Source organism: Schistocerca nitens, chromosome 7 (assembly GCF_023898315.1).
Source record: "Schistocerca nitens isolate TAMUIC-IGC-003100 chromosome 7, iqSchNite1.1, whole genome shotgun sequence".
Lineage (NCBI taxonomy): Eukaryota > Metazoa > Arthropoda > Insecta > Orthoptera > Acrididae > Schistocerca > Schistocerca nitens.
Genome location: NC_064620.1, coordinates 598889666 through 599033844, shown reverse-complemented (window position 1 = coordinate 599033844; position 144179 = coordinate 598889666). Strand labels below are relative to the sequence as shown.

At 43.3% G+C, this 144179-nt stretch overlaps 1 protein-coding gene across 1 annotated transcript; it reads right to left on the bottom strand.

Annotated features, from left to right (window-relative positions):
- Nucleotides 1-83139: 83139 nt before the first annotated feature.
- On the bottom strand, nt 83140-143017 carry LOC126195264 (ankyrin repeat domain-containing protein 65-like). Its single transcript, XM_049933791.1, has 2 exons — nt 142608-143017; nt 83140-83675 (listed from the first exon to the last, which is right to left on the bottom strand). The coding sequence occupies exons 1-2, from the start codon at nt 143015-143017 to the stop codon at nt 83195-83197; spliced, it is 891 nt and encodes a 296-aa protein (XP_049789748.1). The 3' UTR covers nt 83140-83194.
- Nucleotides 143018-144179: the final 1162 nt, after the last annotated feature.

The window sequence follows — 144179 nt, the reverse complement described above, 5'->3', positions numbered from 1 at the left end:
ATGCAGAATATTAAATTTGTTTCACTTACCATATTATCTTCGTTTCTTTTTTGGTGTGTAGGAACGAAACATAAATCTCATGAAATCAAAGAATTCCCATTTACTTTTATATATGTCGTTTGAACTTTGTCCACTTTTTCTTTTCTTCGATTTAATTAGTTCTTGATTATGCTGCGTGCGCAAATTGTGGATTTTTTTCCGTATTTCTGGCTCTGTAGTGTCGAATTCTGACGCAATAAGTCCCAAAGCGTCTTGTTTTTTTAACCGATTTATCAAGTCCATATGCTGTGTGTCCCACAACACGGGAAAACACTCCACTCGCTGATTAAGCCATTGTGTTTTTTCACTCGTCCACACGAACTGCAAGACTGACATTTGCTACTGTATAAATTTCTGGAAGTTCCGAAAAAACTTCTCGCAACAGTCAAGTACAGCAAGTAATTGCAGCAAGCTACGGAGAACCGTTTACACTAGCTTGCGGAAGCTACTTCTCCAAGTTGACGAAACTTGCAGAAGTCAACTTGCTGCGGATGTTTCCACATGCAAAGAATTTGCAGAAGTAGCTTCTGAAAGCGACTTGCGGAAGTTTACTTCCTAGTGGACACGCGCCTTTAGAGTTAAGTATGTTATATGTTGCGCAAAAATTCTCGCCTTCTTCCAATGTAGCCCAGGTAAGCTGAAAGGTTGAACACCCTTGCTCTACAGCGTTTGCTCTCTGCAGCTCCCTCTAGTACCGTGGAAGTTATTCTCTGTTGTCTTAACAGATGTCCTGTCATCTTGTCCCTTCTTCTGTCAATGTTTTCCATACATTCCTTTCCTCGTTGATTCTGTAGAGGACTTCCTCGTTCGTTACCTAATAAGTCTCCACAATTTTCAACATTCGTCTGTAGCACCACGATTCACATGCTTCCATTCGCTTCTGCTCCGGTGTTCCCACAGTTCATGTTTCACTACCATGCAATGCTGCGCCTCAAACGTACATTCTCAGAAATTTCTTCCTCAAATTAACAGTTAATAGCATAAGGCAAACACATACACGTGGCCGTGCTAATTACATAAGGGCTAGATAAATTCGATGGTGTAGGAGTGTGTTGCCAATCAATCCACTGAATCTAAACCCATAGTTGAGCAGTTCTGAGCTGCAGATAACACTAATACCGATTTCTAAATCATTGTGTGACAGTTTTAGATTGCTTTCAAATATCTTTTCACGTATTACGCAACATCGACCGGAGTTGCACTGCACGTCGAGCTCCGCTCCTGCATTTCGCTCCCCAGCAAACACACGTCAGTGCACCGTTCTACAGGAGACGGAAACCACACTTGAACACAGAATATCTCACCGAAACACAGGACATCGGCAGACTTGCTCTACTGTTAACACTGTACTTGCGGCAACAAAGCAACAAGACGGGCGAGTCACAGTGCCTGCAGGGAGAGGGCGTGACCTTGAGATGTCTATTTCATGGCGACTACTCCAGTAAATCAACCGTAATTAGACATTTGTGCCCAATACATACGCCGGCCGGAGTGGCCGTGCGGTTCTAGGCGCTTCAGTCTGTAACCGCGTGACCGCTACGGTCGCAGGTTCGAATCCTGCCTCGGGCATGGATGTGTGTGGTGTCCTTAGGTTAGTTAGGTTTAATTAGTTCTAAGTTCTAGGCGACTGATGACGTCAAAAGTTAAGTCGCATAGTGCTCAGAGCCATTTGAACCATTTGAACCCAATACATACGAAAAGGTACTTTTTTTCTTCTGAAGTATTTTTATTTGCGTCTGCAGCAGCTATAATTACTGACCACCGCCCTTGTTAATGAATAAACGTGTATTAACGTGGCGTACAAATGTAATGTTAAAGTTCAGCACATAATGCAAACAAACAGTGTGTGCATTGAAGCAACATGACTTTCTTTTTGACGCTGACAACATCCTCACTTTACAGATATCCCAACTTTCATTGTAATAGTATTCAACTGTTCGCAACAATGACGCGCATGGGCGCGCCGAATGCTGCAGTTGAAACTGCGTTCCCGCCAAACTCCAACCGTTTTCCTCTGATCGGAAGTAAACTATTCTGGGTGTCCAGCTTTCACTGAAAACAAAAACTGCTTCTGTGTTCGGTCCCTGTTCAGTAGTTTATTAATAGTGAAACGTGTAATCATCTTCAGAAGTACGAAAGCTGCTAGTTTTTATAAATCTCTGAACTACGTTTCTTATTTAGATGCGCCCTCCAAAAAATAAATTAATTTTCTTTTTTTCCGATGCACACTTTGTCACATACGTCCAATGTTCTGTGTGTTTCGCGTTGTCTCTTATCTCGTCTCATTTACATTTCTGACTCACAACGGGGATTTCATGTGATATTAACTGTGAAGGGGCAATATTTTCAATTTTGCTATCACATCGTTGTTCTCTTGATTTTGTGACGTCTTTAGGAAACGAGTTTTGATTCACTTTTATATACTTTTATTTTATATCGGTTGTGCAGTATACACGAGATAAAAGCTGGAGCGAGACATGACTTATATCCATCCCTGACGGTGTTTGAAATTTTTAATTCGTTTATTGTGTTACATTTAGTTATTATGTATTCTTGGATAAGATAATGCCATAGATTGCACTATGCACTACGTCTTCTTCCCGTTGATTTTCAGGATTCTGTCAAACGTTCATTTATATCGAGACCTGCAGGTGGTAGCGGCATAATTGTCGCAGTCTTCCCTACTGTTGATTACTTCATCATTTGGTTCACAACTGTTGAAGTAATGATGTTCTGTCAGGCTCTTTCTGTTTGTTATTTGCTCTATCTTGCATCCATTGTCAGGGCACAATGGGAAAAATTCTCTTTCATTCTGGCATGTGTCGGCAGGGTGTAGGGAATGATGCTGAGTGATCAAGCACCTGCCTCCCTCCACCTCACTGACTGCTGAAAGTTGTGTAGCTACAGATGTACAACATGTAGTGTGTGGCTTCTGGTCAGTTCCACAGTCCTGTCAACCGCCAGGCAGCTGAACGGAGAGGACCTAATGCAATGTGCGCTTAGTCTTGTGGACACTTTTTTCCATCGCTGGGTGTTGGTCAGTGTGACGATGCCAGACACGCCTGGAGCGACCAGTGTCCAGTCTGGAGAAGCTGAGCCGCTCTCCACTGTCCACTCTGGAACCAGACCACGCACACACGCGCTGACCAAGGTCCAGTCGTTGCAGCCAGTTCTCCAGTGTTTCATGCACGGTCCACGTGCAGCACATGCCAGGTCCACCTGGTGTGGAGGACACAGAGGTGTGAGGCCGAGGGTGTGAAACCCCAGTTCCAGCCATTTCACCTATCAGCACTGCGTCATGTTTCGATACTGAAAATCAATTATTTGATGATCTCAGTTATGTGTATGCACTGATGGAATAACTTTTCTACAGACAAAAGTATCTGTCTCAGTTTCTTTTGAAGTTATCGATTTTACTACAGCGTAGACTAAAATAAAATAAGCAAAATCAATTTTCGAGATTATGCTGTGAAATTATTAAGTTTTTTTTATGTCTTTAGCTTCGTACACATTCGAGACAAACTGCATTCTCCAGTAAAGAAAAATCATTTTGTGTTCTGGAGAAATGTAGAAACACGCGAAGCAGTGCTGAAATAATGACTCATCTTAGAAGGTATTAGCAGTTGTTTTGCGTAGATATCTGTGTTGAATCAACCCAGTACGCAAGTAAAACGTGGACGATAAACAGACCAGACAGAAAAGGAGCTGAAGCATTTGTAATGGTGTGCTATAGAGGAATGCCAAAGAACAGATGAGTCAATCGAGCACGCACGACCCACACGAAAAACAGTTGAACACACGCACACACACACACACACACTCACAAATAGTTCTTAATACAAAAGAAGGAATATTTCTATGATGACAACTCATAACATCAACAGCATATTTGATTCTGCGGGAGTGACACTTCATACGGGTGCTGATGGATATCAGCCAAATCGGAATTGAATAAAAATCCAACAGTTTAATAATCGTTGCGTGATGGCCATGTGCAAACCCCTTCTCGTGTATCTGACAGGTGCTCAGCGTAGAACACCGTTTGATCCTCCAGCTGTATTTTGCTGGCCGTTGGTAACGTTCTCCAGCGGTGGTGACTGGAGATGCTTTTCGCTGGAGGTGAACCAGCTGTTCCCAGACCACCACTATCATTTTCTAGCTGCAGTTGAGCTGGATAGTTGTCTTCGACCCAGAAACACTAGACTGTAGTGTATAGCCTCACAACTGAGTACACACACACACACACACACACACTAGTCTTTTTCGATAGCCAAATTACTATTCGGAAAAGTGAAAATGACCTATAATTTCCAATAATTCGTCTACATAAGTAACTTCCAAAAATTTAAGTAATGACGTTCAAAGAGAAATGACCAGTACGCTCAATAACACTACCGGATGAGCGGTCCATAGAAAACGTGTTACATTTTCAGCTGATAGGGCGCAATAAATAGTGTATTACATACGTTACATACTAAATACGTTTCAAATGATAACGCAAGGCAATACACTGAACATTGTGCTACAAGACCAGGATGTCAACTGAAATGGAACTTACGAGGAACTTCAAGAGATATACCCTCAGACTTCGCATACAAAACAATGATTTAAAAGAAGAAGTTAGCTTACGTCAGTCCTCTGACAGGTCTGATGCGGCCTACCACGAATTACTCTCCTGTGTCAACCTCTTCATCTCAGAGTAGCTCAAAAATGGTTCAAATGGCTCTGAGCACTATGGGACTTAACATCTATCATCAGTCCCCTAGAACTTAGAACTACTTAAACCTAACTAACCTAAGGACAGCACACAACACCCAGTCATCACGAGGCAGAGAAAATCCCTGACACCGCCGGAAATCGAACCCGGGAACCCGGGCGTGGGAAGCGAGAACGCTACCGCACGACCACGAGCTGCGGACTCTCAGAGTAGCACTTGCAACCTACTTCCTCAGTTATTTGCTGGGTGTATTCCAGACTCTGTCTTCCTCTACAGTTTTTACGTTCTACAACTCCCTCTAGGACCATGGAAGATATTCTGTGATGTCTTAACAGTTGTACTATAATCATGTTGTCAGTTTTTCCCGTATATTCCTTTCCTGGCTATTTCTGCAGAGAACTTCCCCATTGCTTACCTTATCAGTGCCTCCAATTTTCAACATTCTTCTGTAGCACCACATCTCAAATGCTTCGATTCACTTCTTTTACAGTTCTCCCGCAGCCCATATTTCACTACCATACAATTCTGTGTTCCAAACGTACGTTCCCAGGAATTTCTTCCTCAAATTAAGACCCATGTTTCGTACTAGTAGGCCTCTCTTGGCCAAGAATGCTCTGACAATGGTAGTGCGCTTTTTCTGTCCTTCTTGTTCCGTCCGCCAAGGGTTATTTTGCTGCCTAGGTACCGGAATTCCTTAACTTCCTCTACTTCGTGATCACCAGGTGTAATGTTAAGCTTTTCGCTGTCATCATTTCCGCTACTTCTCATTGTTTCTCCTTTGTTAGATTTACTCTCAGGTGCATTCTGTGTTCATTAGACTGTTTATTCCATTCAACAAGACCCTGTAATTTTTCTTCACTTTCTCAGAGGATAACAATGTCATCAGCGAAACATATCATTGATATCTTTTCACACTGAGTTTTAATTCCACTCTTGAACATTTATTTTGTTTCCGTCATTGTCTCTTCGGTGTATAGACTGAACAGTAGGCGTGAAAGACAACATCTTTGTATTACTCCCTTCTTAATCTCAGCACTTGGTTCTTGGTCTTCCGCTCTTATTATACCATCTTTGTTCTTGTACATACCGTATATTACACGTCTGTACCAATAGTTGCCAGCTATTTTTCTCAAAATTTCCAAAATCTTCTACCATTTTAAACGCTTTTTTAACGTCGACAAATCGTATCAGTTTTCTTTAGTCTTGTTTCCATATCAACCGCAGCGTCAGAACAGCCTATATGGTGCCTTTACCTTCCCTAAAATCAAACTGATCATCATCTAACACATTCTAACTAGATAAATATAAAAAGTGGAACACGGATGAATAAAATGGGACAATCTTGACTCTTGCACCAAAGTGGTTACGATGACTTCCCAGCGAGCGACTTAGTGATTCCCTGTGGCATTGCCAGCACGTGGTGCGTTAAAGAAGTGTAGAAGTGTAACGGGCAGGACTGGGGAATCGTTCTGACGGCGTTACCGGGCTCAAATGGAGGAAGCCACAGACGTACACCACTCTGACGGCAGGCAGGTTGTTACGGCCTGACTTTCGGGCACGAACATCTCCGGAATGGCGAAGTCGGTTGGTTTCTCGCGTGCTACTGTCGGGGCCATCTGTGGAAAGAGGTCGAAGGTCGCTGAAACGACGGGTAGACGGACGAGGTATGCGGCGTCAACGCATCGTCAGGGAGGTAGGCGGCTCGCCCGCGCTTTAAAGCAGACTGAGTGAAGATCTCCATCACATGTGAAGACAGGGTACAATCCCCGTGCAGTACAGTCAGGTCTTTAGGAGATCACTGCTGAGCGCACATTGTTGAACGTGGACTTCCACGGCAGGTGACCCCTACTTGCTCCCATGTTGATCCAACGACGTCGTCAGATATGATTGCAGTGTGCATGGCATTGACGAGATAGGGCCGTGGATCAGTGCAAAAGTTTCCGGTTGATCTGATGAATCACGTTTCTTGTTACACCAGGTCGATAGTCATGTCCACATGTGCTGTCATCAAAGCGAACAGTTGCTCAAAACATGCACCGCGATCACGACAAAGATCGGTGTTATGCTGGGGGAATTTGGGCTTGCAATGGGGTTGTGGCAATAATCGAAAACATCGTCACAGCTGTGGACCACGTGAGCACTGCCCTTTCCTTGCATGCTATAATGCGAAGTGTGGATGAAGGGCAAAAGGCAGATTCGATACTTCTAGATTTCCGGAACCGTTTGGTTCAAATGGTTAAAATGGATCTGAGCACTATGGGACAACATCTGAGGTCATCAGTCCCCTAGATTTAGAACTATGTAAACCTAACTAACCCAAGGACATCACACACATCCATGCCCGAGGCAGGATTCGAACCTGCGACCGTTGCAGCAGCGCGGTTCCGGAACCGTCTGAACCGGTGCCCCACTGCAGGCTGTTAAAGAAGGTGCAAGCATACGGAACAGGTCCACACATGTGTGAGTGGCTCGAAGACTTATTAAGTTACAGAACTCAGTGCGTTGTCCACAACGGAGAGTGTTCATCAGAGACAAACGTATCGTCATGGGAGCCCCAGGGAAGTGTGATAGGACCGCCGTTGTTCTTTATATATATAAATCATTTGGCGGACAGGATGGGCAGCAATCTGCGGGTGTTTGCTGATGATCCTGGGATGTACGGTAGGGTGTCAAAGTTGAGTGACTGTAGGAAGTTACAAGAGGACACAGAAAAAATTTGTAGTTGCTGTGATGAATGGCAGCTAGCTCTAAATGTGGAAAAATGTAAGTTAATGCGGATGAGTAGGGAGAACGAACCGGTTGTTCGCTTACAGTATTACAAGTGCCTGATTGACACAGTCAACCCGTTTAAATATCTGGGCGTAACGTTGCAAAGCGAACATGTGAGGATTGTGATAGTAATGGCGAATGGTCGACTTAGATTTATTGCGAGAATTCTATGAAAGTATGGTTCATCTCTAAAGGAGACCTCATATAGGACACTAGTGCCACCTATTCTTGAGTACTGCTCGAGTGTTTGGGATCCATGCCAGATCGCATTAAAGGAAGACATTGAAGAAATTCAGAGCTGGCTGGTAGAGATTTGTTACTGGTAGGATCTAACAAGACGCTAGTATTACGGAGATGCTTGCCTGGAGGAAAGGCGACATTTTTTTCGAGGAAGGGAATTGAGAAAATTTGGAGAACCGGCATTTGAAGCTGACTGCCGAACGATTCTGTTACTTCCAACATAAACTTCGCGTAAGGACCACGAAAACAAGATACGAGAAATTAGGATGCGTACGGAGGCATACAGACAGTCATTTTTCACTCGTTGTATTTTCCAGTGCAATAGGAAAGGAAATTACAAGTAGTGGTACGGGATACCCTCCGCCAGGATACCCTCCGCCACGGGACGTAATGTGGATTGTATCGATGTAGATGTACACGCAGATGTAGATGTAGACCGCCTCCATTTCCTCACGCTTTATGTCCTCCCCACCGTCCACGGCATCTTCCAGCAGAATAACTCTCCACGTCTCACGACCAGGATCGGGCTACAGTGGTCTGAGGAGCTTGAGACAGAACACAGGTTGATGACTTGGCCACCAAATTCGCCTGATCTGAATTCGATGGGACAGTCCAGGGACACAATCGTCAGCCAGCCCAACATGTACGTGGTCACCTAGTGTCACATACCTCCGAAAATCCACCGAGCAAACGTCGAATCAATGCCATGCAGAAACTATGCTGTGTTATATAGAAATAGGGGAGAGAGTGTCACGGACGTGATACGGGATTTGGAGTGCACATATTAAAATAAAGACGTTTCTCGTTGTCACGGGATCTTCTCACGAAACTGAAATTACCAACTTTCTCCTCCGAAAGCGAACATATTTTGTTGACACCTACCAACATAGGGAGAAACGATCACCTCCCATAACAAAATGCAGGAAATCAGAGCTCGCACGGGAAGATACAGGTGTTCGTTCTTTCTGCGCGCTGTTTGAGAGTGAATTACTCTGAAGGTGGTTCGATGAAGGCTCTACCAGGCAATTAAGTATGCTTTGCAGATTAGCTATGTAGATATAGACGTAGATGAAGGAAAAGTGTGAGCTCATCCACATGAGAACGAAAAGTTATATGTTAAATTTCGTTTTCGCAATAGGTCACACAAAATTTAAAGGCTGTCGATTCCACCAGATGCATGGCAATTGCAATAACACACAACTTTAATTGGACCGAACACATAGAGAACGTTATAGAGAAGACAAACCAAAGACAGCTGTTTACTGGCAAAACACTCAGAAGTTGCAACAGTTCTACTAACAGACTGCTTACATTACGCTTGTCAGTCCTCTTTTGCAGTAGTGCTGCGCAGTGTGGGATTCTCATCAGACAGAACTGTCGGAGGACATCGAAGAAATTCAAATTATGGCAGCTTGTCTTGTGTTATCGCGAAATAGAGGAGAGACTTTCACGGATATGATAAACGAGCTGGGTTGACAGTCACTAAAACAAAGATAGTTTTCATAGCGGCGAAAAGTTTTCACGTAATTTAAATCACCAATTTTCTCCATGAATATGAAAATATTTCATTGTCTCTAACCTCCATATGGAGCAATGATCATAGTAATAAAATAAGAGCGTAGAGCAATTGTCTAAATGTGGCTCTAAAACCCCTCTGCTATGCACCTTAAGTTTGAATTGCACAGTAATCATGCAGAGATAGGAATAGGACAACTGTGGGACAGGTAGCCTCAGAGAGGATCGGAGTATAAGGGTATTCCATGAGGTGAAGAAGGAGATAAATAGAACGATTCCTAGACGAAATGAAAATGTAATACTTCAGTTTGAAAAATTTTGGGTATTTCCTGTAAGTAAACCATATTTCGAATGTTGAAACCAGATAAACAAATTATCCTGTATTTTGCTACCGTGACTTGAGGATCTTTAACAACCAAAGGCTGTATTAGGTTGACACGTTTCTTGGGCGGATCTCTCATTTAATTAATCCAACGTAATACAGAGAGCAAGCCTCTGTGCAATACTAAAATGCAGTTACATGGCTGATTTCGAAAATATAATTTATTCAGCAGGTGCTGGAGAACAAAATGGTTCGTTTTATTATTACAACTGTAGCCTAACGCATCAGCTGAACTGCATTACTAAAAATATGAGTCATATAAATCTGTAACTTCGGAAATATTACAGACTGAAAATTCAAGACCAGTTTTGAAGTCATCACAAAAATTCATTTGCAGTAAAACATTTTATACATAATCAATCAGCCATTTGTAATTTCGTTGAAAATCAGCTTATTTTATTTTGCCGAAACGGCAACCACGTCTGCGGAAAAATAATGGACCCTAGTACGGCTGCTATCACATTAATCTACATTTAAAACAAATATAACATGCAACAGAAAACGTTTTATTTAATACTAGTGTAAATGAAAATGGGTCTAACTCTCCAAGCAGCCTTATTTTGTTATTAAGTGCATCTTTATTCTTTATTCTGTGGCTTGACATCCCGTGAACTGTGGAACGTCCCCTTTTGAAAAAAATATACGACTGTGCTTAAACTGACACACAATATTTTTAGCGCAACGCAATCTGACCTCCAAAAATCCCTACAAAAGAATGGCCCTGACTATAACATTAACCTATACCTTTCACAAATCACTTACCTCACAAAAATCTTCGTTACTCGAACTACTGCAATACAGCGAGCGCCACTACTGCCAGCTAAATAAAAGATTCAAACTACGGAAGGCACTAACTACTGATAGGCATAGTTAGCAATTGAAAGATTTTAATAGAGAACAAACAATGTATTTACCTTAATAGTCACAATACATATAGCAGTTCATGACATCCAGTCTTACAAATTTCAAAACTCCGCCATTTCTCTCCTCACATCCACCACTGCTGGCGGCTCACCTCCAACTGCCCAACGCTACGCGCTGTTCACATCCAGCTGCCCAACGCTACAATGGCAGACAACAATGCAAACTAGCCACAGACTGCACACAGCACAGCCAGTGATTTTCATACAGAGCGCTACGTGACGTTACCAATAAGAAAACCTAAACAGCCTACTTACATAGCCCCCATGCTCCCCACAAAAAATTTTACAAATTGTTTTGGGCAGTGGCCAATACAGATTTGAAAAAAAATTTATAATTACAATAACAAAGAAATCAAATGCACACACTTAGTGATACAATGTTGGTCAAAAGCTAAAATTTTCTCACAGTCAATAAAGACAGTCCTGATTATTCATCACAGTAAAATTGCAGTGTTTTTCTCAAAGTCTGAGCAGTAAAAGAAAATGCACATGGAAATAGTGGATTTCCATGCAGTCTTGAAAAAGTAGTGTTGTCCTTCCAACGGAAAGACAGTGCTGACTCTTGACATGCAGACAGGTAATGGGCCACATCAGAGCAAACCCACCGCAAAGTCAGTCGAAGTTTTGAAGAATATTGGTAGGTAGGTCATCACAGAGTAGACCCGCTGTAGTCCTGGTAGAGATTACGGTATTGGTGGGCCACCAGAGGTGCAGACCCACTGCAGTCCTTCTAGAAATAATGGTGTTGGTGAGTCATCAAAGATGCAGACCCACTGTAGTCCTTGTAGAGACGGCCAGCAGCCATCTGTTGCGACTGTGCAGGTGCACAATCACCATCGAAGAGTCTTGAAGAGAATATAGCAAGTCCATAAACCACCACTTGTGCACGCACAAGGATTTTGGAATTGTCCTTAGAAGTCTTGCAGACAATATAGCAAGTCCATAAACCACCACTTGTACACTCACGAACTTTTTGGAATTGTCCATAGAACCAGCAAAGCTGTTATCCAGTCCCTTGCTGAATCATTAACACACGTGCAAACACTAACAGTCCCAACTTCTCACATATTGTGCATTACTATGACCAACAGAAATGTGTGCAGTGAAATGAATGCTTACAAGTTACTTAATTTGATGAACTGGTGTCAATTACAATATTATAACATGAGAATACAATAACAAAGGTACAAAATACATCATTAAAGAACATAACAATACAGATAACATTTGTAGTAATACAGGCTTTACAAAAGAATAGAAATATACATATACATCAGTGTTACAGGAATTATGACATAAGTACATACATAAAAGATCAGAATAGCTTTCGAAACATCAACATGAGCATTAAAACAAAACAGAATAAATAATGTCTAAACATCTTTATGAAGAAAATAACATAGTATTTGAAAAATTCTACAACATAAATCTTATTAGCTAAACACATAAAGACAGGAAAAACACAAATATACAAGAGTACACAAACATATAGAGGGATGACACAAAAGGAAAGGACAGGGTTTGTTTTACTGCAGTATTTAGCATGGAGATCTCCCTTCGTTCATCATTATTCCCAAAAAGTCCTATCTAACCCTGCTCTCTGTATTCTGTTCACATCCTCTGTCAAAAATAGTTTTTCTCCACTGTACACTACCTTTTTTTTTTTGGCGAAACCATTTTCTTGTAGCTTCTCAATGCATTTCTTCCAATTCATCATAGTTAGTTTCTTATATAGTCTACCCTCTCTTAAGCTAACTTAAATCTACTGAGCTCAGATGCTAAACTAAGAGATGAGGCAATGCAGCAGCACAAAACAATTAACACAAACAGCAATGACCAAAAAAATGCAAATTTGCAAAGCAAGCTACAGTAAATCTAAATTACCAAGCAATGCAACATTACAACTAATATGAGCCAATGTGCAGCAACAAGAAAAATAAATCAGTAGTAAAACTAGCTTAACAGAGTAATACAAAGTGAAATTTAGTAGCACTATGCCTGGAAAACAGCTGCAGCAAATGCAATAACTTATATCTAAACATGAGAAAGCTGAAGCAGAAAAAATATTACAGTAAAAATGACCATGTTTAATACCTATGTCACATCTTACTCTACCAAAAAATTACCAAGTAGTTGAAAAGAAAATTATGTATGCAATTTCTGTGAAGGTAAATGTCTTTTTGTGCTCCCTCATTTTTTTTGAAAAAAATTATTATTTATTCGATTGTAGACAGAAAATATTTGTATTATTACATCTATAAAATTTTATTTTAACCAATGCTGCAGAGCAGCTAGAAACTAGATATAAAACAAAATAGCCAAAGCAAGGCGTGAAACGTCATTCACCAGCCATATGGCATTTCATAATGTAGTAAACAATCTTTCAACTAGCAAGGCAGTAGATGTGAAATGTTTCTCATCATTTTATTAGGCATTTTAGTAAATATCATAAATTACGAGCTCCACAGTGTAATCATATGTTTTCAAGTTTGAGTGTGTCGTATTTGCGATGCTTTCTACAAAGAAATGTCAATAGCGAGGATAATGGCCTCCTTTTTTCTCCACCTGTGCCTCTGAAAGGCACACACTAATGGGTTTTTTCCAGGCGACTGTCGCGCAGCTGCCCTCGTAATGCGTCCTGCCCATGACGCATTATGTGAAGGTCACTTAACTTTCTTACTGAAATATTTACGACAGCAGTTTCCGCTACAGTGGCAGTCTCATATAAAAAATTCCACAGGTTGAAAATTTGCGTTACGAATGTGTAGAAACAAAATCCTATAAATATAACAGCGTCCAAAAACTTTTTGCCAGCATTGTGATACATTACGCATATACACACATTTCATAACTCTTAAAGTACGATTCTTGGTTTCCAACATCCTTTTTCACAAGTCAGAGGCCCTAACCACTACTCGTTATTCCTTACCTTATTACACATATACATATTCGTCGACACTTCTTCAATATTTCATCATAATAAATACGTAGCATAATCAAATTTCTCATATAGCATCAGCTTGTTGTTCATAAACATACCTCACCAGCATAATACACATCGTCGTCGTAAAAATAACATCATAACACCTCAGTCAAATCTCAAAAACGTCGTAGCTTTCTGCAATAATTTCAAAGCCTAAAAAAAATTCTCTGCTCATTTAAATAGTGTCATCTACCTCAAACTTACTATAAAAATCATGATCCCATATCAAATGTGTCATTCAAAGATCTCATAGTATCACAATGGTTCCGAAAAAATAAGAACAGTTCACAAAGTACAGACAAAATACAATTTCATAAGTGTGAAGTTATCCAACCGTGTAATTACGTAAACATCTGTCACAGATGTAGTAAAATAAATGTTTGTCTCTCCCAGTTAAATGATCAGATAGCTGTGTAATTTATGTGTTAGAGAAATATGGTACCGATGTGTAAAGTTGTATAAGCAAATACCACATTAGCTAGGGCTCCTTGTGCTTGCCAAACACATGGTACACAAAGTAAATGTGTTCCCCCCTGAGGATTAATGTAATTATACCCTCAGATGTTACAGATTACAGCAATGGAATGAAATGTATCACGGAAAACCTTTGTATCATTGTAATTCAAAAATCTTTAAAAATAAATGTTTTAAGTACAAAAATTAATCACTCAAATACGTGTGCTGTAGCGCTAAACTGTGTGTCTTGTTGTAAGATAATCTCTGTGGAAGTGTCGTAGTTATCGTTCTCCGAAAGCTAAGTTCTGCAGAAGTCAATGTACTTACCTCATCATAAACGAAAGTGAAATGCTTTGCGTATAGATATCGTAGTTATTACGTACAGTACCGTGATCAAGAAAGTACTGTGCTGTAAAGTATTGTTGTGCTACGGAAAAGGTTGTCTCCTTGTAGCTATACCACAAAAATTACTACTAACATGTTTTCCTTTCCAGAATAATTCAGAAAAACTGTGCAGATATAAAACAGAAACACCGCAAAAGCAACATTGTAAATTGTCACTCATTAGTAGTGTCGTGATATAATCGTGTAGCTGTCAAATAAACTAACCACTGTGTCATCTGATATCTCTCAGAAAGTACTTTAAATCCAGAATGTATTTTCAAATAAACCAAAATGTTGCATTAAAATCTCATTAGCAGTACCGGTACATGTTCTAAGTATGTGAGCCTTATGGTCGTTACGTAATCGTGCCACTAACAAGCAAGAATGTATACACACAATAACACTGTGTCGTCTGTTCACTATAACAATGCATTCGTAATTACTGTCTAAAAATTTTCGCTAGGTTCTAGACTGGATAGTTAACTTCAAAACATTGTTGCATGTTAACAGTTTCTAAGAGTGACAAAGAGTACTAGTAATGTGAATTGAAAAATTTTATAGTAAAGACTAAATAAAAAAAAACTGATTATCTCTCAATAAACGGTTTTACATGTGAAATGTGGTGCAATCCTTTACTCTTCCTAGTGAGCAGAGTTTCGACTTCAAAGTAATTATCATGTTGTATACGTCGGTAAGGAATGCTAAAATTTTTCTCAAGGTTAGCGTTTATGTAATTCTTCCCTGAGCCAGCCGGCGCACGTGGCTGCCTGCGGTGCGATTCATTGTCTGTCTCTTTGTTGGCGTGCGTCGTTATTGGGATTAGGAGACCTAACTTCTACAAATTCACCTTGTCCAGAGTGCCCTGCTCTGTTTGAATCCCGCCAGTTCTGATGGAATTCAGGTCTGTCGTTTTGTCGGTAGTTTACATAGTTTCTTGTTTGTTGGTCATGTGGTGGAGAATTTCTGCCGGAATCGTAACTGCGCGCTGGACCGTTGCGTCTAAAGTTATTGTGTCGCTCTTGATAATAATTGTTTTTGTTCCCATATTGTCTGTTTCTATGGTAATCTCTGTCATATTCATTACTACGGAAATGCGATCTTTCTCTGTAACTATTATTATTCTGCCAGTGGTTGTCATATGGGTGGTGTCTGTTTTGGTAACGATTTGCGTTGTAAGAATATACTTGTCGTGTCCAGTTATTGTTTCTGTCGTCACGGAATTGTGACGGATGTGACCTGTAGTGATTGTTTTCCTGTTTTCGCATCCCGCGTCTGTCTGTGTCAATTTCTAATTCTTGTAAGAGTCCCTGAAAAGCTTCAATGTCGTCTTTGCAACGTCCTGCCAAAATAATATTTCTTAAATGTTCAGGCAATTTCATTAAGCAAATGCGGATGAGTTCTGAAGGGCTGTATGGGTTTGACAGGTACTGATTCTTGTGCAACATATCTTCAAAATATTTCACAAGACTGGAAAATTCAGATTGTTCGAAATGTTTCATCATTATGATGCTATGTTTTACTCGGTCTTGTGTAGCTTGAGACCAATATGCTGAGAGGAAGGCATGGTAAAATTCTTCTTCACTGCGACAATCGTGAATGGCCGATCTCATTCTCACAGCTGGTTCAATCTCTAAATAGCCACACATAAATTCTAATCTGTGCTCTAATGACCAGTTGGGAGGAAAACAATGAGAGAATTGATGAAGCCATGCTTGTGGATGAATGTCGTTGCCAGAATGCTTAAATGTTTTGAATTTACGTGTAGTAATGAACAGCTTATAGTCAAAATCATCATGTCGGCGAGTCACATGTCGGTCATTGTTACGTCGTTTCGGCGGTTCCATCTCAAAATTCGGTGTGCCTTGCCAATTTCTTTCATAATTTCCGAAGTGTCCTGTGTTATTATTTTGTGATTGTTCCGTATTTCTAAGTCCCTCTTCCTGTGTTGGAGCGCCAGTGTCCTCTGAAATATGTAATTTTTGTATTACTTGTGCCAACTGATCTTGTACTTCCCGGATTTCTCTTTTGTGTTGCGTATTAATTTGATTCTGATTTTGTTTGAATTTCTTAATTTGTTCATACTCTTCTGTGTCAGTGATGGCTACAGGTCTTGTGTCATTCAGATCATCATCTACCTTTGTAGATAAGTTAGTGAACTGATCTGAAAGTTCGGCTACTTTATCCGTTAGTGGAATTATTTCCTCTGTGTGTTTTTCTGAACCAAGTTTCAGAGTGTCCATTTGTGTTGAAATCGTATCTACTGTGTCCTTTAAGTTTTCCTGAGTTTTTGCAAGTTGCATAACCGAATCGGTAGATGCAACTGAGTCAATTTTAGCTTGCAAGGTGTCGTGATTTTCATGAACAATAGTTTGTAGTTCTTTTATGGCTGCTTCGTGATTCTGTAATGCATTTTCATGACGCGAAAAAATAGGTTGGAAATGATCACAAATTTGTGTTTTTACGTCATTACAGACTTTTTGACATTTCGATTCGATTTTATGTAACTCAGTAGTTAAATCTTCACGTGTTTGTTCAAGTGTGGTGTCTAACTTTTGAAGATTTTGTTCCATTGCGTCTAACTGTTGCTGTGTTTGTCTCTGGTGTTTTTCCATTGTGTCTAACTTTTGAAGATTTTGTTCCATTGCGTCTAACTGTAGCTGTGTTTGTCTCTGGTGTTGTTCCATTGTGTCTAATTTTTGAAGCTTTTGCTGTGTTTTGTCTCTGATTTTGTTCCATTTGTTGCATTAGCTGTAATAACAATGCATTAGTGTCTGAAATCTGTTCCTCTACGCTTTTCGGCAGTGCATTTGCACCGGCAACATTCACATTTTGATAAGCAAAAAATGTGTCTTGACTTATTTGAGAAAACGGTGAGGACGAAAAACCGGAATCTACAGTATTTGCAAAACTGTGTCCTGTCATTTCGGATTCCTAAGGCGAGCTGTTGGCGAGCGATCGATCGATAATGCTTCCCTGTTCACTAATTGTTTCACTGCCTACGCCATTGTTTGCCGCCCGCTCCATTTCCCTATGCACAATTACCAAATTACTATGTTGAACATTAGTTAATTCATTACACGGTGGCGCTAACACACTGCTTTCGTCTTCACTGTCATTTCTCAGTTTACTTTGGAGCCTAGTATTACGTTTTTCACACGCCATTATTGTCACAATATTTCACACGACAACACAGAAAAACACAATTTGAAGAGCAAAAATAAGAGAACACATTAACACAGCACTGAAAATAATATCTAGTTAATTGCAAGCGCAGCTGCGAAATACTTGCTGCAAATCTACATGCATGCCACAACTGTTTTACTGTACAACAATGAAAACTACAACTACAAAGGAAATTCTCTCTATAATTACGCACTAGCAATAAACAAAAGCTGCACTAATTACACAAACTACAAGAAAAAATCGGTAGATTCCAGTGAGGTATCCTCGGCTAAGGGTCGACATATGAAACGTCCCCTTTTGAACAACTATACACGACTGTGCTTAAACTGACACACAATATTTTTAGCGCAACGCAATCTGACTTTCAAAAATCCCTACAAAAGAATGGCCCTGACTAACATTAACCTATACCTTTCACAAATCACTTACCTCACAAAAATCTACGTTACTCGAACTACTGCAATACAGCGAGCGCCACTACCGCCAGCTAAATAAAAGATTCAAACTACGGAAGGCACTAACTACTGATAGGCATAGTTAGCAATTGAAAGATTATAATAGAGAACAAACAATGTATTTACCTTAATAGTCATAATATATATAGCAGTTCATGACATCCAGTCTTACAAATTTCAAAACTCCGCCATTTCTCTCCCCACATCCACCACTGCTGGCGGTTCACCTCCAACTGCCCAACGCTACGCGCTGTCACATTCAGCTGCCCAACGCTACAATGGCAGACAACAATGCAAACTAGCCACAGACTGCACACAGCACAGCCAGTGATTTTCATACAGAGCGCTACGTGGCGTTACCAATAAGAAAACCTAAACAGCCTACTTACAACTGATGGAGAGAGGGATGTCTTTAAAAGGTTTTAGAGAGACGCCAACTGTCACGTGAGAGTGGGCTGTTGTTGTCGTTGTTGTTGTTGTGGTAATAAAAACAGTGCATAGTCATGTCCGTTGCCAGGTAATACTGTTAGCGCAATTTGTGAGTTATTTACGAAATAAATACTGAGGTTTGATGACTGGTTTGGATATTATAATTATGTATATTTAACGTAGTTACAAAAACATGATCCCTCAATAGATCTTCAGGACGTATACGAATACGTGGGAGACGATACGAGATGTGTAACGCAGCTCCTTGGCACAGCGTCATTTATTCGGTGGTTTGAAGTTGCGCGAGACGAAAAGAGATACAACTTAGAACGTGGAGACACGACGTACGACGGAAATGCGTGTGCAAGAGCTGGAACAATGTTTCTTTGCGCCCCGGTCTTTTCTGTTCTCGAATCATCAGTTGATACTCCAGATAAACGAGAGTATCTTTCATGATGTGAGACATTCGTGAAACGTGAAAAAGAGTTGTAATGAACAATTACTTCTTAAAGCCACAGCTGGATTTTCATATGGTACACTTTTAATGGAGGCATGTCCAGTTTTGCTGTCACATCGTCCAGTGTTAACTTCTATGAAATAGGCAGCGAATGAATATTGACTTGCTTTTGTCTGGTTCCATGGGTTTCTATATTATAAGGAAGCAAGTTATAGTGAAACTTATTTACTGAGTAGCTGTACGAATACCAGGAATTCGGCATGATGGCTAATAATTTATGCTCGATGTCGTACGGAAGGGGATTCCTCGGTGAAAACTGTAAACATTTTTATCCATCTTCCGCTTGGCAGGTGCATCTGATTAATACTATGCCGAAGACTTGATTTATTTTCATCGATGCTGCCGTTGGAAATGATGTTGTTAACGCGAGTCGTAGCTCCTGCTGTGTAGACTTTCCTTCAGCAATGGAGGCTGAACGGTCAGCCTATGCGCTCAGGCGAAGCTAGTTAGCCAACAAAATTAACGGGATGCTGCAAAGGCGCTGACATCGTGTGGAAAAAACCTGGCAGAGTCTTGTGTCACTCCACACCTGGACGTAAGTCGCTCTCCTAGGCAGAGTTCCTGCGCAGTGTCTTCTGGAGTGTGCCCCAGAGTTCTAACTCCAGTTCCAGAGGCAGCCACTGTTGCAGATCACCTCTCCGAAGAAACTCCAGCGTCTTTTTAGAGCGCGACGATGCGATTGATTTTACAGATGCCCCGACTTCTCCGAGAACCCTTCCTATAAATCCGACTGTTCCATTCTCCTTCCCTATTACTGGTTTCACGTGACCGTCCCATTTCATATCCCTTCTTTATACTGAAAAACCCACTGTGGTCTAACAACGAAATTCGAAAAATGCTGAGGCGGCAAAGGCTGTTGCACACTCCGTTCTCCGTTCAAAAGAGAACGCGCAAATGACAGCCAAAAGCTCATACAAATTCGTGAGTCTGTAAAAAGATCGACGCACGAAGCTCACAGCAACTACCACCCTCATATCTTAGCAAAAGCCGAGGAATCCGAGAAAACTCTGTCCCTACATAAACTCACTAACTGGGTTTAAGTCTGATGTGGCAGTTGAGGATGGTGAAAGCGAAAGCCATATTTTTAAATTTTTTGTCTAAGAAATCGTTCGCTCTGGAGAATCGTACAAACGTATCGTCGTTTGACGATTGAACAGACTCCAGTATGGAGGACGTAGTAACAAGCGTCGCTAGTGTAGAGAAACAACTGAAAGAATTGAAAACACATGAGTCAAAAATGGTTCAAATGGCTCTGAGCACTATGGACTTAAGTTTTGAGGTCATAAGTCCCCTAGAACTTAGAGCTACTTGAACCTAACTAACCTAAGGAAAGCACACACATCCATGCCCGAGGCACGATTCGAACCTGCGACCGAAGCGGTTTCGCGGTTCCAGACTGTAGCGCCTAGAACCGCTAGGCCACTCCGGCCGGCAAAACATATAAGTCGCCAGATCCTCATGAGATCTCAGTTTGGTTTTACAAGGAGTACTCTACAGCACTGGCACCCTTACTAAGCCTGCGTTTATCGCGAATCTCTTCCAGCGCAAAGCCTCAAAAAACTGGAAAAAAGCGCCGGTTACTCCTGTATATAAGAAGGGTAAAAGAAGGTGGCAGCAAAATTACGGACCAATGTCCTTAACATCTGTTCGCTGTGGAATCCTTGAATATATTCCCAGTTCGAATACAATAGATTTTCTTGAGATGGAAAAGCTTCCGTCCAGAAATCAGCACGGTTTCAGAAAGCATCTCTCGTGGGAAACTCAGCTTACTCTTGTCTCACATAAGATCCTGTGAACCGTGGCTTAAGGGCAACAGACGGATTACATATTCCGTAAAGCATTTGACACGGTGTCATACCGCCAATTGTTAACGAAGCTACAAGCATACGGGATAGCTTCGCAGTAATCTGAGTGGCTCGAAGACTTCTTAAGTAACAGAAAGCAGTACTGATCTCGAGAGCGCTTGTTCAACAGAGACACGAGCACCGTCAGGAGCGCCACAGAGAAGTGTGGCAAGACCGCTGTTTCCTTCCGTATACATAAATGACCTGGTGTACAGGATAAGGAGAAGTTTGCAGCTGTTTTGCTGAAGATACTGTAGTGTACGGCAAGGTGACTGTAGGAAGGTAGAAGGTGACTTAGAAATAATTTCTAGTTGATGTGATAAATGGGAGTTAGTTATAAATGTACAGAAGCGTAATCTAATGCAGATGAGTACGAAAAAAAAAACGCTTCACTTTCGAGTACAGTATTAGTACTGTCCTGCTTGACACAGCCACAGCGATTAAACATACAGGCGTAACATCACAAAGTAATATGACATGGAATGTGCATGTGAGGACCGTAGCAGGGAAGGCGAACGGTCGACTTCGGTTTATTAGCAGAATTTTAAGGAACTGTGATTCATCTGTAAAGGTTACTTGTAAAGCGGGTCTGTGGTCGGCATGCCAAAATCTGATCTTCCATCGGTATTACGTCGCATGTGTTTTGGTCTTTGGAATAGATAATGGTGCTCCCTGGCTTTGCCAAATAAGTTAGTATGGTAAACGACGACGACGATTGTGTGGAGGTCTTCCGCGAGCCTCTCACAAGGACTCCATTGTCCTTTGCCGGCTCCGTATCGGCCGTAATTGGCTGACTCACGGTCACCACCTAAGACGCGAGGACGCACCCCAGTATAGCTGCGGCTCTCCATTGTCAGTGGTCCACATCTTGTCGGACTGTCCAAATCTAGCAGCCCTGAGGCGGACATTTAACCTTCCTGACGCTCTATCTATGGTGTTAGGTGTCAATGCCTCAACGGCTGATCTAGTTTTAAGTTTTATTCGAGAGGGGTCCTTTATCACTCAGTCAAAGGGTGGGCACCTGGGCCTCATTTCCCAGGATTTCATCCTCTCCTAGCTCTCTGTGGTACTTTCTGTTCGACTTGTTATTCGTCTTTTCACCATCTGCGTTCGCTTGCCTTGCGTTTTCATGCTCATTTTTACTGTGTTGCAGACTGCCTAGCTCATCCCTTTTATTTTACTCTGACGACCAGCCAGCCCAGGCCATCTGCTACATTATTTTAACACCTTCTACCGCTTTTTTCCTTTCTGTTAATGTTTTCACTTCTGGCTTGCTTCTTTCTTCTTCACCTTCAGTGTGGTTCCCACTTAGTTTTACGCATTTTGTTGCTTCGCTGGATTTTGTGTGAACAGATTGTTTTGCGGTAGGTTTTAATCCGACACTAGTGTTACTCAGGGATACAGACTAATGACTTTGTAGTTTAGTCCGTTTAACCTCCACCAACTAGCCAACCAATACCTGACCTACAAACAGGAGCGGTCAGCGACTGATGTCGAGTGTTCAAGCAGCTATCGCCCGCCTCGGTACTGTGAATTACCGACTGCAAAAGCAAGCATGGATTGTAATGGTTCAGTTACAGCGGTTCCCCTGAAATATTAACCGCTAATGTAAAGGTAGCATTGAAAATTTTGAAATGTTGCTCAGTGGTGGTTGAAGACAAAGTAGGAGAAAAATCTCTTTTATAAGTCACTTTGTGAAAAATCTTTTACATGCAAACTGCAAAGAGCGTCCGAGCTGCAGCCCTGTATTAGACATGATGGAGTAGTTTCCGTGGAACAAGCGGCACTCCATAATGTGCCAACAGGTACTGCTTTTTTTCAACATGATGGTTTAAAAAAATTTTCAGTATACAGTCAGTCTTGTACTGCATCCGTGTCGAGGTGACCGGCACACACCAGCGCCAGTCAAGCGCAGTTCAGCTATTCATTTACTGTAATAGAAACTGTTACACGGTAGATAAATTCTACAAGGCGGATTGCCTAACAATTTTCCCAGAATACATTCTTTTCATTTACAGTAAACAGACACTTATTTTATAGGTTGCGTTAGTGAGTTTATGGTAACTGCGGTTGTTCTAGTTCTGGACAATTTGCTTGATATTCTGAAGGTATTTCTCTTCAGTAAATATTCGAGATCTATTTATAATTCTTTGTATTCTTTCATTGTCATCTGTGAGTGGATCATATCAGCCAACTCATAATTGCAGGGCCGAAGATAAAATTTTTGTCCAGCTATTTCAATATTCCAGGAAACCTATTTTGTTTTTCTTTGAGGCAATCATAGAGCTGATTGGTGAGACAGAAACTATATAACTTGAATTTTGACTTAAACTCTACATCTTACACAGTTACAATAAAGCAGGTGTGGACCAGGTTCGGCAGCTTCTGACTAGGATAGTTGTCAGCTCTACACAGCTGAGTCGTAAGGATCTACAGCGACGTGGGCAGACTCCACCAGGTATGTGTGCTCAATTTCTATGCAGTCTCGTTTCCATCGCTGGCCGCTGGTGACGTAGCTCTGGCCAATCCATACATCAGCTAGACGGGCGTGAGTCGACTGAAAGCGGTCCCAGGTATGGTGCGGACATGACTGGAATGAATGTCTAGTTTGGAGAAGCTCTCCCACTCTCCAGTGTACAGTCTGGAACCTGACCATATGCGCATGCACTGAAGACTGTGCAAACACTCCAGCCTTTCCTCCAGGCTTCCAAGCACGGCTCGCGTACAGCACGTACCATATTCATCGGCAGCTGCATGCACTGAGGTGTGTGGCGGTGGGTGCAGGATCCCCATCCCAGCCACTCCGCCTGTGAGCGTTGCATCACTGTGTTCGCCATCTCCCGGTAGATCTCAGACATACAGTGAACTCCATCTCAGACATGGGGAATGGTTCCATTTGTTTGACACCACTGATGTTTCGTACTTAAAACAAGAGAATAATTTGGCGGCGTATTTTGTAAAACACACGCTCACACAACTATAAGGCTGCAGGGCATTCATGTTTATGTCTTTTATGAGAGTAGTTAAAAAGCTTGAATGATATGAAAACAAAATTCTGTCGGGAGCACCATTCCAAATCATTTATCTGTGTACACAAGTCCGAAACGACCAGGTTTGCTTCTTAACGATCGTAGAACAGTTCACGGTTTGATTAAAATGGGCGCATACACTGAGTTGGTAGAAGTCATCGGATAGCTATATGCACGTTTACAGGTCTAAAGGGTATAAGAGGGCAGAGCTGACATTTGTACTCAGGTGTTTCATGCGAAAAGGTTTCCGACGTGATTACGACCGCACGACATGAATTAACAGACTTTGAACGCGGAATGTCAGTTGGAGCTAGAGGCAAGGGACACTCCATTTCCTAAATCGTAAGGGAATTCAATATTATTAGTCCACAGTGTCAAGATTGTGCCTAGAATACCAAATCTGAGGCATTACTTCCCACCACGGACAAGGCAGTGGCCGACGGTCTTTACTTAACGACCGAGGACAGCGTCGCCTGCAGCAGAGTTGTCAGTGCTAATAGTCAGACAATAATACTGCGTGAAACAACCGCAGAAATCAATGGAGGAGATACGAAGAACTTGTCCACTAGGACAGCGTGGCAAAACTTGGCGTTAACGGGCTGTGGCAGCAGGCGGCCGATGCGAGTGCCCTCGCTAACAGGCTGGACCGCCTCCCCTGGGGTCGTGAACGTATCGGTTGGGCCATAGACTGCTGGAAATCCGTGGGCTGGTCAGAAGGGTCACCATTTCAGTTGGCAAGACCTGATGGTAGGGCTCGAGTGCGGCGCAGACTCACGAAGGCACGGACCGAAGTTGTCAACAAACCACTGTGCAAGCTGTTGGTGGCTCCATGAAGATGTGGGCTGTGTTCCCATGGAATAGAGCGGGTCCTCTGATCCAGGTGAACAAATTATTGACTGCGAATGGTGACGTTCGGCTACTTGGAGACTATTTACAGCCATTTATTGGCTTTATATTCCCAAACAACGATATCACGTCACCGGGCCACAATTGTTGGTGATTGGTTTGAAGAACATTCTGGACAATTCGAGAGAATGAACTGGCCACCCAGATCGCTCGACGTAAGCCCCATCGAACATTTATGGGACGTAATCGAGAGGTCGTTTCGAGCGCAACCGGTATCGGCACCGGCACAACGTACACCGGCAGCACTTTCGCAGCTATGGATGGCTATATCGGCAGCGTGGCGGAATACTTGTGCAGGGAACTTCCGACGACTTGTTGAGTCGACGCTACGTTGAACCGGTGCACTCATCGGGAAAAAGGACGTCTGACGCAATATTAGGAGGTATCCCTTGACTTTTGTCACCTCTGTGTATTTCTTGTGTCTGTCTGCCTGCATTTGGTGTCGATGTGGCTTCATTTCAACTTAACTGCACCGCCACGTGCTGTTTACCGTTCTGCTTTCTTTTGTATAAAGATTTCTGCAGCGTACAAGGTGACAATGCTTTTCCCTCTTTTTTTTATTATGATCAGTTTCGATTCGATAGTAATTTTATAAAAGGGAAACGTACATTTGCAGCATTTATAAGTCTGCAGTAAGTAATCTTTGCCGGTTTACACTCACTGGATTCTGAGGATAACATGCATAAAATAGAAGCCGGCCGTTGTGGCCGAGTGGTTCTACGCGCTTCAGTCTGGAACGGCGCGGCCCCTACGGTCGCAGGTTCGAATCCTGCCTCGGGCATGGATGTGTGTGATGTCCTTAGGTTAGTTAGGTTTAAGTAGTTCTAAGTTCTAGGGGACTGTTGACCTCAGATGTTAAGTCCCATAGTGCTCAGAGCCATTTGAACCATAAAATAGAAGGACCGAGAGGCTATTCACAGCTGGCACAAAACCACGCTGCATTTACAAGAGTCGGTGGGTATAACAAGGAAGTAGTGGTTGAGAGGGGACTGAGACAGGGCTGTAGCCTAGCCTCAATGTTATTCAACAAATACATTGAGCTAGTTGTGTAGGAAACTGAGAACATATTTTTAAGAGGTTCAAAGTCAAATGGTTCAAATGGCTCTGAGCACTATGGGACTAAACATCTATGGTCATCAGTCCCCTAGAACTTAGAACTACTTAAACCTAACTAACCTAAGGACATCACACAACACCCAGCCATCACGAGGCAGAGAAAATCCCTGACCCCGCCGGGAATCGAACCCGGGAGCCCGAGCGTGGGAAGCGAGAACGCTACCGCACCACCACGAGATGCGGGCTATTTTTAAGAGGAAATTTAAACCCAGAGACGAAATAAAACATTTGACCTTTGCTGATCATATAGTTATTCTATCACCAACGGCAAAAGACTCTGAAGCGCACTTGACCGGAACGGATAATGTTTTAAAAAGTGATTAACATCAACATGCCTAAAACAAGTTTAATAGAAGTAGATAGAGTTAAATCAGGTGATGTTGAGGGAATTGCGTGAGCAAGTGAGACACTAGAAATAATAGATGATGTTTCCTATTTGTGCAGCAAAATAACGTCAGATGGTCAGAGTGGAGAGGACATAAAAGGTAGAGTGGTTTCGATATCAACAGGATCTACGAAATCAAGGTAATTTTTTAATACACATTATAAGTGTAAGTATTATGTGGTCTTTTGTGAAGGTATTTGTCTGGATTGTAGTCTTGTACGGAAATGAGATGAAGACTAAGCATTTGACACAAGAACAGAAGTCTTTGAAATGTCGTTTTACTGAAGTACGCTGAAGATTATACGGTAAGTCGAATAACTAATTAGGAGGTACTGAACCGAAATGGTGAGAAAAAAAATTTTTTTTTGCAAAAACTGACTAAAATAAGAGGATTGTTCGTAGGACGCTTCTTCAGTTACGGAAGAATAGTCAAACTGATAATGCGAGGAAGTTGGCAGGTAAAAGCTGCAGCAGAAGATAAAGACATGCATGCAGTAAACCGGATCAAATGGATGTACGTTGCGGTTGTTATTCGGAGATGAAGAGGCTTGCACAGGAAAGAGCAGCGTGGAGAAATCCATCAAACCAGCCTTCGGACTGAAAGTCACACCAGCAACAACAGTGATCTGACCGCTTAGCGTTGCCCGTGTTTCGTTGTACAGAGTGTTCGGGAATACCCGTTACAAGCTTCTAGGACTTATAGAGGGAGTCACTACACACACTGAAGCGTCAAAGAAACTGGTACAGGCACGCCTATTCAAATACAGAGATATGTGAACACGCGGAATACAGCGCTGCGGTGGACAACGCCTGTAAAACATAACTGCCCGGCGCAGTTGTTAGATCGGTTACTGCTGCTACAGCTGCACGTTATCAAGATTTAAGCGAGTTTGAACGTGGTGTTGGGCCGTGTCCTACGTGAGCGACAGAAGCGAGCGACCTCTGGATTCGCGGCACTCCAGCGACCATCAGCAGAATCGGTAGAAAATCTTGGTTGTCCCGCGTGCGAGCGACCATGTCGCGCCACAAGATGGCTGCTTAGAGCCAACCAGCTGTTTCTATAAAACGGCGTCCCTAACCTGTAGAATACTGTAGCTGGAGAGTAAGGCTACAGAATTAGGTTTCCTTAAGAAAATAAAGCGAAAAGGAATGCTGTGGTTGAAATTTACAAAGGGAGGAATCTCCATGGAGAATTTTATAAATAGCATCAACTACGAAGATTACCAGAAAAATTCCTCGAATACACGTGAATGAGCAGGGGAGCATTCGACTATCTCATCAATAACATAAATGCGAATGTTTTTTTACATGATCAAGAAATTTTAACAGCCAATAAATGCGGAGGAATGACTACTACATGACTAACTATGCTAAATACAAATATAAATATACAGATAGATAGCACTGCAACCTAAGCTACTTGTGGTGTCAGAGTAGCGTACTCATCTTCTGATAATGTGTTGGGAGGAGGTCGTGGGTTCGATTCCGAGCTGTTTTTATATTTTTACTGACTCAGTTACAATCTTTATAGTAAGTCTTATGTATACTGTATACACTGCATCGCTAAGTATATTTTTAAGGTCTTGCCAAAGAACTTGATCTTGACACCTATCCCAGTATATCATAGACATTTAATTCCTAATAAATTACAATGAACCATGAAATTTTACATGTGTTTCATGTTGTGAACGCAATTCATCAGCAGTCAATGTTAAGGCCAAGCGTTTCAATTACTCTAAACAGTCTTTGAAAGTAAAGCTTACAAAATTTTTGGAAAGAAAGTCAAACGTTTTGTGTAATGATTTGGCTAAAAGTATGAAATAAAAAATATTAGGGAAACGTTTGGTGCACCTCATATTCTGTTCATGATTTCGAGCACCATTCAAAGGCACGTAGAACGTTTCTCTGATCTACTTATTTCTTTTACACAAATCATTTCATAAAATATTTGACTGATTTCTTTCATTTTTTAATTTCAAGTTTTATTCAGAAAGCATGATCATACTGATTCCTCGTTTGACTTTCTAACATACTTGATTCGAAGGAAGCCTTTTTGACATTTAAATACCGCACCAATGTGTCTTTTTATGTGCAAAATAGCTACCTCTTGAACAGATGAAATTTTTGACACTTCATTTACAGCAACTTTTCGTGAAATATTTCAATTTTTCCTCAGATTATTAATTAAGTTTTCGTTAATTACCCTGATTACTTTCAAGCAGTAAAATATTTTCATGCCAAACTAGACCTCAAGCTGGTCACTTTGATACCCTGTTTACTTGCTTCTCTCCCTTTCTTTGGCTATGAAAATTTCCACAAAACCTCATGGTGTAAGTTATACGGAGTCTTGTTTTCAGCTCTGCTTACGCCTTTAACATCGAGTGTCAATCATATGATACAATAGTCCTTTCTGCTTGCTGTCATTTACAAAGTTCGTCGTTTCGATATCTTGAACCTTTCATGAGATACGACGATTTTTACGACCACTTGATTCCCGAAGAGCAGGAAAGGTTCGGACGCAGCGCGAGCGACCCGTTCGCTGATATAACAACCAATATCTCAAGAATGAAAAGAGATATCATTCCGGTTTCAACTTTAAATACAATTTAGGTATGTTGGTTACATTTCATACGCAATAATATATGGCCTTAATTGACCTATACGGAAAGTCTACACAATGTGATTTTACCTCTGCAAATTTTTAAAAATTTCGTGCAGCCATGTACTCAATTTCGTGCAACACAGTAACTATGACGAATAAAGAAAATAAATTCAGACCTTTATCGTTTAAAGATATCAAGCTATAGGTTGCGGAAGAATCAAATTTTTTCACCGAATAGTTTTCTTAAAATCGGATGTTAAGTATTTGCTAGCTGCCATCGCGTTTTCTCCACTGCTTTGCCGAAACGACACGTGGCTGTCGCTCTGTGTCGCGCGTGCTGCAGCGACAAGATTCAAACGCGTTTGAATTCAAACATCGGCAGTTGCAGCGGGAGACAGGCAGCGACACAGATGTCGCTCACGTAGGACACTTCCGTAACTACTGTACACCTGCGGTTGTGTTTTGTCGCCTGAAGCTGTTGCGCGCTGTCGCTCGCTTCTGTCGCTCACATAGGATACAGCCTTACAGTCGGCGCACGAGCGACGGGACATAGCATCTCCGAGGTAAGATCATTTCAAGAGCGTACCGTGTATATCAGGAATCCAGTAAAACATCAAATCTCCGACATCGCTGCGGCCGGAAAAAAATCCTGCAAGAACGGGACCAATGAAGACTGAAGAGAATCGTTCAACATGACAGAAGTGCAACCCACCCGCAAACTGCTTCAGATTTCAATGCTGGGCTATCATCGAATGTCAGCGTGGGAACCATTCAGTGAAACATCATCGATATGGGTCTTCGGAGCCGAAGTCCCATTCGTATACCCTTTATGACTACACGACACACAGCTTTAAGCCTCGCCTGGACCTGTCAACACCGACACTGGCCTGTTGGTGACTGAAAGCATGTTGCCTGGTCGGACGAATCTCGTTTCAAATTGTATCCAGCGGATGGATGTGTACGGGTATAGAGACAACCTCATGAATCCATGGCGGCTGCATGTCAGCATGGGACTGTTCAAGCTGGTGGATGCTCTGTGCAGTGTGGGGCGGATGTAGTTGGAGTGATAAGTTACCCCTCATACGTCTAGATACGACTCTGACAGGTGTCACGTACATAAGCATTCTGTCTGATCACCTTCATCCATTCATGTCCATTGTGCATTCCAACGGACTTGGGAAATTCCAGCAGGACAATGCGACACCCCACACGTCCAGTATTGCTACAGAATGGCTCCAGGAACACTGTTCTAAGTTTAAACATTTCCGCTCCCCAGACATGAAGATTATTGAGTATATCTGAGAACCCTGCAACGTGCTGTTCAGAAGAGACCTTCAACCCCTTGTACTAATTCGGATTTATGGAAAGCCCTGCAGGAAAGCCCTCCAGTACTACCTCCGACATTTGTCGAATCCATGTCAAGTTGTGTTGCGGCTCTTCTGGGTGCTCACGGGGCCCCACACCATATTAGGCAGTTGTACCAGTTTATTTGGCTCTTCAGTGTAATATTTTGAATGGAAACCATGTCCCAAAACACACTGTTCCCTTTTTACGATGGTTCAAATTCTGACGTGTAACACTTTCACATCTGCAGAGTTGCTTTCCTGGTATTCAGTGGGGTAGACATGATAACGTGAACTACGTCAGACGGTCACCAAATGTCACTTAACATGTGCCTTGCTGCGAGACCTATCCACTGCCTTTGCATCTCCGATGCAATAAACACGGTCCGATATACGTTATCGGAATAAACAGAAATGGTGCTCGTGCATGGCGAAGCTCGAAGTAGCGAAATAGCCGCTGACCGGCTGTATCATGAACGTTTTCCATAACCTAGGACAAGCTTTTACCCAAAGTTACGAAGCGGCTACGATAAACGGGTACCAACACCGTGAGCAGACAGGATTGTGGCGCTCCACGGTGTCGAGTGGTACTTAAGATAGGTAAATAAATTAGTGAAATCAGTGTGAAGTGAAGTAGAAATTAGAAAATAAATGAAAAACGTAGTTTAGTTTAGAAGAGTTACACACTAGCAAACAGTGGGGAGAGCAGCAGTGGCAACGGCCAGCCCTTGCAAGTCAGCACGTTCAGCAGAAGCCATCGCCCTTCCCACATAAGCGGAAGCTGTCAATTCAGCCGTCAGGGCATCGCCCGAGCAGCTCACGTGTTTCTCAATTGTCACATGTCATCAAAGGCCCTCGCCTACATTCCAAGAGCCAATGACCGACGTTAAGAAGATTCTTCGAGAACCTTTTCAACGTGACTGAAGAGGCAATGACCGTGAAGTCGTGCACCTTCAGTGAACTGGAGTAAATAAATAAGCGTGACACAGTGGGCCCAACAGTAGTTTTCAGTTCAGTTTCGGTGCTGAATACCGTCATGCATGAAGAGACTACATCGTACACAGAAGCACCAAGTCCGCCGCTGTAATGGAATAGCAAGTAGCAGCCTCGCCGCCAGAAGACAGAAGTTAGAAGGTATTTGAAGACTGATTTTTACGTACCCGGGTGACTCGTGAGGACGGGAAGGAGACGGCCTCACATCAGCAGTCACCTGTGAGCTGGTGATGAAGATCGGACAGCCGAAGACTGGCAACCTGGAATCCGTTGTTCGAGTCCGGGACACTGGCTTTCCCGCCGTGCCGCTCCGCTGGCCGACGCACAACACTGACACACGCGGCCGCTTAGAGAAGAGAAACACTGGGACGCCACATCCAAGGTATCACCATCCGATTCACGACTTTGTTCTCAATAATCAAACAGGCCACCTCACGTGAAACGTCCCCTTTTGAAAAATTATACAGGACTGTGCTTATCCTGACACACAATATTTTTTTAGCGCAACGCAATCTGACTTTCACAAAATCCCTACAAAAGAATGGCCCTGACTAACATTAAACTATACCTTTCACAAATCACTAAATCACTTACCTCACAATAATCTTCGTTTCTCCCACTACTGCAATACAGCAAGCGCCACTACTGCCAGCTAAATAAAAGATTCAAACTATGGAAGGCACTAACTACTGATAGGGATAGTTAGCAAATGAAAGATATTAATAGAGAACAAACAATGTATTTACCTTGATATCATCATATATAAATATAGCAGTTCATGACAAATTTCAAAACTCCGCCATCTCTCTCCCCATATCCACCACTGCTGGCGGCTCACCTCCAACTGCGCAACGCTACGAGCTGTTCACAGCCAGCTGCCTAACACTACAATGGCGAGTATTACAACAATGCAAAGCAGCCACAGACTGCACACAGCACAGCCAGTGATTTTCATACAGAGGTGGCGTTACCAATAAAAAAAACTAAACAGCCTACTTACATAGCCCCCATGCTCCCCACAAAAAATTTTACAAATTGGTTTGGGCAGTGGCCAATACAGATTTGAAAAAAATTTTCATAATCGTAATTACAATAACAAAGAAATCAAATGCACGCACTTATTGATACAATGTTGGTCAAAAGCTAACATTTTCTCACAGTCCATAAAGGTAGTTCTGATCATTCATCATAATAGTAATTACAGTTTTTTTTTTCACAAAGGCTCATTAGTAAAAGAAATTGCACACAGAAGTAGTGGATTTCCATGTAGTCTTGAAGGAGTAGTGTTGTCCTTTCAACGGAAAGCAACGGAAAGACAGTGCTGACTCTTGACATGCAGACAGGTAATGGGCCACAACAGAGTAAACCCACAGTAGAGTCAGTCGACGTTCTGAAGAATATTGGTAGTTAGGTCATCACAGAGCAGACCCACTGTAGTCCTGGTAGAGATTACGGTACTGGTGGGCGACCAGAGGTGCAGCCCCACTGCAGTCCTTGTAGAAATTGGTAATGGTGGGTCATCAAAGATGCAGACCCAATGTAGTCCTTGTAGAGATGGCCAGCAGCCATCTGTTGTGACTGTGCAGGTGCACAATCACCATCGAAGAGTCTTGCGGACAATATAGCAGGTCCATAAACCACCACTTGTGCACTCACAATTTTTTTTTTAAATGTCCTTAGAACCAGCAATGCTGTTATCCAGTCCCTTGCTGAATTATTAACACACGTGCAAACACTAACAGTCCCTACTTCTCACATATTGTGCATATACTATGACCAACAGAAACGTGTGCAGTGAAATGGAACTTACAAGTTAATAATATGATGAACTGGTATCAATTACAATTTTATAGCATAAGAATACAATAACAACGGTACAAAATACATCATTAAAAACATAATAATACAGATAACACTTGTAGGAATAGGGGCTTTACCAAAGAATAGAAATAAACATATACATCAGTGTTACAGGAATTATGACATAAGTAAATAAATAAAAGATCAGAATAATTATTGAAACATCAACTTCACACATGAGCATTAAAACAAAACAGAACAAATAATGTTTAAACATCTTTACAAAGTAAATAACATAGTATTAGAAAAATTCTACAACATAACAACATCAGCTAAACACATAAAGACAGGAAAAACACAAATACACAAGAGTACACAAACACATAGCATAATAATACAAAAGGAAAGGACAGGGTTTGTTTTACTGCAGTATTTTGCAAACAAAACTTTCTTTACTTCTTGGAGATCTCCCTTCATTCATCATTATTCCCAAAAAGTCCTATCTATACCTGCTTTCTGTATTCTATTCATATTTCTTTCAAAATAATTATTTCATAGTGCACAATACTCATTTTTGTCAAATCTGTTTCATATAACCTCTCAATGCATTCTTTCCCTATTCTTCATAGTCAGTTTCTTATATAGTCTACCCCCTCTTAAGATAACTTAAATCTACTGAGCTCAGATGCTAAACTAAGGGACGAGGCAATGCAGCAGCACAAAACAATTAACACAAAAATCAATGACAAAAAATTTAAATAGGCAAAGCAATTGCAATATTACAACTAATATAAGGCACTGTGCAGCAAACAAGAAAAATAAATCAGTAGCAAAACTAGCTTAACAGAGTAATACAAAGTGAAATTTAGTAGCACTATGCATGGCAAACAGCAGCAGCAAATTCTGTAACTAATACCTAAGCATGGCAAAGATCAGGCAGAAAAAATATTACACTAAAGACAACAATGCAGATAAGGGAAATGTCTATTCACATCTTAATATCTATGTCATTAAAGTGGTGCACCACAAAAACGAATTCTACAAAAAAATTACCCAGTACTTGAAAAGAAAATTATATATGCAGTTATTGTTATCAGTCCCTTCTTATTGTTCTTTCCATTCCAAGAGCTCCTTTTTCGAAGAATGTGGATCATAAAATAATTATTTAATAGATCTGTTGACAGAAAGTGTTCACATTAGCAAATTCATTTTATTTTATAAAACTAATGCTGCAACACAGCTGGAAACCAGATATCAAATGAAATAAGCAACTATGAAAAGCAAAGCATAAAAATATCATTCAGTAGTCATGAGGCATTTCATAAGTTAGTAGAAAAATCTCTCAACTAGAGAGACAGTAGTAATAGTCAGGTGTATAGACATAAAAATATTTCTCGTCATTTCATTAGGCATTTCAGTAAATATCATAAATTAAGAGCTCCACAGTGTAATCATATGTTTTCAAGTTCGACCATGTCGTTTTTGCGATGCTTTCTACAAAGGAATGTCAATAGCGAGGTTAATGGCCTCTTTTTTCTCCACCTAATGGCTGTTTCTCCAGGTCGCTGGCACAGGTGGCCGCTCAAGACGCATTACGTCAAGGTCACTTACCTTTCTTACCGAAATATTTACGACACCAGTTTGCACTACAGTGGCAGTCTCATATACACTCCTGGAAATGGAAAAAAGAACACATTGACACCGGTGTGTCAGACCCACCATACTTGCTCCGGACACTGCGAGAGGGCTGTACAAGCAATGATCACACGCACGGCACAGCGGACACACCAGGAACCGCGGTGTTGGCCGTCGAATGGCGCTAGCTGCGCAGCATTTGTGCACCGCTGCCATCAGTGTCAGCCAGTTTGCCGTGGCATACGGAGCTCCATCGCAGTCTTTAACACTGGTAGCATGCCGCGACAGCGTGCACGTGAACCGTATGTGCAGTTGACGGACTTTGAGCGAGGGCGTATAGTGGGCATGCGGGAGGCCGGGTGGACGTACCGCCGAATTGCTCAACACGTGGGGCGTGAGGTCTCCACAGTACATCGATGTTGTCGCCAGTGGTCGGCGGAAAGTGCACGTGCCCGTCGACCTGGGACCGGACCGCAGCGACGCACGGATGCACGCCAAGACCGTAGGATCCTACGCAGTGCCTAGGGGACCGCACCGCCACTTCCCAGCAAATTAGGGACACTGTTGCTCCTGGGGTATCGGCGAGGACCATTCGCAACCGTCTCCATGAAGCTGGGCTACGGTCCCGCACACCGTTAGGCCGTCTTCCGCTCACGCCCCAACATCGTGCAGCCCGCCTCCAGTGGTGTCGCGACAGGCGTGAATGGAGGGACGAATGGAGACGTGTCGTCTTCAGCGATGAGAGTCGCTTCTGCCTTGGTGCCAATGATGGTCGTATGCGTGTTTGGCGCCGTGCAGGTGAGCGCCACAATCAGGACTGCATACGACCGAGGCACACAGGGCTAACACCCGGCATCGTGGTGTGGGGAGCGATCTCCTACACTGGCCGTACACCACTGGTGATCGTCGAGGGGACACTGAATAGTGCACGGTACATCCAAACTGATGTGTCGGCAGCGGGGCCAACACCTTGTAGATCGAAGTGGCTGAAAGTGCACGCTAAACTAACGCAGACGGGCGCGAAGTACTGGAACATGAGACTTATTAATGAATAAGAAGAAAAGTACGTAGCTGGAATAAGATACTTAACTTTATTCTCTTGTTGGAATACATCTCTTGAATAGTAGTAAGCTATAAGCACTGATACAAATGGCGCCTTGCTAGGTAGTAGCTATGGAATAAGCTGAAGGCTATTCTATCAGTCTCTCGGCAAATGAGAGGAAGACTTGGTAGGTCTGGTCGCAAGCTATGTCGTCCGTACAACTGGGGCGAGGTCATGTCCGTGTCTTGTGACCTGCCATGTGGTGGCGCTAGGATTGCGATTACACAGTGGCGACACGCGGGTCCGACATGTACTACAGGACCGCGGCCGATTTAAGTTACCACCTAGCAAGTGTGGTGTCTAGCGGTGACACCACATTCCTCCCCCGCAAATCGGCGAACGGTCGTGAGATAAGGCTTCCGCCCGCCGTGGGGAGGACCCCATGTTGACGTATGCGATGAGGTGGGGAGCCTAACAACAGGCGAGGCTGTGCCACCCGCACCCGGCCATTCGGTCCGAGGGGAGCTAGGAAACGCCTGCAAACCTAGTCCAGGGTGCACGTCAACATGAGGTGTATGCGCACGTAATGAGACAGAAGGGTCGACCTCCATGTGGTCGGAGCACCCGACGGGCGAAGACGACATCTGGTCCGGAGCGGGCAAGAGGTCCATGGCGGAGGACGGCTGGTCACGGGAAGCGAGCGGCGGCGCGTGACCCAGGGAGACGCCAGGCGGCTGCAGCGAAGCGTCCGCTGCGGGCGGCGCCGGCGGCGGCTGCGGCGGCGGCGCGACGCCATGAGGCAAAATGGAAGGCAGCGTCGGTAACACCTGGGGATGAGGCGAGCCAGTAGGTGGGTCCCCAAGGTGCTGACCTGACGGCTCCGTCGCTGAAAGCAGACGGGGAGCGGCAGAACCCAGGCGACGACAGAGGCGCAGCTGATTGAGATGCCGACGCACCTCACCAGAGGCCCCCAAAACCAAATACATCGCGCGGCCGAGGCAGCGAAGAATGCTCCCTGCGAGCCAACGCCGTGAACCGCGATAAGTGCGATAATAGACAACGTCGCCAGGAGCAAAAACAGGAGTCTGCCGCTGCACAGGAACCTGATGCGGCGGATGCAGCAAAGACATCAGGGTGCGATGAGATCGACCATGGAGCAATTCAGCCGGCGAGCGACCATCGCGGGGCTGAGAGCGATACGATGACAAAAAGAGCAACAAAGCGTCCTCCCGAGAATGCGATCCTTTCAATTTCAACATCTGTGACTTGAACGTCCGGACCAATCGTTCAGCGGCACCGTTGGACTGAGGCGAAAACGGCGCGGATGTCAGATGTTGAATACCATTGGCCGTGCAGAATGACTGAAATTCTGCGGACATGAATTGTGGGCCATTGTCGGAAACAATAGTCTGCGGAAGACCTTCAATGCAAAAGATAGCAGACAAGGCTTGGATTGTGGCAGAAGACGTCGTGGAAGACATCCGGACAACAAAAGGAAAATTACTGAAAGCATCGACCACAACCAACCATCGAGCATTCCAGAACGGACCAGCAAAATCTATGTGCAAGCGGTGCCAAGGGGAAGTGGCTTTCGGCCATGCAAAGAATTTCCGCGGCGGTGCGGATTGTTGTTCTGCACACGCCACGCAAGAGGAGCACATATTCGTAATCGCAGCATCGATTCCGAACCAAGTACAGTGCTGACGAGCAAGTTGTTTCGTACGCACTATACCCCAATGTCCTTGGTGAAGAAGCTTTAAGACAGAGGACTGCAACGAACGTGGGACCACGACTCGGGATTGATCATTATCAGAACGCAACAACAAAACACCACGTCGTACAAAAAGTCTCTCCTTGTGAGCAAAAAAACGGCGAACCAAAGGATCCTCGATCCGTGACTTTGACAAGGGCCATTGCGTAGCAACAAAACGCAAAACAGTAGCAAGGACAGGGTCAGCAGCTGTGGCTGTAGCTACACGACGAAAATCAATCGGAAACGATGCGACCACGTCATCGGTTTCCGAATCAATGAACATGCAAGCAAGTTCGGAAGAATCGAATGCATTATCCTCAGCAACAGGCAAACGGGACAACGCATCAGCGTTTCCGTGCTTAGCAGTGGACCGATACAAGATATCGTAGCGGTACTGCGAGAGAAAAAGTGACCAGCGAATGAATTTCTGCGCTGTACGTGGAGGTACAGGCTTGGTCGGATGAAAAAGCGATGTCAAAGGTTTGTGGTCCGTGATGATGGTAAAGTGACGACCATACAAGAAGTCATGGAACTTGGTAACACCAAACACGAGAGCTAAAGCTTCTTTCTCTATTTGTGAATAATTTCTTTGCGCAGATGAGAGCAATTTTGACGCAAAGGCAATAGGGCGATCATGCGAGCCATCTTTGTGCGCAAGCACAGCACCGATCCCGAAATCCGATGCATCAACCATCAACAAAAGGGGTTTTCGGGGATCGAATGGCGTAAGGCAAGTATTTGAAAGTAACGCCGATTTCAACTGGCGAAAGGCGCGTTCGCATTCCGTCGTCCAGACGAACGGAACACCTTTACGGCGTAAGCGATGTAGCGGAGCTGAAATGGAAGAAGCATTGCGCAAAAATTTATGATAATAATTTATTTTACCCAACACACTCTGTAGCTGTTTCAAATCTTGCGGAGCAGGTAAGTCCTGAATGGCACGGAGGTGCTCTGGACTCGGATGTATACCTTGGGCATTTATGACATGCCCCAGGTAGGGTAAGTCCCGAGCAAAGAACACACATTTGTCCTTTCTCAAGCGAAGGCCATTCTGACGCACTACCTGAAATAATGTTCGGAGATTTTGCAAAAGTTCGGCTTCTGTCTTTCCTGAGATCACAATATCGTCCAGATAGTTCGCAGCAGTAGGGACCGACGCACAAATAGTTTGTAAATATTGCTGAAACAAAGCAGGGGCGGATGCACACCCGAATGGCAGTCTTTTGAAGCGATACAAGCCAAGATGCGTGTTTACCACCAAGACGCGCTGGGATTCGTCGTCCACAGGTATTTGCAAGTACGCATCTGCAAGGTCCAATTTGGAAAAATATTTTCCCGGGCACAGTTTGTCAAAAAGATCTTCCGGGCGGGGCAAAGGAAAAGTAGCAGTCACAAGTTGTGGATTCACAGTTGCCTTGAAGTCCACACAAAGTCTCAGTTTTCCGGAAGGTTTTGGCAAAATTACTAAGGGCGAGGCCCAGAGAGAAGCCTGCACTCGTTCAATTACACCTTGAGATTCTAAATCGGCCAATGTTCTTGCGACCTCATCACGCAATGCGTGGGGAACATTGCGCGCTCTGAAAAATTTCGGTTGCGCGTTGTCTTTCAATTCCAAAAGTGCAGCATAGTTCTTAGCGCAACCAAGGCCCGGTGCAAAAATGTCTGCAAATTCTTCACAAAGACTAGAAACACTGGCGGAAGGCACAGTCTGATTCACGGATAGGACCTGATTTACTATAGACAAATTAAACAATTGAAACAAATCTAAACCAAACAAGTTCACTGCACTAGAAGAACGAAGAACGTAAAATGATACAAGTTTTGTTTGTCCCTTGTATGTTGCAAGAAGGCTGCACTGTCCTAACACAGGTATATGCTGTCCTGAGTAACTATGTAACTTAACATTTGCGGCACGCAATGGCGGTTGGCCCAGTTGTTTGTACGTGTCGTGATTAATCAATGAAACTGCAGCTCCGGTATCGAGCTGGAATGGGATCACTTTGCCGTCAAAGTCTAAGTCCACAAAAAGTTTATTGTCCTGCTGACGACAAGAGCGACTGTCACGTGCAAATTGAACTGATACAGGTACAGAAGCACTTGCGACTTTACGGGATTTCCTGCGACGTCGACACACACTTTGGGTGGGACGAACACAGTCACTGTTAGCTAAAGTGTCACTGGACGGGTGGGAATGAACTACATTAATGTCCATGGGCGAAGGTCCACGAGCCTGATTGTCCTGGGTGCGATTCCGGCGCGAAGCAAAAGGCCTGGAATTATTGCGATTGTCTGATCTAAGCTTTTTCTGGCAAACACTTTGTACATGTCCTTTCTTTTGACAGTAAAAGCAAATAGCTTGGCGTGACGGGCAATTTTCACGCGAATGTCTAGTTGCACACCGCGGGCATGATTTCCCTGCAGTTGCTTGCTTACGCGGCGCACGTGTTTGCGAGCGCGGCTGCGACGGGCGCGAGGGCCGCTTAGCGTCCCGTGCAGCGGGCCCGGCGGGCTGATTAATGTGACACACTGCTGGCGAAGTTTCAAATGAGTCCTGAGCAAAGTCAAGTGTGTCTTGCCTATCCAATATGTCTATCACTTGTTGAAGTGAGGGATTTACGAGTTTCAAAATCTGTTCCCGTATGCGAACATCAGAAACGTTCTGTGCTATTGCATCACGCACCATTGTATCGGAATATGGGAGGCCACATTCACAGGCAAACGCGCAGTCTCTAGTAAGGCCTTGCAAAGTTGCAACCCACTCCCTATTAGTCTGACCGGCCGTACGTTTTGTACGAAAGAACGTATACCGTTTTGCAACTACATTGACTGTTTCTTTGAAATAGGCATCTAAAGCAGACAAAATTTCTTCGTAGGACAGAGTTGCTACGTCGCGTCGGGGAAACAATTTCACTATCACACGGTAGGTAGACACACCGACACAAGAAAGCAAAAACGGCTGCCGCTCTTTACCTTGAATTCTGTATGCTGCCAGATGAAACTGGAACTGGCTGGCCCACTCAGTCCAGGTTTCGCACTCGGCCTCAAAGGGCCTAAATGGCGGTGCGACAGCGTTGTGTGGCTGCGGTAGCGATGAAGCGGCGGCTGCCGCATCGGTTTGCAGCGCACGTTGACCCTGGACGAGCTGTCCAAGGGCTTCCAATAACGCCTGCGTCTGCTGATTCTGCAAGCGAAAAAATTCGGACAGTACATCTGGAGATTGTGGCGAAGCCATGACACAAGCAAATCAGAGCACAAAAAGGGAAAAAGAACAAATCAGTCCAAAGCAGAAAAAACACTATCCCATCCTCGTCGCCATGTGATGTGTCGGCAGCGGGGCCAACACCTTGTAGATCGAAGTGGCTGAAAGTGCACGCTAAACTAACGCAGACGGGCGCGAAGTACTGGAACATGAGACTTATTAATGAATAAGAAGAAAAGTACGTAGCTGGAATAAGATACTTAACTTTATTCTCTTGTTGGAATACATCTCTTGAATAGTAGTAAGCTATAAGCACTGATACAAATGGCGCCTTGCTAGGTAGTAGCTATGGAATAAGCTGAAGGCTATTCTATCAGTCTCTCGGCAAATGAGAGGAAGACTTGGTAGGTCTGGTCGCAAGCTATGTCGTCCGTACAACTGGGGCGAGGTCATGTCCGTGTCTTGTGACCTGCCATGTGGTGGCGCTAGGATTGCGATTACACAGTGGCGACACGCGGGTCCGACATGTACTACAGGACCGCGGCCGATTTAAGTTACCACCTAGCAAGTGTGGTGTCTAGCGGTGACACCACACAAACCGTCATCGAACCCATCGTTCTACCATTCCTAGACCGGCAAGGGAACTTGCTCTTCCAACAGGACAATGCACGTCCGCATGTATCCCGTGCCACCCAACGTGCTCTAGAAGGTGTAAGTCAACTACCCTGGCCAGCAAGATCTCCGGATCTGTCCCCCATTGAGCATGTTTGGGACTGGATGAAGCGTCGTCTCACACGGTCTGCACGTCCAGCACGAACGCTGGTCCAACTGAGGCGCCAGGTGGAAATGGCATGGCAAGCCGTTCCACAGGACTACATCCAGCATCTCTACGATCGTCTCCATGGGAGAATAGCAGCCTGCATTGCTGCGAAAGGTGGATATACACTGTACTAGTGCCGACATTGTGCATGCTCTGTTGCCTGTGTCTATGTGCCTGTGGTTCTGTCAGTGTGATCATGTGATATATCTGACCCCAGGAATGTGTCAATAAAGTTTCCCCTTCCTGGGACAATGAATTCACGGTGTTCTTATTTCAATTTCCAGGAGTGTAAAAAATTCCACAGTTCGAGAATTTGCGTTGCAAATCTGTAGAAACAAAATCCTATAAATATAAGTGTCCAAAAATAACATTCGTCAGCATTGTGATACAGTCACACATTTACACACATTTCATAACTCTTAAAGTACGATTCTTGGTTTCCAACAACCTTTTCCACAAATCAGAGTCCATAACCACTACTCATTATTGCTTACCTTATTCATCGACACTTCTTCAATATTTCGTCATAACATACGCAGCATACTCAAATAACTCATATAGCATCAGCTTTTTGATCATAAACAAACATACCACAACAGCATAATACACATAGTCATCGTAATAATAACATCATAAAACCTCAGTCAACTCTCAAAATCGTCGTAGCTTCCTCCAATAATTTAAAAACCTAAAAAAAAATTCTCTGCTCATGTCAAAAGTTTCATCCACCTCAAATGTACTTTAAAAACCATGATCCCATACCAAATACATCATTCAAAGCTCTCATAGTATCACAATGGTTCCGAAAAAATATGAACAGTTCACAAAGTACAGACAAAATACAATTTCGTAAGTGTGAAGTTATCCAACTGTGAAATTGCGTAAACATGTGTCACTGATGTAGTAAAAAAAATTTTTATCTCTCAGTTAAATGATCATATAGCTGTGTAATTTGTGTGTTACAGAAATGTGGTACCGATGTGTAAAGTCGTATAAGCAAATACCATATTAGCTAGGGCTCCTTGTGCTTGCCACACACATGGTACACAAAGTAGGCGTGTACCCCCCTGAGGATTAATGTAATTATACCCTCAGGTGTTACAAATTACAGCAATGGAATGAAATGTATCACGGAAAACTTTCTTTGTAATTCAAAAATCTTTAAAAATAAGTGTTTTAAGTATAAAATTAATCACTCAAATGCGTGTACTGTAGCGCTAAACTGTGCGTCTTGTCGCAACATAATCTCTGTGGAAGTGTCGTAGTTATCGTCCTCCGAAAGCGAAGTCAATGTACTTACCTCATGATATAGCAAATTTCAAGTAAACCAAAATGTTGCATTAAAATCACATTAGCAGTACCAGTATGTGTCCTAAGTATGTAAGCCTGATAGTCGTTATGTAATAGTGCAACTAACAAGCAAGAATGTACAAATACAACACTGTGTAGTCTGTTCACTATATCAATGCATTCGTAATTTCTGTTTAAAAATGTTCCCTAGGTTCTAGGCTGGATATTTAACTTCAAACATTGTTGCATGTTAACAGTTTCTTAAGTCTGACAATGCATACTAGTAATGTAAAGTGAAAAATTTTATAGCAAAGACTATGTTAAAAAACAGATTATCTTTAAATAAACGGTTTTACATGTGAAGTGTGGTGCTATCCTTTACTGTTCATAGTACTCACAGTTTCAACATCAACCCAGTTATCGTGCAGTATACGTCGGTAAAGAATACTAGAATTTTTCTCAAGGTTAGCGTCTATGTTATTTTTCCCTGAGCCAGCGGCCGCACGCGGCTGCCTGCTGTGCGAGTCATTCTCTATTGTCTCTTTGTTGGCGCACGTCGTTATTGGGATTCGGAGACCTAACTTCTACAAATTCACCGTGACGAGAGGGCTCTGCCCTGTTTAAATCCCGCCAGTTCTGATGCAATTCAGGTCTGTCGTTACGATCACATCGTCTGTCGTCATGTCGGTAGTTCCTGTAGTTTCTTTCTTGTCGGTTAAGTGGTGGAGAATTTCTCCCTGAATCGTAACTGCGCGCTGGACCGTTGCGTCTAAAGTTATTCTGTCTCCTGTAATAATAATTATTTTGGTTCCCATATTGTATGTTTCTCTGATTGTCTCTGTAATAGTCATTACCGCGGAGAGGTGATCTTTCCCTGTAATTATTACTACTCTGCCAACGGTTGTCATACGGGTGGTGTCTATTTTGGTCACGATTTACGTTATAAGAATAGCCTTGTCGTGTATTATTTCTGTCATCGCGGAATTGTGACAGATGTGACCTGTAATTGTTGTGCTCCTGTTCTCGCGTTCCGCGATTGTCAGTGTCAATTTCCAGTTCTTGTAACAGTCCCTGAAAAGCTTCAATGTCGTCTTTGCAACGTCCTGCTAAAATAATATGCCGTAAATGTTCAGGTAATTTGATTAAGCAAATGCGGATGAGTTCTGAGGGGTTGTATGGGTTTGAAAGATACTGATTCTTATGCAACATGTCTTCAAAATATTTCATATGACTGGAAAATTCAGATTGTTCGAAACGTTTCATCATTATGATGCTGTGTTTTACTCGGTCTTGTGTAGCTTGAGACCAATACGCTGAGAGGAAGGCATGATAAAATTCTCCTTCACTGTGACAATCGTGAATGACCGATCGCATTCTTACAGCTGGTTCATTCTCCAAGTAGCCACACATAAATTCTAACCTGTGCTCCAATGACCAGTTGGGAGGAAAACAATGAGAGAATTGATGGAGCCACGCTTGTGGATGAATGTCGTTGGCAGAATTCTTAAACGTTTTGAATTTACGTGTAGTAATGAACAGCTTATAGTCAAAATCATCGTGTCGGCGAGTAGCATATCGGTCATTGTTACGTCGTGTCGGCGGTTCCATCTCAAAATCCAATGCGCCTTGCCAATTTCTTTCATAATTTCCGAAATGTCCTGTATTATTATTTTGTGGTTCTTCCGTATTTCTATGTCGCTCTTCCCGTACTGGAGCGCGAGTGTCCTCTGAAATATGTAATTCTTGTATTACCTGCGTCAATTGATCTTGTACTTCCCGGATTTCTCTTTTGTACTGTGTATTGATTTGATTTTGATTTTGCTTGAATTTTCTAATTTCTTCATACTCTTCTGTGTCAGTGAAGGCTACAGGTCTTGTGTCATTCAGATCATCATCTACCTTTGTAGATAAGTTAGTGACCTGATCCGAAAGTTCGGCTACTTTCTCCGATAGTGAACACATTTCCTCAGTGTGTTTTTCTGAACCAAGTTTCAGAGTGTTCATTTGTGTTGAAATCGAATCTACTGTGTCCTTCAAGTTTTCCTGTGTTTTTGCAAGTTGCGTAACCGAATCGGTAGATGCAACTGAGTCAATTTTAGCCCACAAGATCTCATGATTTTCATGAACAATGGTTTGCAGTTCTTTTATGGCTGTTTCGTGATTCTGTAATGCATTTTCATGCCGCGAAAAAATAGTTTGAAAATGCTCACAGATTTGTGTTTTTACGTCATTACAGACTTTTTGACATTTCGATTCAATGTTATGTAACTCAGTAGTTAAATCTTCACGTGTTTGTTCAAGTGTGGTGTCTAACTTTTTAAGATTTTGTTCCACTGTGTCTAACTTTTGAAGATTTTGCTGTGTTTGTCTCTGATTTTGTTCCATTGTGTCTAACTGTTGCTGTGTTTGTCTCTGATTTTGTTCCATTGTGTCTAACTTTTGAAGACTTTGTCCCATTTGTCTCTGATTTTGTTCCATTTGTTGCATTAATTGCAATAATAATGTATTAGTGTCTGGAATCTGTTTCTCTATGCTTTTTGGCAGTGCATTTTCACCGGCAACATTCACATTTTGACAAGCAGAAAATGTGTCTTGACTCATTTGAGAAAACGGTGAGGACCCAAAACCTAAGTCTACAGTATTTGCAATATCGTGTTCTGTCATTTCGGATTCCTAAGGCGAGCTGTTGCCGACCGATCGATCGATAATGCTTCCCTCTTCACTAATTGTTTCACTGTCTACACCATTGTTTGCCGCCCGCTCCATTTCCCTCTGCACAATTACCAAATTACTACTTTGAACATTAGTTAATTCATTACTCTGCGGCGCTAACACACTGTTTTCGTCTTCACTGTCATTTCTCAGTTTACTTTGGAGCCTAGTATTACGTTTTTCACACGCCATTATTGTCACAATATTTCACATGACAACACAGAAAAGCACAATTTGAAGAGCAAAAATAAGAGAACACATTAACATAACACTGAAAATAATATCTAGTTAATTGCAGCTGCGAAATACTTGGTGCAAATCTACATGCATGCCACAACTGTTTTACTGTACAACAATGAAAGACTGCAACTACAAAGGAGATTTTCTCTACAATTACACGCTATCAATAAACAAAATCTACACTAATTACACAAACTACAAGAAAAAAATCAGAAGATTCCAGTGTGGTATCCTGGCAGGGTCGCCATATGAAACGTCCCCATTTGAAAAATTATACAGGACTGTGCTTATCCTGACACACAATATTTTTTTAGCGCAACGCAATCTGACTTTCACAAAATCCCTACAATAGAATAGCCCTGACTAACATTAAACTATACCTTTCACAAATCATTAAATCACTTACCTCACAATAATCTTCGTTTCTCCCACTACTGCAATACAGCAAGCGACACTACTGCCAGCTAAATAAAAGATTCAAACTATGGAAGGCACTAACTACTGATAGGGATAGTTAGCAAATGAAAGATATTAATAGAGAACAAACAATGTATTTACCTTGATATCATCATATATAAATATAGCAGTTCATGACAAATTTCAAAACTCCGCCATCTCTCTCCCCACATCCACCACTGCTGGCGGCTCACCTCCAACTGCGCAACGCTACGAGCTGTTCACAGCCAGCTGCCTAACACTACAATGGCGAGTATTACAACAATGCAAAGCAGCCACAGACTGCACACAGCACAGCCAGTGATTTTCATACAGAGGTGGCGTTACCAATAAAAAAACCTAAACAGCCTACTTACACACGATGCGCGTCTCCAGTGAACTGGGCGAAACAGCGACACGAGATACACACCACCAGGTGTAATCAGACGCCGCTGCTCACGCAGCAGAAGGCTTCGCAAATGACACAGCCGCTGCTCTCCCAGTCAGAACAATCTAGTAAGGAAACCATTGTACAAATCTTTCAATAAAAGTTATCTTATGTAAAAATGCTGTTTCATTCTACCTCATACCCGAGCCAAGGAAGAACCCACCCTGCCCACATGTTGTTAAGAGAGAAAAAGTAATTTATTTAGTGTTTTTCACCCTGACATAATGCTTTAGAATCAAATGCCCTTTGCAGTAATGCTCATCCTGACAATTGACTAGCATCAAAAGCGGTTACCCAGTTACAACGGCAGCGCCGCACACCAGAATTTTAAAATTAACTGCATTGCATTCATGAGAACCCGTCAGTAATAACTAGAATAACTGTAAGTGCAATGTGTGGACGTATCGTCTGGGACGTTCTTGGTGAGCCAAAGCTACCCGCAAAGGATCCAGACGCTTTGCCTACTGCACGTGTTTACTGCACCGCTCCATCGACAAACCGCTGTTTCCAAGTCGAGTTCTGTTCACAGGTGACTGTAAGTCCAGTAGGGCCCTGTTCTGAATACGCGAAGCAGCAGTATCTGGGCAAATGAAAACTGTCGAGCCACGCGTATTCAGGGATTTCAGCAGCGGTTTCATATTAACATTCTGGACGGTCATGTGATTGGACCATATGTACTTCCACTCATACTAACTGGTTCTACACTCTTCATCTTCCTACAAAACGTACTGGACCCATTCTTCGAAGCTGTGCCACTGAATGTCCCTCGGGAAGAGTGGTTTCAGCGTTGCTGGTGGACGATCTCAATTCTCACGTGCTGTTCAGAGACATCTCAACAGGCTATGTGGTGGGAGACGGATAGATCGAGGTGATCCAATTGCGTGTACTACTTCTTGTGAGGTCGTACGCAAAGTTTAATTTACGAGACTTTTGTAGAGACAGAGTCTGCTGGCACGAGTTCTGGCTGCTGCACTAGAAACTGAAGGGACAACAGGTGGCATGGAGATTGTGTTACGGAACGTGCTCCGTAGCTTTTGTTTGGCACTAATTTAAACATGTAATGTTTAAGTGTTAATACAAACAAATGTGCTTAAGTGGTAAATGAATGTTTCTTTATATTCCCTTTCGAATTGTTGCCTAGTAATTCTACTGCATGGCGCCCAATTCAGTTCCTCAAGGAAAAGTGGATGTGTTAAACGTCTGATTCGAAACTTAGAAACAGTACGTTTTCGGCCATAGGTTCCTAATCAAAATGTTATGTACTCCCTATCCTACAAAACCGTAACCGGAATTTAATTTGACAGAGTGCTTAGTTGTAATAACGTAATGTTAAGACGTGGCTGGTTCGATGACATCATCATTCACGTTAGTGTGTTCAGGGGGAGGAATCCCACGTACCTGTGTCACCTCCCGGGCGCAGAATCCGCCATCGACACCTCCTCTCACTCTATTCCGTATACAGGGCTGGCTACACCACCTAAACCTCAAGGAAGGTAGACTGCAATATGGAGGGAGTCACTCTCTGTTTGCGACGGACAGCGCCATTCCCAAACTTACCACGTACTTTCCTCGTAGTAAATACTGCAGCTGCAAATTCGCTGAAAGAAAGTGACTTATTTCCATTCGGTCTGTAATGCCTATTAATATCTCTTATTACTCACACATCCTGCTTACAGGAGTTCAGAAGCAGAGTAGCCAAGTCTGCCGGTATCACAAGTCTGGCCTGTTGCTGTTAAATCTCCCACCTGCTGGAGTCATGTTGCAAACAAAAGAATCCATCGATGATCTGAGAAAGCGGGTGCATTTGGTGAGTTATCCAAGATGTTTGCGAACACATCCTGCAAAATAAAGTCGTCCTTCGTACGCTCTATGTGTGAGTGGAAAGAGAATACACCTGAACATATGGCATATAAAGTACACTGGAAAGAGGAACTCCGCTTTATGAAAGGCACCTTTTTTCTGTTTTGTTTCACCCACGGGTGTCTTTCATAAGTCGGAATTCCTCTTCCCATTTAGTAGCAAGCACGGGCATAACAAGAAGAACTACAACACCACAAGATGATTATAAAGTATACTGTATGCCAGACACTTCATGAGCATTTGCACAGTTTGGATTGCTGTGTTAGGTTTATTTAATTACCGAATTAGGATTCGGGTTTTAGGTTGGCTGTGTTCATCATTGAAGTATAAAAGGGGAGTTGTCTTTACGTCACAAATTTGAAGGCGACGTCTGCCATATTAGTAGGGCCAAACACTAGCTTCTGCTCGAAGTGTTTTGATTAGAAATGGCAGCTGTATACTAATCATTCCGATTGGTCTAAAGTGTGAAGGACTCACGTTTTATTCGTAAATGGACTCGTTGAAGTGATCGTTTCTTTTATCTACACGAATTTTGGTTGCACTGTTTACTTTTACCTTAGTGGTTTCATTTCTGTCATTTGACTTTATATTTCTCGTCAGTTCAACTCAAAAAGCTCTCTGAGTGAACGCTATGAGAATAAAAGATTGGAAACTCGCAAACATGGCAAAATATACCGACCGAAAAATTTCTGTTTTGATTTCTTCGTCGCAGTTAGTTTTAACTACGGTATCAGGACATTTAAAGCATTAGACAAATTGCATCTTTCACATACAGAGTTACTTTTCCCACTGTGTACAAACTAGAGTTTGATCTAAGAGAGGATATGGAACAACAAAGGTCTAATGAACTAATGTCCAGAAACGTATGGTTTCCATGCTACAGACCATTTTTTCAATCATACATTACTACAGAGACTGCGAACTGATTCGTGCTGTACCATGCAACCACAGTTACACTATGTGTCGAAAATGGTTTCCACGTGTCTCAATGCATGCGAATACGCGCCGTAGCATGTTCTGTCTCACGCGTTCACATCGGCCAGCCTGCATCCAAACAGTGTCAAAGGCAGCATGAATACGCTGCTACAGTGTCTCCACATCTGGAATGCGCTCTTAATACACGATACTTTTCAGGTGGCCCCATAACCAGAAATCGCACGGCTTGAGATCCGGTGAACGAGTTGGCCAAGCAGCTGCACTCCTCGTCCGATCCATTAACCAGAGAAGACACGACTGATATGCGTCCGGACGTTAACAGCGAAGTGGACTGGAGAACCATCATGTAGCAGCCACATAACCCTTCGCATCAGTAACGGCACTTCTTCCAGCAGGGCAGTGGGGGAAATGTCACCCGCAAGAAATGTCGATAGTCCGACCTGTTAGGTGACACGGAAGGTCCCAAAATACGGTCGTCAATTATCCCGGCCCACACATTCCGGCTGCTCCGATGCTGATGATTCGCTTCACCATACCATGGGGGTTATGCACACTCCACAGATTACTGTTATGGAAGATGAAGATACCACTCCGCTTAAACGGGGCCTCATCTGTGAATAAAATGGACGAAACAAATCCTGAAATCATGGTTGCGTGGTGAAGAAACCATTGAAAAAACTGCTCCGTATGTGGAAATTCTGTCGCTAGTAAGCCCTCCACACGCTGTAAGTGATAAGGGTGGTAACAATTTTTATGGAGTATGTTATACACGGTCGTCTGATTTACCATGTACTGGCAGCCCAACTGCCTGGTACTGACAAGACGGTCTTCATCCACAGTGTTAATCACATTTTCCTCCAAGTCTGGTGTCTGAACATTTCGGATACGTCCTTCATGATTTCATGCTACCTGAAACGACGCTGTCTCAGACAAATGGCGAAACACTGTTCCGAACACTGAATGTTGTGGTTGTTGTCGGTGGGGATAGATCTCCTAATACAACATAGCTGCCCGCCGTCCACTGCTATTTGCCTTTCCGTAAGTAAAAACCATGTCAGCAAGCTCCAGATTCTAATACGGAGCCATTGTGTACCACTATAAGTTCAATCAGCACGAGAAGTGAATCTGACACGACGTTGCGAATGGCAGGAGAAGGTGCTAGGGCATGACGTATGAGGAACAGTACCACCCTCTAGGAAGAAGCCATGCATACTGTAGCTGTGCTTGCATGATATAGCGCGTATTAGACCACAGTCTCTGTAACGAATTACGATTGAATGAATGGTCTATAGGATGGAAACCATGCATTTCTGGAACTAAGTTCATCGACCAATCCATGAAGTTTGTACACGGCGGAAAAAAATCACCCTGTCGCCTATACACTGATGGAAGAAAATGACAACACCATGAAGGAGTTATGCGACATAAAAGAAAGCTGGTAGGCGTGTTTCAACATCGAAAGATGATGTCTGTTCAAGATTCGCCCCAGTCGCAAATGAGTGGCGCTAGCAGCGTCACTATGAGGATGCAAATCAGCTTTGCTTTAAATACACGCAGTAAAGGTCCTGAGCGTTAGTTACCTTCGTGACTGGACGCTGAGAGTTGATGTTAGTCAAGAATGCCTTTAAGGCGACAAATACGCGCTTATCACCACCTCACTGGGTTTGAACAAGGTCTTATAACAGGGCTACGAGACGCAGAATGTTCCTTCTGCGATGCTGCAGAAATACTCGCAGAAAGACTTGGCAGGAATGTAGCCACTGTTCATGACTGCTGGCAGCGGTCGTCACGAGATTGTACAGTCGCAAGAAGACCGGGCTCCGGACGGCCACGTGGCACTGCCGAGAGGGAAGACTATCGCATTCGGCGTATGGCTCTGTCGAATCGTACTGCATCTGCAGCGACGTTATTTCAAGGACAGCTCCGAGCCAGATGCCGCTCATTGCCATTTGCGACTTTGGCGTTGTCACGCGAGAGCCCATTGGAGGGCAGGGTGGAGGTCTGTTGCGTTCCCTAATAAACGTTAGTTCTGCTTCGGCTCCAGTGATGGCTGATTGGTTAGAAGGAGACCAGTAGAAGGCCTGTAGCCAACCTATCTGCTTGCAAGACACATCCCACGCACCCTGATTGCAAATTTGAACGTCAGTCTGGTGATTCGAGTTGCTGTGCTGCCATTCATGAACAGATTTCTTGATCAGCTGTATTATATTCGGGTAGTCCTGTTTCGGTAACAGTGAGGCAGCTTTCCGTAAATGTCAGGGGTCAACTCCTTATCCAACATTTCCATTGCAGCGAACCTAAATTAAGGGTGATATTACTAGTAAAATTGTAGACGTTACGAAAGAGAGACGTTTAGATTTCATTTGCCAAGATCATCAGTTCTCTGCCAACTTCTTAATTGTGCCCTTTCTTAGAACACAAATGATATAAGGTGTTGATTTCTTGACTGAATTTTAATGATGATAAGGCGAAAGCTGAAGTCAGTGGCAAGCTAGTCTATTTGCAATTGGAGGATTGTATTTCAAAGGAGGACTTCAACTGTTTTGAAATTTTTATTTTCATCAAAATCACAACCTTCCACTGAAGTTATTGGTCATAAATCGAGTACTCCTCAGGAAATAAAACAGTCTTTCGATATCTCTGAAATTTTACATGATAATGTAGACAGCGAAGAGGCTGCTTCTGAAGTTGATACTTATTCTATATCTTAGAGTCACATTCTGAAGTCTTTGTCAACAAACCTGGTAACACACAAAATTTTCTGTATTGATTTAAACTCAAGGAACACACGAAGTTTATTGTTCCATCTTATGTTTTTCCATTGGTATACAGGGAAAGAATAAAGAATGAGATCCAGTCCATTTAGCTCAAGGTGTCGAATCTAGGTAGAGGCTCCATCTCTCTATGATGGGTACATCAGCTGGCGACTGATGCCTCCTCGAGCTCTGTGTTACCTTTTTTTCTCTTATTTCACTGTGCACTCCACTTCTTCTACAGCTCTATTTAGGTAATAAGTGTAAATATCTCTCTCCTGCCGTCCTAGTACAAGCAGAGTGTAGTACGGTGTTGACCTTCCACTATATGAAATTATTTTTCTAACTGCTGGTAAATATAATTTGCTGTGAGCTTTTGGTACTTTGTGAACGATGTTTCAGAAGTCTATATTGATGCCATTTTGAGACGTTTGAAAATAATTTTTGAATTCTCAGTTATCGACTACTTGTAATACAGAGATATTAACTAACAATTCCTGCTGCATATGTGTATTGTTATTCAATCTGTATATTGAGCAAGCAATTATGGAAACAAAAGAAAAGTTTGGAGTAGGTATTAAAATCCATGGAGGAGAAATAAAAACTTTGAGGTTCGCCGATGACATTGTAATTCTGTCCGAGACAGCAAAGGACATGGAAGAGCAGATGAACGGAATGGACAGTGTCTTGAAAGGAGGGTATAAGATGAACATCAACAAAAGCAAAACGAGGATAATGGAATGTAGTCGAATTAAGTCGGGTGATGCTGAGGGAATTAGATTAGGAAATGAGACACGTAAAGTGGTAAAGGAGTTTTGCTGTTTGGGGAGCAAAATAACTGATAATGGTCGAAGTAGAGAGGATATAAAATGTAGACTGGCCATGGCAGAGGAAAGCGTTTCTGAAGAAAAAAAATTGTTAACATCGAGTATAGATATAAATGTCAGGAAGTCGTTTCTGAAAGTATTTGTATGGAGTGTAGCCACGTATGGAAGTGAAACGTGGACGATAAATAGTTTAAACAAGAAGAGAATAGAAGCTTTCGAAATGTGGTGCTACAGAAGAATGCTGAAGATTAGATGGGTAGATCACGTAACTAATGAGGAGTTATTGAATAGAATTGGGGAGAAGAGGAGTTTGTGGCACAACTTGACTAGAAGAAGGGATCGGTTGGTAGGACATGTTCTGAGACATCGAGGGATCGCCAATTTAGTATTGGAGGGCAGCGTGGAGGGTAAAAACCGTAGAGGGAGACCAAGAGATGAATACACTAAGCAGATTCAGAAGGATGTAGGCTGCTGTAGGTACTAGGAGATGAAGAAGCTTGCACAGGATAGAGTAGACCACAACGACAACAACATGTGTATTGTGAGAAACTAAACACTGTAAAAAATGACAGAGAATAGATATAGTATGACATTTATGTAAAAGACACTGAGGCCAAAAGGTATGATGTAGCTGTATTTGTATTATGAAATAAGATGTTTATATTATGCAGTAATGTAAATGATACTTACACTGAGCAGCAATGAAGGAATAATACGTATTGAATTATGATTTGTATCTACATGAAGAGATATTCTTTAAGAATAAGTATTTCAGGAAGCCAATGAGGAATAGAAGATGGTATTATTTCAGTAATGATGATGTACATGAATGTCTTTGCAGACTATTATTTCAGGTAGCCAATGAAGGGCAAAGGGAGATTTTTGTCTTATCAGTGATATTGTATGTGGTTTAATATTAAGTTTACAGATGCACAGTGTAGCAGTGGAAACAAGAACCAAAATACATTTAACATTAACATTTTTTTAGTTCAGAACTGTGCCCTATATGGATGTCTTTACGAAGAATTCTCTCAACAGATAATAGATCTAATTTGTGGTTGACATCTGATCTCTGAATTTCGAGGAACTTGCAGCATCTCAATGAAAATAAAATTAACATGTTACTCTTTCATCATCAGGAATAACAATAGTTTTGTAGTTGTAATGATACCAGTGAATTTGGCAAATGCTAAGATGATGTTACACCTGAGATTTTTGCTCCAATTGTGTAAGATGTTGACTCACACATGACTGACATTAATTGTACACTAATAAGGTTTTCTATTCTAAGAGTGAGTGCACAACAACTATGTAGTTTTGGTGATCACCATAGTTATTCTGAATGTTGTAATATATGATATATGTGGTAGTTAAGATCCTAACAAGATAGATACATGGATGTAACTGGAAAAGTGGATCCAAATTCTTTCATTTGTGTAATGTACCTGAAGAAAAGAGCTGAATACTTAACATTGACACCAAAATAATGATCAACTGTATAGTTGTGTAAGCAATATGGTTAAAATGACATCAGAATTTTGCTGAGAGGTCTTATACTTGGTTCTTATGATGATCATGTTGTAAGGCAACCATTTCTACTCTATGTATAGTGTATATCAAATCACGAATAAGCCGCATGTACAGGAAATTACCATGTTTTTCAGGACAATTCATGGCGCTAAAATATATGTAACTATTAATCGAATTCCCTTGTAAATTTGTTTTATGTTTTCTGGACATGTGTGAGAGGTGATCTCGGTTCACACACACACACACACACACATACATACATACATACATAGCCTACTGCAAACAATGATAGCGGATGACTTTATACAATTTGCTGTTGCATTAAGTGTGAGATCATTTCACACGTTATGAGAGGTGCATCAAACCTCTTCTAGTTCTGGGCTGTCAGTGGAGGTTGCGACAAAACACATCTTCCTCCCAGAGTCTGCCTGGATAACATACTTATTTTGAACGCTTTGGGTTGTCAGTGGAGAAACTGAGTCTGCCCCATGAATGTTCTCATGCTACCATGTTGGTGCAACTGCGATAGGCATGTGTTTGACAAAACAGTGATGCGTGTGACATTTTCCTCCCATTGCATAATGTTGTCCTTATAAGTTTTCTCAATAATTTTATAATATACTTTATTGCGCACAAGTTGTGCATATTAAGATACCTTATTTAACACAGAGATTTATGATTGATTTCACATGGTTTATACATGTTAGTACGTGATATCGGTCACAATGTTTTTCACAGAGTTCACACATGCATATCGAGTCTGGGTCGTGGTATGTCTTTGCCCTACAGATTATGTGATGGTAGCCGTGGACCGCCATGGAATTCATGAAGAGTCTCAGCTCCTGGTTTGTGCCAGTCCATGCTCTGTTCAACATGGCCTCTGTCCATATCTCCTTCTTTTTCTTCTCCCTCGCAGTTTCTTCGAGTTGTCTGTGTAGGGCAAGTTCAATTTTCATCTCAGGTCCTCTACTAGAAAAGTTTCTCTCACAAGTTCGTACGCTAGTCTTGACTTGGTGCACTTGTTTCGTAGTAGGTCTCCATAGCTTTGCTCTTCCATGTTACCTCTACTCTATATGTTAGAATAGGAACGATTTTGGCTTCGAAAAGGGCCATGGCTGTATCCAGGGATAGTTTGCTTAGTCACTTGATGTCGTAGATGGTTTTGGTTGCGGCTGTTGCTCGTTGTGTTGTGTGGATTCTGTATGAGTGTGTTGTTGTCTGAACAGCTACGCTCAGATATTTGAAGCTGTTCGTAGTTTGTAGAGGTTCTTGTTTTAGGTATATTTTGTTCTTCGTGGATAGGCGTCCTCCTTTCCTGAAGACCATATGTACAGTCTTTTCTGTAGTCTGTTGTGTTCATCCCATGTTCCAAGAGCATTTATTCCTTTCTGTAGTTCATTTGTAGCGTGTGATCCCACCACCATGTCGTATATATATCTTGGGGACGGAGCCGAAGTTCTTATTGCTCGGACCACGTCGTGTGTGGCTACGTTGAACAGAAGGGGACTGAGGGGGTCTCCTTGTAACAACCCATTTGTCTGTGTAATTTCTTGCGAGGTTGTTATGTTGTCTGATATTGTGATGGTGTTTTCGCTCTGGGTGTTGTGTGTCAATACGCTTAGTACCTTGTTTTGTTCCACCATCTGTTCCAGTTTGGTGCATGTTACGATCCTATTGAGATTATAAAATGCCTTTGTGAAATCGACGAATACTGTGTGGAATTTTCCTTTCAGGAGTCTTATTTTCTCTGTGTCGTCTGTGAGGTTTTTGACTGCGTGTAGGGTGCTTCGACCTTTCCTGAATCCAAATTGTTCATCTGGGATCTTGTTGTCGATTTCTTCTGTTAGTCTCATCTTGATTAGGTTCGTCAGTACTTTGAGGAAGTTGTTCTCTAGTGCGATTGCCCAGTACGAGTTTGGGCCATGTGGTTCTTTCCCCTTGTACAGCATTCTAACTGTCGAGGTACTCCATCTCTCTGGGATTCGGCCTACGGACTGACATAAGTTCATCATGTCCGTGATTGCTGGAACTAAAACTTATGGGGCTGCCTTGATGTGTTCGGTGAATATCACGTCCGGCCCTGCTGCCGTCTTGTTCTTCAGTGTCGATATAGTGTTTCTAATTTCCTCTGCCGTGAATCTTCCGATGTCTTCGGATTGACATGTTGTTTCATGAGCTTCGTTGAGTCTTTGTTGATTTAGGATGTTGGTGAAATGGTCCTCCCAGACTGGTATCTCTCTTTTCCCCATTTTCTGTGACTGTCGTGGCTTTAGAGCTATGTAGGTTTTCTTCGCTTCTACAACTATTCTTCTAGCCTCGAGTTCTGTGAAATCGTCTCGTTTTTTCCTTAGGAGGTTCTTGTATTCTTTTCTGAGTCTGCTGTATCTGATCAGGTCGTCCTGTTTTGGTGTGCGTTTGGCAACGTAGTGGGGTAATATGACTCTATTTCTCTCTGTCTAGCAATGTTGATCGAACTATCTCTTTGCCTTTCTCTCGCTGGTTGTGGTGGTTGCGGCTTTAATTATGTCTTCTAGCGCTGTTGTTGCAGCATCTAGGTTCTTTTCCTGTATTTTGTTTTCAAAGACGGTAATCTTGTCTCCATTTTCGCGTATTTTATTCTCGTCTACCTTTCCGGAGGTTCTTCTCGTGTGCTTTGTTTTCTGTTGTGTGCGTTTAGGTTCTTTCATTTTGAAGGTAGTTGTCACTGGACAGTGTTTCTTTATTGTGGTCTCCGCGGCGGAATATATCACCTTGTGGTCCGTTATTTCGAGATCGTTACCTTTGTAAAGGCTGCTACCACTGTGTGTATGGTATGTGTTGTTTGCTCTCTTGTTAACCAGCGTGAATCCCTCTTCAGCCATCATCTGTAGTGGTTCCCTACTTCTGCAGTCGTGCTTACCTAGTCTGCAGTTTAGGTCTCCTGCTATAATAATACTTTTTCCCGGGGCTGTCTTTTCTACAGCTGTCATCACTATTGTATGACGTCCTCAATCGGGGCCAGGGGTTCGACGTAGAGGCCTATGAAAGTCATTCTCTCAGTCTCCATTATTATTGTTCTTCTTGTTCATAGACGCAAGATGCTATTCCTATCGTCGGTTTGTAGAAGCAGGATATTGCTTTTATAGGTCTTTCTCTCGGTTCCTTTTTTGCGGCAATATGTTTTGAGTATAAACCGGGGATTTCTATATTTTCCGTCGCGAATGTCGCTGTCAGGATGAGTACGTCATGGCTTCTTAGGAGGTCGCCTGCCGTCAAATCTAATGCGCTTCTTAGTCCTTCTACGTATGAGAGAAGTAGGTTAAACTTCGAGTTCGGCACCTCGACTTTGGGGGCGAAAAAGTCGGTATCTCCTAATTAGGACCCCTTCAGGCCATTCTTCTGGAAAAGTAATTTTGTGACGCTCGTTTAGTCGTATGCCTACTGCTGCCTACTGCTGCCTGGAGTGCGCCGTCTGTTGAGTCCGTTTTTTGTTGGGATTATTGCTGCGTGCCCACTACTGTTTGGGGTCATCGTCTTTTGATTCCTTCGACGGTTCCTTCGCGCGACTTCAATCCATGCTTGATTGTTTTCGTCGCCAGTTGTTCCGTCGGAGTCTGCTTCCTTTTTGTCGTCCCTTGGTGTCATCTCCTCGTCTTTATTGTTGATTATGACTCCTTGTGTAGTTGGCGCGTTGGGGACTTTCCGCATTGATTCTTTTGGCTTGGTTCCGCTTGGTATGGTTTTTTTTTTTTTTCGCCATTGAGTTTCGATTCCCCCAAAAGGGTGGCAGCAGTTTAGTATGCCGCTCTTCAGCCTACAGACTTTGTTTTAAAAAGATGAAGATAATAAATAATAAAAACAGGCGATAAAATCGGAGACTGAAATGGTAACATGGGGAAAAAAATCTTGGAACTTAAAACATAGAACAAAGGGATGATGATGCTAATAAAATACATATGAAGCAGACAGGTAAATTAATAGTCAGACAATTAAAAAAACGGCGACAGTCTGGTTTCTGTTCGCAAAAGACATAAAATTCGCACCCATCGAAAGCATGGTTTCTGTTCGCAACACTTTGGAAAGACGAACAACACTGAACATTCACTTGAACCCTGCACTAAATAGTTGGCAAATGTGACATACCACAGCTGAGAGAGCAAGTGGGGGGAAACTGGACAGATGATGGGAAAATAAAAAGGGGGGAAGGAGAGGAAAAGCGAAGGAGGAAGGGGGGATAGGAACCGATGGAGGATGAGGACCCATAAGAGGGCTGGGGGGTGCTGGGCAGACGTGACAGGGAGTGCGCAAGGCAGAGGAGGGGAATAAAAAAGGACTTGGGGGGGGAGGGGGGAAGAAGGGAGGTAGGGAGAGGTTTGGTGGGAAGAAAACAAGATGGTAGGGGGGGAAGGGGGAGCCCAGGGAAAGGACGGAGGAAAGCAAGGGGGGTGAGGATCAGAGTTGATAGGAGGGATAAATGGAGGGAGCGAGGGCATCATCCGGGACTTGGTACAGTCTCAACTGCCGCTTTTGCTGTAGCCCCGGGCCCAATTAAGTCTATAATTTCGGTTCTGATTTTTCGGCTGTTAAATTTCTTAGATTGTTGGTGAGATGTTCCATCATGGCTTCCATTTTTTGTGTTAGTTTTTGAGTAATTTTTTCTTATAGTTTGTCTTCGCCTTCTGTTTCCAACCCATTTGTTTTCGCGGGTTATTGAGTACAGTGTCGTATCTTCTTGGTCTTCACTGAATGGGCTGCCCTGATGCCGCTAGGTGTCGGCACTGCTAGGTTGCTGGCCTACTGTCTGTGTGTGTGTGTGTGTGTGTGTGTGTGTGTGTGTATGTGTGGCTCTACTTGGTGTCGTCACCTGACTGCCGCGAGTGCTTCGCTGGCCGGCACGTGTCGCTGACGTATTGTTTCCGTACACTGTTTCTTGCTTTGGGGTCACTAAATCATTTTGCACCGACAATTCTAAGCATTCCGGTATTGTGCTGTAAATGTGCTTTGTTTGAACTGGCAGGAATGCTCACTCGTCTTCATAAGAGTTTCTTAAACATTTGAGCATATAACTGCAACTACTTTATAAAATTTCGTACCATATGTTAGGATGATGTATTTTCATACTTTATTTGAATTGACTAGAATACTCATTTGTCTTTGTAACACATTTTTAAACGTTTGGACAGATCACTGTAACTGCTTTTTAAAGTTTTGTACTATGTTTCCAAGAAATGTGTGTGTCTTTCTTACTTCATCTGAACTGACAGTAATTCTTACTTGTCCTTGCAGGTTTCTTTCAAACGTTTGTACAGCTAATTGTAATAATTTTGTAATGCTTTGTTCTTCATTGTAAACTGTATATGTTATGCCACTATGACTAGATTACTGACAGGATTACTGATTCACCACAGCAAGTATTTTGTTATGCCATGTCTTGTGTGTCGTGACAAATATGTAAAACTGCTTATTACTGGAAGATTTGTACACTTCTACATCTACATTTATGCTCCGCAAGCCACCCAACGGTGTGTGGCGGAGGGCACTTTACGTGCCACTGTCATTACCTCCCTTTTCTGTTCCAGTGGCGTATGGTTCGCGGGAACAACGACTGTCTGAAAGCCTCAGTGCGCGCTCGAATCTCTCTAATTTTACATTCGTGATCTCCTCGGGAGGTATAAGTAGGGGGAAGCAATATATTCGATACCTCATCCAGAAACGCACCCTCTCGAAACCTGGCGAGCAAGCTACACCGCGATGCAGAGCGCCTCTCTTGCAGAGTCTGCCATTTGAGTTTGCTAAACATCTCCGTAACGCTATCACGGTTACCAAATAACCCTGTGACGAAACGCGCCGCTCTTCTTTGGATCTTCTCTATCTCTTCCGTCAACCCGATCTGGTACGGATCCCACACTGATGAGCAATACTCAAGTATAGGTCGAACGAGTGTTTTGTAAGCCACCTTCTTTGTTGATGGAATACATTTTCTAAGGACTCTCCCAATGAATCTCAACCTGGTACCCGCCTTACCAACAATTAATTTTATATGATCATTCCACTTCAAATCGTTCCGCACGCATACTCCCAGATATTTTACAGAAGTAACTGCTACCAGTGTTTGTTCCGTTATCATATAATCATACAATAAAGGATCCTTCTTTCTATGTATTCGCAATACATTACATTTGTCTATGTTAAGGGTCAGTTACCACTCCCTGCACCAAGTGCCTATCCGCTGCAGATCTCCCTGCATTTCGCTACAATTTTCTAATGAAGCAACTTCTCTGTATACTACAGCATCATCCGCGAAAAGCCGCATGGAACTTCCGACACTATCTACTAGGTCATTTATATACATTGTGAAAAGCAATGGTCCCATAACACTCCCCTGTGGCACGCCAGAGGTTACTTTAACGTCTGTAGACGTCTCTCCATTGATAACAACATGCTGTGTTCTCTTTGCTAAAAAAACTTCAATCCAGCCACGCAGCTGGTCTGATATTCCGTAGGCTCTTACTTTGTTTATCAGGCGACAGTGCGGAACTGTATCGAACGCCTTCCGGAAGTCAAGGAAAATAGCATCTACCTGGGAGCCTGTATCTAATATTTTCTGGGTCTCATGAACAAATAAAGCGAGTTGGGTCTCACACGATCGCTGTTTCCTGAATCCATGTTGATTCCTACAGGGTAGATTCTGGGTTTCCAAAAACGACATGATACGCGAGCAAAAAACATGTTCTTAAATTCTGCAACAGATCGACGTCAGAGATATAAGTCTATAGTTTTGCGCATCTGCTCGACGACCCTTCTTGAAGACTGGGACTACCTGTGCTCTTTTCCAATCATTTGAAACCTTCCGTTCCTCTAGAGACTTGCGGTACACGGCTGTTAGAAGGGGGGCAAGTTCTTTCGCGTACTTTGTGTAGAATCGAATTGGTATCCCGTCAGGTCCAGTGGACTTTCCTCTGTTGAGTGATTCCAGTTGCTTTTCTATTCCTTGGACACTTATTTCGATGTCAGCCATTTTTTCATTCGTGCGAGGATTTAGAGAAGGAACTGCAGTGCGGTCTTCCTCTGTGAAACAGCTTTGGAAAAAGGTGTTTAGTATTTCAGCTTTACGCGTGTCATCCTCTGTTTCAATGCCATCATCATCCCGGAGTGTCTGGATATGCTGTTTTGAGCCACTTACTGATTTAACGTAAGACCAGAACTTCCTAGGATTTTCTGTCAAGTCGGTACATAGAATTTTACTTTCGAATTCACTGAACGCTTCACGCATAGCCCTCCTTACGCTAACTTTGACATCGTTTAGCTTCTGTTTGTCTGAGAGGTTTTGGTTGCGTTTAAACTTGGAGTGAGGCTCTCTTTGCTTTCGCAGTAGTTTCCTAACTTCGTTGTTGAACCACGGTGGGTTTTTCCCGTCCCTCACAGTTTTACTCGGCACGTACCTGTCTAAAACGCATTTTACGATTGCCTTGAACTTTTTCCATAAACACTCAACATTTTCAGTGTCGGAACAGAAATTTTCGTTTTGATCTGTTAGGTAGTCTGAAATCTGCCTTCTATTACTCTTGCTAAACAGATAAACCTTCCTCCCTTTTTTTATATTCCTATTAACTTCCATATTCAGGGATGCTGCAACGACCTTATGATCACTGATTCCCTGTCTGCATGTATGTACTGTTACTCATATTTCAACTTACGTGCCACATTTGTATCACTTTGTACATGTTCGCTGATATTTTGTATACATTGTGACCCATCCCATGTATCTGTAACCATGCATATTGTAGCATACTTTTGTGACTGATTCTGCTTATGCGCTGAAGAACGTTTGTGAAAAGCTACAGTAAAAGAAAAAGGGGAGAAGGGGATAACGGAGATGATTGGAGCAAAACGGAATATATGTCCCAGAAAAGGGAAAAAGGAGCGTGAAAGAAACATGTCTTTCCACATATGGAGGAAAATTTCGCAGTGTGATATCCTTTCGAAGAGCTGAATTTATCCTAAGAAAATGGTGTGCATTTCTAAATCTTAACAATGCTGATAACATAGCACGTTTCAGATGCGATTGTGTGTCTACGTGTGAGCGAATATCGAAAGTGGAAGGAGAAATCGAAATTGCAGTGTTCCCATGAACAACCAGAAGCGGCATTGTGTATGACGTATTAACAGTCGTAATAAAGATGGTTCCGAGGAACGGTTTCAGAGTAAATGTTTTAGTAAGAAACCAGAGATTCGAATAGAAAATAACAATTATAAAATCACTTAGTTTTCGAAGACACCTGATCTGCTTATCGAGGCAAAAATAAAGAGATAGAAAATTTGCGACTGTCATCAGCTGGGTAAAAAACTATCGGACAGATGTACACCATTTATGTTTTCAAAATGTTTTATAATTATATTAGAACCAAAGTTGGTCAAACTGAAAAAATTCTTCATAAAAGATCAATCTTCTAGTGTACTAAACATGTTCATTCTGTGAGAAGACTATAAATGCTGTATATTATGGAACAGAGCAGAACCGGTTGTAATAAATGAGCCACATGTGTCGATGTTATGACATCACGCCGCCTCAATCTGCAGCGAACTGTCTCAAAAAACTGCAGCAACACTCAATGAGATGTTTACGATATTTCGAGGGTTCTGAGCACTATGGGACTTAACATCTATGGTCATCAGTCCCCTAGAACTTAGAACTACTTAAACCTAACTAACCTAAGGACATCACACAACACCCAGTCATCACGAGGCAGAGAAAATCCCTGACCCCGCCGGGAATCGAACCCGGGAACCCGGGCGTGGGAAGCGAGAACGCTACTGCACGACCACGAGCTGCGGACAACGATATTTCGAAGTGTCGTAAAGTTTGCCAACTTACTTTAAATGCACAGGAGTGTAAAATTATGTACTTACTTTCGTAAGACTACAATACGATTGACTCACAATGAGAATGAGTGTACTTTTACAAACACCTGGGTGTGACAATTTGTATGGATACCAAATGGAACGACCACACAGGAGGTAAAGCAACTGGCAGACTACGGTTCATTGGAAGATTACTGGAAAAGCGCAGTGACTCATGGAAGGAAAGCGCTTACAAATTACTCGTGTGTGCCATCTTAGAACACAACAAAAGTCTATGGGAGTCATATCAGATAGGACTAACAGGCGTATTAGCTAGTATTAGAATTCGTATTTTGATATATCTTTTTTTCCTTCTTTTATATTAAAAAGCGTAATAGTATAATATTGGACTGCGTGAGAGCCTAGTTTGAAATAGATATGGAGGACATCCAAACATATTGTAGCATATCGTGGTTGAGGATGCAAAGTTAGGAACATTAGTTGTGAAAAACTGATTCCTTTGCTTCCTTAATACTAAAATAGTGGTCATACTATTTCAGAATTAATGGATTGCGTTTGGGCCTGTAGGTATATGTAATGTAATGCAAAAGTATATTACAGTATTGAGAAGCAGAACTATAAGTGAAGTAAGATTTTTGAAATCGTTGCGAAACTTTTATAAGGTTAGAAATGCAGAACTACATGTAACTAAAGTAAGATTTTAGAAATGGTTGCCAAACTTTCATAATTTTTATGTGGCAGTTCACTATTTCACAGCGTCACCAGTTCAGACCTGGTCCAACTGTCTCGGTGGACAAGTGAGGGGAAAGTCAAAGCAACAACTGAATAACAGCCGAGCATAGCACTTTGAAGGTGTGGCGGTGGAACTTTAAAATCTCTGCCACATTTTTTTCTTTATTGTATTTCAGTTCCCCATCGGCGCGGGCTGGCAGCAGCATATGCGCTGCTCTTCAGCCGAAAGACATAGAACATACAATAGAAGACATTTAAAAATAACATAAAGGAGAAAATATGGTGTACATAGATATAAAAAGGGGGGGAAAGTATGGAAGACAATAGACAAAAACGGGATGACTGTAAAATGGAGATAAAAACCGTAAAAAAAGTAGCGCACACAAAAAAGCCACACACTGGGACAGTTAAAAGAACACAAGGTGAAGTATGACCAGAGCATAAAAGTATCGATGGACAGGGTAGCACATAACAAACACTGACAGCAACACTACGTACAAGTTCAGCACACAATTAAAATCACAGCTCACGACGCACAGGAGAACAGCACCAAACACAACACTGATGTAGCACACTGATGATGATGAGCAAAATACAGGATCTGCCAGGGGCATGGAGACGAGGGAGAAGGGATGAAGGGAGGGAGGGGGAGGTAGAGGGGGTGAGACAGGCAGGGGCGCTTCGAAGAGGGCTGGAGAAGGAAGGACGTGAGAGGGACACAGTTGAGGAGCGGATGCAGGGACTCTGGGGGCGAAAGGAGGGGAGAGGAAAAGGGGGGCCCTGGGGAGGGGAGAGGACAAGGCCAGGTTACAGTTGGAAGGAAGGGTAGATGTCACGGCAAAGTTCAACATCAAGGAGGGGGAGGTGCTGGAAATTTCCCTGATGAGGGTGTGGAGGTGGACAGAGGGAGGGATACAGCGATAGAGGTGCGGCAATGGGCGAGGGTGGAGAGGATGGAGGAAACCAAGGGGTGGGGGGTGGGGGGGAATCAAGCCTGAAGGCAGTGCAAAGGATGTGAAGATGTTGGAGGAAAAGGAGGAGGTGGGGGAAGGGGATGAGGTCGTAGAGGAGCCCTGTGGGAGAAGGAAGGCAGATACAGAAGGCAAGGAGGAGCGCATGGTGTTCGAGGATTTTGAGGGCCTTGTAAAAGCGGGTGGATGCGGAGATCCAGGCAAAGCTGGCACAACAGAGGATAGGACAGATGAGGGATCTGCAGGTGTGGAGGATGGTGGAAGGATGTAATCCCCATGTCCAGCCAGACAAGAGTTTCAGGAGGCAGAGGCGGGCATGGGCTTTCTGCTGGATGTTCAGGAGGTGAGGGGTCGAGGTGAGGTGACGTTCGAAGGTTGAGGGTGAGGCCAAGGTATCTTAGGGTGGGGATGTGCTGGATGGGATGACCATAAAGGGTGAGGTAGAAGTCATGGAGACGGAAGGAGCAGGCGGTGCGGCCTATGATGATCGCCTGGGTTTACGAGGGGTTGAGACGAAGGAACCACTCGTTACACCAAGTGGTGAAGTGGTCAAGGTGGGTTTGGAGGGTGCATTGTGACAGTTGAAGGGTAGGATAGAGGGCCAGGAAGGCGGTGTTATCAGCATATTGGAGAAGGTGGACAGCTGGGGGTGGCTTGGGCATATCAGCGGTGTACAAGAAATATGGAGAGGGGAGAGAACGGAGCCCTGGGGGACGCCAGCAGTGGGATAAAACATGCGGGAGTTGGTGTTGTGGAGCATAACATAGGATCTCTGCCACCCTCATACAGTGACTTTTATAAGGTTAACCACAGTGTAACACGTAATGTAACTACATTCAACACGATAAATTAAATTAACTGTGGCCATAATGTGAAATCCATGGTGTGGAAGCATGCACATATTGAGATGAAACAGTAAAGAAAATAAAGTGAAAAGTATGAAGTATTAATGATAGCAGAAGAAAAAGTCCGACCTGATACACAGCGCCTATAGTAAACGGGGCGACACAGGAGGGCAGAAACATTGCGCTGGCAACATGAGAGAACAGTGGCTCCATCTCTTGCGGTGGAGTGAATCTACAGCGGAAGCCTGGTGAGAGGGCCACGTCACAATGGCACATGAAAACGATGGCACCATCTACCTGGGTAGAAGATTACTAACGTATATTCGGCTGTATGGTTGTATCGTACATAACTCCTGAAGATTAGACGTTTATAGTTAATCTTTGGTTTAAGTCCGAGTCATACAGTTCGTATAGTGTCTTCATATAAATCTATGAACCAGTTCCTATCGAAAAACTCCTGTTCATTAAGTAACTGATGCAATTGACAAAGTTGATGTGTAAGTTTTTCAAATTCTTCCAAAATGCCTAATAGACGTCTTCACAGTCTGATTTACTTCATTACACGCAAAAGTCAATGGGAGAGGATGATTGTAAATGAAAAATAAAATTGCGAGAATTTATTAATTTTTCTCAAAATTGCAAATCTAGCATTTACATCCCTTTTTAATAAAATCAACCATTCTTTTTTACCCTATCACAGACACCAGTCACCATTCAAGTATAAAATTGCTATCAGTTTATTTTTAAATTATTAAATGAATCCTTTTAATCAACAGAAGTGGAAGGAACTTGTTAACACCTTGGACATATGATTGATAAATCGTTTTCTCTACGTAACACTCGACACCACTGAACAATGAACATTAACAAACTACAATAGTCACTAAATGCACGCAAAGCAATGCGACAGATACCTTCTGGTTGCTGAGTCGTTTCTGCGTCAAAATCCATTTCTAAAAGTCTTTCCTCCTATAATATTCAATTCTTCGATATTCTCCACTTGTCAGAATTTCTCATCTTCGAAAGGGAACCACTGGCTCTGACCAGAGCTTCTCAGCTTAGCCAACCCGTCACCGTCACATCTAGATCAAGACTCGACTGCATCTGATTTTCCTCGCTACTGCTGTTCTGCCTACTGCGTGATATTTTACTCAATTATCCTGTTCTTAACACTTGAAAACACGATATTCTTTCATGTGTCCAAGCTTTACCAATGTGTCTTTGGAAGTTACATAAATGACAAACTCGTGCTGTGGGAAATTATATCTCCGTACATCTACATCCACATACATACTCGGCAAGCCACCGTACGGTGCGTGGCGGAGGGTACTCTGCAATACTACTAGTAATTTCCTTTCCTGTTCCATTCGCCAATAGCGTGAGGGAAAAACGACTGCCTACATGCCTCCAAAGGAGCCCTGATTTCTCTTACCTTCGTAGTCCTTACGCGAACTGTATGTTGGCGGCACTAGAATCGTTATGTAGTCAGCCTTAAATGCCATTTCTCTATATTTTCTCAGTATTGTTCCTCGAAAAGGGCGTCGCCTTCCCTGCAGTTCTTTCCATTTGAGTCTTGGAGCGTCTTCGTAATAACTGCGTATTGTTCGAGGCTATCGGTAACAAATTGAGCAGCCCGACTTTGAACCGCTTAGCTGTCAACCGTTCGCCATCCCTGCTATAACCCTTATATGTTAATTCCATTTCGTATTGCTTTTCAGCGTTATGCCTACGTATTTAATTGAAGCGACTGTGTCAAACAGCACACTACTAATGCTGTACTCCAACGTCACAGGTTTGTTCTTCCTACTGATCTGCATTAAACCACACTGAAGAGCCAAAGAAACTGGTACCCTGTCTAACATTGTGTAGGGACCCCGCGAGCACGCAGAAGTGCCGCAACAGAACGTGGCACGGACTCTACAACTGTCTGATGTAGTGCTGGAGGGAACTGACACCATGAATCCTGCAGGGCTGTCCACAAATCCGTAAGACTGTGAGGGGCTGAAGATCTCTTCTGAGCAGCACGTTGCAAGACATCCCAGATATGCTCAATAACGTTCATTTCTGGGGAGTTTGGTGGCCAGAGGAACTGTTTAAACTCAGAAGAGTGTTCCTGGAGCCACTCTGTAGCAATTCTGGACATCTGGAGTGTCGCATTGTCGTGCTGGAATTGCCCAAGTCCGTCTGAATGCACAATCGACAAGAATGAATGCAGGCGATCAGAGAGGATGCTTATGTATGTGTCACCTGTCAGAGTCGTACTTAGACGTACCAGGGGTCCCGTATCACTCCAACTCCATACGCCCCACACCATTACAGAGACTCCACCTGTATGGAATTTCCCCTGCTGACATGAAGGGTCCATGGATTCATGAGGTTGTCTCCATACCCGTACATGTCCATCCGGTCGATACAATTTGAATCGAGACTCGTTTCCTGTCATCAACAGTCCAACGTCTGTATTGACGGGCGCAGGCGAGGAGTAAAGCTTCGTGTCGTGCAGTCATCAGGGTGCGCGAGTGAGCCTTCAGCTCGGAAACCCCATATCGATGATGTTTCGCTAATTTGTTCGCACGCTGACACTTGTTGATGGCCCAGCATTGAAATCTGCAGCAATCTGCGGAAGGGTTGCACTTCTGTCACGTTGAACGATTCTCTTTAGTCGTCGTTTGTCCCGTTCTTACAGGATCTTTTTCCGGCCGCAGCTATGTCGGAGATTTGATGTTTTACCGGATTCCTGATATTCACGATACACTCGTGAAATGGTCGTACGCGAAAATCCGCACTTTATCGCTGCCTCGGAGACGCTGTGTCCCATCGCTCGTGCGCCGACTGTAACACCACGTCAAGCTGACTTAAATATTGCTAACCTGCGATTGTAGCAGCAGTAAGCGATCTAACAACTGCGCCAGACGCTTGTTGTCTTATATAGGCGTTTCCAACCGCAACGCCGTATTCTGCCTGTTTGCATATCTCTCTATTTGAATACGCATGCCTATACCGGTTTCTTTGGCGCTTCAGTGTGCATGTTACTACAATTATAGCTAGCTGCCATTCATCTCGCCAACTAGAAATTTTGTCTAACTAAGTGTTCCTAATACTAAAATAAAATTACAGCCTACATTTACACGTGGCCCATCAAGCAGACTGCTGGAACACTTTATTTTTAGTGACGCGAGCTCCGGTGCCGCATCTCAGTACAGTATTTATAATTGTCTCCAACTCAGTATCGCGATAACACGCATCCATTGGCACTCTTCAGTACAGTGTTTAAAATTTCCTTGAGTAGAATAGTGCGATGACACGCACGTCGACGAGGCTCATGGCGCTGCATAGCTCGGTAGCTGCATTCAATGCACTGCCCTGTGCAGCAGCCTGGCCCGGTCAGCACTGGCGTGTGTGGTCGCACTTACGCAGCGTGGCAGGAAACAGCGGGGAACGTGCCCTCGCCCTTCAGTATAACTAGTTGGGAATGCAACCCCCTGCTACCCGCAGGGGCCCTTGCGTCGTTGCGCCTCTTTATTGCTCAGATGAGCTGTGCGGAGCTACGGAGTCACCGTGGGACACACTGTGACTGTCCCAGGGCGGTCCAGAGAGCCACAATTCCGCTTTTGGCAAGATCAATGTGATTTACTTAAATCAGGACATTACAGTAAATCGATACATTACAAGTGCAGCCGACAAACTATTTTTATAAATAAAATTAAGTGGCAGACAGTGCGTATCTCTAATATTCTCCTGTAATAGCAGTCAGATTGATCTATATCATGGAAAGTAGGTGGCTTTCTCCTTAAATGAACCTTTCAACTGTTTCCTAGCAAGGTAACCTGCCCACAAAGCCTTGTCGGGGAAATACAGGAAAAAAGGAAATTGAGGGTAAAATTTGTAATGCTTTTGTCGGCTGTTTCGCTTACCTGCTGGCGGACTTCGAGCGTAATGAGAGGGGCATTATGCTGCATATGGAGACGATACAGACAATATTTTTCCCTGGCACCGTTCCGAAAGTATTTAATCAATACCGATATTGAGTACATTCTGGCTTTTTATTTCAGAATTGCTCAGGTGGGTTTCTGAACATCTCCGCACCAACGTCCACTCTCTGCAGACCACTGAAGTATATGACAGAGTACTATTTGGTGTCAGCAAAGGATGACTGCAGCCGCACGGAGTGGCCGCGTGGTTAGAGCCGCCAAGTCACTGATTGCGCGGCCCCTCCAGCAGGAGGTTCGAGTCTTCCCTCGGGCATGGGTGTGTGTGTGTTGTTCTTAGGATAAGTTAGTTTGAGTAGTGTGTAAGTCTATGGACCGATGACCTCAGCTGTTTGGTCCCTTACGTATTCACACACATTTGAACATTCGAATGACTCCAAAATTGCCTCTGTGCGTACATTAATTAATCTGATGATGTCTTTGTAGTCACTTTGTGGAAGACTATAGTATATTCCTGGCGTAATACTAGTTTTATAAGCTTTTAAGTGTGTTTCACATGATTATTGGTGTCTGGTCTGCCCTCTGCTTTACGTAAGACTGATCGTATGTGATCACTCCTTTTCATATTCCCAAAAATATGTAATATCCAGATATTTTTACAAGTCCACAGATTCCATTTGTGTTTCATTGATACAGACGTCACAGGATAATGTGTTTTAATTTTTGTGAAGTGGACAGCATTATATTATTTTAAAGCAAGTGCCAATCTTTCCACCGCTTTTAAATCTGATTGAGATCTGGATATTTGTGCAGTTTTTACCGTGTAGCACTTCGTTACACACAACCATGTCATTTACAAAAACTCTGAATTATTATTCGTTTTCTCTTCTAGGTCATTAACAATAAAGACAGCGAGGGTACCAACAAACGTCCATGGCGTAAACCTGACGTAATTCCACTTTTGTCGATCACTCTCCATCCAAGGTAAGATGCTGTTACCTCCACACCAAGATAATCTCACTTCAGTCAAGAACTTAATCTGATGTCTCATATGATCGTGCATTCAGTACTAAATTTTACTTTGCCAAATAGTCAATTCCTTTTTTGGAAGTCATGAAGTACAGCATTCACCTGACCGCCCTGGTCCTTGGCTTTCAGGTGTCCTGTGAGAAAAGTCGAACACGTATTTCACATGATCCATGTTTTCAAACTCCGTGCTGGTTGCCATTCAGAAGGTCTTTCTGTTGGATATACTCACTTACACTCATTTAATGATTATATCAAAGCATGTTAAATGTATATTTGCCATCCTGGTTTGTTTCTCTCAGCCAATAAGGCACAAAATAGCAGAGGTCATGAGCACCCATTGCTGTGCCGGTGACATACTACCTGTATTATGGAAATACAAAATACAGGGTGGAGCAGAGGAAACTCATGTTTTTCACTATTGAATGACTGGGACACGGTTTGATAAAAATAATAAAAACAAGCAAGAAGTGATAGATTTTTAATGCAGTTTCGAAATATACGTACTTTAATTAGGTTCGAAAAATAATGTCTTGGAGATGACGTCCTTTTTGCTGGATACAAATTTGGATCCTCTCCCGAAAGTTACGCAGGGCTCTCTCCAACATTTCATTCGGCACGGCTTCAGTTTCCCGAGGAATGGAATTCTTCAGGTCATCGATTGTGCGAGGCTCGTTCATGTAGACTTTTGATTTTAAATATCCCCACAAAAAGAAGTCGCATATCGACAAATCGGGTGAGCGAGGGGCCCAGTAAACATCACCATATCTCGAAATAATGTCTCCTGGGAACATTTGTCGAACCATTTCCATGGATGCTCTCGCCGTGTGAGCTGTGGCACCGTCCTGCTGAAACCATATTTCTCTCATGTTCATTTGATGCCTTTCAAGTTCTGGACGAAGAAAGTTGTTTAACATTTTAAGGTAGTGAGCTTATGTCACAGTAACTGCAGTTCCTTCCGCTTCAAAAAAATAGGATCCAACACTCCCCATCTTTGATACGCAGCACCACACTGTTACTTTTAAACTGTGGAGAGGTGTTTGGTGTAATTCATGTGGGTTCTCCGGCGCCCTACACCGACAATTTTGAACATTGACGTAACCGTCTACATGAAATTGTGCTTCATCACTCATGAAGAGTGTGGCATCTGCATCTTCCGTAAAAATTTCGTCCATTATGCGGCAAAACTCTCTGCGCTGCACAAAATCCCCTTCACTAAGCTGCTTGACGATCATTATCTTGTACGGGTGGAACTTATGATCGTCATGAAAGATGCGGTGAAGCGAACGACGTGACATACCCAGCGCTACAGCCAGGTGGTTTCTTTTTCATCACAGGTCCAGTACTTATAAACGCTGCAGCCCATCGGAGTACAGTATTTCGATCAGGCACTGCACCTCGACGTCCAACTCTAAAATTTTGACGGAAAAGACATTGTACAGTGACTACGGAACCATTGTTTCTAAAGTACTGCTCGACAACGAACGCACGATGCTCTACGCCCCAAAGCTCCATAGCGACTGAAACTGCATTGTATGGGCAGTCTGCCTACATTCATTCAAGGTCAATACCCCCTCTCGTCGCCGCGTACTAGTGGTTCAAAAAACATGCGTTTCCTCTGCTCCACCCAGCATTAGTCATCCATATCAAAACAATTTCGAAATATGTTTCAGATGAAAACTTCTCATAAAAGTTTAGCACTAAGGCTGCTGACTTACTATGTGAAGGACAGATTTATAAATGTACTGTGGTACAGAATGTCCCTTGTGGGCAGCTGTGGTCGCTTGCATTGATAATGAATAACTCATATTTCACAAAAATTCAAAAAAGTTATCCCCTCTGCCATTCAATTAAAATCAGAGAAACTATAATTTCGACCGATAAAGGAATCTACATTTCAATGACTTAATATAACAGTAAGACAATGTAAAAACTTTTATTTCTTGAACTTTAATCATTTTCATTACTGATGCATCTGTTACATTCTGACTGACGTTTGTCACATGTAATGTGCAGTGCTATGGAATGTGTGTTGTTGTCATGTTGCATTCAAAGCTAACAATTTACCTCCTTCCTCAATTGCAGGTTCAGTTCTTTGGACAGTTGTAGTTTGATGAGAAAAAGATATGCAACAGTATTACATGGATAGAAGTTTTATATTTTCCATGTGATATCTGTAGTGTCGGCAGACTTGCCAACACTACGTACACTAATTGAAAGATGCGGCGAAGATGCACGCGCTAACTCACGAAGGATGGAGTGAGGTCTGAAACAGGAGACTTAATGAATGCTATAAAGAAAAGTACGTAGCTCCTTGAATACTTAACTTTTAATACATCCTTGTATACATCGTTCTTGATGAGACATCTGGAGATTGTGGCGATACAAGTGAGACTCTTTAGATACAAGCTATCTAAGGCTAATGGCGCCTTGCTAGGTCGTAGCCATGGACTTAGCTGAAGGCTATTCTAACTGTCTCTCGGCAAATGAGAGAAAGGCTTCGATCAGTGTAGTCGCTAGCAAAGTCGTCGTACAACTGGGCGAGTGCTAGTCAGTCTCTCGAGACCTGCCGTGTGGTGGCGCTCGGTCTACGATCACACAGTGGCGACACGCGGGTCCGACATATACTAATGGACCACGGCCGATTTAAGCTACCACCTAGCAAGTGTGGTGTCTGGCAGTGACACCACATTCCTCCCCCGCAAATCGGCGAACGGTCGTGTGATAAGGCTTCCGCCCGCCGTGGGGAGGACCCCATGTTGACGTATGCGAGGAGGTGGGGAGCCTAACAACAGGCGAGGCTGTGCCACCCGCACCCGGCCATTCGGTCCGAGGGGAGCTAGGAAACGCCTGAAAACCTAGTCCAGGGTGCACGTCAACATGCGGAGTATGCGCCCGTAATGAGACAGGAGGGGCCGAAGGGTCGACCTCCATGTGGTCGGGGCACCCGACGGGCGAAGACGACATCTGGTCCGGAGAGGGCAAGAGTTCCATGGCGGAGGATAGCTGGTCACGGGAAGCGGACGGCAGCGCGTGACCCAGGGAGGTGCCATGCGGTTGCAGCGACGCGTCCACTGCGGGCGGCGCCGGCGGGAGAACAGGCGGCGGCGGCGGCGGCGGCGGCGGCGGCGGCGGCGGCGGCGCGTCGCCATGAGGCAAAATGGAAGGCAGCGTCGGTAACACCTGGGGATGAGGCGAGCCAGTAGATGGGTCCCCAGGGCGCTGACCGGACGGCACCGTCGCTGAAAGCAGACGGGGAGCGGCAGAACCCAGGCGACGACAGAGGCGCAGCTGATTGAGATGCCGACGCACCTCACCAGAGGCCCCCAAAACCAAATACATCGCACGGCCGAGGCAGCGAAGAATGCGCCCTGCGAGCTAACGCCGTGAACCGCGATAGCTGCGATAGAAGACAACGTCGCCAGGAGCAAAAGCAGGAGTCTGCCGCTGCACAGGAACCTGATGCGGCGGATGCAGCAAAGACATCAAGGTTCGTTGAGGATGACCGTGGAGCAACTCAGCCGGCAAGCGACCTCCTCGGGGCTGAGAGTGATACGAAGACAAAAAGAGCAACAATGCGTCCTCCCGAGAATGCGACTCTTTCAACTTCAACATCTGTGACTTGAAAGTCCAAACCAATCGTTCAGCGGCACCGTTTGACTGAGGCGAAAACGGCGCGGATGTCAGATGTTGAATACCATTGGCCTTGCAGAATGACTGAAATTCTGCAGACATGAATTGTGGACCATTGTCGGAAACAATAGCCTGGGGAAGACCTTCAATGCAAAAAATAGCGGACAACGCTCGGATTGTGGCAGAAGACGTCGTGGAAGACATCCGGACAACAAAAGGAAAATTACTGAAGGAATCGACAACAACCAACCATCGATCTTTCCAGAATGGACCAGCAAAATCTATGTGTAAGCGTTGCCAAGGGAAAGTGGCTTTCGGCCATGCAAAGAATTTCCGCGGCGGGGCGGATTGTTGTTCGGCACACGCCACGCAAGAAGAGCACATATTCGTAATCGCAGCATCGATTCCGAACCAAGTACAGTGCTGACGAGCAAGTTGTTTCGTTCGCACTATACCCCAATGTCCTTGGTGGAGAAGCTTTAAGACAGAGGACTGTAACGAACGTGGGACCACGACTCTGGACTGATCATTATCAGAACGCAACAAAAAAACACCACGTCGTACAAAAAGTCTCTCCTTGTGAGCAAAAAATCGGCGAACCAACGGATCCGTGATCCGCGACTTTGACAAGGGCCATTGCGTAGCAACAAAACGCAAAACAGGAGCAAGGACAGGGTCAGCAGCTGTGGCTGTAGCTACACGACGAAAATCAATCGGAAACGATTCGACCACGTCATCAGTGTCCACATCAATGAACATGCAAGCAAGTTCGGAAGAATCGAATGCTTTATCCTCAGCAACAGGCAAACGGGACAACGCATCAGCGTTTCCGTGCTTAGCAGTGGACCGATACCAGATATCGTAGCGGTATGCGAGAGAAAAAGAGACCAGCGAATGAATTTCTGCACTGTACGTGGAGGTACAGGCTTGTTCGGATGAAAAAGCGATGTCAAAGGTTTGTGGTCTGTGATGATAGTAAAGTGACGACCATACAAGAAATCATGGAACTTTGTAACACCAAACACGAGAGCTAAAGCTTCTTTCTCTATCTGGGAATAATTACGTTGCGCAGACGAGAGCAATTTTGACGCAAAGGCAATAGGGCGGTCATGCGAGCCAACTTTGTGCGCAAGCACAGCACCGATCCCGAAATCCGATGGATCTACCATCAACAAAAGGGGTTTCTGGGGATCGAATGGCGTAAGGCAAGTATTTGAAAGCAACGCCGATTGCAACTGGCGAAAGGCGCGTTCGCATTCCATCGTCCAGATGAACGGAACACCTTTACGGCGTAAGCGATGAAGCGGAGCTGAAATGGAAGAGGCATTGCGCAGAAAGCGATGATAATAGTTAATTTTACCCAACACACTCTGTAGCTGCTTCACATTTTGTGGCGAAGGCAACTCCTGTATGGCACGGAGGTGCTCTGGACTCGGATGTATGCCTTGGGCATTGATTACATGTCCCAAATATGGCATGTCACGAGCAAAAAACACACATTTGTCCTTCCTCAAGCGAAGACCATTGTGTCGCAAGACCTGAAATAATTTTCGTAGGTGTGCTAAATGTTCGGCTTCTGTCTTCCCGGAGATCACAATATCGTCCAGATAGTTCGCAGCAGTAGGGACCATTGCACAAACAGTTTGTAAATATTGCTGAAACAATGCAGGGGCGGATGCGCACCCGAATGGCAGTCTTTTGAATCGGTACAAACCAAGATGCGTGTTAACCACCAAGACGCGCTGGGATTCTTCGTCCACAGGTATTTGCAAGTATGCATCTGCTAGGTCCAACTTTGAAAAATACGTTCCCGGGCACAGTTTGTCAAAAAGATCTTCCGGGCGGGGCAAAGGAAAAGTAGCAGTCACAAGTTGTGGATTCACAGTTGCCTTGAAGTCCACGCAAAGTCTCAATTTTCCGGAAGGTTTTTGCAAAATTACTAAGGGTGAGGCACAGAGAGAAGCCTGCACACGTTCAATGACACCTTGTGATTCTAAATCGTGTAATGTTCTGGCGACCTCATCACGCAATGCGTGGGGAACATTGCGCGCTCTGAAAAATTTCGGTTGCGCGTTCACTTTCAGTTCCAAATGTGCTTCATAGTTCGTAGCGCAACCAAGGCCCGGTGCAAAAATGTCTGCAAATTCTTCACATAGACGAGAAACACTGGCTGAAGGCACAGTCTGGTTCACTGATAGGACCTGATTGACGATAGACAAGTTAAACAACTGAAATAAATCTAAACCAAACAAGTTCACTGCCGTAGAAGAACGAAGAACGTAAAAAGACACAAGTTTTGTTTGTCCCTTGTATGTGGCAAGAAGGCTGCACTGTCCTAACACAGGTATATTCTGTCCTGAATAACTACTGAGCTGAACATGTGCGGCACGCAACGGAGGGTTGCCCAGTTGTTTGTACGTGTCGTGATTGAGCAATGAAACTGCAGCTCCGGTATCGAGCTGGAATGGGATCACTTTGCCTTCAAAGTCCAAGTCTACAAAAAGTTTATTGTCCTGCTGACGACAAGAGCGACTGTTGTGTGCAACTTGAACTGATACAGGTACAGAAGCACTTGCGACTTGACGGGATTTCCGGCGACGTCGACGCACACTTTTTGTGGGACGAACACAGCCACTGTTTGAGATAGTGGCACTGGACGGGGTGGAATGAACTACATGAATATCCATGGGCGAAGGTCCACGAGCCTGAGTGTCCTTGGTTCGATTCTGGCGCGAAGCAAAGGGCCTGGAATTGTTGTGATTGTTTGATCTAAGCTTTTTCTGGCAAACACTTTGAACATGGCCTTTCTTATTACAGAAAAAGCAAATAGCTTGGCGTGACGGGCAATTGTCACACGAATGTCTAGTTGCACACCGCGGGCATGATTTCACTGCATTTGCTTGCTTACGCGGCAAACGTGTTTGCGAGCTAGGCTGCAGCTGCGCGTACGTGCGCGAGGGCTGTTTAACGGTCCGTGCTGCGCGCCCGGCGGGCCGGTTAATGTGACACACTGCTGGCGAAGTTTCAAATGATTCCGTAGCAAAGTCAAGTGTGTCTTGCCTATCTAATATGTCTATCACTTGTTGAAGGGAGGGATTAACTAGTTTCAAAATCTGTTCCCGTATGTGAACATCAGAAACGTTCTGTGCAATTGCATCACGCACCATAGTATCTGAATAAGGAAGTCCACAGTCACATTCAAACGCACAATCCCTAGTAAGTCCTTGCAACTGTGCAACCTACTCCCGATTAGTCTGACCGGCCATACGTTTTGTACGAAAGAACGTATACCTTTTTGCAACGACATTGACTCTTTCCTTGAAATAGGCATCTAATGCAGACAAAATTTCTTCGTATGACAGAGTTGCTACGTCGCGCCGGGGAAACAATTTCACTATCACACGGTAGGTGGACACACCGACACACGAAAGCAAAAACGGCTGCCGCTCATTACCTTGAATTCTGTAGGCGGCGAGATGAAATCCAAATTGTCGGGACCATTCCGTCCATGTTTCTTGGGTTGCATCAAAATTACGGAAGGACGGTGCAACTGCGTGTTGTGGCTGCGGTAGCGATGAAGCGGCGGCGGCCGCATCGTTTTGCAGCGCACGTTGACCCTGGACGAGCTGTCCAAGGGCATCCAATAAGGCCTGCGTCTGCTGATTCTGCAAGCGATAAAATTCGGACTGTACATCCGGAGAAGCCATGACACAAGTAAGTTAAGCAAAGCAAGTATAAAGAAGACCGTTTTTACGCTCGTCGCCAAAATTGTAGTGTCGGCAGACTTGCCAACACTACGTACACTAATTGAAAGATGCGGCGAAGATGCACGCGCTAACTCACGAAGGATGGAGTGAGGTCTGAAACAGGAGACTTAATGAATGCTATAAAGAAAAGTACGTAGCTCCTTGAATACTTAACTTTTAATACATCCTTGTATACATCGTTCTTGATGAGACATCTGGAGATTGCGGCGATACAAGTGAGACTCTTTAGATACAAGCTATCTAAGGCTAATGGGGCCTTGCTAGGTCGTAGCCATGGACTTAGCTGAAGGCTATTCTAACTGTCTCTCGGCAAATGAGAGAAAGGCTTCGATCAGTGTAGTCGCTAGCAAAGTCGTCGTACAACTGGGCGAGTGCTAGTCAGTCTCTCGAGACCTGCCGTGTGGTGGCGCTCAGTCTACGATCACACAGTGGCGACACGCGGGTCCGACATATACTAATGGACCGCGGCCGATTTAAGCTACCACCTAGCAAGTGTGGTGTCTGGCAGTGACACCACAATATCTTTAACTTCTAACTACATTAGTGCTTCTGGTCACTTCTTCAACTGTTTTAGTGTAAACGAAATTGATCTTTGGAATATATTCCAATGTAGACTGCTTAACTATCTCAAAATTCAACAGCTAAATTTTCTAGGTTTTGAGAAGAGCTATATATATATATATATATTTTCACCTGTTGAAACATCGGTGTTTATACGCTGCGAGAAAGGCAAGTATGGCAGAGAAACTGATATTTAATGGCACTTTACAACTTGCAAGTACGCTTTAGTTCCTACTTGTATATCAATGGCAATCCTCTGTCCGAAAATTGAGACTGTTTATAGTATTGTTTTCTTACAACTTTCAGTAAATTGCAAGATCTTTCTATCTGCAAAGTAATTTTCAAAAATATTACCTGCACCTGTTTTTCCGTTGGAGTAGCATTCAGGTCTTGTGACATATTTAGTTTGGTGATCGGATTGTCAGCACAATTTTATGACATTGCTCCACCAGTCGTGCACTTCCTGCTGGTCATGGCTGGCCAGCTGTGGCGGCTGTCTGGCCAGAGATCCTGCATGGCAAGCTATGTCTAGGACCCCGCAGGCAATGAGATGATGGGATGGTAAAGGGAATGCAGTAAGACGACAGGAAACGTGCTGCAGCGTACTGTAATGTGGGAGTACAAGTTATGTTACGTGACACAAGTTAAAATGTTTTGTAACAGCAGCATTGCAGCTTTGTGGGAAAGGAATGATTTGAGTTAGTTCTTTGATTCTCTTTAACCTAAACTGACAATACAAGTGAGGTGCACGGTTCCAAAATCCGCCTTATCCCTTTTTTATGAAAATTTTGTTATTGGCATATCTCTATAGCTCATGTTATTTGGCACCTTTTCCAACAAGCAAGCAAGCAAGCAAGCAAGCAAGCCCGCTTTCCCCCCATGTAAATGTAGCACTATTAAGGTGACGTCTTCAAAACCCACCTTATCTTAAGATGTTGTTTCCAGACTCCACCTTATCCAAACATGTGGTACCGCAGCTGGAATGTATCTCAAATAATACTGGATGAAGTAAACGTTAGTACGATGTTAATGAAGGGCCGAGTTCACTGTGCATTCTTTGAAACAGTTGGAAATACTGTTCCCGATTATTTCGCGCCAGTTTCTCTCACCCACGTGTTTGTAAGACATACCAGTGGTGTTTCGAGTTTCAATAAAACAGTGTACCTCATTTTCTGTAGTGACGGAAAACGGAAGTGCATTGGAGATCAGCCATGTACATAGCAGGAAGAAGACAAAAGATCCTTCAAGATGGAAACAGAATTCTGCTAAACGGAACAGGTAAACAAGCTTACCTATATTTTGCTTCAACATAACCTTTTGTCTGTCTCAGTCTTTCCTTATAAAAACTAATGAAGTTGGTTAGATTTATTTTGTAAACAATATCACCGCCGTACTCTTAATCCTTCGTTTCAGGTATGTTTCAAAACGCCTCCCAACAATACCCACTTGCAAACACGCGAAAACTGTCTTCCAGTGCAATGAACTTAAAATGCAAGATGTAAGGCGATTTCATCAAGCGTATTACGAGCTTAGTGACAAGGTGAGAAAAGATGAATTTAATCTGAGATACACAACTTCAAGAAGTGGCAAAAGGAGAGAGAGCTATGAAGCCGAACAGTCCCAGGAAATGCATGTCTGTCAAGTATTTCATCAGAGTCAACGCAAGCAGTGGACTCACATTAGCACAGATTTGTCAGAAGACCTTATCAATACTGGGAATAGGCAAGAACACAGTGAAAGATGTGTGTAAGAAATCATTCACCACAGGTCTGTCACCAGAGGAGAATAGATGAGGTGAAACGTTCTCTCCCAGGTATCTCAAAACACGAGAAGAGATTAAAGTCTTCATTGAAAAACTACAGCCAGTCGATTCTCACTACTATAGACACAAATCCAAGAGATTGTACTCGCCTACGGAACTAAGTATTCGCAAATTATGGCGAAGTTATAATTCAGGAGCCCTCCTGGAAATGAAAGTGATGTACGATTCTTTCAGAACCATTTTTGTGACTGATTATAATATTAGTTTCAAGACGCCAGCTACTGATGTATGTTCTGAATGTCAGTTCCTCGCTCTGCAAATGAAGTCAACCTACCTATCATCGAAAGAAAAGTTATCTGCAATGACAACATTTCCTGTGCGTTAACTCAAATGGGCTACTTTGAAAGCTCTGTTACAGAAAGAAGAGTCACCGGTGAACAAATTTCCTTTCGACTGTCAGAGTAATACGGTCTTATCGAAGATATAAGATCAAGCAGCATATTACTCCAGGCAGTATAATCTTACAATCAGCAGATGTAGGCCAAAATCTCCTCAAAACAAAAAACGGTTACGATCTATAACTGGCTCAACCATGAAAGCCCCAAAGGGTGCAATGAAATTGTATCCACTTTGCACTAGCAGCTGAGCTATTCGAACCCACGGTAGGTTACAAATGTTGAACTGTATGCAGACGGATGCCCTGGCCAAAATAAGATTTTTGTAATGGTTGTAATGTTGTGTTATTGGTTGAAGCTTGAATCTCCCAGTAACGTTCAGGAACTACATCTAACGTTTCGTGTTGTTGGGCACTGTTTCCTGCCTCCAGACCATGTATTTGGAAGAACGGAGAAGAAGATGCGGATAACAAATGTGATTGCGGATCCTGCAGAATACATTGAACTGTTTGAGGAAGAAGGTACTGTTCTAAAGCTCGGAAGTTATCTCCCCGTACAAAACTGGAAACATGATGTATCTCAAATAAATAAACCTCCAAGTGGATTGCATTTCCGACTTCACCAGTGTAAAAGAATTAACTTCAAGAAATGCACGTCTGCAGTTTTGGTTAGAGGTTAGCGCAGTTATAGATGTGAGATTGGTGTTATCCGTTCTCCCTTGAGGGAACATCAGAAAATTAACAATATTCGCTTAAGTACTCTACCGACAGGTGTGCCACTAAAACCGTAAAAACTAAAGGATATCAATAAACTGCACCCGCAACGGTTTGGTAAAGCTTGGAAAAGTAATGAGCACCTCATCTCGTATCCCAGCAGTGAACATTTCGCTGAACAGCTATACGAAGGGGAAAATGGATGAGGTGATGAAGAAGACACTGATTTCAGAATATGAATGATTTTCTTTTAAATCAGCACTCAAATTGTATTCTGGATACACATTATTACACTTTTAAAGATATGTAGGCTAGTAATGTGTATCCTGCAACATTTACTTATCATTCTTGGAAAATTTTGTTACATTATGATTGATATTGAGTTTAATTATTGGCATTTCATATTTTATGTACTATGACTGAAATATTTTGTGATTTCAAATGACATGAATGACAAAAAAATGTCGATAATAATTTTAATTAATGACGAAAATTACCAAATTTTAAGTTTTAGCTACATTTGCAAAACCCGCCCTTATCCATGATGACAGTTCCAAACTCCTTATCCAATGTTGAGTTCCAAAACACGACTTATCCAATCTTAATTTGTAAATATCTTCCTTATATGTGACGAATTATATGCAACAATCAGATATATCAATATATGTAAGTACCTCGATATAATAAACGTCAATAAACACATTTGCTTTACTGAAGGCGAGCAAGAAACTATTTTTCGTTTCCTGAAAAAAATTGCAAATCTGGATAAGGAGGATTTTGGAACCGTGCGCCTCAAATGTGGTAGCAGATGATAGGTAATTATCTTCCCACCACGTAATGGACTAATGTTATAATGTAGTTAAACAAACAAACTATTACACAATCCGTACTGCAGTCATAAAAGTAGATTCAGCGTGAGATTGGGACTGAAGTTGTATTATAACCATACAGGTTATATGGTAGTGATCTGGGTATAGTGTAATTCACACTATTTTAAGATAGCACATGACTTTTCAGTAATCAAATAACGCAGAGGATTAGTTAAATCAACTTATGAGCGTGCAACAGTGCCACATCTTCGACAATCGCTGATATTTCGTCATTTGTGACTTTAAAATGGTTAAGTGTTCACAATCGAAGTATTGGCGGTTGTCGAGGACTTCATCTGACTACAATCCTGTAATTTTTTTGAACATTTTATGTGCTGGAAGAATCCCTGGCTATCTCAAGTTTCAGACTGAACTGTTGTTTAAAGTATCAAAGCAAATATTTTCCAAATGTTGTTCAGTTTTGTAGAGATTTCTTGAGAAATGTTTCTTCAGACTATTTACTCAAAAGAAAGATAGCTTGCAAAGTACTGTCATTGTCACGCTTGTTGAAATGTTGCTAGAAGAATTATATCTACTACACAATGATGGTTACAAATGAGTGATGTAATTAATTTTTTGTATTTTTTGATTATAAATAACGGGAAGCTATGCAGTGATTATTATTCCTTTTCCCAAAGTATGTTCATTGGACTGTAAATATTACGTCAGCATCTCTATCAGCTCGTGGTGATCGTTCTGCCTGGCGCGGTCCAGGGGGCTTTCCCCACCGCTATCCCTGGCACTCCTGTCAGCTCCTGCGTCCAACAGCGCAGCTGCCGCCTCTGCATGACCGTGGCGTGCCGCTCTGTCCAGCGGCGTCATCCCAAATCTGTTCCTCGCGTTGGGGTCAGCAGAGGAGGCCAGCAGGACCCGCACCACAGCCGCGTGGCCTTTCCACGCAGCCAGGTGTAAAGGCGTGCTCTGCAACTTGCTCCTGGTGTCTACCCGGGCGCCACCATCCAGCAGACACCTCACCGCCCGCACACGTCCCTTCCTTGCTGCACAGTGCAGGGCAGTCAGCAGCTTCTCATCGCCAGCCCCAACATCCACACCTGCCGCGAGGAGAGCCCGCAGTTCCTCCACTGCCCCATCCGTAGCAGCCTGTCTCAACCTTCTGGCTCTCTCCTCTTCCGAAAGGCTCCTGTAAAAAACAAAGATTATTACACTTTGTTGTACACATGCACACAAAATGAAGACAACTATCATACGAACTAAACTGTGAGCCATTCTGAATATTCATCTGTCCAGTGACAATCTAGAAATCTCCTTTCTATGATAAAGAATAGTCCATAAGTCAGCGTATAAGGTACAGATCTATAGTAGTATCCTCTCATCAGAGTCTTCATACAGCTTTCATCAAAAATTCATAATCCATTTATCACAGTGACTAACTTTAAGCTCGGGATATTACTGTTGAACTCTCATTGCCCCCCACTGACAGGAATTCTCAACAGTGATTATACCAGTCATCTGTGTGCAGCTATCCCTTCTGACACTTGCTAATGTAACACGCAAATCAAATCATGTCTTGAGATATTTAACACTTAAGTTGCCATGACCATAATATTATGTTGTCTCCAATGTTAGAAAGAATGCCATGTCCATAATATTATGGGCACAACATCTTTGTCTAAACAGCCACACCTGTGATATTATGGGAAGCACTCTCCACTCAACTGTTAGCCCTTGTGATTAATATTAATGGTCCAGAAGATAAGAGAAGGCACGTAAATATGTCTAGTACAGCCAGTGCGGCTAACGACAATGTAGTTTGTCAGTCGAAACAGTCGAACTCGTCGGCTTAGTATAAGCCATTTACGGCTGCTCCCTTCAAGCACTGAACCAAATGTCAGCTTGATTTTCATGGAAATTTGTACGTTGTTTACTCTAAGTAATAAGTCTGGCAATGGTCCACTCCATGACACATATTTTTCGCATTATCAAACAATCTCATTTTAGTGATCATTTTGTTGCTGAAGATATTTTTCTAAAGTGGCAGCAAAAAATTTCGGTCTAGTCATTCGTAAATTTCATGAAATACTCTTTTTGAACATAGAAAATTAGTGTTTTCAAAGAAGCTATTTGGTCGAAATATTTCTGATGTAACTATGACCCAATTCTTCTCCTGCCCCCTATACATGAAGCACTTGTTGGCGGATGTAGACTGCACAGATCAATGTATCTGCGTGATAATGAGCACACGTGTCTCCCCCCTCCCCTCCTCCCACACACACAGACACCCTTTCTAACTAAGTTCTTGTGGTGGCCATGTGTCTCAAGGCAAGAGGAAAACTCGTACACTGTGATGATAAATTGGATTTTCAGACACTTGTCTAGAATATCATTCGAACTACAGCGAGTAAATTTTCGATTCCTGGACACACTGTATACCCCCAACTGCTTACACATATACACTCCTGGAAATTGAAATAAGAACACCGTGAATTCATTGTCCCAGGAAGGGGAAACTTTATTGACACATTCCTGGGGTCAGATACATCACATGATCACACTGACAGAACCACAGGCACATAGACACAGGCAACAGAGCATGCACAATGTCGGCACTAGTACAGTGTATATCCACTAGAGCACGTCAAAACGCTGCTCAGTCTCGCTCGCTTCTCGCTGAGTACGTGGCTCATTATCGCTGGCACAGGCGCGTCAGGTGGGGATGACTGACGTCACGCTACGGAACTGAGCTGACACGAGGATTGTCGAATAGGGCAAGTGCCGGCCCGAGACTGCGAGAGCGCGAGGTGGCCGAGAGACTCGCATTATCGAAACGTAGTGGTAGGCAGTGAACTGTCACGGGACTAAACCCAGCATGAGTGGTTCCGGAACCGGGACCAATGCAATGACTACCATCACAAAAGATGATGTGTTGAAGAAACTTGCTGATGGGACGTACATTCTGATAAATGAAGTGGGAGTAAGGAGTGACAGTTCCAGTTGGGAAAAATTTAAGGAAGTTCTTCAATTATTACTAACAAGGGAACCTCCCCATCGCACCCCCCTCAGAATTCTGAGGGGGGTGCGATGGGGAGGTTCCCTTGTTAGTAATTACAGAATAGAGATTCCGAATTCGATACGTGATAGCATTTGATTAATCGAATCGCTTCGTTTGTCTAGCATTTTTTAATGAATTGATACGTTTGTTGTGTCCGTAAACGAAAAGAAAAATTGTCTTCGCGTAACATACATGAAGGTGTTTATCACGACTGTTGCAGGTGGTTGTTGAAAGAGATACACATCTTCCAGTTTTACGTTCAGTGCAAAAATGGAAATTGTGGAGCATTGCTTGCTTACAAAGGAAGCACAACTGGAATGAACAGACATAAGTGTAAGGATAATCAACACTTGTCAAGCGTTGCAACTGCCAGTGCTGATAAAATATCTCTATTAGGGACAAATGTGTTTTAATGTGTGCAACAGACCTCCGACCATTTAATCTGGTAACTGGTGAAGGATTCGTAAGCTTAGCTCAAGAAAGGAGCAAAATATGGACAAATCACCGCCCAAGACGTGCTACCTTCCCCAAGGACTGTAGCATGACATATTAAGGAATTGGCTGATCAAGTCAGGAGTGAACGTACTTCAGTAGTGAAAGAAGCAATTGGTAAAAACAAGTGTTCAGTGACGTGCGATCTGTGGATAGACAGTTATCGTAAGACCCATTATAGGCGCTCAGTCCGGAGCTGCGCGACTGCTACGGTCGCAGGTTCCAATCCTGCCTCGGGCATGGATGTGTGTGATGTCCTTAGGTTAGTTAGGTTTAAGTAGTTCTAAGTTCTACGGGACTGATGACCATAGATGTTAAGTCCCATAGTGCTCAGAGCCATTTGAACCATTTTTAAGACCCATTACCTGACTGTCACATCCAGTTATATTGATGAGTCGACGGACAAATGGAAACTAATAAACAGTGTACTCTTAACAACGAGGTTTCCTGATGTTGCCAAGATTGGTGAACATATCATTACGGAAATATATGAACAAATGGCAGAGTTGCAGATAATGTCCTCGGAACTAAGACAGGTTACTTTCGTTACAGACCAAGGAGCTAACATCAAGAAAGCACTAGAAGCACACAAACGACTCCCATGTGTGATGCACTGTATTAATACAGCACTGAGGCACACATTCAATGAAGGTTTGTTAATGGATGAGATTCCTGGAGTGTATGACTCCATCCTGACTGTACGTAAACTAGTAGGATTTATGAAGCGATCTGGCTTAGTCGCGAGATTAGATAAAACCTTACACCATGATGTAGAAACCAGGTGGAACAGTGTGTACATGATGTTAGACCCATTCCATTCACAGAGAGACCAAGTAGAAACCGTTCTGCGTGATTCAGTCAAACACGAGATGATGACGTCGTATCAGAATGCGACTGTGGAAAGCGTTATTCAATTTCTGAAGGTTTTCAAAGAGGGCACGGACGATTTGGAAGGAGACAATGAGCCAAAACTACTATTTGTAGTGCCGTGGATTTTGAATCTGATAGGTCTTTGCGAAGCTGGAAGCGACGATGTAACAATGTGTAAGCTAAAGAAAAAGGCAGAATTATTTATAAAACAGAAAGTTGTAAATGAACTACATGACATTCATTACGTGGCAACGTCCTTGCATCCCTGTTTCAAGGAACTATTAGTTTTACCCGAAGAAAGAAGAGAAAAAATTCATCACGATGTGCGAAAAATGTTAAATAACGTTGTTGATACAAACGTAACCAAAGATGTCATGCCTTCTCCCACAAAAAAATCTCAAAATTGGTCAACATTCACCTCAAAATCGAAAGATGAGGTTGAGAAATATATGAACATGGAGAGTCCAAACGACGAGTTCACGTACCTTCTTTCATGGTGGAAAACAAATTCGTGTGCCCTGTCGAAACTCAGCAAAGAGGTTTTCTGTATACCTGCCTCGAGTGAAAGAAATTTTAGTAAAGCAAGGTTGGTACTGACTCAGAAAAGAAGTTGTCTAGATTCCGATCGCGTTAATGATATTCTCATCATTCATAACAATCAGAGAACCAAATAAGCTAAATTTGAATCACAGAAGCAAAGGCAACTGACAACTGGTTTTCTGAGATGTGTACGTAATCAAATATAATATTGAGAAGTGATAAGTAGTGACTGCACAATTATGCAGTGAATTTTACATACTTCATACTGAGTAACGTAAATTGTCGTGTAACTATGGTACTAACAGGGGAACAGACTCAACTGCAGTGCAATATCTTCAGAAATGGGACTGCTGAATTAAGGTTTCAGATTAATTTGCGAAACTATATTCTACATTACTCGTTTTGAATATGTATACTTTCTTTTAATAAAATGAATTTATTATTGTGTACTACGGTCGTTTACATCGCTTGAGTAGAAGAAAACTGGTTGTGTATAAGACGCAACTTCCTCACTAAATAACAGATTTATTCCAACGTACTGTTTAGCAGGTGGATCACATCCTTAGCTGCTGCTTAAAATCGTTTTTCTTTTGGGTGCTATTGTACAACTGCCGGTACAACAGTCTTTGGTTGGTCAGTTAGTTAAATGTTCGATAGATCATTTGAATGATTGTTTTATGGAAATGATGTGGAAAGAGCGTCTCTTTTTCTCTGGCTACCACCTTTTCAACAGACATTCTTCAATGGAACAGAAGTTGTCCAGGAGAAGTGATTTTTAAGTTCGATTTAAAACTCACTTTGCTACCTGCCAGATATTTTAATTTTTAGGTACGATTTGAACTTACTTCGCTACCTGCCAGACATTTTATGTTATTGGGCAAATGATCAGAGATATTTGTTGCTGCATACTGAACTCCTTTCTGAGCCACTGACAGCTTTAACAATGGGTCAGATCTTTTTTCCCTCTAGTGTTCTCCCTATGGACAATACTGTTCTTCTCAAACTGTGATGGGCTGTTTATAACGAATGTCATTAGCAAATATATGTATTTTGACGGCGCAGTTAAAATGCCAATCTCCTTGAAGATTGTTGTGTCTACATGATTTCCGTGAGTGAACATAGCATATTATTTTTACTGCTCTCTATTGTGCAATCAGTATTTTCTTTCTAAGTGATGAGTTACCTCAAAACATCATTCCATAACGCATTTCTCTTTGTTGAGTTCAAGCATCGTAATCTTAAGGTTCTTTCAGCTTTAGCAAGAGGTGGATCCAGTTTTTTGTAGTTTTTCTTATCTCTGTTGCTGTGATTTGTATATTTTCAGTCAGAAAACACAGCATATAAAAATAAAATTCCAAGGCAGAGATGGTTAATAGAAGGGTATCAAACGATAACAAACGGTAACTACGTACAGTGATTAATACATTAAGCACCTATGACCTGAAAAGTCGAGCACCTCAGAAGGTGGTCGTTTCCTTCAAGCGTTCTAAGTATGTAGCTACAGAGCCTGCGAAAGACTGTTCATAAGTCCAAAGCCCCTGCCTTCTCGAACATTCTACCTGTACAGCATTGTTGCAAAAGTGAAATATCTTTTATAGAACTACGGCCTACAACAAAATAAAAATAAAAAACAAAAGTTACACAATTAGCTTTGACAGTAAACGTTACAAACTTAACTCTGAAACAGATATGTTAACAACCTTGCACTAGTTGACGACAATCTTCAATGCTGACGGAGATCGTAATAAATACAATGCACCGTATTAAGTCGTCGAAGAGTGAAGAAACAGTGGGATAATAGCTAAATAAAGAGGAAGAAATAAACACAAGCATAAATGCAATAAACTTCAAAACTAATTCCGCGAAAGGAAATCTTGCGTGTGCGAAGTTACACACGAAATAGGAAACATTTGTAAAATGAGACGTCACTTTAAAAACCACCGTAAGTACTAAACGCACACACACAAAATTCAACATAAATATCTATGATAGGCAGGAAAGTGGGTGGCTAGTTTTCCTTGCTACTTCACGAAATGACCTCGTGTTAATGCTTAGACCCCACGATAAGCGCATCTTCATGTAGAAAATAATTTATAGTCGTTAACTCTTGCTTTATCATAAGGTTTCACGATTTCCCTTGTCGCCGTTTCATGACAGTTTCTGAGTAACCTGAATGCCACCACTGATAGCACTTTTACAGGAAACTTTAGCAGCTTTACTTTGATAATTACGTGGACTGGATTTGTTGGAATGTCTCAGTTTTGAATCGTTCGACCGTAATGTGTCTTGGTTCTCCCAAAATGAATTCATACACACCAGCACAACTGTGACATGTCACACGTGCATATTCCTCACCAGTATACTTGTAAGTCGGATAGCCGCACACAGTACGATCCGCGTTGGGAACAGCCCCATGCGACCGGCGGCGCAGAGGGTGGCCAGCCGAGAGTGTCGGGTCGCCTCGTTATCGAGACGGCGCTCTCGGAACACGATAATCTCGCAGGCAGCATTCTCGCTGTTCAGTCTCGCTTACGAGAACGAGCGGGAATACGGCGACAGTTGACGGCCTCTAATATCCACCTTTCGCAGCAATGCAGGCTGCTATTCTCCCATGGAGACGATCGTAGAGATGCTGGATGTAGTCCTGTGGAACGGCTTGCCATGCCATTTCCACCTGGCGCCTTGGTTGGACCAGCGTTCGTGCTGGACGTGCAGACCGCGTGAGACGACGCTTCATCCAGTCCCAAACATGCTCAATGGGGGACAGATCCGGAGATCTTGCTGGCCAGGGTAGTTGACTTACACCTTCTAGAGCACGTTGGGTGGCCGGGATACATGCGGACGTGCATTGTCCTGTTGGAACAGCAAGTTCCCTTGCCGGTCTAGGAATGGTAGAACGATGGGTTCGATGACGGTTTGGATATACCGTGCACTATTCAGTGTCCCCTCGACGATCACCAGTGGTGTACGGCCAGTGTAGGAGATCGCTCCCCACACCATGATGCCGGGTGTTGGCCCTGTGTGCCTCGGTCGTATGCAGTCCTGATTGTGGCGCTCACCTGCACGGCGCCAAACACGCATACGACCATCATTGGCACCAAGGTAGAAGCGACTCTCATCGCTGAAGACGACACGTCTCCATTCGTCCCTCCATTCACGCCTGTCGCGACACCACTGGAGGCGGGCTGCACGATGTTGGGGCGTGAGCGGAAGACGGCCTAACGGTGTGCGGGACCGTAGCCCAGCTTCATGGAGACGGTTGCGAATGGTCCTCGCCGATACCCCAGGAGCAACAGTGTCCCTAATTTGCTGGTAAGTGGCGGTGCGGTCCCCTACGGCACTGCGTAGGATCCTACGGTCTTGGCGTGCATCCGTGCGTCGCTGCGGTCCGGTCCCAGGTCGACGGGCACGTGCACCTTCCGCCGACCACTGGCGACAACATCGATGTACTGTGGAGACCTCACGCCCCCACGTGTTGAGCAATTCGGCGGTACGTCCACCCGGCCTCCCGCATGCCCACTATACGCCCTCGCTCAAAGTCCGTCAACTGCACATGCGGTTCACGTCCACGCTGTCGCGGCATGCTACCAGTGTTAAAGACTGCGATGGAGCTCCGTATGCCACGGCAAACTGGCTGACACTGACGGCGGCGGTGCACAAATGCTGCGCAGCTAGCGCCATTCGGCGGCCAACACCGCGGTTCCTGGTGTGTCCGCTGTGCCGTGCGTGTGATCATTGCTTGTACAGCCCTCTCGCAGTGTCCGGAGCAAGTATGGTGGGTCTGACACACCGGTGTCAATGTGTTCTTTTTTCCATTTCCAGGAGTGTAGCAAGGTACAACGCGTCGTCACTGACACATGACAGCATTACTACGGTCCTAGTAGGCGATACCTTCACTCTCACATCTCAAACTGCAAGTTTAATGTTGTGTTGACTAAAATGGAGCAAATGCTTTACAGTCGAAAGGCAGTTAAGGGGAGAAGCCACATTATGAGGTTCAAAAAATCCGATTTTTTATTACATAAATCTTTGGCTTAACTATTCAAGAAGAAGCTGTCGAAATTTCAGAGCGAAATTGCATTATTTTAGATTTTATGAGCATTAAACCGAGTGCACATTATTCCAATATATGAAGAGTTATCAAGGGATGAATTACTGGAGATATGTTTAGGTGCCCACACATAAAATAATAATGAAAGTTTTAATTCCACTATTTGGCGATTAGCTTCTAATCACTTGCACTCCGGAATAAAAGTCGTTGAATTGGCATCGTATTTAGCAGCGGGCCTATTGAATGAAGGAAATTAGTCCCTTCTGATTGTCATAAACGAGGCAGGAATTGTAGTTGGCACGCAAAGCTTCAATTACGCCGAATAAATGGATAACCAGGTCGTGAGCCGGCAGAATCGACGTAGTTCATTGGAATCGAAAGAAGCTCGGAAAGCACTGCTGCAAGCGCAAAACGAAGCCTATGAAGAAGAAGAAGGATTACTATTTGGTGCTGGAATCGCAGATTAATCGGTAAGCAGTTTACGTTATTGTTAACTTCCTAGAATTTCTTGTTTCCGAGAATTTATGTTTGAAACGCGTTTATCTCGAAATGAATTTTCACATTTGCATGCAGTCCAATTCAAAAAATGTAGAACTGATCATTATGAAAATTAATAGTATGATTCTTTATAAAATTAAGAATTATATGAATTAACTTGCGAGATGATACCACGATTTTATTAATTTTCATTATTTTCAGCTGCACTGAGGTTCATATTCTTAGAAAATAAATTATTAATGTAAAACCAAAACCTTTTTTTATTTCAGATGAAAATTGGGATAGCATGCAATTGGAGAACTATACTCACAACCTTCAGCGAACATCACAGCGTAATTTGTTATTTTTGGCTGAAATTATTCAAGAAGTTTACAAAAACTGTTCGAAATACGAATGAAACGATGTCAGAATTTGATTAAATTCTTCCTAACGAAAAAAAAAATCCCAAAAACTCAGTGTCAAACAGCCTCCCAATGTGTTCTCCCCCTTCAGAACAAAGTCATTTTCTTATTCTGCCAAGGGAGATATTACAGTTGATAAATCCAGTGTCCAGCTACATTTTCTACAAATATTTTATGCACATGACTCTGATTTGTACTGAAAATGATTCTGTACAAACAAACAAAATTACTAAGATCTCATATAGTTTGTGAATTAAAAATAGTTCTTACTCTTGTGACAATTATGCACGCAGCTTCATGATCTTTCCTATTGAATAGTGAGATAGAAAATTACAATTTCGAATGACTGTACAGTGGCCAACAGTCTGAAAGTCATTTTGATCCCGATATTGCTTTCCTAAGTGTGCCCGTGGTGGAATTAGTGCACATTTGCAAGCCCCTGGTATATGCGACAGTTCACCTGGACTCACAGTTTAACATGGACTACTAGCAATGGTGCTATATCCTTTTAAAGCTTAGAACTCTGGTAGAGGTGAAAGTCAGATGTGCAAATGAGGGTCAAATCTTGAAATGCGTGATCAGCCACTCTGGTACGGAGCAACCAAGGTGGTTCGTGTACATGGTGTCTACCACAGGTGCTGTTGTAATAGTAATCAGCAGTAAACTAATTTGAATCACTAATGTTGTATGTCATTTTGTCATTTAGCCTGTCACATGGTCTCATTATTATTGTGCATTTTCTTAGACCAGTACTAATTAGCAGCTGGTTGTCCCATGATCACTTCCATTGCAAAAAACCACCTGCTCCAGTCCTACATGTACTGGAAGGCTGAGTTGCATATATATGCAATCCATTTGGTTTGTGTATGGGAGACACGTCAAACATTTACAGTACCTTAAAAGCATGTACAGTTGTTAGCACACTGGACTCGTATTCACGAGGACGATGGTTCAAATCTACGCCCGGCCATCCTGATTTAGCTTTTCCGTGATTTCCCTTAATCGCTTCAGGCAAATGCTGGGGTGGTTCCTCTGAAAGGGCACAACCGACTTTCTTCCACATCCTTCCCTAATCTGATGGGACGGATGACCTCGCTGTTTGGTCCCCTCCCTCAAATCAACCAGCCAGCCAACCAACTAAAATTATATGCTTTGAGATATGGAACACATTGCATCCAGCTCAAATTTCCAGTTTGTCCTGGACGAATTCATACGTACGTCCGAGTAATAATATTTCACTGTCAGCCTCGTAACTTCCTGTTAAGTGAACCTACATTCATCAGTATTAATTTCTTCCCTTGTAATTTATTATAAATTTATTGAGGTCCTTAAGTGTACAGTTTGAAACGGTGGGTGGGAAGTTTAAAATTTTCGTTGTTTCTTTCGTCATGCAAATGACCAAAATATTTTCCTTCGAATAATTTATGTGTCGCACAAAAAGACAATAATCTCATAAATATATGGGGATGGCACTGTTAATGTAAATAATATAAATAACTTATGACATGGTTGTTAATGATTTACAGTGACATATATTTCAAAAAGTTCTTTCTGTATTTTTAGTTTTTGCACTATGTTCGCCAAATTACCGAAAAAAAGAAAACCATACCTAATAATGGATTTAAAGTAGCTTATATACGCTACTTTTCGTATTTCTGTGTAAGGTGTTTTCCATATCAGTGATGTTCACCTTGCAGATTTCGTTAAGCCCTTAACACTAAGTTTTTTTTCCTTTGTTCATCTCAATATGGTGTTCGGGATTTGCTTGAATTTGGTAATTACCTCCAGGTACGTATGGATGGGTCTCTGTTGTTTGTAGTGTCACGTACAAGTTGTTCTTGCAACTATGTCAGCATGACATGCCTAAATTAATGGTGATCAGTCCAGTTTGGTGGAAAGGCGTGCTGCTGTTCAATATGCCTGTCGTTTACTATGCTGATTCAAGTTATTTTCATCGTCACCCAGTTTCATATAGCATTCTGTAGACTAGATGGCATTACAGGAATTGTGAACCTGCGCTTAATAGAATCCTGTATAGCTTCCCTCTGGCAGGGGAGTATTACCTCGTACCTGCTGACTTTGATTAATGCAGTCTGTAAGGAAATATTAATTTTTTCTTGGAAGTAACTGGTTTCCATGTGTTACTGATGAATAAACTTAGTTGTGGATTTATCTGTCCTCTGTTCATTGGGATATCTTTCTCAGGGGCCACAGTGTCATAAGATATTTGAATACACGGTAGTGTTTGTTTTGAATTATTTCCTTGCTTCTTCTGATGTTCAGTGCTATTGATTGAGTTCCACCCAGTTATACATGAGCGTGCTGCAGTGTTCAGGCTAAGAAGATAGTGTTGAGGATGTTGGCACTCTCTATATTCTAACATAACTTTGTCTCTCTTCTTTTGACAAATGTGGTAGGTATTAGAAGAACTGCTTCTAAATAATTTATTTGATGATATATTTTGGAGCATATCCTAGTTTTCATGCCACGCACCTTTATTGGTGCCCGAATTTCATTAAGTTTATGCTCTTAATTAAACTACACATTTCGCGCCAGGTACGATATTATATCCCAGTTACACCTCTCTTCAGTCACGTGAATACAGGTTATGTTAGGTTGCTGGTAGACACGTCTAGTTCTGAGAGCTAGGAACTCCTACACCTCCTTTTCACTCCTGTCATTTGGACATACGTTGTTAAACTTTGTTTGGCTCCCTCTAACTCAACCACCTTGTTTATCACCAGAACCATCATCTTGCAGTTGATAACCTTGGGCATTTCAATGGGTGGTTCCATGTCAGTTGCATATATTGTTGTTGCCTGAAAGCATTCCTGTTGAATCCGCATTTTATTGATAATGGTGCTGTAAGTCGCCCTGCTAAAATTTTATAACCTCTCTGAGTTATGTAATCGATTGGCAGGTTTCTTTAGTTATTTATGCTTGACTCCATCAGCCCCTTAGTAAAGTGTCTAAGACACATCAGTTTAGCTAAAAGTTCATGAGACAAACATGTGACATAGGTGTCAGTTACTCACCATAGCTTCTCATATAATTGCAAATGTACTCCAACAATGTTGCCTCTTTTTTTTAAAAAAAAATTAGATCATTATCACTCAGAATTCTTGTTTGATTGAAGAAAGTAGTCCGCTGTCAGCTTTCGCGGTTATTACGCCTGTAGCGACAGAGTGCAACTGCTCTAGCCATCTGTGGAAAGTGTGGTAAACCGCCTAAAAATGTGTTGGATAGTTGGTTCCCGCGTCCTTCGCTGCATTCACCCGTTAACTGTCCCGTTGGTGAACGCTTTGTCCTTTTATTTTCTTGTATAGTGTGGGGAGCCAAAGTTTACTCTTCACTGTAACAATTTCACGCTTATATTTGTTACTGTCGCTTCTGTTTGCTTAACCCTCAAAAAACTATATTTTCATATTTTTTGTAGTTGAGGCCGATTCAGCTTTGATAAGCCAGAGATCTGTATAGAATTTCATCCGAAGTATTGTCAGGGGGATTTCCCCTAGTGTTTCCGCAGTCATTTGCATTATGAAATTAGAGTTATCCTATACAAATACGGTTCACCACCTTTTTCGTGTCACCCCCAGTGTCGACAGAAAATGATTTTAAATGCAGAATTTTATGTGTACATTCTGCACAGCTCTCACAGATTGATTTTGTGCGATATTATTTTTATCGGTACGTATTAACAGGGACAGTGAAACACGAAGCACAAGCAGTACTGCAGCGGTGTCAGGTCTTCCCTGGCCTGCGCTGACTGCTGCTGCCGCGCAGCGACGCCCCCCAGTCGCTGCTGCAGCACTCGTCACTCTTCGCGCTTCACTGTCCCTGCTCACAGGTGCCGATAAAACAGATACTGCAGTAGGCCTAATGGCGTCCACTCTACCGGATCGGCATATGTAATTCCGATTTAAAAATAATTTTATTTGTGACAGGATACAAACTGATGCTTTCCATCGACATGCGTGTCACGTGAAAGGTGTGATGAGCCATGTTTGTTTGGTCTGATCCCAGTTACACAACGCAAAAACTAAATTGAAAAAATCTGCCGAGACACCAGATAATTTGTCTCACTCTTAGGCAGGGGACTCTCTCTCTCTCTCTCTCTCTCTCTCTCATATACAGGGTGAGTCACGTAAGACGTAACACCCCCTTTATTCTGGAGGCGATTGCACGTATCGGCATGCGGTTTCCGGCGAATCATAGCGGACTATGGGGCACATACTTTGGTACATGCACAATAATCACAACGTTTGTATTGACCGAGCTAATGAGGCAAGTACATGTTTTTTAAATGGGACGCTATACTTTTTAAACCATCATTCGAACGCTCTGGAAAAGACGCGTATAGTGATGTAACGCATGTTGCTATTGTGATTCAAAATTTGCTTAAAAGAGGGCGGATGAGGATTTACCTACGTAGCGTAGGCCGTGCATGCTGCATTGAGCACGGCAACTCGGCCTGCGGGTCGCGCGAGGCGTGTTTAATCTGCAGCCGCTTCCGACCGCCTCGACCTTCAATCGTACAACATTTCCCAGCGTCTTTTAAGCGAAGTTTGAATCACAATAGCAACATGCGTTACATCACTATACGCGTCTTTTCCAGAGCGTTAGAATGATGGTAAAAAAAGTATAGCGTCCCATTTAAAAAACATGTACTTGCCTCATTATCTCGGTCAATATAAACGTTGTGATTATTGTGCATGTACCAAAGTATGTGCCCCATAGTCCGCTATGAATCGCCGAATACCGCATGCCGATACGTGCAATCGCCTCCAGAATAAAGGGTTCAAAATGGCTCTGAGCACTATGGGACTTAACATCTATGGTCATCAGTCCCCTAGAGCTTAGAACTACTTAAACCTAACTAACCTAAGGACAGCACACAACACCCAGCCATCACGAGGCAGAGAAAATCCCTGACCCCGCCGGGAATCGAACCCGGGCGTGGGAAGAATAAAGGGGGTTACGTCTTACGGGACTCTGTAATGAGCTGCAAGTACCTTGCACGTCCAATCCATCAATTACATTTTTTATCTCTATACAAAATTTTAACTTACAAGGGAACCTCCCCATCGCACCCCCCTCAGATTTAGTTATAAGTTGGCACAGTGGATAGGCCTTAAAAAACTGAACACACATCAATCGAGAAAATAGGAAGAAGTTGTGTGGAACAATGAAAAAAATTAGTAAAATATACAAACTGAGTAGTTCATGCACAACATAGGCAACATCAAGGAGAATGTCAGATTAGGAGCGCCGTGGTCCCGTGGTTAGCGTGAGCAGCTGCGAAACGAAAGGTCCTTGGTTCAAGTCTCCCCTCGACTGAGAGTTTTACTTTCTTCATTTTCCCAAAGTTATGATCTGTCCGTTCGTTCACTGACGTCTCTGTTCACTGCGATTAGTAGACGAAAGGACGTGCCTTTCCAATGGGAACCGAAAACATTTGATCGCATGGTCATAGGTCAACCGATTCCTCCACGGGAAAACACGTTTGATATACGAGTATTCTATACGACGCTGGTGACGGCATGTGCGTCACATGACAGGAATATGTTGTCGACCCACCTAACTTGTACATTTGGCGAATGGGTAAAAAGATTCTTCTACCTTGCCCGATTTAGGTTTTCTTGTGGATGTGATAATCACTCCCAAAAAAGTGACGAAAACATAAGAGTTTGTCACATAAACTGAAAAAACAATTAAAATTTTCACTTGAAGGAAGACTTGAACCTAAAACCTCTCGTCCCGTAGGTACTCTCGCTAACCACGGGACCACGGCGCTTCATGACTCCCAGTGTCCTTGATGTTGCCTATCTTCGCATGGACTGCTCAGTTTGTATATTTTACTAATTTTTTTCATAGTTCCACAAAACTTCTTCCTGTTTTCTCGATTGATCTGTGTTCAGTTTTTCAAGGCCTATCCACTGTGCCAACTTATAACTAAATCTGAGGGGGGTGCGATGGGGAGGTTCCCTTGTTAGGTATTTGTCCCTCTCTGCCAATCACCCCAACAAGAGGACTGGAGCAGACAAATTAATTGTATATTGTCTTAAGAAATGGTTGCCCCTTTCTCAGTTTTCCCTCCTGGAGGGTGCAAAAATATTCATTAATTACAAATCTTGCAAGCGTGCCATACTCCTTTTTCACATTTTGTAACTTACATGTTTTACTGTTAACTCGTTCTCTAAATAAAACTGCTATTCCACCTACATTACACACTGTGTATGACCGAGTATTTAGTTTCATTTATTTGTTTTTACTTCTTCTAAGAAAATTATATCAAATTCTGAAGCGAAATGACACTCTTTCAGGATTCGTATATCTATGATTGTATGCACTTCACGTCTATAGTAAATATTGTATAATCTTCCATAGCTTCTGACCTTTTACTTAACATATCTTACTTGTCTACTTTAATAACCACTGCTAAAATGAGAGGAAAGTCTTCACATATTTCCTCCTGCATATCGTTATTCTTGCCTCTTACTAACAACGTGTTTAGTTATACTATCTCGACACAATGGCCGGCCGGTGTGGCCGTGCGGCTCTAGGTGCTTCAGTCTGGAACCGTGTGACCGCTACAGTCGCAGGTTCGAATCCTGCCTCGGGCATGGTTGTATGTGATGTCCTTAGGTTAGTTAGGTTTAAGTAGTTCTAAGTTCTAGGGGACTGATGACCACAGATGTTAAGTCGCATAGGGCTCAGAGCCATTTGAACTATTTTTCAACACAATGTCTGATATCAAACTTCGTTGTTTTTTTTTTCTCTCTCTCTTCACCAACAAACTTTTCGCTATCCTTTGTTAACAATTATCTAGGTTCGTTTTATTTTCTAATCTTACTCTTATTTCCTCCTCTGACCATCTCCATAAAGGTTTTTTCGCTTTTCGAGAACCTGTCACGGTTTTCTTACAAGTTTTCGTCGTTCTTTATTTTGTTATTTTCATACTGTGAAGTTCTTCCGTTTTTAAACCGGAATCTTTTCTCATTCCAGTCCTCTTGTTTCTTTCCCTGTCTTCTGTTCTTTTCTCTACTGAGGCTACATTAATTTCGATTTTAGTATCTGCTACATAATTACAAGGCCTATGCTGGACAGTACGTACACTTCCTTTAATGTTTCTGTTTCGGGGTGTAAATGTCCCTGTGTTATCTTACACTGAAAAGATTCTCTTTATTGTAGACTGATCCTTAGTGTGTTCTTGTGTTCTTCCTGATATTTGCTTCTCTTTGGTTGTTTGCTTGTACCTCTCGTTGTGTCATATGGTCCATGTTATTTATATGCACCACAGCTGGCAAATTTCTGTTGGATTCCATTCCTGTTCTATGTCTCCTAGGGTTATTCTTCAAGGTGCTTGAGTTTCTGTTGGACACCTACAATGCATCAGGGTTCTAAAAGTACAATGGGTTCACAGGTCATAGACATCCGCAAATTACCATCCGAGGTAATATATGTGTCGTTCGAATGTGGTTTGAAATCTCAGCAAGGAACTTCTGAACAAGAAGCAGAAACTCGTGCTAACTTCCGCGTGGCTCACTCTGAGGCAAAACGTGGAAAACCAGTTACTGGCAGCGAATTTCAGCAGCTGAACAAATGCGTACAAAAAAATCTAATGTATTTAAAAATATCAATCAGTCAGTAAAAACTGTGGCTCGAAGAGTTAATGGAGTAAATGATATTGCTGAAAATATAATAAGTCAATTGTTTGAGAAAACTCAATGCAGAGTGGTTCTGTTCGTCTCTGGATGAGTCAACAGATGTTTCAGATACTACAAAGTGGTTAATCGGTATTCGAGAGATCAAGAAAAATTGTGAAGTGTATGAAGAGCTTCATAGAATTCATGGTGAGGCCGCTTGAGAAGAAATTTTTACAAGACTAGAAAGTGCTGTTCAGAAAAACAATCTTCAATGAAAAACTTTATGATGTACCACAGTTGATGGTGGCAAAAAACACTTGTGAAAAAGTAAAGATGTCATGAGCCTCGTCTCAGAGGAGGTAGAAAACAATGGGGGATAGACATCATCATTCATAGATTACATCATTCATCAACAATCTTTGTGCGGAAAATGCTTGGATACATCAGAAGTTTTAAAACCGGTCATGTCAGCTGTTAACTATCTACGATCACACACTCTCAACCGTCGTCAATTCCGCTGATTTGTGGAAGAGATGGAAGAAAATGACTTTAAATATTATACAGCAGTAGGCAGGCTTAGCTGTGGAAAAGGTATGACACGATTTTTTGAGTTACGAATAACAATTTAAATTTTGTTGAATGAAAGGAATCATCTTCTGGCTGAGTTACAAAGCAGTGGGTGGTCACGAAAATTTTCAAATGGTGCAAATGGCTCTAAGCACTATGAGACTTAACATCTGAGGTCATCGGTCCCCTAGACTTAGAACTATTTAAACCTAAATAAGCTAAGGACATCAACACACATCCTTGCCCGAGGCAGAATTCGAACCTGCGACCGTAGCAGCAGCGTGGTTCCGGACGGAAGTTTTCATTTCATGCAGATTTAAATAAACATTTGAACAACTTTAATTTAAAATCACAAGTAGAAGACTAGTTAATGCCTGATTTGTATGCTCATATTAAGTCCTTTCGATGAAAAAAGTTTTGTTTCAGTATCAGTTGAAGAAAACATGCTTCAGGCGTTTTAATACATGCCGAACTTCCAGTCAGCAATCAGAGACTCTATTACTGGTAGATTTCGCAACTGAAACGTTGACTACTTTTAAGAATAAAATTCGTGTAGTTTTTCAGATTTTGATGCAGTTGCAAACTATATCAAGATTTTTCAGAATCTTGTTAACGCCGGTATAGAATGTCTTACCCCAGACTCCAAATGGAAATGTTTCATTTGCAATATAACGATTTTTATAAATAACCATATTTAATTCATAACTGCTGGAATTTTATAAGAGTCCTGATCACTTATATCCATGAAAAAAATTCTCCACAGTATACTAGACAAAAAATAGTTACAGACCTAAACTGATGATCATTTGAAGTCGCTGCTGATTTTTTTCACTATTAACTTGATCAACACCTGCAAACAACTGTAAGTGGAAATTGCAGCTATCCTAAATCTCATTAACCATACTTACAGTGCTTCATTTCATTATGAAAATTGCCTATGAATGTCTCTTAGGTATGGTAAATTTTCAGAAAACATGATGTGTATCTCATTAGTCATACATTAAAAACAAGTAACAATTGTATGTATTTTGTATAATTTATTTGCATTATGAATTTTAATCTATAGAATCTCACTTCGCTCAGTGATCATGATTCGTTCCTGAATCTTACTCACAATTAACACTCGTTACGTGAAACACTTTTTACCACAGGAATCCGTGAGTAACAGTCAATACGTTCCATTTCGAACTCAAAGTGTGTTTACAATACAGTAGGCCCTATTGTAATTTTTTTATTTATAGTACAGTACATCCTGTTGTACAAGAAAGCTGTCTAAAGATTTTTTTATGCCTATGCTTCAAAGTTTGTCGAAAAAGAGGGCCACAGCACTATTGTTAATGAAGTGTCACGCATAACTACTGCCTTATGGGCATTTTTAATCAATTCCTGTTAGTTAACGAGGACAGGTCGAAATTCGAATTCATAAACGGATACTGTAATGGAAAGGGTTACGATGCGCCGGCGGAGAAAAGATCTTGCAGTACCGTTGCAGAGAACTTGAATTCTCGTTGCGGAAGCCTAAGCAGAAGTGCAGGTGACAGAAATTATGGCGTGAGGTCCACTGCGATCAGTACGGCTGACTGAATAGATACAGCTTTGCTTTACGGAGCGGTAGTGTACAGGAGGTCGTGCGACTCAAGTGTTCACTTATAGTGGCCAAAGGGACCGATTCAGGCCAGGAGATGGTTCTCGAAATAGTTATTGAGGACTGAAAAAAATAATGCTAAACAGACGCTTTATGAGAAACACCGTTCATTAGGTGAGTAAATTTCTTACATTTTTCTTCTACTCGTTATGCGAATTACTCGTAATGGGAGGAGCACGATAAGCAAGGATCGACTGTTATAGAAACAAACTGCGGCGGACCGAATAGCATGCATATCTGACCCCGTTACCGCTGGCCGGATTGATGGTGTTCGCGAGCTGGTGTTGGCCCGCGGGCCGTAGTTTGGAGCGCCTGATATAAATAAACGATTTAGGACATCATATGCGTAATCCTCTTTGATTGTTTGCAGATGATGCTGTCATTTAGTCTAGTAAAATCATCAAAAGATCAAATCTACGCAACGATTGTCCGTTCCCAGCTAGAGCACTGCTGTGTGGTATAGGAAACTTAGCAGATAGGACTGACAAATGACATCGAAAAATTCCTAAGGAGGCAGCTCGTCTTTTTTATTATGAAACAGGGAAGAGAGTGTCATGGATATGATATGCCAGTCGGACTGACAATCATTAAAACAAAGGCCAGATATTTTCACGAAATCGCGAATTTCCTGCTCTGAATGCGAAAATATTTTGATGATCCGCACCTACATAGGAAAAATGAACATTGTAATAAGGTAGGAGCGATCAGAGCTCGGACGGGAAATTTTAAGTGATCCTTTTCCTTCTGAGCTGTTCGGGAGCGAAACGATAGAGAAACAGTCTGAAGGCGGTTCGATGAACCCTCTGTCAGGCAGTGAGGGTGAATTACAGGGTGACAATTACTGAACTATATAAAAAAACGTAAATTAGTTACAAACTAAGGCGTGCACACACTTTATTCAATTTGTAAACGTCACTACAGATATTCGGATTTAGGTCATGATATGTTTGATATGCCTGCCATCATCGGCGATGTGGCGCAGACGAATAGCGAAATTCTGCATTACCCGCTGAAGTTTCGGAACATCGAAGCTGTCGATGACCTTCTCCATGGCTGTTATGAGCTCAGCAATGGTTTTGGGGTTATTGCTGTGCACCTTGTGTTTAATATAGCCCCACAGAAAGGAGTCAAATGTGTTCAGATCCGGAGAATATGGTGGCCAATCGATGGCCATGCCAGGGGCCTCTGGGTATCTCAGAGCCAGAATGCGGTCCCCAAAGTGCTCCTCCAAGGACATCACTCCCCTGCTCCGATGGGATCGAGATCTGCCTTGCATGAACCACATCTTGTAGAAATCGTGGTATTCAACAGACCCGCCGGCACCTTTCAAGTACTGAGTATAAGTGACTGTCACTCTATATTGCTATCAGCAATAAACTGTGTAGTGGTGAATGGGGTGGAATTGAGAGACAATTGCACTATATTATTAGGAAGCGTATATTGGCAACGCCTAATAGACAGAAGGAGGAATTTGACAATTTGCAACCTAATCAGACAATCCACCATTTAGACGCTTCCCACATGGTTACCAATTTTCCGAACGTTTGGTATCAGACGACGAGAGACCTGTGGTTACCAAGGGCGGAAATTTTGCCACTAGTTCGTGAGTTGTGCCCACGGAGAAAATAACATTGTCGAAGCACACATTCGTAGTGTGGACTTGGTTGCAGCTGAAAAAATCCGTATAGAAGCTGTAAGAGTATTGTCTCGCGCAAAGCCGCCAAAAAAATCACTTAACCATGTGTGAGAGGAATGCTATAAAACGCCTTAATGAGGATGAAGCATTATCATTCTTCCCGCTGACAAGAAAAGTGCGACGGTAGTTTTGAACGTGACCGACTATCATAGTAAGATTAGCGACTTATTAGATCCGTACGCACACAGCAAACTGAGTAAAGACCCCACTGACGAAGTTCCTAGAACTGTTACTTGGATAATAAAGATGTCCTCTGCTGAAGAGAGCTTTCAAAAAACTCTGTTCAGTTTAGTTGCACTACCACCACGACTTTATGAGTTGCCGAATGATCACAAAGAACATGTTCTTCTAAGGCCTATATTTAGCCCTAGTGGTTCGCCCACTTATTCGAGAGCCAAGTTCTTGACAACATTATTACGACCTGTGAGGGCTGATCAGACTCCTATATGAAGAATTCAGCATACGTTATCACTAAATTAAACGTCATAGTGGTCCAGCCAGAGGGCATCAGTTAGTTTTGATGTGGTACAGCTACCTACTATGGTTCCGCTCAATGAAGTGTTGAAACAGCTGAATCAGATTTTTCCTCCTGATATTGCTGTTCACATATTGCCACACAACCATGTATTTCAAATGGAACGATGAGCTCTTTAAACAGAAGTATGGCGTGGCTATGGGGAGAAGTTATACCGAAAGTCGGTATGGAAAAATTCGAGGAGCAGGCCTCGGAAACTGCCAACAAAAAACTGAATATCTGGTTCGACTACGTAGACGATACGTTTCTTTTGTGGAGACTTTGGCAGAGAGGAAATACGTCGTTTTCACAAGCATGTCAGCGAGATTAATCATAAGACTCAGATTTCCAAGGAGGTGGAGGCAATCGGAAGACTAAATTTTCTTGATGCGCTATTTTTCAAAAAAGAAGATGGTAGTTCCGACCACACAGTTTATAGAAAAATCACACATACAGACCGTTACCTGCACCAGGATTCGAACTACCGTCCAGAACAAAAGCGAGGCATCATAGAAACGCAGGCGGATAGAGCAAGGAATATCTGCGAACCAGAGCTGCTTGACGTGATATTAAACCATCTAGTCAATGCGTTGCTCAAGAAAGGTTATTCGTCCGATGTGGTAAGATAGAGCATTATACAGACATGTAAAAATCATAGCAATGCACGTGCCTTTGTCAAATCGAAAGTTTTCGTACCTTTCGTTCAGGAAGCTACTGACCCCATAGGAAAACTGTTGAAAAAAGGGAACATCGCGGTAATCTACAAACCCACCTGGAAGATTGGATCACATAAAATTGGCCAAGGGTGCTCGAAACCGCTGGAAACTGCAGAAATTAGTAGGGTTCCGTGTGGGTAGGTGTACGTAGGTATTACAAAAAGAACGATAAAAAAATACTCCAAGACCACAGACTAGCTGCTGCGGAACATGCTTTTCAGCCAGGAGACCACCACATTCATTTTGATAGGAGTCAAGTCCCGGCAGCCCCAAGCAGATATCATGAAAGGCTATACAGAGGTGCCATAGAGACTGTAAAACACGCCAGGACTTTCAGTGGAAAGGAGGAGCGCATGAAATTGAACGACATCTGCATCTTGGTGATGAAGAAAATGTGTAACAGTCTTCCACCATGGGGTGACAGCAACAGCGGACGACGGCAGTCGACAATGGCCAATTTCACCCGTGTATTCAAACCATGTTACGTCACGCCCCTGCGTGGAAGCATGTCTAAACGGAATTTTGATGCAGTCATTATCCATCCGGCCACAACTTAATAGTCCGGAATATTTTATTGTTTGTGAACAAGTTCACTGTGTCTGACTTTAACATGAACTGCATTGGAAATGAAGTAATGCTGTGAACTTGTCAATTCACCGTCAGCTGATGAGATTATTCGCAAAGCCAAATATCGACGTCCACCCCAAACTTGATGTCCAAAAAAGACAAATGGGTTTAGGATTGATTTGTGACGAATCTAAAAGCTGTAATCAGGACACCAAGGAAACGCAGCAAGCTGCAGGTGGTTGTTTACAACTGGTGAGGCACGCAACGAAGCACATGTCGTCACACAGTCACGGCCACAACAGGACTGGCAGGGTTATCGGCTCACGGTGACCGGGCGTCTTAATCATTAGACCACCTGAGCATGCCTATAGACCTCACACCATATTCCATTACTGCCGGTGATTCAAGGAATTCGCGACAGAAGGAAGCGCAGCACCGTTCGTAAATTTTAATCCGTTTATTGCAGCTCAGTGCACTATATCCAAGACAGTTTAACTGATGTTTTTTATCTGTAATGTCAAGTCGTGTCATGTGCTATTATATTTATGATGAGTGGTCATGACTTTGATATAAAGCACTGAAGATAGCTCCACAGTAGCGGAAATCGATCTGCAATAACCATATTAAAATTTACGACCGACGCTGCTCTTCCTCCTATGGTAGATCTCATTAATACATTCGTGAAGACAGTGTTTCTGATGGGAAAAAAACCTGACTGCAGGAATGTTTTCTGAACACAATCACCAGGTAAGCCATATCTTACATCGACTGCTTCCGCAGTAATGTTGTTGAGACGTACCGTGTGCCAGAATGTATGTTCCTAATGTTTAGAACGCAAAGGTGGAAATATCATCGACAATAGGAGTTTGATATAGGCCTGAACATTGTGATAAACCTTTTGCATTTCCTTTATGTTTTCGTCTTCTTTAAAGGCAAAGAGACAAGATGAAGCCGTAGCCCATCATAGAGCCTATGCCTACCGTCATGTATTTTTTGACTTTCAGTTGTTAATAAACAGAGGATTTTTTCTGGTACCAGTAGGAGGAAGGAGGGTTTCGCGCTCAGCTAGTGAAAGAGTGAGAAGCACGTCAATTTTTTAGCGAGTAATTGTAGACCGCCATTTTGGGGTCGCTATGAATAAGTGAGGAGTGTGGATTTCATATGTGCACCATTTAGAAAAATACAGTATTGTTTTATTAACAGAAAGGTCGTGTGAGTTGTTATTTCAAATAGTACAATAATTACAATAACTGAAGCCCACCTGTGTACTTTGGAAAATTACGAAGATCCGATAAGCTTAATAGGAACACGGTCAAGACTTCAAAGGTGAACGCGGCGACCAAACGTAGTATTATAAAGAATGGTAAGCACAAATCTACAGCGGAGAAAGAAACTACTCCGCCCTGCAAAATAATATGAACTAATACGGACTTATTTCCAGGCATAGCTCAGCTTATTGTGCTTGTCATTCATGCCGAAAAATTAATCTCATTAATTCAATACATTTTAAAAAGCCACGCATTTTATTATCATCTATTCCATTATTTTATTATACTATAACATGTGATGCAGTAGCTTAATGTTCAGGCAACTGCATTTCATAAACAGGAAATCTGCATTCGAGTCACAGTTGGTCGCAAATTTTCTATGGTTATTACACGTGGAAGTGTCCAAAAAAAGCCATTTAAAGAAAAATTTAGAAAATTCATCATATTTACACAAACACACACCAAAACGTGTCATATTCTTATTCGACTGCTGGGTATTATTTAGTTAGTCTTGTTGTTGTTGTTGTGGTCTTCAGTCCTGAGACTGGTTTGATGCAGCTCTCCATGCTACTCTATCCTGTGCAAGCTTCTTCATCTCCCAGTACCTACTGCAACCTACATCCTTCTGAATCTGCTTAGTGTATTCATCTCATGGTCTCCCTCTACGATTTTTACCCTCCACGCTGCCCTCCAATGCTAAATTTGTGATCCCTTGATGCCTCAAAACATGTCCTACCAACCGATCCCTTCTTCTAGTCAAGTTGTGCCACAAACTTCTCTTCTCCCCAATTCTATTCAATACCTCCTCATTAGTTACGTGATCTACCCACCTTATCTTCAGCATTCTTCTGTAGCACCACATTTCGAAAGCTTCTATTCTCTTCTTGTCCAAACTAGTTATCGTCCATGTTTCACTTACATACATGGCTACACTCCATACAAATACTTTCAGAAACGACTTCCTGACACTTAAATCTATACTCGATGTTAACAAATTTCTCTTCTTCAGAAACGCTTTCCTTGCCATTGCCAGTCTACATTTTATATCCTCTCTACTTCGACCATCATCAGTTATTTTGCTCCCTAAATAGCAAAGCTCCTTTACTACTTTAAGTGTCTCATTTCCTAGTCTAATTTCCTCTGCATCACCCGACTTAATTCGACTACATTCCATTATCCTCGTTTTGCTTTTGTTGATGTTCATCTTATATCCTCCTTTCAAGACACTGTCCATTCCGTTCAACTGCTCTTCCAAGTCCTTTGCTGTCTCTGACAGAATTACAATGTCATTGGCGAACCTCAAAGTTTTTACTTCTTCTCCATGAATTTTAATACCTACTCCGAATTTTACTTTTGTTTCCTTCACTGCTTGCTCAATATACAGATTGAATAACATCGGGGAGAGGCTACAACCCTGTCTCACTCCTTTCCCAACCACTGCTTCCCTTTCATGCCCCTCGACTCTTATAACTGCCATCTGGTTTCTGTACAAATTGTAAATAGCCTTTCGCTCCCTGTATTTTACCCCTGCCACCTTCAGAATTTGAAAGAGAGTATTCCAGTTAACATTGCCAAAAGCTTTCTCTAAGTCTACAAATGCTAGAAACGTAGGTTTGCCTTTTCTTAATCTTTCTTCTAAGATAAGTCGTAAGGTTAGTATTGCCTCACGTGTTCCAACATTTCTACGGAATCCAAACTGATCTTCCCCGAGGTCCGCTTCTACCAGTTTTTCCATTCGTCTGTAAAGAATTCGCGTTAGTGTTTTGCAGCTGTGACTTATTAAACTGATAGTTCGGTAATTTTCACATCTGTCAATACCTGCTTTCTTTGGGATTGGAATTATTATATTCTTCTTGAAGTCTGAGGGTATTTCGCCTGTCTCATACATCTTGCTCACCAGATGGTAGAGTTTTGTCATGAATGGCTCTCCCAAGGCCATCAGTAGTTCTAATGGAATGTTGTCTACTCCCGGGGCCTTGTTTCGACTCAGGTCTTTCAGTGCTCTGTCAAACTCTTCACGTAGTATCTTATCTCCCATTTCGTCTTCATCTACATCCTCTTCCATTTCCATAATACTGTCCTCAAGTACATCGCCCTTGTATAAACCCTCTATATACTCCTTCCACCTTTCTGCCTTCCCTTCTTTGCTTAGAACTGGGTTGCCATCTGAGCTCTTGATATTCATACAAGTGGTTCTCTTCCGTCCAAAGGTCTCTTTAATTTTCCTGTAGGCAGTACCTATCTTACCCCTAGTGAGACAAGCCTCTACATCCTTACATTTGTCCTCTAGCCATCCCTGCTTAGCCATTTTGCACTTCCTGTCGATATCATTTTTGAGACGTTTGTATTCCTTTTTGCCTGCCTCATTTACTGCATTTTTATATTTTCTCCTTTCATCAATTAGTTAGTCTTATCCTAATTATAATTCCTTCATTTCACCATCATTTATTCTCACGACACTGGTGCAGTGCATCGCAGTAACTTTCCACGTCCGTTCGTTCCACGATTAATTTGGAAGATATAAAACCATCACTGAAAGCAGAAATCGCACACAGCAGACCAGTACATTTACTGTGCTTGGAAAAGAATTTTGTTTTTAGCACCTTTGTGTTCCGAACAGAAAATAACATCGACTTAGCGCAAGGAAGGCTGTAGAAAATCACTCTGATCCACGTCCGCTGTTACGTCAAAATTTAGCACAGCAAAACTTTATGAAATAAATTGCTTTTTTCTGGCAGCTAAAACCGCTGCTTCATCATAAAATTTGATACTGGTTTTCACTTTTTTTCATAACACTTTGTTAATGCCTATGTAAGTGGTAGTATAAATGTGGTAACCGAGCACGTCTGCTGACGCAACTCACCGGTAGTACGAGACGGCAGCGTCGAACAGTGTAGTAGTGTCGCAGGCAGCCGTGGGCGGCGCAGCTGCGGCAGCGGCGTGGGTGGGTGGCGCGCTGCACACAGAAACCCAAGGGGGCTGCTTACTGAACACTGTACTGCTGACGGATTGTCTACGAACAGGCAACACAACACACACTGCCGACAAGAACAGTCCGTCAATTAACATGAATGACTTACCAGTGAACCTGTCAGATTCTACACTGCTTCTCCTTCATTCCTTATAGGCGTGTCTTAGCGTACCACACGAGAGACAGCACAAAACAAAGTACAACAATGGTAAGCACAAGGGATAAAAGAATTATTAGACTCATTGGAGATTTATTGGACATGACAGCTTAAATACATCACTATAGCAATAACCGGACAGAAATGAGAAGCGCACTAATCAGACTGTCTCCGAGCTTCAGATACACTGTTTCGATCAGATGGTTTTGAAAGTGTTTGCTGCTTTTGTCTGAGAACTTCGTTATAAGGTGCATAGCTAATACGCGTGGTCGGAGGTTTCCAACTTAGCAGGGAAGGTAATTCAGAAAAGGTAGCATTGCAGAAAGGCGATGATTCGTACAAGAATCGAGCTAAGACTGCGGGAAATTTAACTGTCCTTATATATATTACTACACATATTTAAATCTTGTCTACGAAGTAGCGCCGACACACATGCGCACACAACTACTCTCGCTCAACAGGTGAACATTACACAACTTCCTGCTGTAATGCTGAATGAGACTGTGGGGAAGATCAGTGTACAGTAACACCGTAAATATATTAAAACCTGACACATGCTGAGAGGTTGACACTCCAGCAAAATTAAAATTTTCATTTTATTAGTGTATTCAGTGTAATTATAATGCAAGATTCGGAAATGGAATAGCAGCTGCAGAATGGAGGAGTGGTTGTTAATTATAATAATGACAAAGAGTGGATAGGGCATTGGGCAAACTGCATTTCTGTAAACAGTCATGAAATTATTATTCCATTAAGGAAGTGATTAGAGTCAGCTGGCTGTGCCTTTTGCCAGGCAAAAGATTTGGAATTTAATATTTAGCAGCCGAACGACATTCAGTGAGCTCTCTCTCTCTCTCTCTCTCTCTCTCTCTCTCTCTCTCTGTGTGTGTGTGTGTGTGTGTGTGTGGTGTGTGTGTGTGTGTGTGTGTGTGTGTGTTCTTAGGGTACAAATCCACATGGTGGTGAAAGAGTGTTGGTGATATGCACCTTTACTGCTGAATTCAGAAAGCGAGTCAGTGTGCGTTTGTGTTTACAGAAATCTATACAAGGCTGACAACTGAGAACTGAAATGCAAGACTGTGTACGTCCATCTTTACAGAGATGGTGGCGGGTCTCAGCTGTTCGGCACAGGATGTCAAAGCAACCACCTTTCAGCCGTCTAGCTTCCAAACCCATTTTATTTGGCTACCTGTTTCGGCGATTTGCTATGCCATCTTCAGGCCCCTGACCGACGTGTAGGAAGATTTCACCTCGGTTCTGGTCAAAACAGGGGCCAGAAATACTGGTATCATTAGATTTCTGCTTGCAATAGCGATCTCTTAATCGCTGTTTTGACCAAAATAGGGGCCAGAAATACTGTTATCATTAGATTTCAGCTTGCTATAGCGATCTCTTAACCGCCAGCCGGAGTGGCCGAGCGGTTCTACGCGCTCCAGTCCGGAATCGCGCGACTGCTACGGTCGCAGGTTCGAATTCTTCCTCGGGCATGGCTGTGTGTGTTGTCCCTAGGTTAGTTAGGTTTAAGTAGTTCTAAGTTCTAGGGAACTGATGACCTCAGATGTTAAGTCCCATAGTGCTCAGAGCCATTTGAACCATTTGATCTCTTAATCGTTGTTTTGACCAGAACCGAGGTGGAATCTTCCTACACGTCGGTAGAGGCCCGAAGACGGCATAGCAAATCGCCGAAACTCGCAGCCAAATAAAATAAGTTTGGAAACTAGACGGCTGAAAGGTGGTTGATTTGACATCCCGAATTGCAAGAGACTAGGTTTAAGAAATAATAGTTATTAGTAAAAGTAGATTAGGTTCTGCTCGGACCGGTGTGCTGCTTCATGGTGGAAACTTCCCGGTACCGCCAGACGGCTGCTCGTGACGTCATACACAGCAGGCGGGGCGCAAGAGTCTGTGCAACAGTGCGGCGTGCCATGGAGCTCCATCCACGGCGAAGTTCAGTGACCGTCGGACTTGGTAACTAGGGAGATCTTACTCAGAACCGAATATTGACACACAAGCGTAATGACATGATTTGTGATTGGGAGATTACGAACCTACTAGCGCCTGTAACTACGTAATAGTAGTCATTTCACAAGAAAAGAAGGGTGGAAGGCGGGCTCCCTCCGAAACGAGTGGAAGGATGGCGACAAGAAGAAGAAATTCTCGCACGTGGCCGTCGTGGATTTGTGAACCTACGAACATTAACAGAGACGAAAAAAAAATAAAAATTCCAAACACGTGCGCAACGTGCGACGTTTCATGCAAGTAAACAAGACGGAATAATCAGTCACACGATATCCGCTGCGTGTAAAATTCACGGAAAATACCTGTGTATAAATACTTGGTGCTAATCCGCAAACTCCAATTACAACTGCACTGATAAAAATGGACATCGATAAGCTAATACAGTGTGTTCAATTAGGATACAAGAAACAGTAAGAATCACACTAAGGTTTCAGCTGAATGTGTTTTATTATATTATACAGCAGAATATCAATATTTACCAGTGAAAACTATAATTTTCGACATTCAAGAACAATTTAACCGCAGTAACAAGAATCAATGACGTGTTTCCCCCTATACAAATTAGCGGTAACGAGTTGATTCGTCGACAATGTCACACGTTGTAACCGGTTCACATCAACGGATTTCTAAATATGAATCAAGCAATACTTCATTACGTTTTCAACATGCCGAATTAAAGCTACGAAGAGTCGCTGAGAACGGGTACATCAGCTGTCCGCTTCAGCACGCAGCATCGTGACCACGCGGCAGTGTGCACGCATTCCAGCCCTCCAAGTTGACACAACGCGGTAGCGCGGCGCGTCGTTTAAGGGTGTACATCTCTAGCTAGTAGTAACGGCCAGGTCCAAAACGAGATATGTTTATTTGTTTGTATAATTATAAATGCTGCGCTGAACGTATTCGGTGTATAACTGGCAATCAGTGACACCTCTGATCTTTAAAGTTCTATTAAAGTCAAGGTCATACTTGTGATTCTTCAACTTCTCCCGGCGTATTTCTTGCTCGAACAGTCCACGGGTCTACTGGCGGTCCATAGTGTTCAACGGGCACAATATTTCGGCGATCAGACATGTCGCCATCGTCAGGTGCGCTGACGAACTGAGCTCCTGAGGGCTGGTGGCCCTCCTAAACCCCCTCCCCCCGCGAGGCGTTTTCTCCGCGGTCCGCGTCCGCGCGTCGGCGGTCGCTGAGACGCTGGCCGCGGCGTCTGTGGTGGCGTCGGTGTAACTGCCTCGCCCGCCCTGGTCGCTCGTTCGTTTTCTTTGCTGAGCGTCTTTTTAATTAGACTCAGTGCTGGTTCCCATGCCTTGCTGAGGTTATAGCCGCAATCTCGGTTCTTGAGTCTATCCCTGGTACGAATTTCGATAGCCTCTCTAACGACGCTGTCCCAGTATTTAGATGTCTGTGCCAAGACCCTGATATGTTGGTAGTTCATTTCGTGATTTTCGGACAAACAGCGCTCAGCGACAGCCGACTTGTTGGGGTACTTAAGTCGACTGTCACTCTGATGTTCTCGGCAACGATCTTCGATGGTGCGCACTGTCTGTCCAATGTAAGTCTTCGCACACTCACAGGGAATCCGGTATATGCCGGCCTTCTGCAAAGCGAGATCGTCTTTGACACTTCCCAATAATGCTCGTGTTTTATTGGACGGGCAAAAGTTCCTACTCGGTGTTTCCTCAATATTCGTCCTATTTTCCCCGATAGTGCGCCAGTATACATTATATAGGCGGTGGCTATCTCTTCCTCCGTGACTTCTTCCATCTCCACACACTGTACTGTAGAGGTGCGACTGAGAGCGCGTCTGATCTGCCATTCTGAGTACCCGTTTTTCCGAATTACAGTTTTGAGGTGTTCCAGCTCAAGGGGCAGACTCTCTGCGTCCTAGATGGTGCGCGCCCTGTGCACCAGTGTTTTTAGTACCCAACTCCTCTGCGAAGGGTGGTGGCAGCTATTTGCATGCAAATACAGGTCGGTGTGCGTTTTCTTCCTGTATACCCCATGGCCCAGGGTGCCATCCGCTCTTCTTTTGACCACGACGTCCAGGAATGGTAAACTTCCTTCTGCTTCGGTCTCCATGGTGAATTTGATGTTCGGATGTATGGAGTTCAGGTGTGTAAGGAAGTCTAGGAGCTTATCCCTTCCATGGGGCCATATCACGAACGTGTCACCGACATTGGGAACCAGCACTGACTCTAATTAAAACGACGCTCAGCAAAGAAAACGAACGAGCGACCAGGGCGGGCGAGGCAGTTACACCGACGCCACCACAGACGCCGACGCCAGCCTCTCAGCGACCGCCGACGCGCGGACGCGGGCGCGGACCGCGGGGGGGACGCCTCGTGGGGGGAGGGGGTTTAGGACGGCCGCCCGCCCTCAGGAGCTCAGTTCGTCAGCGCACCTGACGATGGCGACGTGTCTGATCGCCGAAATATTGTGCCCGTTGGACACTATGGACCGGCAGTACACCCGTGGACTGTTCGATCAAGGTCATACTTGTTTGATACGATAGTATAGTGCAGTCTCGATGTACAGAATAGTCAGGACGCAAGTTTAAGAACCGTGGCTTTCACAGGATATTACCAAACAGTCGAAGCGTTACTGCATGCATTCATGCAACAGATCAACGAAAAGTTTTCACAGATAGAATCGGGATTTGCACGGATTAAATCGCCATTTTCACAGGTGGAATCGCGTTGTCATCACGTTACAGAAACATTGATAGGTCAAATGAATAACAGTTCTACCAATTTCATTCAAGGTTAAAGCAAATCGATACTAGATTACAACAGATGGAGTTAAATGTCAATAATCTTAGGATGTAGAACAATGGGAGAATCGATACACTGGAAACTAAACTCGACCTTATGTTCAGACACGTAGAAGAAATAGACATATAGTTGGAATTATTAGGCGACGAGGCACAGGGTCAGTTACAACACATATTTCGTTCAGACAACCCAAGATACGATAATTAAACGGCTCCATACAGTGGAAACCGGGTTACTAGAGGCTACAACGAATGTGGAAAACTTGACGAATAGATACACAGAAACAGTATCCTTCTTAATTAATGAAAATGACGATCGTTTACAAAAGTTGGAAAGCCGTAATGAGCACTAAGAAACCACATTACATTCACAGCCGAATAAAATCTCAAACACACAGTGATGAACTGTAATATGAGCTGAATGCTGTGGCAACTATGAAAGTCTTGGATCATATCAATCTCTGAGGTACCTGGTAAAGGAAAAATGTATTAACTTTACAGGTACTAACAGAAATACTTATTAAGTGTCCAGTGGGTTGCTGTTCTAAGATCTAAAGTTTCTGCATGAACAGATATATTACTTAAGATTACATTGCCTATTCAGTCAATGTATATTAAGCATACATGGTATTGGCATCAAATGTTACATGTGAAGGAACGCTTAGTGGGTAAGAAGGCATAATCCAAGTCAGACAATCAGGAATATCTCGTGGTTTCTACCTGGAAGAGAATGTAGGCCTCTATGGCATGGTTAAAACTTCATGCACATAACTTTTTTGATTAGAACAATAATGGTAATAAATGTGATTAACATAAGGGAGGCCGGCCGGTGTGGCCGAGCAGTTATAGGCGCTTCAGTCTGGAACCTCGCGACCGCTACGGTCGCAGGTTCAAATCCTGCCTCGGGCATGGATGTGTGTGAAGTCCTTAGGATGGTTAGGTTTAAGTAGTTCTAAGTTCTAGGGGACTGATGACCTCAGATGTTAAGTCCTATGGTGCTCAGAGCCTTTTGAACCATCACGTAACAGATGTAATAATATTCTAAAAATAGAGCAAGAGCTTCAGGAACTTTTTCATGATGCGTCACTGCCAAGTAACATACCTCGATTAAATGAGCGACTGGAAAAAAGTGCCGGTGACTCATGTATATAAGAATGGACCTGCAAAATTACATACCAGTATCCTTAACATCAGTTCGTTGTAGAATTTTTGAACGTATTCTCAGTTCGAATATAATATATTTCCTTGAGATGAAAAAGCTTCTGTCCACAAATCAGCACAATTTTGGAAAGCACCATTCACGTGAAACTCAGTCTGGTCTTTTCTCGCATGATACCCTCCGAAATACGGATGAAGGAGAATAAGCAGAGTCCATATTCCTTGATTTCCAAAAGGCATGTGACACGGTGCCCCTCGGCTGATTGATAATTGTAAGAGCATACGGAGTAGGTTCCCACATATGTGTTCGCTCGAAGACTTCTTAAGTAACAGAACCCAGCAAGTTGTCCTCGATGGCGACTGTTCATCAGAGAGACAAGCGTATCGTCAGGAGTGCCCCAGGGATGTGAGATAGGACTGTTGTAATTCTCTACATACATAAATGATCTGCTAGACTGGGTGGGCAGATATCTGCGCGCGTTTGCTGCTGGTACTGTGGTGTGTGGAAAGGTGTCATCGTTAAGTGACTATAGTAGGATACAAGATGACTTAGATAGAATTTCTAGCTAGTGTGGTGAATGGCAACTTGCTCTAAATGTAGAAAAATGTAAAAACATACTTGTAATGTTTCAATATGGCATTAGTAGTGTCCTGCTTGATACAGTCATGTCATTTAAATATCTGGGGGTAACGTTGCAAAGCGATATAAAATGGAATGAGCATGGAAGGATTGCAGCAGGGATGGCGAATAGTCGACTTCGGTTTATTGGGAGAATTTTGGGAAAGTGTGTTAAGGAGACGACAAATTGGACACTAGTGTGACCCATTGTTGAGTACTGTTGGAATGTTTTGGATCCACACCAGGTCGGATTAAAGGAAGACATCAAAGCAATTCAGAGGCGGGCTGCTAGATTTCTTACCAGCACGTGCAAACAACATGCAAGTATTATGGGGACACTTTGGGAATTTAAATCGGAATCCCCGAGGAAAGGCGACTTTCTTTCCAAGGAACACTACTGGGGAAAGAACCACAAAGATAAGAGAGATTAGGGTTCATACAGAGGCACATAAACAGTCGTTGTTTCCCTTACTCTGTTTGCAAGTGAAGCAGGAAGCTAAATGACTAATAGTGGTATAGTGCACCATCCACCATGCACTGTTCGGTTGCTTGCGGATTATGCATGCAGATGCAGACCCAGAACTAGGACCATCCACAGAGGAACTTGTTACAGCGCACTAAGCAAGGTAACATAGAAAAATGCAATGAGGCGAATATAATTGATAGTTTTATTCAAAGAAAATAGCTAGTTTGAAGTACCCATTCCAGTTGCAGTGGCGCTCCCCCATTCCCCCTATGTGCGCCTCTTCAGGGGTGCATGGGCCATGACTCAATGTTTCTGGATGACATTGCATGACTGCACCGAATAGCACATATCGAGGAGCACTTGTAATGTGAGGATATTTGGCAAATGGACTCATCTGCCTGTCTCCTTAATTAAATCCCATCGAGCGTGTGTGGGAAGTATCAAGAAGACATATTGCAGCATCTCCACGTGCAGCGACGAACATCCAGCAGTTGTCAACCACACTTTTGGAGGAACGTAAAGCATTACCACAACAACTCTTTACCAATCCTGAGGGCAGCACAGGAGCATGTTACACAGCATGCGTTGCTGTCCGTGGTGGTCAGGTAGCCCATTAACAACCATCTTCCGTCCTTCGTAATGTCCACAGGACATTAAAATCACTGAAATTACAGTGTAATTATTGTCATTGAATAAAAGTGTCATTATTGTTCGCCTCAATACATGCTTCTTTCAGTTACCTTCTGTACTACAGTGTAGCAGTTCTCTCAATGAATGGTCACAGTTTCACCAAGAATGTCACTTGTGAGTGACACATGCAACACTTACTTTCATCCTTAAGTTTTGCACACTTGTGTACTTGCCATATGTACAGCGAGACAGCATGTAACTGTGGACAGTTAGATACAAGCGACATCACCTTACTGAGGAAAGAAACTTTGTAGCATCTAATGGATTGTCTTTAGTAACGCCATAGAGAACTACAGGCTAGACAGAAGGGAAGAGACACCTTCTCTTCCAGGGTACAATATAGTATGTTCATGAGTTTTGAAAAGGATCTTATCAAAGTACTGCTGAACAGAGAAGAGAAGGGAATGTGAGGGAAAGTCACAACATGTTGTGAGACCATCTGAAGCTTCTATGTTGTTGTGTGGACTGCTTTGCTGTCTTGTGAGGTTGGTTCAAATGGTTCAAATGGCTCTGAGCACTATGGGACTTAACTTCTGAGGTCATCAGCCCCTTAGAACTTAGAACTACTTAAACCTAACTAACCTAAGGACATCACACACATCCACGCCCGAGGCAGGATTCGAACCTGCGACCGTAGCAGTCGCGCGGTTCCGGACTGAGCGCCTTAACCGCGAGACCACCGCGGCCGGCTGTGAGGTTGGCACAAGATGTGTGAGAAGAAAACAGCTATACCCTACAGCCACTGTCCTTAAGACTTCTTGTTTACTGTATGTCTTGCATACACAACCAGAATGGGAACAGCACCCTTAGGTTCATCGTGTAATTAGTTTCATGTGCCATAAAAGAAATCCCAGATACCCTAGTGATGCTTGGGAGTAATAAAATAATTTTGCTATTGAAATTATTGGCGTATTGCAAACTTGTATTTAAAAAATGGAAGAAAAAACACTCGAAGCTGTGGGTCTCGTCTGTACAGTGGCAGATTCACGAAGTGGCATAATGAAAGGAATGCCAGTACTGGAGCACTGGGGCTTTGAGGACACTTTTGATATGAAATTGATATTAAATTAATTATACAATTGCTCAATTAATGACTCCCACCCCCTGATAAAGTCATGAGTTTCCCCAATGGTAATGTGGGTCCCATTACCCCCCCGTCCCCCCCACTTCCCACCTCCATCCACACCCAAACCTGGAAATGGTGGTAAATTCAAGAAATTGTGGTAACTTCAAATTATTGGCAGGAATATCAAATTTTGTGTTTGGAGATCAATTGTCTAGTTCACAACACAACCACCAGAGGGTGTTCTTGGCCCTCCCTACTCTCCTTTCCAGTCACCTTTCTTCCCCACTGCATGATGTAAGTCTGTACACTGTGTGATATATTGTTTGTTTAAACAATATGAGTTGCCATTGATCCAACACTAGAGAGCTGCTCCAGCTAGTCTAGCCAATAATCCTATATGGGAAGGATACGAGGTAACAAGATGAGAGTTATTAATAATAGGACAGCTAGCTATCACTGTAGAATATGGGACTAGCACCCTGCCGATCTACAGCTGACTAGCTGCTGCTGGGAGGGTAATATAATATTGGAACAGTAACCTACTGGGCCATTGCTCCTGTAACATCCTGCCCCTGTATACAGAATTCCTATAACAACATCAATGGGAATGAAACACACTTATACCTATTTACAAGTTGCATCCTAAACAACAGAAACATAGGAGATACAGAGTATACGGTGCAACATTTTTTTACGTATGTAGTGCTCATTATCGCCGGCCGCGGCGGCCGAGCGGTTCTAGGCGCTCAGTCCGGAACCGCGCGACTGCTACGGTCGCAGGTTCGAATCCTGCCTCGGGCATGGATGTGTGTGATGTCCTTAGGTTAGTTAGGTTTAAGTAGTTCTAAGTTCTAGGGGACTGATGACCACAGATGTTAAGTCCCATAGTGCTCAGAGCCATTTGAATCTTTTTTTTTTTTTTTTTTTGCTCATTATCTTACTTGAACACGGCGTCTCAAGACGGAAAAGAAAAACGACCAGTCACCTCTAGTCTAGTCCTGCACCATCTACTGAATACATTGTGTACCTGAAAAGCTGGGAAGCTGCCGCCCGTCACACTCCAACCTAATTTGCGTACTACTTTTGTCTGACATCATCCAACCAGTTCAACCTCAATATAGACCCCACACTTTAAAAAATCAGAGTCAGGGATGTTGTTGACTATACACCTCGAATTTCTCGTTACTTCTTGTGAAAATCCTGTACAACACTATGGCATAGGCTATAGCTTCTCTAAGTATTCCTCACCAGGTAGAAAAATCTGTTCTTATCTGTTACGCCATGCATCACAGGACAAGAATATTTCACTCATTTCTGACTCATAACGGAGTGCTAAAAAGATCTACACTGTCACAGGATGCCATGTCACTTTTGAACCCTCTTCAAGTATCCAATTGCATCTCCAGATACGAACCCTCTTAAGGTAACAGCACAAAGAAGTTGTAAATATAAGGTTTATACCACACATCACTTTATAAGTTCGGTAATACATCTGATTCTATTATGATTGTCATCTCTCCCAGCGTAGGTGAGAGACTGAAATTTCGTTACAAGATCTCGCCTGTCATCTCTCCCAGCGTAGGTGAGAGACTGAAATTTCGTTACAAGATCTCGCCGCAACGAAATAACTCCTGATTACTGCTCCACCTCTAGAATAATATCTGTGGTACTCCCACCCTGGCTTCCACACATCCGGCAGCACGTCATTCATATCAAATTGATAAACGAATTAATTAAATTGATCATGATAGTCCCTTTGCATGGTGAGTAATTTTTTCCAGAAGTAGGATTACACTGACCAGGCGACCGTTACAGACACTTCCATGACACGTCCGGAGGCTTCCCACAGGCTATGTAGTCACTTCCTGCGATACCAAAATGGGTGGTAACCATCGTCAGATACCTGAAGACACCCAGCGCTAATTGTGTTCTGTCTCTCTGTTGTCTTGTCATGCTAGTGGAAGTAAGTTATTTAGAACTCTGGTACACTGCTCCCGAACCAGTCCTGCTGAGACCTGTCCATCTGTGGAGGCAGTAGGATGTTTCACTGTCTTCTTCACCCTCTTGATACCTCTGCCACCCTATAGCATGTGAACAGCCGCCACCACCGGCACTGGGTCGCGAACCCCGCCCATGCGCCAGTGGTGCAGCGCACCCGGCCGACAACCCACCGCTCGCTGTACCAGACAGCTGATAATGACTCAAGACTCGCTACAGTTGTCCTGTCTGTCTCAGGACTGTGCGCTTAAATGTCGCTGCGGTAACTGAATGGATTTTGAACAATATACTTCCCGTCATCCCTCCTGCAATCAGAAATGATCTCATATGTGTTTTCGAAATATCCTGGAAAGGCTAACACAGTGAGCAATAACAAAATACCTGTCTACTGACCGCCACGTTCCAAACATTTGCGAGACTCCACACCTCAGTTTCTCTGAGCATACTGCAATACTGACATCGCCAAATTAGTAGACGGATGTTTCGAGAACTCAAATGGGAATCCCTGGAGAAAAGACAATGTTCTTTTAGCGGAACACTATTCAGAACTGACATTTAAAGCTGACTGCCGCCAGTATCCATTTTGCATAAGAACTACGAACATAAGATACGAGAAATTAGCGTTCATAGGAGGACATATAGGTAATATTTTTCATTTGCTCTATTTGCGAGCGGAATAGGAAAGGGAATGATTAGTAGCGGTATAGGATACCCTCCACCACACACCATACGATGGCTTGCGAAGCAACCACATACACTGAGGCGTCGAAGAAACTGGTATAGGCATGCATACTCAAATACAGAGATACGTAAACAGGCCGAATACGACGCTGAGGTCGGCAACGCCTATATAAAGACAAGTGTCTGCCGCAGTTGTTAGATCCGTTATTGCTCCTACAATGGCAGGCTATCAAGAATTAAGTGAGTTGGAACGTGGCGTTATAGTCGGCGCACGAGCGATGTGACACAGCATCTCCGACGTAGCGATGAAGTAGGGATTTTGCCATACGACCATTTCACGAGTGTATCATGAATATCAGGAATCTGGTGAAACATAAAATCTCTGACATCACTGTGGCCGGAAAAAAATCCTGCAAAACGGCACCAAAGACGTCTGAAGAGAATCGTTCAACGTGGCAAAAGTGCAACCCTTCCAGAATTTGCTGCAGATTTCAATGCTGGGCCATCAACAAGTGTCAGCGTGCAAACCATTCAACGAAAAATCATCGACACGGACATTTGGAGCCAAAGGCACACTCGTGTACACTTGATGACTCCACGACGCGAAGCTTTACGCGTCGCCTGGGCCTGACAACGCCGACATTGGACTGTTAATGACTGCAAACATGTTACCTGGTCGTACGAGATTCGTGTACGGGTATGGAGACAACATCATCAATCCATGGGCCCTGCATGTCAACAGGGGACTATTCAAGTTGGTAGAGGCTCTGTAATGGTGTGGTGCGTGTGCAGTTGGAGTGATATGGGTCCCCTGAAACGTCTAGATACGATTATGTCAGGTGACACGTACGTAAGCTTCCTGTCTGATCACCTGCGTCGAGTCATGTCCATCGTGCGTTCCGACGGACGTCGGCATTTCCGGCAGGATAATTGGACACCCCACACGTCCAGAACTGCTAGAGTGGCTCCAGGAACACTCTTGTGAGTTTAAAGACTTCCGGTGGCGACCAAACTCCCGAGACATGAACATTACTGAGCATATCTGGGATGCCTTGCAACGTAGTGTTTAGAAGAGATCTCTACCTAATCACACTCTTACGGATTTATGGACAGCCCTGCAGGATTCATGGTGTCAGTTACCTCCAGCACTAATTCAGACATTAGTCGAGCCCATGCCACTTCGTGTTGCGGCACTTCCGCGTGCTCGCAGGGGACCCTACACGATATTATGCAGGTGTACCAGTTTCTTTGGCTCTTCAGTGTAGATCTATATGTAAATTCAGTGTACCTATTAATATTTCAAACCATCCATGTATCGGGACACAAAACTCACGGAAGGGTGTTGTCTCTTATTTATCGAGAACACAAAAGACGGAACTTCTGCTGCTGATTGTCCCTCTGTAGAAAACCTTCGCATGAGTCTCCATGTTTCACACTGCAGCCACCTCGCAAGACTTGAGCGAGAGGTTGTAGTAGGGTTGTCCACAATGCTTAGAGGAAACGGTATAGAGCTCACATCTAAACTCCCCTTTCATCGGAGTATCGCTTATCTGCCGTATTCTCACGAATCTTTGAGTCTTCGATGTAAAGCATTTCAATCCACCTCATTTTGACGAGTAAGAGATGCCTCATGCCAAGTTACAGATCCATGCTAATTCCCTCGAAATCTCAGAACGCTCCAACAGCACTATTCTATTACTTCGAAGGCTGACAGGTAGAGAGCTTTCATAACGAGAAAAATAGCACATTAACGCACAGGAGGAAATTCACAACCATGAAAGTATACATGGACTGCACAAACAAATTCACAAACATGGCACCTACAATTCACTGATATCGTGTTACGGTCACAGATATCACTCTGTACATGTCCTAATCTCCTTTATCGTGTTTCTATGAATGCGATGCTAGATATACGACAGTGTAAGGGTGACCGAGTCTTCTCTGACAGCACAGTGTGTGACTCTCTTTCTCTCTCTCTCTGTCTCTTATCGTTATTTTTTTGTAACATCCAATGGAGTTAACTTCGCAAGCATCACATGGTAGAGAACTCAATAAGATTTTACCCCATCTCTCTCTTCTGATATGTCGGGGAACAAACACTTTCTGTGCATTGAAATCGACCATATGTGAAAATCCCATTAAATATACATGTATTGGTCCACTGGAGCAGGTGACCAGTGATCGAAATCGCTTTCAAGGAACCGGTCTAGCCGGCCGGTGTGACCGAGCAGTTCTAGGCGCTTCAGTCCGGAACCGAGCGACCGCTACGGTCGCAGGTTCGAATCCTGCCTCGGGCATGGATGTGTGTGATGTCCTTAGGTTAGTTAGGTTTAAGTAGTTCTAAGTTCTAGGGGACTGATGACCACAGATGTTAAGTCCCATAGTGCTCAGAGCCATTTGAACCATTTGAACCTGCCTCGGGCATGGGTGTGTGTGATGTCCTTAGGTTAGTTAGGTTTAAGTAGTTCTAAGTTCTAGGGGACTGATGACCGCAGATGTTAAGTTCCGTAGTGCTCAAAGCCATTTGAACGGACCTGTCTACAGTTTTGTCGCTTTTACTGGAGGAAGACCATATCGACTATGCGTCACAAGGAGAGGGTTCTTCTGACGTTATTTCATAAGCAGTTTGTTACATTATTTTTTGCTGTAACAGATCGAAGCAGTGTATGATGGTAGCTGTGTACGCAATCATACATTTCTTTCTTCTGCCATGACTGTGGGTGTGTGCCAGGTGCCAAACCGACCTTAACATGTTTCAATCCATTAGCTCTCACAACGAGCTGGACATTGCATCATGTAAACTATGCTGCTCCCACGACACACAGTGTGGTTGAAATAAAAGACGTAGGCGGTGTTCTTATCAACAGAAATGTGGAAAAGCAACATATGCAAATTGGTTGTGAGTATTTCTGAACAGCTGTCCGAACCTGATGACCTCTACATTTAATCACACCTTCCAGACTGTCAGTGTAGTAGATGTCTCAGTGTTCTGTTTCGAAGGGACCAAGAGCATTGATTCCTCATATTGCAGCCATGCACTCCATCCCTCTTTCACTGCTGGCCATCCCCAAAACGTATTGCTCCCACCAAGACTCTCTCCATCTCAAACATATGGTATCAGTTGATCATTATGTGGTAATCAACAGTGCGCCAGTGGGCGGATGAGATGGAAAAACAGTGTCGATAATGGTGGATGTGCTGTAATAAGCACCGCAGTTGATAGTGGAATCAATTTTAGTAGTTTTGCCAGTTTTTCCGGAATTTCAACGACAACCAATGACACGGCTGAATGATTCCCAATTTCTGTATCATCGCTAAACCATTAGTCCACTACTTTGCGAGTACTGTATGCTAGATTGAAAATGTAGATAGATGGCTGTGCAGTATGTCCGTTCATGGTTAATTCCCAGACATACACAACAAAGTATACCAGAGAGCGTTCTGTTGTTGTTGTGGTCTTCAGTCCTGAGACTGGTTTGATGCAACTCTCCATGCTAATCTATCCTGTGCAAGCTTCTTCATCTCCCAGTACCTACTGCAACCTACATCCTTCTGAATCTGCTTAGTGTATTCATCTCTTGGTCTCCCTCTACGATTTTTATCCTCCACGCTGCCCTCCAATACTAAATTGGTGATCGAGAGCGTTCTATACTGATGCAATTAGGTTGTCTACATAATTCAAGCATTTGGATCATAGTGCGGAATTTGCGATTACGATTGGCCATCTTATTCTACATGGATGGGAGTCACTGAGTGTTCTCGCATTCACAGGATAAATTTGGAGATTGAAAGATCTTCCTGGACTGCGTTTGACCAAGCCTCCCTGCAACACTGTTGTCGATTTAATTTGCAACTGACCAGAAGTAGGAGGGTACTATAACCACTACACTCCAAGTCTCGTGAAGTTACTGAGCGATTTGAGCCCGTAACTGCTGGTAACACCAATGCTACTCATGGCAGCTATCCTAATGCACAAGATCTCTCCAGATCCTGCATGTTTTGGAGTTTAACACCTCTTTCGGTATACAGTGTATATGCGACTGTTGTGGTGTTGTAACAGAACGTTGAGAAGAAATGTATGATTTATTTATGATGGAGCTCCAGATGGATGGAGTTTGAAGCATTTTATGTAAATCGACTGTATGATCAATTCTAAGGTATTGTTATAGTTTCTGGGGTCAGTACTAAGAAAGTTTGGCAAGAGAGATATAATCTTAAAACATAAACATATGCACTCATAAAGCCACATGGTTTTGCACTAACACACTATAATGTTTAAGCCAGGCAGTTTCCGAAATAATAATCTTGCAGGTGGATCCATCTTTGGACATAGAACACATATCTGGATGTAAGGCATGTTGGACCACCTTCGAACCCAATCCCACACGTAGAGCGTTGTTGGTCCACTGTTCGAGATATAACCCGTGCTGGATGTAACAAATTGTGGATCTGCCTTCGAAGATCGCTCCAGATATAACACATGGTGGATCCACACTTGACACTAACTTGGGTCTACTCTGGGTCATGTGAGCCATTTGCGGCACAGACATACAGAAAATAGAGCAAATGCATTGCAGCTGTAGAATATGTGATCGAAGTGACTGGATGTATTCGAGTGCAGTGCCATACTATACCGTGGGACTAATGTGCTGTTCTATCTCGTACATAAGAATGATATTCACGAGGACTGACTACCTCTGTCTACTGGACATCAAGCACGCAAAATAGCGTGATTGGGGTGATGATGTGCCGTCATTGTGGATCTGTAGAGTATAGAAAGACGTGTGATAGGTGCAATGGAATGCTTTGGATGTTTGTTATTACTGGAGGATCTAGACAATTTTGTTACAAATATTAGTAATATAAATTATATCGAAGATATTATGCTCTGTAGCATAATGAAATTAAATGTGCTTTCACCCACTGGAGAACCATTTTGCAAAGAGTATTTCACTATTTGCAGAGCTTTGGCGCTGTTGAAAATAACGTACAAATGGTTGAAATCGAGACTTCGCGGTTTGTAATATGCATGCAGAGTCTCTCTATGTGTATGTGTGTAAAGTTGTCAGTGGTGGATGGTTGCTGTTCCTTACTCATAACTGGCTGACAGTTCATCTATAAATGACGCTGCTCGGGAGATGCACTCTGTAGTTAGAGAGAGAGAGGAGGGAAACTCCTATGGCCCAGGATGATAGCTGTAGTCGACACACTGTCAGCTACCGAATAACTTATTACTGGGGTAATAAAAATAAATACCCAAAAGATACAGTCTGTAGATGCCCTGACAATGAGTTGGAAGGTATAAACAGAAATAACCAAGCAGGTCAGATAAACAATAAAGACATACACTTACAGTGAAGAATATCTGAGCACCACAAGAAATCAACTCTGTACAGATATCAACTCCCTGTTGCAGACCCCTACACGATGGAGTGGAAGTCGAATGAACATGTGAAACTGTTTCCAGACTTTGAGCTTCCATCAGGTGGAGCACTACGTGACTCTTCAGACAGGCTCTCTGATGCGTCAGAGTATTATACGACATTGTTACCGGACTTCGAGTTACCAACACATCCATCATTTGCACCACTTGTTGAGTCTCATATAAGTACGAAGCAACTGATACTATACCTTTTATGATCGTCCTATCCAAAATGCATGCATGTGGATTATCAGGGAGAGGGAAATATTAGGATTTTTAGTAGGTTAGTGTATTATCATAGAGCATCAGACCACACTTAGGTATGTCAGCAATATTTATTTATTTTTATTTATTTATTTATTTATTTAACCTGGCAAGATTAGGGCCATCAGGCCCTCTCTTACATCTAACCAGGCATTCTACTTATTTTACATTCATATGTTTTAGTAGGCATGTTAAGCTACATCTAGTACAAAAAGTGAAATAAACAATTTGAAAGGTACACCTGGAAAAATACATACATATAGAGTTTATATTCTTAGATCACAGGTACTGTTATAATTAGACATTATTGAAGAGACAGATTTGAGATAGGGTGCTGGCAGCAGGGAGTATGAGGGAGACTCGTGGTGAAGGGAGGAGAAGAATAGAGAGACATGATGAAACATAATTAAGGAAATATAAAGGAAAAGAAGATTGCGTGGCTAACAGAGATAGATGAAGAGGAAGGCATCTCAGGAGCAAGATAGGAGACGCTAGCTTTGCTATTTGACAGATGAGGGGATTGCCCTTGTACATTAATTTTGTGGAGAACTTTATGAGGATGATAGTAGGAAATGCTTCAACTTCTTCTTAAAAGCAGCAGGAGATTGAATTTTGTGCAAGGTAAGGGGCAGTTTGTTCCAGAGGCGGACAGCGGCAACTGAGAAGGAGTTTGCAAAAGTTTTGTTTTGTGAGTGGGCACAGTTAGGATACCAAATAAGAGTGACCTCGTGTTTAGATTATGATGACATGACAGGTTTTTAATCTCTGAAGCAAGGTACTGGGGTGCTTGCGCGACGAGGAGTCGGTGGAGTAGACATAGAGTGTGGTAATCACGCAATTTGTCCGGCCGCAGCCACCCTAGCTCGGAGTATGAAGCACTAACATGATCATATCGGCGAATGTTGCAGGTGTAACGCACACAGGCATTCATGGTTAGCTCTAGCCGTCTTTTGTTTTCACTACTCGTGCCTTGTTGAATCACATCACAATAGTGGAGGTTCGGTAGAACGAGTGCTTGCACGAGCTGGCGTTTCAAGTCCTGTGGAAATATGTTCCGAAACTTTTTGAGAGCATAGAGACAAGCAGACGTCTTTCGGCACACTACGACTGTATTCTCTGCCCAGTTGAGATGCTCATCCAAAGCTACACCCAAGTTCTTCACTGTTTTCTGATATGGTATTGCAGTACCGTCAAGCAGAATAGGAGGTAGCCGTTCGCGGAAATCTGAACTTATTAATTTCTGATGGGCTATTAAGATTACTTGCGTCTTTTTTGCATTTAGTTTAAGCACCAGGTTTTTCGCCCATGTCACTACTGAAGACAAATCATCATTCATCTGAGCGATTGCAGTGTTTACATCTTCAGGTCTGACGCTTAGGTCGAGCTGGAGGTCGTCGGCATAGAAATGATATTTACAGGAGGACAGAACCGACGAAATATCGTTGACATATAAAGAAAACAAAAGTGGTCCTAAGACTGATGCTTGTGGCACTCCCGAGGAAACATGTTTCCGGGAAGATTTTTCATTTACGCAGACAATACATTGCTGTCTGTCTTTTAAGTAGCTTTCAAACCACCTCATTGCACTATCAGAGAAATTAAGCTGTTGCATTTTTCTGAGCAATATGTCAAAGTTAACAGTGTCAAAAGCTTTGCTGAAGTCCAGTAGCGTCAATATTGTTGCCTTTAGATTGTCGATGGCATATTTCAGGTCATCAGTTACTTTAATTAGAGCAGTGTTTGTGCTGTGATGTTTACGGAAACCGGATTGAAATTTGTCATATAGGCTGAATTCATGCAAGTGTTCAGTGATTTGGTCATGAACAATATATTCAAGTGCTTTGGAAACAGCAGGCAGTATGCTAATTGGTCGATAATCACTAGGCAGTTGCGGGTTTTCTATCTTAGGGATGGGTCGAATTAGGCTTCTTTTCCATGCAGTGGGATATATTCCGTTCACGAGGGAAAAATTAAATATGTCAGTTATGACAGGTACTAAGATATCGGCAACATTCTTAATCATGGTTATACCGATACTGTCGTTGCCTATTGCATCAGAAGAGATTCTCATTATTGCTTTTCTTGCCGTATTTGTTGTTGCATGTTTTAGATGGAAGGTATCGTTGTTAGTTATCCTGTTTGGGGATTCTTGTGGACGGTAATTATCAGCCGTGCTGGTATTCAGAGGTGCAGAGAAGAATTCATTTAATTCGTTAGCTGACACATGAAAAGTAGTTTCCGATTTTGCCTTTCCGACCCCCAAGCTACAGAGATTCTTCCATAGAGTCGTGGGCGTCAGATCGCTGCATACAAGGGAGCGAGCGTGCCTGATTTTAGCATTGCGAATGCATTGTTTCACTCTGTTCCGTAGCTTTCTATATTCTTCGAAACGCTCGGGTTTCGGATCTGCCTTGAAACGCCTGTGGGCAGCATCCCTATTAGTCATCATTTGACGTAATTCAGCTGTCAGCCATGGAGCAGGAGATTTTCTTACACGGATTGTGCGCACAGGTGCATGTTTGTCATAGGGGGCAGTGAGTTTATCACCAAGTTCATTAATTTGGCCGTCGATTGTGGGTTTTCTGATTATTTGATGCCATGAGATTTCTGAGCAATCGGCTGTTAGAGCGTCAAGGTCAATACGTTTCATGTTCCTACAAGTTATGTAACGCGATTTGATCCTTGGGGGCTGCACAGAGTAGGCCAGGAATATTACATCATGTGCTGAGAGGCCAGGGGCCGATGTTTGACCAACATCTCTTACTTTGTCAGTCTGTTTCGTTGCGATTACGTCTATAAGAGTATGACTGTGCGCCGTATGGTGTGTAGGTTGTAATGGAAGAATGTTCATGCTATTGCAACTAAACAGTCTTCTTAGGTTTATTGCGGAGTGTATCTTAGCAGGTCTATGTTCAAGTCACCCATTACGATGACATGTTCGTATTGACACTGAAGTGAATGTAATTCCGACTGGAAGGAACTCATTGAGCTTATTTTTGGCGGCTTGTACACGACGCCAGTCAAGAATTTCCGACTTTCTATATTTATTTCAATGAACATGAATTCAGCCTCTTTTTCTTCAGCAGGATTTGACGTACATAAGACTTTCGCTTTGAGATCTGTTCGTATATACGCGCCGACCCCGCCACCTCGCTTTTTTGATCTGTCTGCCCTAAGAAATGTGTACCCTGGGAGATGAAAAGATGCAGAGGATATGTGTGGTTTCAACCACGTTTCGGATAAGAGGATTACGTGGTTCAAATGGTTCAAATGGCTCTGAGCACTATGGGACTCAACTGCTGAGGTCATTAGTCCCCTAGAACTTAGAACTAGTTAAACCTAACTAACCTAAGGACATCACAAATATCCATGCCCGAGGCAGGATTCGAACCTGCGACCGTAGCGGCCTTGCGGTTCCAGACTGCAGCGCCTTTAACCGCACGGCCACTTCGGCCGGCGATTACGTGGTAGTTTAGTTGGTTCAAGAGGAGGCTAAGTTCTTCGTAATGTGCAGGTAAAGAGTGGATGTTGCAGTGAGCTGCTAAAAGCTCTGACGCGTTCCGCTGAGCAGCCTGGAGTATGGTGGCAGACTGGTTTGTCTCTTTGTTACGCACTACCTGCCGCGAGGGGCACTGGCCGCTGCTTCCGCCAAGTGACATAACACAGGGGTGTCCGAGATTTTGCGCGCCCTGTTTGTGACACCGCGAGTGCCGAAAGAAAGGCGACTGCTAGAGATTTCCTGAGGTTGCGGGAGTATAGAAAATGGATTAGTGGTATTCGGTGCAAGGAGAATATGACCAAAATAGTGACGGCTGTGTGTCTCTGTGTATCCTCTGTTGTAAGAGGAGAAATGTAATTAGCGTATTTGAAACAGCTTAGGGTGGAAATAAGGGAAAGATTTAAGAGGCCGATGCTGCCAGCAGAGAGAAGTAAGCTTAATAATTAATAGATTATCGTAGGAAGCTAGAATTAAATTGAAATTTACTAAGGTGATACTGGTAGTGATTATCGTAGGAAGCTACAATTAGTTTGAAATTTGTTAAAGTGATACTGATAGTGATTTTTGTTATGAACAATTTAAACCGAAGAGATGGGTGATCAATGAACTAAAGGAGAGACAAATAATTACAATAGAACTATTTCAGAACGGAAGAGAATAAACTGAGAAAATGAAAAAAGTATTAGCAGTAACTAAAATTAAGTAATGGTTAGAGCTACAGACACAAAAAAAAATAGTGAAAAGTTAATACAGTTACAAAAACAATTAGTTGAAGGTACAAATATGGGTATAATTAAAAAATTAATACAATTACAAGACTATATCTGAGTATAGGGCTGTTACAATTTTCAAATGGTGTTAAGTTTGCACTTTTGGCTCGAGTAGCTTCACTTAATACTATTCAGTTCTGTCATGTTTGTGACTGTCTTCTTTCCAGCTGCTGTCTTAATGATTACTCTGCCATCCTGAGTCCACACATTCTGAAGACCGAAATGGGATATGGCACTGTTTAAAATCTTTAGCCGTTCGTGTGTCAGATCTTCCCTTATTGTAAGCCCTGTCCTTGCTAACTTCTTCTTCTGGGTAAAGATCTCTGCCCTTTTTCGGTACGAGACAAATTTAATTATTATTGGACGAGGTTTGGTGGCACCTGGTAGTTTTCGTCCCACCCGATGGCTCCTGTCAATGTCTGCCTTGGTCACTTCAACGCCTAATTTTTCACGCGCAACCTGTATAAGCAGGTTGTCCGTGTCTTCTTCCTTATTTTCTACTACTCCAAACAGTCGTAGACTATTTCGCCTTTGGTACTGTTCTAGTTCGTCAGTTGCGGCAGATAGTTTCACTTCCAACTCTCGTGCCTTTTTCTCGTATTCAGACACAGACTTTTTTAGTGCTGTAATTTAGGCACTATTGGCCTCAACAGTTTCACGCATTTTGGCCAATACTGCTGCCGTTACAGTATCTGATATAGTGCCTGCTATCAGATCGAGATTGTTTTTATCGCGAAGCGCAGCGTTTACCTCAGAGCGGACCAGCTCCGCCATGCCGGGAGCCGCGGCCGCACCTTCCGCCAAGAGCGGGCCCGCCGCACCTGCTGCTTCCCCGCTGCTGGACGCGCTGCTGTTGACTCTTCTGTTTACCATTTTCTCGAAGATATTGGCGGAGCACAGAAATAAAAAAATTGCACTACTGCGCAGAACACTGTTGTTTTCACGATTTCCACTTGTACTAGACAACACCACCTGCGAGAACACCTTCGAATTCAACTAAATTTCGCGAGCCGAACTTACCACGTGTTACACTGCAGCCGCCACGACAGTTTTAGCAATATGACCATATACATATGGAAACCTGTCGAAGGAATATGAACAAACGTCATAAAATCAGTAAAATTCATGGAAAACCTGGTATAATCACGAAAAATTGACGTGAAATACGTAAAAATTGAAGTAATATGGTAAATTCACTAAAACTAGTAAAATTACGGAAACTCGCTGAGATTATATGAAATCAGAGAAAAAATACCATGATAGGAGAACTGACGGAAATCAATAAAATTGTGTGTTCTGGAGAAGAGTGGATTCATGCTACATATACACACCTTAATACTGCGAAGAGGAGCCACTCTGGAGACGCGGTGTCAAGGCGTAACAAGCATATTATCTGCGCGTGAGGACTGCAACCTAACATCGGACCATGACCTCTGTGTACAAGAGGAAGATTACCAGGCGAAGTGGTAAACCGCGATAAGACTGTTTCATCTCCTCTGGCTACTGATCGTGGCGTTTACTTCCTCGTAAGATGTCGCAGATTCTTCGTATGCATTTTCAGCTGCTGACGATCATACTAGAGGACGGTTGCGAACATATCATAATTTCCGAACTGTAATCCAGCTTGAATTTCTTGGTGTGGTCACTGACAGAGGTTTATGAGGTACTGCAAACGCTTTGTGTGTAAATTTGCGTGAAACTTCCCTGTTTACAGAGCTAGTGCAGCATGGTGGGATGTTTTACATGTCAAACACTGCTGCTACGGATTTGTCTGTTTCTTCGTAAGTTGTATTTTCCGTTGCTGCCGGTCGTTTTGTAGGACTGATGCGAGTATAGCCTAATTTCTGAACCGTAATCGGATGTGATCACTGGGCGCTTTATGCCTTCAAAAAGTACATTGTGCATGTATCACAACGGACCCATATATTTCTTGGTGTAGAAGAGAATAGTTTTATCATCTTTGTCATCGTAGAGTGGTACAGAAAACTTGCAGAGTGGATGTATGATAGATACTGAACATATATGTCCTTCATTGCAGTATTAAGAGCGTTGCATTCCGCATGACTAATATTTAGGAAACCACATGGCTTTAAAATTATAGCGTGTTTAAGACCAGAACTGAATAGCCATAGAAGTGCATTTGTCTATGTTCTATGATCATTTCTCTCCTGCCAATACGTTCTTAGTACCGATCCCAGAAACTAGAACAATATTTCAGACTTTATAGCACAGATTTTTTTCGCATAAAATCCTTCAAACTCCATCCGTCTGGAACTCCATCACAAATAAACCACACATTTATTAATAACATTCTGTTATATCGCCATAACAATCTTGTATATACTCTATGTCGGTACGGAGTGCTAACCTCTTCAGCATGCATGGTGTGGAGAGGCCTTGTGCACTTGGATAGGTGCCATGAGTAGGACTGGTGTGGAGCAGTCTTCGCTGGACAGCAGTTATGGGCTCAAATCACCCTTCACGATACCTCGAATCTAGTGGTTATAGTACCCTCCTACTTCTGGTCAGTAGCAAATTAAATTGGCGACAGGGAGGACTGGTCAAAGACAGTGTGAGAAGATCTTTCAGTCTCCAACTTTATCCTAAGAGTGCATGAATACTCTGTGACTTCCATCCACATAGCAAAGGATGACCATTTGTAATCGTAAATTCCACATTGTGATCGAAGTGCTAGAAATATATATACACTCCTGGAAATTGAAATAAGAACACCGTGAATTCATTGTCCCAGGAAGGGGAAACTTTATTGACACATTCCTGGGGTCAGATACATCACATGATCACACTGACAGAACCACAGGCACATAGACACAGGCAACAGAGCATGCACAATGTCGGCACTAGTACAGTGTATATCCACCTTTCGCAGCAATGCAGGCTGCTATTCTCCCATGGAGACGATCGTAGAGATGCTGGATGTAGTCCTGTGGAACGGCTTGCCATGCCATTTCCACCTGGCGCCTCAGTTGGACCAGCGTTCGTGCTGGACGTGCAGACCGCGTGAGACGACGCTTCATCCAGTCCCAAACATGCTCAATGGGGGACAGATCCGGAGATCTTGCTGGCCAGGGTAGTTGACTTACACCTTCTAGAGCACGTTGGGTGGCACGGGATACATGCGGACGTGCATTGTCCTGTTGGAACAGCAAGTTCCCTTGCCGGTCGAGGAATGGTAGAACGATGGGTTCGATGACGGTTTGGATGTACCGTGCACTATTCAGTGTCCCCTCGACGATCACCAGTGGTGTACGGCCAGTGTAGGAGATCGCTCCCCACACCATGATGCCGGGTGTTGGCCCTGTGTGCCTCGGTCGTATGCAGTCCTGATTGTGGCGCTCACCTGCACGGCGCCAAACACGCATACGACCATCATTGGCGCCAAGGCAGAAGCGACTCTCATCGCTGAAGACGACACGTCTCCATTCGTCCCTCCATTCACGCCTGTCGCGACACCACTGGAGGCGGGCTGCACGATGTTGGGGCGTGAGCGGAAGACGGCCTAACGGTGTGCGGGACCGTAGCCCAGCTTCATGGAGACGGTTGCGAATGGTCCTCGCCGATACCCCAGGAGCAACAGTGTCCCTAATTTGCTGGGAAGTGGCGGTGCGGTCCCCTACGGCACTGCGTAGGATCCTACGGTCTTGGCGTGCATCCGTGCGTCGCTGCGGTCCGGTCCCAGGTCGACGGGCACGTGCACCTTCCGCCGACCACTGGCGACAACATCGATGTACTGTGGAGACCTCACGCCCCACGTGTTGAGCAATTCGGCGGTACGTCCACCCGGCCTCCCGCATGCCCACTATACGCCCTCGCTCAAAGTCCGTCAACTGCACATACGGTTCACGTCCACGATGTCGCGGCATGCTACCAGTGTTAAAGACTGCGATGGAGCTCCGTATGCCACGGCAAACTGGCTGACACTGACGGCGGCGGTGCACAAATGCTGCGCAGCTAGCGCCATTCGACGGCCAACACCGCGGTTCCTGGTGTGTCCGCTGCGCCGTGCGTGTGATCATTGCTTGTACAGCCCTCTCGCAGTGCCCGGAGCAAGTATGGTGGGTCTGACACACCGGTGTCAATGTGTTCTTTTTTCCATTTCCAGGAGTGTAGATGACGTAACTGCATCAGTGTAGGACCCTGTCTGGTGTACTTTGGTGTATATGTCCGAGAATTAACCTTGAATGAACGTACTGCTCACTAATCAATCTACATTCGCAGTCTAGCATACGGTACTCGCAAGGTAGTGGACCGTTGGTTTAGTGATGATACAGGAATTGGGAAGCATGCTTCCGTGTCACTGGTAGGTGTTGAAATTACGTAAAAACTGGTAAAATTACTAAAATTGATCCCTCTATCAAATTTGGTGCATACTACAGTCTCCACCCATATCTAAACTGTCTTTCCACCCCATCCTCCCAGCGGATCGCTGTTGGTTAGCACGTAATAATTGACTGACATCACTTCTTTGAGATGGAGAGAGTCTTGGTGGGACCGACATTTTCCGAGGATGGCCAGCACCGAAACAGTGATCGCGTACATGGCTGCAAATGAGGAATCAATGCTCTTGGTCTCTTTGAAACGGAATACCGAGACATCTGCTACCTTGTCACTGTGGAGAATGAGATTGGATGTCGAGGTCATCTTTGGGCAGCTGTTTCGAAAAGCTTCATACTGCTGCAAACTCTTCATTTCCATATGTTGCGACGTTTTCCACATTTTTGTCAATAAGAAACACCGCCTATGTCTTTTATTTCAACCAGCCTTTATGTTGGTGGAGCAGCATAGTTAACACTATGTGATGTCCAGCTTTCTGTGAGAGAGAATGGATCGAAATATGTTAATGTCGGATTAGCACCTGACACAGACTTCGAAGGTATGGTAGAAAAACAAAATGTATGGCTGTGTAGTCATATTCTGCTTCTATGTGGTGCAGCAAAGAAAAAGCAATGTGTCAAATCGCTTATGAGACAGCAACACAAGAAGCCTCCTCTTGTGACATAGTCGGTATAGTCTTCCTACAGTACAGGCAACAAAAGTTTAGACAGGTCTGTGGAAGCGACTTCGATGACTGGTCGTCTGCTCCAGTGGACCAATACATGTATGTTTAATGGGATTGTCACATATGGTCGATGTCAGCATGCAGTCGGTATCTGTTTCCTGATGTATCGTAAGAGAGAGATGCAGTAAAATCTTGTTGAGGCTTCTTGAACCATGCTGCGACTCAGATTGGTGCTGTTTGTAGCTTTACGCTCTCTGTTGGATGCCAGACGGTTGCTGTTGTTTGTCTTCTTCTCGTGTTGACTGGTGCCACTCGGTTTCGCAAGCGTTGCTTGTCCGCTAGTGGCAGCAGCGGCGTTTATCAATATGTAGTAACTGTTGTACTATCTTTCGGGCAACGTCGTTGTCTTTCCGGGTCGTGTGAGTGGGCCAGTTCGGTTGGGGATTGAGGAGGAGCCAGGTCCGCGCAGTGCCATAACACGCCGGGACCGCTGGAGGCACGCATGGACTGCCGGATGGAAGGGCTGTGGTCACGATGGTGCACGACCTCGTCTAAACCGGATCCAGCAACCTTTAAGATGAGTGCATTTCAATCCCAGTAGGGAAGCCTCCACCATTATGATATCTCACGATTCTCCAGTGACTTGCGTTCGTGTTGCTGCTCGTAGTGTCGCCGAGGCGAAGAGCATGGGTGATTCCTCTACTCTGGTGGTAATGATTCCTTTCTCGTTCCGGGCGCTCTAAACACAGTATTCTCGATGTAGGGCAGACCGCCGGTTACGGCTTTGGCGTATTGTTCCGTCGTTGCATTTGCCAGACCTTCTCAGAGGTTGATTCCTGGAGCACCGTCTGGATCAGTTGCTTGTTTTTTTAATTAACTTTTGCTATCGTATTTGCTATTTTACAGCAGGTTTGAATTTTTTTTATATTATTGGGTTCCTGGCGTGTAAGGCCTTCAGTCATGATTGTGATCACTTGCATTAAAATTCTAATTTGGTATTTGTATTTTAGCAGTAAGCCTTTAAAACCTTATTTACTGCCATTCCTGCCGTCTGATGCCGTATACTGTGTTTGTGGTGACTTGCCTTTAATATTTCAGTACCTGTAATTTGTAAGTTGCAGCGAGTTTTAAACAATTCTTAATTTATTGCCATTCCTGGCGTCTAAGGCCTTCTGCCCAGATCTCAGTGGCTTGCTTTTAAAAGATTATCTGTTGTTATCTGTATTTAATGGTGATTTGCTAAACTGTAATTCACTGAAAACACTACCGCTTACACTGTTGTTTATTCCTTCATTAATAACGTGTGGTATTTTTTTATCTATTGTTGAGTCTGGAATTATTGATTTAAAATAAATTGTGTGTAATTGTAAAAGGCAACCGATAGTAATTGATTACGGTCTCGTCCACAATCGTAACCGAATCCTGCCTTCCCTTGACTACCAGGTTTTATTTCTACCAGATGATGTTACAAAAAATAACAATTAGATAAAGGGACAGACACTGTTATGTCAACGAAGACTCAGTCACCATTACACTGTCGTATTTCTAGCATGGTAATCACAGGAAGACAAAGAAACAGATTAGGGCACATACAGTGTGATATTTATAGAATGTCACTAGACATCGATGAACTTTAGGTGTCATGCTTGTGAATTTCTTTGTGCAGTCCATATACACTCTGCATGTTTGTGAATTTCCTCCTGTACGTTGATGTGCTATTTTTCTCGTTATGAAAGCTCTCTACCTGTCAGCCTTCTGATACAATAGTGCTGTTGGAACGTGCTGGGATTTCGAGGGAATTTGCATGGGTCTGTAACTTGGCATGAGACATCTCTTACTCGTCAAAATGAGGTGGATTCAAATGCTCTACATTTAAGACTCAAAGATTCCTCAGAATACGGCAGATAAGCGATACTCTGATGAAAGGGGAGTTTAGATGTGAGCTCTATACCGTTTCCTCTAAGCATTGTGGACAAACCTGTTACAACCTCTCACACAAGTCTTGGGAGGTGGCTGCAGTGTGAGACAATCAGCAGCAGAAGTTCCGTCTTTCGTTTTCTCGATAAATAAGAGCCAACACCCTTCCGTGAATTTTGTGTCCCTATACATGGATGCTTTGAAATCTTAACAGGTAAACTAAATTTACATTTAAATCTACACTGAAGAGCCAAAGAAACCGGTACACCTGCCTAATATCGTGTAGCGCCCCCTGCGAACATGCAGAAGTGCCGCAATACGAAGTGGCATGCACTCGACTAAACGTCTGAATTAGTGCTGGAGGGAATTGATACCATGAATCCTGCAGGGCTGTCCATAAATCCGACCGAGCGAGGTGGCGCAGTGGTTAGCACACTGGACTCGCATTCGGGAGGACGACGGTTCAATCCCGTCTCCGGCCATCCTGATTTAGTTTTTCCTTGATTTCCCTAAATCGTTTCAGCCAAATGCCGGGATGGTTCCTTTGAAAGGGCACGGCCGATTTCCTTCCACATCCTTCCGTAACCCGAGCTTGCGCTCCGTCTGTAATGACCTCGTTGTTGACGGGACGTTAAACACTAATCACCACCACCACCATAAATCCGTAAGAGGGGGTAGATATCTCTTCTGAACACCACGTTGCAAGGCATCCCAGATACGCTCAATAATGTTCATGTCTGGGGATTTTGGTAGCCACCGTAAGTCTTTAAACTCAGAAGAGTGTTCCTGGACCTACTATGCACGTGTGGGGTGCCCAATTATACTGCTGGAATTGCCCAAGTCTGTCGCAATGCTCAATGGACATGACTGGACGCAGGTGATCAGACATGATGCTTACGTACGTGTCACCTGTTGTAGTCGTATCTAGACGTTTCAGGGGACCCATATCACTCCAAATGCATACACACCACACCATTACAGAGCCTCTGCCAGCTTCAACAGTACCCTGTTGACATGCAGGACCCATGGATTCATGTTGTTATCTCCATACCCGTACACGTCCATCCGCTCGATACAATTTGGAACGAGACCCGTGCGACCAGGCAACATGTTTGTAGTCATGATCAGTCCACTGTCGGTGTCGTGGAGTCATCAAGGGTACACGAGTGTGCCTTCGGCTCCAAATGCCCATGTCGGCGATGTTTCGTTGAATGGTTTGCACGCTGACACTTGTTGATGGCCCAGCATTGAAATCTGCAGCAATTTGTGGCAAGGTTGCACTTCTGCCACGCTGAACGATTCTCTTCAGTCGTCGTTGGCGCCATTTTTTAGGCTCTTTTCCCGGCCACAGCGATGTCAGAGATTTTATGTTTTACCCGATTCCTGATATTTATGGTACACCCGTGAAGTGGTCGTGTGGCAAAATCCCTACTTCATTACTATCTCGTAAATGCTGTGTCCCATCGCTCGTGAGTCGACTTTAACGCCAGGTTCAAACTCACTTAATTCTTCATAGCCTGCTATTGTAGAAGCAGTAACCGATCTAACAACTGCGGCAGACACTTGTCTTTATATATGCGTTGCCGACCTCAGCGCCGTATTCTGCCTGTTTACGTATCTCTGTGTTTGAATATGCATGCCCATACCAGTTTCCTTGTCGCTTCACTGTATGTGGTTACTTCGCAAGCCATCGTATGGTGTGTGGTGGAGGGTTATCCTGTACCGCTACTAGTCATTCCTATTCCGCTCGCAAATAGAGCGAGTGAAAAAGATTACCTATGTGCTTCCCCATGTGCGATGGTTTCTCGTATCTTATCCTCAAGGGTCATATGCAAAATGTATGTTGGCGACAGTCAGTTTCAAATGTCGGTTCTTAATAGTGTTTCTCCAAAAACACATTGTCTTACCTCTGGGGATTACCACTTGAGTTCTCGAATCATCCGCCCACTAATTTGAAGCTAGCCAAAAGGAACACTTCTACAGGGCCATATAATGAGGGAAACCTAGGTCTGCAGACGCACACACATTTGGAATGTGGCGGTCAGTTGACAGGTATGAACATTTCGGTTTGCAGGAGGGATGAGGAGAAGCATATTGTTCAGCATCCTGGTGTTTATCCCAGCAATATTTAAATCATGTGGAAATTCTAAGATGGATAGGACAAGTTTAGGGACTCTGGAATCAATAACAGCTCTCTGGCACGGCGAGGTGTTACAGCCCTGATGGAGGGGTGAGGTTTGCAAAAAAAAAACGATTCAAATGGCTCTCAGCACTATGGGACTTAACATCTGAGGTCATCAGTCCCCTAGAACTTAGAACTACTTAAACCTAACTAACCTAAGGGCATCACACACATGCATGCCCGAGGCAGGATTCGAACCTGCGACCGTAGCGGTAGCGCGGTTCCAGACTGTAGCGCCTAGAACCGCTCGGCCACTCCGGCCAGCTGAAGTTTGCAACACGGTTCAGTAGGGGCAGCTATTCCCATGCAATCCGGAGGCGGAGGCGTTGTTGCAAGGATGGAGATGGAGAATTTGAGTGAAACATGCTAATGCCCCCACGGCAGGATTAGTTCGGAAGCAGTATACCAGAATTATAAGTGACTTTCTTCCACCAGCATGACAACACAATGAAGAGAAAAAACGCCATTCGGATAGGATATCTTCAGCTATTTGACGACCATTACCACCCACTTCAGAGATAACACGGAAGCGTCTCTAACGGTTACCTGGGGAGTATAATCTGACTGCAAGAAAACATTACTCACCGTGTGAATGGCCTCACGTGGTCAGTTTAATTAATTAGCCTATCAAGTTGATATGAATGACGTGCCGCCAGGCGTGTGGAATCGGGAGTGAGACTACCACAGATATCATCTGAGAGTTGGACCGGTAATCAGGAGTTTTACCGTTGCGGCCAAATTTTTTAACGAAATTTCAGTCTCTCACCTACACAGAAAGAGATGACCATCATAAAAAAATCAGATATATTTCCAAATTTATAAAGTGATGCTGGGGAAAACCCGTGACGTCATTAGGGGGTGTGATAATTAACTGATCAATTTGCATAATTTGATGTCAGTTTCACAACAAAATTTTCCTCGGAGCTCCATTGCCCCCCTACTAAGGCCAGCTCTCGAATACGCTGACGGATACGTTCCCAATCCTGGTTGGGCAGCTTATGCTTGTGAGATGCTGAGTTTTAATATCTTTCAGTGCACATATTTTCAGTACTGCAAGTCGGCCATATGTGTTGTCACGTCATTGGTTGTTTGTGAAATCTGGGACTGTCAGCTACTAAGCTGCCGACGTGTACAGAGGTCCGCCTGTCAGGTATAGGGTGTCGTCTTGCATACTAAATGTGTGGCTGATGTTGGAGTGGCCATATACTTTACTACATCTTGACGTTGCAACCAGTGAGCGTTTAAAGCCTAGCGACATGAGAAATGGGAAACTGTGAATACGTTGCTACCCTCACTGACTCATCTTGCAGCATACTAAAATGATCTTTTACTGTTAAAGAAAGATACACAAAGCCCTCTTCTTGAACTTCCTTTTATGGAGCATGGTGCCACTTGTAGCTTCCTTAATGTCAACAGAAGTAAGAGCGACAGAAAAAAACTAAATTGTTCTTATTGTAAAGGAGTTTAAAGTGAGTTTTGGATCGAGCAGAACAAATCCAGAGAACGTTACTGCTTCTATGCTGAGCATCACATCTTTGTTCCCAAAGCAAGAATGCCGCCTGGGTGTAGAGTATCACAGTTTAATTTTTTCGGAAGCTTGATGCCAAATTTAAGGAACAATGTGTCGTCCACATGCAGTGTAACAGAACTAATTGCTGCAAATAAGTGTGGAAAGTTTCAAGTCAAACCAACTTTTAAAGCTTCAAAAAACTTGGCTGTTCCATGACTTCTGCTAGTTAACTTGTCTGGTAATAAACACAGGTCAATTTAGAGATCGACTGAATCTGTCATGAGAAGGCAATGAAAGCTTTGTGAACTAGCAGCACGTTACTTTTCAAGCCATCAACAAAGGTGCATCTCACAGCACAGACACACCGGTCGTGTTAGGAAACACAGTTGAGCGCCCCGTCTCGTGCTTACCTGGTTTCTGCAGGTGGGTCAGCAAGCAGCCGACTCACTACGATTAAGTCTTCAGGCTGGCTGCGCATCGCATCTGCCCATCCCTGCGTGGCCATTACCTGGAAGTTGTGGGCCCCTATGAAGGCGACTGTGGCCGCCGTCAGGCTCGCGCAGGAATGCCTCACCGCAAACACCGCCGTGGCCGCTGCGTTCTCCACGGTGAGCTGAGTGATCACTTGCTGCTCGCAGGCAGCCTTCAACCCGGACACGCCGTACTTGTCAGCGGCAGTTAGCAGCTTAAGTGCCGTGTCGGGCAGCTGGGGGGCCTGGAGGGTGTACACGTAGCCCAGCAGCTCCCTCACCACCGGGCCCTCCACGTCTGTGACGACGACGTGGCCGCTGCTGGCCTCCAGCGTGTCGTGTTGGAACATTGCCTGGAAGACGGGGCTCCTCTCTTCCAGGACCGCCCGGTGCGCCGCCAGCCGCGTCTCGCCCGCTACCAGCGTCACGATGGTGGTGGTTAGTGTTTGACGTCCCGTCGACAACGAGGTCATTAGAGACGGAGCGCAAGCTCGGGTGAGGGAAGGATTGGGAAGGAATTCGGCCGTGCCCTTTCAAAGGAACCATCCCGGCATTTGCCTGACACGATTTAGGGAAATCACGGAAAACCTAAATCAGGATGGCCGGAGACGGGATGGAACCGTCGTCCTCCCGAATGCGAGTCCAGTGTGCTAACCACTGCGCCACCTCGCTCGGTCAGCGTCACGAATGCGCCTTCCCCCGCGTCAAGACGGGCGCCCGCGTTCACGGCTGCGGTCTCTCGAACCTCTTCAACTGCTGCCATTGCGGATGACTCTGAAACATAACGCCACTGAGCAACCCTTTGCCCCTAGATAGCATCTTCAGCACTTGTGTGAGGCATAGAGACCTGTGGTGAGGGGCAACAGTTATTACAAATTGTCCGTTACAAGTCAAATACAACACTATGATATCGTTACTTTGTCAAACTGATGCTGGAGGTCAATAGCTGCAAATCTTCACCAAACCCAATAGCAGTATCTCTTCAACACCCATTATACTGCACATGTCCACGGAAGCGGTGGAGACCTCATTTGTCTAATTCCTAGCTGCAGTGCAGTTTCTTCGTGAGGTCTTTCAAAATACAAATCTAGCACAAATCGGTAACAAGGTAACAAGGACGTATAGCGGCGCTTCCCTAAACGTTTGACCGTCCTAGTCTCTATGGGTATTCCCCCTATGGGTATTCCCCAACTATATTTTTTGACTTGAATCTGAATTAATCTGCTCTTAACAGCTAGTCCTGTATGTTGCTATGCAGGAACTGGTTCATCCAGTGAATTCCTTGCCTGTTACTAAAGTCTGGAGTGTCTCACTGAGAAGTTTTACCTCAGGGAAACTTTCAGAGACGGACTCCAACTGCTTCTCAACTCGCCTGGCATATGCCAACATGACAGTGTCCAACCATGCGTAGGGCGATATGTTGAGCTAGTTGAGCCAGTAATAGAGAATATGCCATCAATTCAGCTAAAATACGTGCTACCGTTTTCGATGTAATCTCACGTTAGCACACCA

Excerpts from the sequence above, each read along its gene's own strand:
- LOC126195264 (XM_049933791.1), bottom strand. The coding sequence starts at position 143,017 with ATGTTCCAACACGACACGCTGGAGGCCAGCAGCGGCCACGTCGTCGTC. Across the intron at positions 83,676-142,607 it reads GACCCACCTGCAGAAACCAG|GAGCCTTTCGGAAGAGGAGA; the intron begins GTAAGCACGAGA and ends TGTTTTTTACAG.